The sequence below is a fragment of the Dasypus novemcinctus genome, chromosome 5 (assembly GCF_030445035.2).
Source record: "Dasypus novemcinctus isolate mDasNov1 chromosome 5, mDasNov1.1.hap2, whole genome shotgun sequence".
NCBI classification, from domain to species: Eukaryota; Metazoa; Chordata; class Mammalia; order Cingulata; family Dasypodidae; genus Dasypus; species Dasypus novemcinctus.
The window spans coordinates 2,566,929-2,711,107 of NC_080677.1; positions in this window are offsets into that span (position 1 = coordinate 2,566,929).

A 144,179-nucleotide genomic window follows, 5' to 3' on the forward strand; every position below is an offset into this window, starting at 1 on the left:
GGTGCCGCACGCATGGAGAGCTGACACAACAAGATGATGCAATAAAAAGAGACACAGAGTCCTGTGCCACTGACAACAACAGAAGCGGACAAAAAGAACACACATCAAATGGACACAGAGAACAGACAACTGTGGCAGAGGGAGAAAGGGAAAGAAATAAATTTAAAAATCTTAAAAAAAATTGCATGTTGTTCACTGAGCCTTTGGATATGTTCTTTAATTGTTTGTGAACTCTTCTTACACTAAAAATATGTAGGTAAAGTCTTTTACCTGAGATGATACACTAGACAATTTGGAATATTCATCCTGTTCAGAAAACAGTCCAAAACCTGCATTTAAAAATAAGAATGTATGTTTGAAAACATCAGAGGGAGAACAGAGTAGAAAAGAAATACAAGGCCAGATCCAGAAGAAAAAAGGAATAGCAGAAAGGTGAGCCTGGAATCTAGGGATAAATTTCTCTGGGTATAATATCCATATACTTGGTATGAAATGTATGAGAACCTGGAAAAAACACTTTAAACATCATTAGAAATAGTGAAGGGAGAGGGCAGGGGATGTGTGGATTATAAGGCTCACCAAGGAGGATATGGCCCTGCTAATTAATTCAGGCTGTACATTTTAGCTTTACAATTAGCTAGTCTAAAAATACTAGTAAGTTGTACTAAAACAGCTTTTGCAGTGATTGAAAAATTACTTTCCATGCTGAAAGTTTCTGACTACAAGAAGAAATTTTTTTAAAAAAAGGAATTAATATGGGGTAAATTTAAATGGGTAGCACTTGTATAAAATAGTCTATCTTATTAAGTTTAAATGCATCTAACAACAGCAATAGCAAATAGTTTGAGATGAAAATAAATTGATGTAAAGATATTCTGAAGTATCATATATTTTGCAAAGTACCAATTTATTGTAAATGCTTAAGCTTTGTAGCAGTTTGGTATTATTGATGAATTCCAAAAAGAAATATTAGGTTATGTTTGTGACCTGATCTTTTCCTCTGGGCGTATGAGATCATATTGGATCCATAGGCTTTTTGATTAAGTAGTTTTGTAAACCTCTTATGCTAGTAGGGCGTTGAGTCCCCGCCCTCTGGTGGATGGGGACTCACAGACACAAGGCATGGCAAAGCACAGAGTTGGAGGTTTTTGATGTTCGAGTTTTGATGTTGGAGTTTGATGCTGAAGCCTTAAGCTGGAGTGCTGGGAAGACAGGAGCCCAAAGCCAGGGAAAAGCAAGCCCTGGGAAGAGAGGAACCCCGGAAGCCTGAACCCTTGCCGACGTTGGCAGCCATCTTGCTCTAAAACATGAAAGTACACTTTGGTGAGGGAAGGAACTTATGCTTTGGTCTGGTATCCGTAAGCTCCTACCCCTAATAAATACACTTTATAAAACCAACCAATTTCTGGTATTTTGAATCAGCACCCCTTTGGCTGACTAATACAAGCATCAAGAAGGTTTACTCTAATCTCTGTTAACAAATTAGTTTTATTTTCAGACTAGATTTTTTAAAAAGGGCCACCAATTAATATTTTATAATTTATTATTATATTAAATGTACATTGAACGTTAATGACAGAAAAACGTGCAATGTGAATATTAACCAAAATATTGCTCCCTTTAAGTTTCTGCCATTATCCTTACCATGTATGCAAGCTTTGTGGCTTGTGTTATTCTGTGTTCTTTGGCTAATTACGCAAAGGAGCAGGTACAGATCATATGAGATACTGACACAGTGAAGAAACAATTCTGGAAACTTCTGTCGCCATCATGATAGAGTAAATGAAACTGCATCAATTCTTCCACAGAAAACAACAAAAACAAGCCAAATTGGTGATATATATGAAACAATTGTTTCAAGACATTAGGATACCATGCAGTAAGTGGCTGTGGTCCCTGATCAAAAGGAAAGAGACAAGATGAGATCCACTTACTCCTTAGGTCTCCACATGGGGAAAATATATGAATCAAATTTCATGGCGAGGCATTTCAGAGAGAGCAGTGCTGTATCACTGAGTCGAGAGACAGTGATCAAAATTCAGAGAGGCTTAGGAATCTACAATCCAAGTGGAGGAGTGAACAACACAGAAAAAGCCAAACACACTGTAAAATTTCCCCTAAGTCTCTTGCTTAATTCTGAGACAAACATATGTAGGATGAAATTCTGTAAGTCCATCAAAGAAAAACTACCAGTAAATTGTAAGCTGAAAAATTCCTCAACACATCAACTAAAATGAAGACATGTTAGCCTGATGGACCAGAATGGAGAATACTCACTGAAAATCTAGGATATTCAGTAGAGAACATGGAATGACTGTGCCCTAGCAAACAGGCTAAAGTAACTGAATTAATGACTGCTCCACACTGACCTAACAAATGTAAAGTCAAGTTTTAGGAAGGACTAATTCTCAAGTTACTGAACTGCCTGTCAGACCAAATCTAAAAGAAGGCAATAAAATTCAGTTATTCAATAATTTAGTAATGCTTTGTCCAGCATCCAATGAAAATTGACCAAGCATGCTAAGAAGCTGGAATATACAGAAATACAAAGACAAAATAAAGAATTATTTAAAAATTAGCAATGACGAACAAAAGTTGACAGACTTTGGAACCTCCAGACACACACTATCAAATGGTAAATATGATAGGATATATAAAATACATTTCCCAATTTTATGTATTTAATTAATATAATTGAATGTTTAAAGAAAAAATGCTATATTAAGCAACTGATAACATGGATAGAAGAATGTATGACAACAACAGTACAAAGGATGAGGGGTAATACAAATATACTGTTGCAAGAGTTTTACACCATGTGTGAAGCAACAAAATATTAACAGACCAAGAAAGTTTATATGCATATTGTACACTATAAAGAAATCATTAAAAATAAAACTGAAAGAATAGCTAATAAGTCATGGTGAAAATTAAATGGAATAATAATTTTCTTCAGTTTATCCAAAAAGTGGCCAAATAATGTGAACAAAACACAGAATAAATATTAAGATGGCAGATTTTAATCTGGCCATATCAACAGTACATTAAATGTAAAGCATTCTAGCACTCCAATGAAAAACTAGTTTCTCAGAAAAGATAAAAGAGCAGGAAGCCCTCAATGCTGTCTATAAGCAACACACTAATAAAAAGACAGATAGGTTAAAGATCAATGGGTAGATACAGATATACCATGAAGGCACTAGTAATAAGAAAGCTCAGATGCCTATATTATTATCAAGCAAAGTAGACTTCAAAATGAGAAATAAACTGAGGATAAATAGAGACCTGCTATTGATGTGGGCTATGGGTGGGAGGCTCTTTTTCTCTTTGGAGATAACCTTAACCTAAGCTGTCTGTCCTGACTTGTGGGTGTGGGATGGTGACAGGCTGCAGTCCTGCCCTTGGTGACCATGGCAACGACTCCAGTCCCAGGAAAGAGTTTATCAATGCAAACTCTATAGACTTTGAATATTCAGGGGAAATGCAAACCAAATGTGCTAAAAGCTTATCTAGAATGTGTGAAGTCCATGATAAAGTGCACCTAGGATGTGGAAGATACATGCTAATTCAAGCCTATTGAGAACTGAAACAAAGGACCATTTGGCCTCTCCTCTCTGTGTAAAAGGGACTCAAAAATCTTGTTCGGGGCTCGGGATTGAAATAGAAAGCTCCAGAGTCCGGCCGGCCGTCAATAAACCATTTTTCCTTTTCAAAATCATTCCTGAGTCCTGGCCTCTCTATAGGCAAATAATTGAACCTCTCTCAAATTCTACAACATTATGATAATCAAAAGGGTAAGTTTTCAAGAAAAGATAATGGTCCTAAAATTGCAGGGGCAGTAAGACTGAGGGAAAGGAAAGGAAAAACAAACAAATCAAAGCTTGTAATTGGAGTTATCCTCACTGCCATCTCAACTACTGATAGAAAAAGTAGACTTGATATGAACAGAAGTTATCACCTAACTGGCCTGGCATTCATTGAACACTGTACTCAACGATGACAGAGCATACCTTCTTTACAAGAGCTCATGGATCTTTTACCAAAATAGATCATGTTGCTAAGACAAATCTCATTAATGCAAAGAATTAACAAAAAATAATTCTATGAAAATATAATACAAGAAGGCATTTGGGAAACGCCCCAAATATTTGAAAATTAAAGTACAGAGGTTGTATAACTTGCAAGGAAAGCAGAAATCACAAGGAAAATTATAAAATATTTGGAATTTAATAAGAATAAAAATGACCAAAATAAGTAGTCTGCAACTAGGAAAAACTTACAGGAAAATAAAATGTATTAAATACTTTAATTACTTAGATATTTTCCTATATTAATGACCACTAAATTGTTCTTCTCATCCTTTTGTCATTTCCAAAATATTTCCAATTTTGTGCTTAAACATTTTATATAAAATTCAAAAAGCAAAACTCAATGTCACAATCATACCTAAGAGGTTTACAAAGAGAACAAGTTAATGCTAAACAAAATAAGAATTGAGACAGATGTTATTTTGGTTAATAATGCCATTGCTTCATATTTGACTTAATTTATGTATTTCATATTTGACCTTAAAATAACCTGCAGATCACAGTTTACTGAGTTTGTAGTCTATATCAGAAATTATTTGGTAGTCTTTATATAGAGAGATTACAAACTCCTATTCAAATATTTAGTAAGAATATACAAGTTTACATTTTTTTTTTAACCAAGTAGTTCTGTTTTGCTTTAATTTGCAATTTCACTGAACTGAGCCACTCTTATCACAAATTTCATTTAAATAACTTCTGGATATTTTAATAATTTTATTCTCCCCCATGCCCTCTACAAATGGTAGCATTATGCTAAAATTTAGAGTTTCTTAAACCAAAGGTAATTATGTTCCATATTTTAAATGTGCAGTCTTTCACCAATCTAGTTGTATGACTTGAATTTTGGTCACTACCTGAGGTTTTATATTTTTGAAATCACCTTATATGGAGGGTCACAATAAATTTTAATAAAGTTATATATAAACATTTATTATAATAAGTGATGATGTATAACATGTCATACATAATTGTGATATATAATTTGCTTTACAATTATTAGACACATATTTATGCTATGCCAAGGGGATTATGTTTGACAGAAGTATTGTATGGTTTAAATTTTTCAGTTAAAGCCTCACAAACTCAAGACTCCAAATCTGATCATCCACTATGGTATTGAGATGGTTACATAACCCTTTTTTTTTTTTTTTGCATCTATTCATTTTAAAAATATCTGAAAACACTTATGTAAATATTTATAATAGTTTATTAAAAATATTTAATTTTGTTTGAAAGGAAAATTCATAAAATATCCACCTTATTTTTATGTTTTGCTTTTTTTCTTTCCTTTTTTAATTGCTTTTTGTTTGATCTACCCAATTAAGCTAAAAGCTACAATGAATTCCTTTCATTGTACCTCTCCATTTGGTCAGATCAGTTCTCATCATGTAAATATTTGAAAAAAAGAGGGGAACATTTTTTGTTATGCTCCACAAGCATATCTGGGATAATAGGTTTTGATTACTTCACATTTTTCTTCTTCCACCTAGTTCTAGATTGTATATCTGCCCATAAAGGAAGCCTCACTGCCTTTCAGGGAAGCTTGAGAAAATCTGCATAGACACCTTAAGCAATAAGGATAGCTTAGTAGACCAGAAAAACTACTACAGGGAGAGTGCTGCGCCTGGAGTGGGGTTCCCGGAGGATTGTTAAAATGAGTCTGCGGAAGCAAACCCCCGGGACTTCCAGTTGTGATAAAATTAAAATCTGGAGTGGATTATCAGGGGGTCCTGACTTGCCTGGATGGCAACGTGAATACAGCCCTGGAGCAGGTGGAAGACTGTAAATGGACAACTGAAGAGTGAGACTGGGGAAGCATTTATCCCAGGACACAATGTGCTGTGGGTAAGTACACAGAAGAGATGGATGCGAGGACACCAGAGGAGCAGGACTTTCATACTGGGATATATTTTTAATGAAATGGTGTTTTTATTTTTATTTTTTGGCTCTTTTGTTATCTAATTTGTCCTGTTTTCATAAGAGTTGGTGATTTTTCACTGATGTGGGATAAATGTATAAAATTGCTGGACTTAATTGTAAAAAGTTCTTTCACATTGATTTTCTTTTACCTTTATCCAGTATAAAGAAATCAAAAATAATTTGTAAAAAGATATAAAGTCTATTTTTTCCTACAAGATAATTTAACTTAAGTTCAAGCAATATGGGTCACTTTACTTTGCTTTATTTGGCTGACTAAATTGATGTGTCTAATGGACATATAATTAAAACCTTTCCAAGGTGTCCTTCATCCCATTCTCTCATTTGTCACACAAAATGCTTCAGTGAAAACGTCCCATAAAGACATGTAGTTTCAGTGCGAGGTTGTAAAGAGGCCATGAAGTCGGAAGTCCAGCATCTGATTTAATCACCTCGACAGAACTGGGGACCTGACGGTGGCGCTCGCCCAAGATGAGTGGGAGCAGCAAGGAGCCGGCTCGGGGGGGGATTCTGAGGCTCAGCAAGGAGCCGGCTGGGTGAAAACGCCCCCCAGCCGAGCCTGCGCCGTCCCCGCGGCAACCCCCCGTGCAGCTGGCCTTCTCAGGCTGTCTTGCCCCGTTCAGGGGCTCTGGCGTGGAGTTACTCTGCGTTTACAGACACCGCCGAGGCGGAGCTCTTCCTGCACATCTCTGGCGATCGTTTAGGTGAAAGCAAACCTTGAATTTATGAACGCATTCAGCTTCCCATTGCTAAACTGTGATTGGGAAGGAATCTCTCCCAACTCCTGCCTGGTGAGTGGCTTTTAGGGAGTCCTTCCTCTGAAGTCAGAGCGGCCTGAGTGACCTGCAGGAGGAGAGCACCGCGCAGGCCTGTTCCTTGGCGCAGGGCAGCTCCTCCCGGCTACGTGACTCCTGCTGAGAGCGTTTTCACAACGTACTGATGAGCTCTCCACAGCCCCGCTTAGTCTCTGAACAGTCCCAGTGCCGTCTCTAGCATCATCACCTCCATCTGGGCACTGGGGTTGGAGGAACTCCAGAGGACTGGCTGCGGGAACGCTGTGTTGCCCTCATCCTTCCCTCGCTCCCCAGTCTCAACAGCCCCTGTCTCAGGAGCTGGTGCTGTGATTTTGAATAAGTGCCTGGTTGCAGGATAGGAAAGGAGGGGGAGCAGGTGCTGGTGTGGAGAGGGCAATGTGCCCTTTTCCCTTTTCTATTTTGAAGATCAGAGAGTAATTGGAAACTATTTTTTAATTGATAACTGGGGACAGGTGAACAGCCATTTCACAAGGCTCATCTGTGTGCACATTGAAAATAGAATACTACATGCCATGCTTCAAAAAAAAAACAACTACTATCAAGATTATTAAGATCTGCCCTAGAACATGTGGTCTTCCTAGGAATACATACGACTAGCAAGATTAATGGGTACAGTAGGATCATAAGGATATGTCAAATCACGTAGAATATACATGAGTCAAAAGGCAGATCTCACTATCCTAATATGACCAATGACCAATTTTAACAAGGAATATTTAGTTGGATTGTCATCTTATTTTGACTTTTAGGATAAATAGTAATACAGTATGGATTACTAAATACCAAGGGTCTGACATATTCAATAATATGGTATTTTGCTTCTGTAGTTATTTGAAATTATTGAAAGGAAGAATGCCAGTGGGTGTGTGTTTGTGTGACTTAAACTGGAGTTGCTGACGTTACTGAGCCTTCCCATCTATGAAATAAAGATATTCCCACCCCTCAGAAAGTTAATACAATGACCATTTATTTCAAGGACTGGCTCACAATAGGTCATTACCAGATATTAATATTCTCTTCCCCTTCCCTGTAACATGGAGGGAGAAATCATGATTTTCACTAAGGACATATCAGAATATAATGTAGTATTTTTTAAGCCTCACTCTTAGCAATAATTTAGACCGTAAATAATCACTGACACTTCCAATTAATCATCTAGAGTAGAAACTCTAGACAGAATATCTTAAAAAATAAACAATTTGTAGGTTCCTGTAACCTTGGTTTCCAAGTGTTGGTTGTATATCTTGCCATTGATACACAGTATTTGACAGTTATCTTTGGGAACAACATAAATGTGTGTTCCATCTGTTAATCCATTTGTGGAAAATAAGACTTTTTTTTCTCTTTACTTTTTTTAAAATGTTACATTAAAAAAACATGAGGTCCCCATATATTCCCCACCCCACTCTCCCCACTCCTCCCACATCAAGAACCTCTTTCATCATTGTGGGACATTCATTGCATTTGGTGAATACATTTTGGAGCACTGCTGCAACATATGGATAATGGTAGTTTACACTCTCCCCCAGTCCATCCAGTGGGCCATGGCAGGACATACAATGTCCAGCATCTGTCCCTGCAGTACCACCCAGGACAACTCCAAGTCCTGAAAATGCCCCCACATCATATCTCTTCTTCCCTCTCCCTACCCTCAGCAGCTACTGTGGCCACTTTCTTCACATCAATACTACATTTCTTCCATTACTAATCACAATAGTTCCAATATCAGTAAGTCCACTCTAATCCATACTCTATTCCTCCATCCTGTGGACTCTAGGATGGTTATGTCCACTCCACCTCTATATCAAGAAGGGGCTTAGATTCCACATGGATGATAAATGCAATTCATATGCTTGCAGTTGTAGGTACACTTGGCTCCCTGGTGCAGTGGTTGACCTTCTTCACCTCCCTGTTAGCTGGCCTGGGTAAGTCCAATAAACCAGAGGGTAGGAGGTACAAGTCTACTGAGGCTTGGGGGCCTGGCTGTCACATGGACAGTCCAGAGATTCAGGTCTTCTGAGTATAAACCAACCCCAGCAACAACCAAAGGTCCGGTAAAAGTAACAGAAGTGCATGTGTAGAAAGGTCACATCTGAGTACAACTTCATCACACTCAGGAACACAAACTCCAAAGTAGGGCCAGCTGACATGGCACTGAAATTCAGAGCCATCTGCCATGACCATAGAACCTGTGGGTCTCTGTAGCCTTCAAGAGAACCAGTACCTGGGCTTCTATCTCCTTTGGCTGTCTCTGGGACCCTGCTGAAGGTGCATAAGCATGACCCCTCTAATGATCTCCCGACTCTTCTTTGGAGACTCATAGCCACATAAACTCATTTGTCCTTTCCATTTCCCCCTTTTAATCAAGGTCAAAAAGCAGTTTTTAACACCTGATATTACATGTAGGCTGAGATATTCTGCTGGTCCGAGTTGACCCTTTTATTCAAGGTCTTTTTATAATTACATCACCAGCTGGTGCTTGGTAGTAATCCTTTCGTGTGAGGGAATTATGTCCCATGCTGTGGGGAAGGTAATGCGTTTATATGCTGAGTTTCACTTAGAGAGTGGCCACATTTGATGAATATGGAACCTCTCAGGAGGTAACTCTTAGGCACCCCACAGCTATAGGCCTAGTTCATATTTCAGGCTCATAAGCATAGTCATCAGTGTCAAGGGCTCATTGTTGGGCCATCATTCTTTACTGGTCTTTGCCATTGCACTTGGGGGATTGTTGCTGTTCCACTGGGAAATGTGGTAGAGCTTCCCTGGCTAGGGACTCAGCACTCCCTCAGTTGTCATTTTTAACTGTAACCACTACGAAAATATCCAAACATTTTTATGTACCCTGTATACTTGCCCTGGAGAACTCCCTCCCAACCATTTGCCCCTTATCAATAACACCCCACACCAGTGCTCCTCCCTTGCTGTGGTCCAAAACTTCTTCAAAAATGAAGCCTAGTATATTGCCAGGTTTCATTAATAATAAAATGGAATATAGTGATGGGTTTAAAGGTTAGATATAGAGTACATACTAATTTAGAAAAATAAAGTAAAAATAAATTGGGGTATCAAAAAATGAAAAAAATGAAAAAACTTTGTTTTTGATGTTTTACCTTTCATCACTGCAATAGGTGTTGCCCTGTATGTACAGTGGCAAGGCAGTTTATTCCATTTCTACCTCAGTATCTACATCCTTTCTTTTTTTTTTTTCTAATTATTAAGTTTGTCTTCAAAAAAGTTTTAGATCACCGTAATTTGCATATATAATATATGGTACTCCCACATATCCAACATCAAACACGTTGTCCCTTCCCCAGCAATGATCTTTTTGCATAATCATATTGTATTTGCTGCAGCTGATATACAGGTATTGAAATAATAGCTTTCAAACATGGTTCCATTTGGGTTTACATTATGGCTTATATTTTAGACTATACAGTTTTCTAAATTTTTGGTTATCTTATGTTTTACATTATGGTTTACATTTTAACCTATAGATTTTTGTACATTTTTGGTGTTATTTAACATGTCTTATATCCATCATTGCATGATCTTTTGGAACACTTTCATTGCCCCACAGTTACATTGATTCCATCAATTCAACACCTCTTTCCCCCTCTCCTCAGGGCCCACAGTGGCAATTAATCTTCATTACTTGCAGGACCATATTCAGAGATACTTGCAACAATGTTGAGGGCTTGACATACTCGACTGTTCTAACCCATTGGGAGCCACCAATTCTCTCGAGAGATACAATTCTCTCTATTTGAGAACATCAGTCCTTCCCAGGATGTGGCTATACCTTCACTCTCATGGTATGGGTCTCCACCCAATGATATAACACACTATAACAAAATGAGCACTCACACACTCCCTAGAAGCTTGCCCTGTGTCAGATGCCTCCCTTAAGCATCTTAAACAGGTAACTTTCCTTATTATATTTTCTAAAGAGTTTTCTCAACGTTATAGTTTCAACCGCATACCTGGCAATCTCCTATGTTCAAATGTTTTCCCCACCTTCCCCCTAATTTCTTGACCCATCCTCCCAACTCTAGCCTCCCTCAAGCCCACAAAACCCCACCCAAAGTCATCCTTATGCCTCCCATTTTATCCCTTCCCTGTACAAATACTTCCAGCTTATCATAGATTTCACCTATGTAGGTGTCAGCTTCTAACCATCCTTTAACTCCCACCTTCGTTGAAGCCTATCATCCAGTCTCCAGCTCTCTGAGACAGCTTGGTTTACTTATTTCATGTCTGAGAGGTCATGTAGTATTTCTTCTTCAATGCCTGGGTTGCTTCACTCAACATCAGGCCCTCAAGATTCATCCATGATATCACATGTGTTTGTACTGTATTCGTTCTTATAGCTGAGTAGTATCCCATTGTATGTATATACACCACATTTTATTTATCCATTCATTAGTTGATGGGCATTTGGGTTGATTCCAACTTTTGGCAATAGTGAATAATGCTGCTATAAACATTGGTGTGCATGTTGGTTTGTGTCCTTGTTTTCAGTTCTACTGCGTATATACCCAGCAGTGGAATTGCTGGGTCATATGGCAAATCTATAGCTAGTTTTTTGAGAAACCGCTAAATTGTCCTCCAGAATGGCTGGATCCTTCTGCATTCCCACCAGCAGTGGATGAGTGTTTCCATTCCTCCACATCCTATCCAACACTTGTATGTAGTCTTCTGTTTTTTTTGTAGCTGCCAGTCTTATGGGAGTAAGATGGTATGCATTGTAGTTTTGATTTGCATTTCCCTAATAGCTAGTGATTTTGAGCTTTTTTCATGTGCTTTTTAGTCATTTCTATTTCTTCTTCAGAGAGGTGTCTGTTCAAATCTTTTCCCTATTTTTAAAATGGATTGTCTTTTTGTTTTTGAGATATAGAAGTTCTTTATATATGCAAGATATGCCTCCTATCAGATATATGGTTACCAAATATTTTCTCCCATTGGATAGGCTCTCTTTTCACTTCTTGACAAACTCCTTTGAGGTGCAGAAAGCTTTAATTTTGAGGAAGTCCCAGTTATCTATATGTTCTTTGACTGCTCTTGCTTTTGGTGTGAAGTTCACAAAGCCATTTCCTATTACAAGTTCCTATAGATGCTTCTGTACATTGCTTTCCAAGGTCTTTATGGTCTTGACTCTTATATTTAGGTCTTTGATCCATCTTGAGTTGATTTTTGTATAAGGTGTGAGTTGGTAAACCTCTTTCATTCTTTTACATATGGATATCCAGTTCTCCAGGCACCATTTGCTGAAGAGGTCATACACTCCCAGGTAAGTTGGTTTGGTGGCCTTGTCACATATCAGGACTGTATATATGAGGATCTATATTAGAACTCTCAATTCAGTTCCATTGGTCAGTGTGGCTATCCTTGTGCCAATACCATGCTGTTTTCACTACTGTAGCTTTGTAGTATATTTGAAGTCAGGTAGTGTGATTCCTCCAATTTCATTTTTCTTTTTCAATATGTCTTTGGCTATTCAGGGACTCTTTCCTTTCCAAATAAATTTCGTAGTTAGTTTTTCTAGTTCTTAAAGAATGCTGTGTTGATTTTAATTGGGATTGCATTGAATCTGTAGATTGGTTTTGGTAGGATAGACATCTTAATATTATTTAGTCTTCCTATCCATGAACAGGAAATATTCTTCCATTTATTTAGGTCTTCTTTGATTTCCTTGAACAGTGTTGTGTAGTTTTCTGTGTATAAGTCTTTTATAACTTTAGTTAAATTTATTCTTAGGTATTTGATTTTTTAAATTTACTATTGTAAATGGTATTTGTTTCTTGATTTCCTCCTGAGATTGCTCATTATTGGTGTACAGGAATGCTACTGATTTTTGCATAATGATCTTATATCCTGCAACTTTCCTGAACCCATTTATAAGTTCTAGAAGCTTTGTTGTAGACTTCTCAGGGTTTTCTATGTATAGGATCATGTCATCTGCAAATAGTGAAATTTTGAGTATTCATTTCTATATTGGATGCCTTTTATATCTGGTTCTTGCTTCAGTGCTCGAGCAAGTACTTCTAAGACAATGTTAAATAGAAGGGGTGATAGTGGGCATCCTTGTCTTGTTCCTGATCTTAGAGGGAAAGATTTTAGGATTTTACCATTGTAAATGATGTTAACTGTGGGTTTTCCATATATACCCTTTCTCATGTTCAGAAAGTTGCCTTCTACTCTGATCTTTTGCAGTGTTTTTTATCATGTAAGTGTGCTGTATTTTGTCAAACACTTTTTCTGCATCTATAGATAAGATCATGTAATTTTTTCCCTTCAATCTGTTTATATGTTGTGTTACATTCATTGATTTTCTTATGTTGAACCATCCTTGCATACCAGGAATGAATCCCACTTGGTCATGGTGTCTAATTCTTTTAACGTGTTGTTGAATACAATTAGCAAGTATTTTGTTGAGAATTTTCATTTCTAGGTTCATTAGAGAGATTGATCTGCAATTTTCCTTTTTTGTGGTGTCTTTGTTTGGCTTTGGTACTTGGATAATGTTGGCATCATAAAATTAGTTAGGCAATGTTTCTTCTGTTTTGATTTTTTGGAAGAGCTTAAGCAAGATTGGTGTTAGTTATTTCCAGAATGTTTGGTAGAATTCACCTGTGAAGCCATATGGCCCAGGGTCTCCTTAGTTGGGAGGTTTTTAATGACTGATTCTATCTCTTTACTTGTGATTGGTTTGTTGAGATCATCAATTTCTTCTTTCAACAATATGGGCTGCTTATGTGTTTCTAGGAATTTGTCCATTTCCTCTAAATTGTCCTTCTTGTTGGAATATAGGTTTTCAAAATGTCCTCTTATGATAGACTTTATATCTGAGAAAGGAGTGGTTATATTGCCTTTCTCATTTCTTACTTTGTGTATTTGCATCTTTTCTCTTTTAAAGAAAGAGAGAACAAAGAAGTTAATCTAGCTAAGGGTTTGTCAATTTTATTGATCTTCTCAAAGAACCAGTTCTTGGTTTTGCTTATTTTTTCAACTGCTTTCTTATTTTCTAGGTCATTTAGTTCTGCTCTGATATTTGTTCTTTCTTTCTTTCTTCTTCCTTTGGGGTTAGTTTGTTGTTTTTTTACTAATTCCTTCAAGTGTGCAGTTAGTTCTTCAATTTCAGCTATTTCTTCTTTTTGGTGTATGAATTTATGGCTATCAATTTCCTTCTCAGTACTGCTTTTGCTGCATCACATAAGTTTTGATATGTTATGTTATAATTTTCATTAGTTTCAAGTAGTTATTGATTTCTTTTGAAATTTCCTCCTTGACCCACTGTTTTTCTAAGAGTGTGTTGTTTAACTTCCATATCTTGTTGCCAATTCAGGGTCTCTGGCCCTTGCAAATTTCCAGCTTCATTCCACTGTGGTCAGAGAAATTATTTTGTATGATTTCAATCTTTCTGAATTCATTGAGACTTTCTGTTCCTAGTAAGTGGCCTATCTTGGAGAATGATCCATATGCACTTGAGAAGAATGTATATCCTGCTGTATTAGGATGTAATGTTCTGTATATGTCTGTTAGGTCCAACTCCTCTAATCTATTGTTCAAAGTTTTTGTTTCTTTATTGATTCTCTTTTGAGATGTTCTCTCCAACAGAGATAGTGGTGTATTAAACTCCCCTATTGTAATTGTAGAGGAATTATTCCTTCACTTAGTTTTTCCAGTGTTTGCCTCAAATATTTGGAGGCACCCTTGTTAGCAGCATAAATGTTTATGATTGTTCTTTCTTCTTAAAAGATTATCTCTTTTACTAGTACGTAGTGTCCATCTTTGTCTCTCACAATTGTTTTGCATTTAAAGTCTATTTTGTCCAATATTAAGTAATCTTGCCCTTTTTTGGTTATGTATGCCTGTAAGATTGTTTTCCAGCCATTCACTTTCAACCTCCTTGAATCCCTGGGTCTAAGATGTGTTTTGTAGACAGCATGATCATATTTCCTTATCCAATCTTCCAGTCTGAGTCTCTTGACAGGTGAGTTTAATTCATTGACACTCAGTGTTATTAATTTCAAGGAATTACTTACATTAGCCGTATTTCTTTGGATTTGTGTTTTTCATATTTTGTTTGATTTTTTTTTTCTTTTTGTCTTTTTGGTTGCTCTTACACTCTCTTTCAACTCTGTCTCTCCTGTTTTTTTCTTTCTTCCTGCACAACTCCCTTTAGTATTTCTTGGAGGGCAGGATTCTTGCTGGCATACTCTCTTGGTTTCTCTTTATCTGTGAATATTTTTAACTCTCCATCATTTTTGAATGCCAGCTTTGCTGGAAAAAGTATTTTTGGTTAGAAATTTTTTTCTTTTAGTACCTTGACTATGTCATACCACTGTCTTCTTTCCTCCATGGTTTCAGATGAGAAATCAGCATTTAATCTTATGGATCCTCCTTTGTATGTGATGGTTCTCTTTTCTCTTGCTGCTTTTAGTATTTTCTCTTTGTCTTGAGCATTGAATACTTTGACAAGTATATGTCTTGGGGTAGGCCTGTTGGGATCTATGCTGTTTGGGGTGCACTGTGCTTCCTGGACAATCTCCCTCAATAGGTTCAGCCATTATTTCATCCAACATCCCTTCTGTCCCCTTTCCCATCTCTTCTCCTTCTGGGATGCCTATAATGCATATGTTTGTGCATTTTGTGTTGTCATTCAGGTCCCTAAGTCCCTGCTCAATTTTTTTCTATCTTTTTATTGATCAGTTCTACTATCTGTTTGATTTCAGATGTACTGTATTCCACAGCATTAATTTTCTCCTCTGCCTCTTCTAATCTGCTGTTATTTGCTGAGAGTATATTTTTGATTTCTTGAATTTTACTGTTCCTCACCATCATATCTGTTATCTCTTTGTATATGATTGCAATTTCTTCTGTATTCTCTCCCAGTGTTTCTTCATATTCTTAGTCTCTTCCTTCACCTCATCAAATTGGTACCTAATATATGTTTTGAGAGCTTTGATTACTTTTTCAATGTTCTGCTCCTTTTCCTGGTTTTTAGTTTCTTCATTGGATTGGGGTGTGTTTTACTGAGTATTGGTTTGGTTTGTAGTTTTCTGTGGTTGCTGGTCAACATTTTATCTGGAAAGGTTTAATCAGTTGCTTAGCTTCTTTATCTAGTTTGGGGTTTAGTTAGTTGCTGTTTTTGCATGCATGTTAAATCTCTTTGTCAGTTTGTTGTTCTTATTCTATTTCCTTGTTGTTGGCTAAGTTCACCTGAAGGAAAATATTAAGGCCAGAGAAAGCAAAGGAGTAAGAAAAGAAAATGTATAATAGTAGTATTGATAGTAAATGTTAATGGAGGAACCATGTGAGATCTAGGAGAATGGATAATAGACTCATGTAAGCTGTGTAGAGTTATAACAGTAAGAAAAGTAGAGTACCTATAATGAGACAGTAAACTGAATATGGGGAGGAATTAAAAAGCCAGTTTATTCAGGAGAGAGGGAAAGAGAAAAGAAAGGACAATAATATAAAGAATGAATAAAAGATAGAAAACAGAACAAAGGTATTAGAAATAAAATGTCAGAAAAATTGGGGGCCAAACAAAGAGAGGTGGAATGTAAGAGAAACAATAAATGATGGAGGATAGAAAGATGTAGAGGAAAGGGGATAGTGTTGGTGGCCAAAATCAATACACACAGAAAAGAGGAAATGGAGGATAAGGAAACACAGCAAATGTGAAACTCTTCCTGCAGCACCTAATATAAAAATAAAAAAATAAAAAAGAACAGAAAGAAAGAAAAAAAGGGACAAAAAGGCAGTGAAATGCAAGCAAGAAAATGAAAAAGAGAATGAAAAAAAAAGAAAGAAAAGAAAAAGGGCCTTGGAGGCATAAAGAGGAAGGAAAAACAAGAAGATAAACCAGCAAAAAGACCAGACAAAGTTTCAAGCAAGGAATACACTTTTCAGTTAAATAAAATGCTTAGGAATCTGATGTTCCCCTTTCTCCCTTCCTCACTTCCCTCTCTCCCAGGGCAACAGGAAAGCTGTGTGAGGAGTCCAGTAGGAGATTAAAGTGGGTCCTTGGTGAGCCAGCTCAGCACAAAATAAATGACTCTTTATTTCCAGAGAGGGAGCACCCACACCTCACCAGGAACTCCAAGTATGCTATTGGAAGCTTGGAAAGCACCTCCTACAGTCCTTCTCCCTTAGGTGTGCTACAGGAGGGCAAGTTGATTTTCTGACTCCACCTTCTTCCAGACCAAGTCCTATCCCACGGCATTTAGATAAATTGGATTTCTCAGCAGATTCACCCTTTCTTTCTTCCCAGGCTCTCCTCAAGCCAGCTGGTATGCTCCATCAGGGTCAAAAAAAAAAAAAAGAAAAAAAGAAGGTGGGGGGACACCAGAAAACTGAGCCCACACTCATTGGCCCCTCTGCACCTCCCACCAAATCCCTTGCACTCATGGAGCCAGTCCCAAACCAGAGGGCTAGGGTAATCCCAGACCTCGGGGGTGCTGGGTTTGGGAAAGGAGAGTCTGGGATATCGCAGAAGGTCTGTGGGTCTGTGGAACAGGGGCTACAGGGGCTTAGGGGACATGGACCTGGGGACCACGCTCCTGGGAACATGGGGCTTGGGAACCTGCTGCACAACCAAAGGTTTTCAGTGAATACCGTGGCCCCCAGCCCTAGAAGTCAGGGCGCCACCTCCCCACAATGTCTGACCTCTGTGCTAGAAACCCACAATTCTACCTTTAGCAAGCACCACTTCTGCCACAGTCTCTCCAAATCGATGTCCACACACCTCCTGCCCTGAAAGGCCCTAAAACAGCCAGCTCCAGTGAGACTCCAACCCTACTCAATCGCTTCCTTGCAGGAGAGCTTATGAGGTGCACTCACTCAGATGCCATCTCACCCCACCTCCAAAATTAAGACTTTTAAACATACTGCAAGTCTGAACAAGGAGCACGGGATGAAAATAAGACTCATTCATCTATTAACTTACTCATGGACCTAATGTACATTTTGTCTATATAAGTAAGCCATTAAATGTAGTGTCATGAACTCCTTGCCCTCACAGAATTTAGAGTATAATGGGGAAGAAATAAAAACAAGTCAACAAACAAAGATATGTAAAATACATTAACATATACAAAAAAAAAAAAAAAACCAAACAAACAAACCTGAAACATAAGAAGGGGAACAGTAGGGAATTAACCTGAGAGCAAGGTGTGGTCACCACTTTAGGGAGTGCAGAGGGAACGGCCAGCAGCAATGAAGTTTAGCTGGGACCCATAGGGTGTGAAAGTAACATCTGTTTCAGTTATTGAGTACTGAATGTATCAGTCAACAACTATTTATTGAACATATACCACATGCCATAGTCTGTTCTAGGTGCCAAGATACTTAAAGAACCTGTTCCTTAAGCTGTTTATATTTTAGTGCATGAGACAAAAAAAAAAAAAATCCATACAAATGAGTAAATAAATAACTCTTAAACACAGTGAAGTCTATGAAAAAAGGAATATATTGTCTCAAAAGCTGGTGCTTTTAATCACAGACAGCTAATCCTCATTCATTATTTCTGAAGGAATGATCATCGTTGACATCAAGGGCAAGCATTTAAAATTCCATAAAAATGTACTAAAATGATTCATTTTAACTTAGATACAACCAAATATTTCAGCCCACACTTTTGTCAGCATACTATAGTTGAACCAAAGGGGAATTCTCTGGGTGTAGATTTAGATAAGAATATCAAATTATACCCCAAAGAGGAAGATGGTTAGGGGAACACCAAAATGTTTTAGGTCATAAATTTTATAAGGGCATTATGGTTTGCTTCAACTAGCTCCTTGCATTTCACATTTCTTTCAGGTAGGAAACTTAGGTTTGTTTTTTTTTTTCCTCATGACAAGAAAATGATACACATTTTCTGAGACCTCCACAGATAACACCCATGAACACAACACTCGCTTGGTTCATCCATTCACCTTTCTATGAGCCACAGACAAAGTTGCCCACACTTGGCCTATCATGAAGTAACACTCAATGATCACTGGAGCTACAGAGCAGAAAATAGCCTAAGACCAAATACTCTTATTTGGAATTTAAGTACAAGTAACAATCAACTGAGAAATCCATTAAGTTCACCAGATGTTAGCTCTAGCATATATCACAATATCTATGAAGGTAGACTATTTTGCAGCTATTTCTTTCACAGCTGAATAGAACTGAAAAAAATCTTCTCACCTTGTAAATCAGATAGGAAAAAACATTCCTCAAAATGAACTTATCTCACACCTGCAAGGTAAATGGAGAAATATCTAAAAGAATAATCAGCTTCAGTTCTTCCTCTTGACAATACAACTCACTAAAATATATACAGAGCAAAATACAAGTTTAAAATAATTAACCAGAAGAAGACAACTGTAGATTTTTTAAATGCTGATAAGATTTTAATTTGCTCCAAGACAAAAATAACTATATTGTTGGTGTTTTAAGGCACATAATGAGCAATTATATTATGCATGATAGATTCAGTAGTGAAATATTATCAGTTAACAGCTGGAACTCATAAAAGCATAGCTCACTATGAACATGGGATTCGCTAGAATAAACCATCTGCTGAAAAATACTATTCCGCAAATTTAAAAATAAAGCTAAAATGTGATTTGCCTTATTTAATAGATCTTGGATAAAATGATGAGATGTTGAAAAGTAGATGTGACCTCAATTAATTCCTTAAGTAGATAGTTATAGAAAATATTTTACTGTAATGTAAAATAAGGTAATGAATATTAATATTGCTAAATTTTCTATACATTCTTGCATATTTATCATAAGTTACTAGAGTATAAATTTCATATTTAAAGTAGTATTCATATATCCAGAGATTTTTTGATAAAAATTACAAATGTAAGTTTATAAAGTTTTCAGGAATTTATATTCTAAGCAATAATATTAGTCACATATTAGTTAATCCCATGTTCATAGTGAGCTATGCTTTTGAGTTCCAGCTGTTAACTGATAATATTTCACTACCTCTCTTTTCTCCATACCTACAATACCTGCTATTGTAATTTCTTTTTTTTTTTTATTTTTTTATTTTTAGTAATTTCTTATCTTTAATTTTCACTCTCCAATAAGAGAGAAAGAGTGGGCTTAATTTTCATTTGCATGATTTCTAATGTGGTTTAATATCTTCATATGTTCATTTGACAATTTTGCATGTAACATGTATGTATGTGGGGGGGAATTGAATTGCAGACCACCATTTGTACTTGTTCTTGGTCTTGGTCGCATTCTAGTGGGTTGGAATCCTTTGTAAATAAGATCTCTTCAAGACGTGACTCAGTTAAAGTGTGGCTCCACCGAATCAAGTCGGACTTTATTCAGGATTTCCAGAGCCCTTTATAAGAAGAATGAAATTCAGACTGAAAACAAAAGGAGTGGGGATAAGCCAGAGCCCAAAAGTCAACAGAATCCAGAATAGAACAGAGAAGACTACAGCATATACTTTGCCATGTGATGATAAAGCCCAGAACCATCAGCGTTTGTCAGCCAGACGGAAGATGCAAGCCTTCTAGCCACTAAACCCATGAGCCAACACATTCCTGTGTTAGGGCCACCCACTGAGTGGTGTTTGGTTTAGCAGCAGCAAATCTGAAATAGGGTATACAAGTGCCGCAGACGTTCTCCACCAATTTGAGACTAGATGTTTTCACTTAAGGTTACTGAACTAAATATATTCAGTTTTTACATGAATGTCTTGCAATATTTCTCCATGTCACTGTTTTTAATTACTTTAATTGTGTCATTATAAAGCATGTATTTTATACCTTATTCAATTATTAATGTATCTCAGTCTCTTTGATTTATGTATTTGAATCTATTCAAAAAATCCCTGTACCTGCAAAGGATTATATAACTCACCATCTCTATCTTTATTAGTGTTCAAATTTAATTTGTCCTTATGTTGTTTGAATAAAGAATGTCATTCTATATATTTTTTATTTTATAATAAATTATCACATTTTCCTAGCATTCCATATGGACTACCCTGCCCTTTATAGGATATGTGTTATAAGAACTTGAGATTGATGAATTTACAAGGATGAAAATATGAGAAGTGGATAACATGTAATAACTAAAAATATGCCTTGGGTTGGAAAATCTATATATTAGGGGCAAACTACTAAATATATAGTGGCATTGATATTATTAGAAAAAATGATAAGCAAAATTAAAATACTCTAAGTGGAACAAAAGAATCATTTTATCAGGTTAAAAATTGAATTTCTAATAAAGAAATTTCTCAGTTGATTGAAATATGTATCCATAATGCTGCATGGATATAGGGTAAGAAAAAAATGTCAAGAAGGACAAAGCAAAAATCACACAGGCAATAAATATGTTAAGATATAAAACATGAGAATAATATAGTTGATAATGGTATGCAAATTATTATGTACATATGTAAAATCCCATGATATTTGAGAAGGAATAATTATAAGCATCTGTAATATCTATAAAAATACCCACCTATTAACTCAGAAAGAAAAATTTACACTTTTTTAAAAACTTTAATGTAACAGAAAATATACTCTCAGTCCTGTTCTTGAGTCAATAAACTTGGGGATTAATAGCAGAAGTAGGGAAGAAAAAAAAATAGCTCTTAGATGTTTAAAAAATAAATAATTTTTTTTTCTTTGTATAAGATAAGAATCAATGTGCAATCCTGAACATTAAGAGATGCTGTTTTCAGTTGATGGTAATTGTGTTCCCACCCCCGGGGCATGTGGCAATGTGTGAAGATATTTAGGGTTGTCAAAATAGTGAATGGGTTGGATGCTACTGGAATCAAGAGTAGAGGTCAAGGATATGGCTGAATGTGCTACATTGCATAGGGCACCCCCGAAAAACAAAGAATTATCTGGCCCACTATATCAATGGTGCTGAAATTAAGAAACCCTGAAATAGAAAATTAAAATAGTTTTAGCTGTAATAAATGTTAAGGAAAAAAGTGCAATGTTCAGTAGAAATAAGAGTATAAGCATTTTGTATTACTATGTAAAGTCATACAAATTCATACCAAATAATCAGAAAGAATAGATATAAGGAAGATATTTAATATGACTGCATAAGACAAGTGAAACAATAACAACTGTCCAGAAATCATGGAGGAGGTCAAAAGTATGTCAAGTATATATATTTAAAATTATGTGCACAAATGACTTTAAGAAAAAAATTCTTTTCAACTTCCCAGAATAGGTACTTTTTATTATTGTACAGTGATAGAAAAATTTTAATGCAATTTAGGATCTACAGTTTTATTGAGTAATTTTAAACCAGGCAACAGCCCATTTATAAATTAGAAGGGATCTCTGTCAAGGAGGTGGAAAAGGGGAATTTATAAGGGTAAACACAGAAGCTAGTGAGGAAATGCTCTGATTGGGTCACGCTACATCTTTATTGTCTCACAGTATGGGGAGCAGGCATGCATCAGTTAGCACAGTCCGTTTGTCCATTCCGGCAAGCTGTCTGTACTGAACTGGATGTGGTTTTCCACCAGGTGTTGCTTATCTGCAACCCTGCAGCTGTGGTCCATTTTTTTCACACAGCCCTGTAGGTCAATTATTTTTGCTTTCAGGAATGTCCTTTCTAACAAAGAGGTCCCTTCCAGCAACACCCAAAGCAGATGGTCATTTTATTTTACTTTACAGTCCCCCCTTTTGATAATTTTTTCAATGATCTCATTGGACATTTTACCAAAATACTCCTGGTTTCATCAATCATCATTGATTCCTTCTCTTGTCAGGCAGTGGACTAGCCTTCATCTGTCACTTTATTTCCTTCTTCTTTTTCATTTTCTATGTTTGTTCCTTTTGCAATTGCAGTGAGGTTCATTCAGATTGGAGTGGGGTCATTACTCACTTGAGTGGATTGTGGATATGGCCCTTTTTCCAAGTCAGGGTGTCTATTAATTTTATTTTTTGTCTCCAGGCACTACAGAAGGTTCATTTTATTAGATTTGGACTGATTATTTATAAAGATGTAGCAAGAGTGGTGATTTAGCATGTAAGTCTTTCAAGTTTGCTTTGCTAGAAATTTTCATACAGAATACCCAGTTAGACTTTTTAAATCTTCTCGAGGCCAAGAAGACAAGTAAAGAACTTGACACCAGATTTTACCTGCAGTCACCCTAGGTTTGAGTGAATTCCTCTTTTTCCACATCCCCAAATTATCACATGGTTCCTAATGCCTGCCTGAAAGTAAGCTTTTTAACTGACCTGTAAATCTGGGAACTCTGAAGCCAGATATGAGTCTTTTTTTTTTCAAGTGGGTTTTTTAAGCTTTGGCTCTAAAAATTCAACCATGGTGCCTTAAAGGTTCCTGGCCATGTCTGATAAAATTTTCAAACAAGGCATTCCAGGCAAAGTCTTGGTTACATAATAGTGTCTCCAATTATGTCTTATAAACAAGAGGACAGATTTTGAGTAAACCTATGTGAATAATTATTTAGCCATAAAAATAATATTCAGTAAGAGTTTCTGAATGCTGCAGAGGGCAGGCAGAAAGAAAAGATGAATGTTTTATGAAATATAGATAACTTAAGGGAAAAGAGTAGGGGATTCCTTGTATCTAGAAAATAGAACATTAATGGAACAGTAATTCCAACAAAATTATAGTCATTTTTATCAGTTCATTCAGTCCTGATAATTAGCCCTTGTTCTGATAGAGCTAGTATTCCTAGCACCACTCTTTTTTCAAGGTGAAACAACAAATCCTTTGCAAGTTTCCAGGCATCCTCTGACAAAACCCAAAGATAGTTTTAGATAAATGACGTGTCATTTAGGATTTGATTTTGGGAAGGCAAAATGTCAAACTCAACAAGATTGAACATTTTGTTAAATAGGATCATGGGTCACAAAATTTGAAAAGTAAATAGAGGAGTTAATATGACTATAAAAGCAACCACAACAATTGAGAAACGTATTTCCTTCAAAAGTGAGAAGGATATGTTCTAAAACACCAAAAAGATGATTTGGTAAAAAAAGCACAGGAGATTATTCTGATAAGATACAGAATCACTGTCTTCTGGGCAGATACCTCAAATGACTAAGGCAAACCTTTTAAACCGTTTCCTAAAAAGAGGCCAATAGTCCAAGAAAACATTGTCATTTTAACAAAAAGAAAACCAAATTTTAGTTTTACATGAAAATATTATTTGATAAGAAAACTCTTAATAATGTCATAAATTTATCAAATCTTAGCCAGCTTTGACCATGCAAAGGCAATTCCTTCTCAGCAAACCTTTTATAATCTTTTATATCTACTTGGGCTTTGCCTGTACATTCCTTTTTCTCATTCTGCAATAGCCACTCATCTTACTTTAGTACAAACTACTTTTTCTTTAAGAAAAACATAACTTGCACACTTTACATATTATGTTACCAAAAGGACCTTGGAAATTGTTATCAATACAACATGCTACAAAACAGAATTACTCTTGCACTAAAATTGTTGGAATAATAACACAATTTGGTTAAAAACATATTTATATTTTTTATAATTATAAAGATCTAGTAGATTTAATGCTAACTTATTTGATTTGTAAATATGTAATTTAAGAAGAACATACTAAAGTGTAATAAAGTTGCATGTTGTGTCATACTTAACATGATAACTCAGAAGATACAATTGTTTTTATTTAACTAACAAGATTAAACTCATGTTATTTTCCAAAAGTTTAACTAGAGAATATGAGAAAATAATTGGAAACCAACTATTGGTTAAGAGTTTATTATTCAGAATATATAAAGAAATCCTAAACCTCAACAATAAAAACACAAATAACCCCTTTTTTTAATGGGAAAAAGACTTGAATAGATATTTCTTCCAAAAGAGATATACAAATGGTGGAAAAGCACCTGAAAAAGTTGTTCTTTATCATTAGACATTAAAGAAATGCAAATCAAAACCCCAGTGATATACCATTTCAAATACAGTGGAAGTGCTACTATTAATAAAATGGAAAATAACAGGTTATTGGAGCAAATGCAAAGAAATAACACACATTCATTGTTGGTGGGAATGGAAAATGGTGGAGCCACTGTGGAAGATGGCTGGGCACTTCCTCAGAAAGGTGACTATAGGTTACCATATATCCTGGCAATTCCACATCTAGGTATAAATGCCCAAAAGAACTGATAGCAGGGCTTCAAAGAGATACTTATATACTGGTATTAATAGTGGCTTTGTTCAACATTGCCAAAAGGTGTAAGCACTCCAAGCATCCGTGAACAGATCAGCAGATAAGCATAATGTGGTCTATACTTACAATGGAACATCACCAGCCATGAAAAAGGAGTGGCTTTCTGAGGCATGCCATAACATGGATGAACCTTGAAGACATCAGGTTGAGTGCAAAGAGGCAGAAGGAAAAGATAAATACTGTGTAATCTCAATTAATGTGAAATAATTAGAATACACAAATCCATGAAGTCATAAAATCAAGTACAATTTACCAAAGACTGTGTTAGGGGAAAATAATGGGCAATTAATGCTTAATTGGTATAGAGTTACTGTTTGGGGTGATGGAAAGTTTGGATAATGGGTAGTGGTGATGGTAGAACATCTTTATGAATGCTATTGACAACACTGAATTGCATATCTGTAAAGTGGTTAAAATGACAAATTTTCTGCTGTATAATTGTTATTTTGGGGACAGGATCATGCCAACCACAAGGACACACTCGTGTTCTAATCCTTTGCGCTATGGTGTGTACCCACTTGTAAATGGGATATTTCAAGATGTTATTAGTTATTAGGTATGTCCAAACTAAAGAAGGTGGACCTTAACGCAATATGACAGCGGTCCTTATGAGCAAAGGAAATTGAACGTGGAAGGAGAAGCCAAGGAGACAGCCAGAAGCTGAAAGTCACGTGAACCTGGAATAGCAATGTGTGTATTGCCTTGTGATGGAAAAGCCACTGAACACCTAAGAGTGTTTGCCAGCCAAAACATACTCATGGTTGGAGGGAACATGCCTTCTAGCTTCTAAAATAGGAACCAAAGAATTCCTCTTGTAAAGCCCAAACCCATTGTATGGTCATTGTTTTAGCACTTAGGAATGTAAGACATGCTACCAGAAGAAAACATTAACAAACAAAACACCTAAACATCTAACTGTACTATACAAACACAGAACCCTAATATGAACTATGCACTACTAGTTCAGTATAATATTATTTCATCAGTTGTAACAGCAGCACCACAATAATGCAAAATGTTAATAAAAGGGAAAACTTGAGTGGCAGTATATGGGAACATTATTTTCTGCATGATTTTTCTTTAAAAATACAAATTATAATTTCTCTAATATAAAAAAATTAGACTTGCTGAGCATACAAAATAGCCAGAGATTAGAGAAAAAAGAAATTAGTACAGTATGAAAGCACTTGTGTAAAATACCAAATTAAATAGAAATAGACTCCAACAAAATCTGAAGCGTTAACACAAACATAATTAACAAGATTAAACAAATTTCTGACATAAGAATGGGAGTTTAATTTCATATCAGGTAATCAAATAGTATAAAATAATATTAAATAAAATGAATAAAAATTAAATATGGGAATGTCATTACACACTGAAAATATACTTAATAAATAAGGTTTTATCCATGTCTTTAAAAATTCTAGAAGCTACAAGGAGGCTGATATTTTACACACACATACACACACACACCACACAGACACATGCACTTCAATGAGAGAGAAAAAGAAATATCTTTCTTTTCCTGTTTTACTAACTAGAGACAAGTGGTGAAAGATATAAAAGTAGATAGCTAGAACATTTGTATATAGAGAGAGAAAACTTCAACTAAAACATTATCATACATAGAAATTAAATTCAGTAATAATGTTCAATGGTAAAATAAAATTATTTAAAAATTAGTAGTAAAATTAATATGAATATTTGAGTTTTTATGCTTATGTAGCATAAAAATTCAAGTTTAATCTGAAAAAGTATAGGAAGTAAAAGAAATAAGTCAATGGGGTTATTTAATAATATATATATTTAATATATAAAAGCCAATAATTTTAACATACAGAAATTTTAACATTTAGGATATACAATAAACCATATTTACCTAGATGTACACTAATAAAAGTCTGAAAAATAAGCCTAATAGCAAATTTCAGAGCAAATCAGGAAAAGAGTACATATACAGATGCATTTTTTAAATTAATGTAGGAAAGCAGACTTGGTCCAGTGGATAGGGCATCCGTCTACCACATGGGAGGGCCACGGTTCAAATCCCGGGCCTCCTTGACCCGTATGGAGCTGGCCCATGCACAGTGCTGATGTGTGCAAGGAGTGCCATGCCACTCGGGTGTCCCCACATAGGGGAACCCCACACGCAAGGAGTGTACCCCATAAGGAGAGCCACCCAGCACGAAAGAAAGTGCAGCCTGCCCAGGTATGGTGCCACACACATGGAGAGCTGACACAGCAAGATGATGTAACAAAAAGAGACACAGATTCCTATGCCGCTGACAACAACAGAAGTGGACAAAGAAGAACACGCAGCAAATGGATGACACAGAGAACAGACAACTGGGGGGGGGGGCGGGGAAGGGGAAAGAAAGAAATAAAATAAATCTTAAAAAAAAAAGAGAACACTGGCAAAAATTGTTAATAAAAATAAAAATAATGTATGTAAATGTAGACCTGAGTAAATAAAAATGCACATATGGTCCTTGGATAAAACCAATTCAATATCATAAATGTAAGTTCATCTAAAAATCATCCTTTCATTTAATGCGCTGTCAAGCAAACTTTCTTTAGGATAGTTTAGCAAGTTTTAAAGAATTTCAAGGTTCATTTAAAAGAAAATATATATGTAGATACCTATATATGCCTGTGTGTGTAATGTGTGTGTATTAGCAATTAAAAGTTTAGGAAACAGATGTAGCTCAAGTGGTTGAGCACCTGCTTCCTATGTACAAGGTCCTGGGTTCAATCCCCAGTAATGCCAAAAAAATTTTTTTTTTCCTAAAAGACTGCACTAGACTCAACAAGTATTAAAATAAAATAACTTATATAGCTTTAGTAATTAAAGTCAACAGTGCTGATTTAGGGATAGGTATGATGGAACACGGTAGAACAAAGAAGTTAGAGTCCGCATGGGCATTTAGGACATGCTTTAGCAGCATTTTCAGACAGTGGACATAACTGGACTTATTATCATAGGCTTACTGGCTTACAGAAGAAAAGAGAGCAGTGATATGACAGCAGACAAATGCAAGGACAGGGAAAGGCTGTAAAGAGACAATGCATTTTACATAAAGTGGTAGAAAATGTACTTTAATTAAACTGAAAAGAAAGGATGAATATTGTAATCCATATGAGAAACTACTAAACAAATATATAGATAAAAGAGGTATAGTTAAAATGGCACTAAAATTTTAAAAAGGTTATCTAAAAAATAGTCCTACCAATCATGATTTCTTAAATATATCTCATAACAAAAAATCATTTTGTGTTAAATTAACTTGGGTTTATATGATAAAATATTATGTATTCTTTCACCCTTAACTCCTTTCATTCTATGGCCCAGAAATTTTCACAAGTATATATATATATATATATTTTTTAACAAATGTTTATTAGTTATGATATCTATTGAGCTACTCTTAAGGAAAACGTGTTTGGATACCCATCGGGTTGTCTCAGTCTTGACTTAAATTCTAGAGCCCTCATATTTGCCTGAAAGACATACATAATAATTGGGTTCATTCTGATATGCTATTGGTCCTGCAGTAGCATTTTATTTACATACATTATGTATTTTCTTCAGCTGTTGATAGGTTTTAGCAAGAAGTCTCGTTCCAGCTCTCTCCGTGGTGTGGTGTCGACCTTGAGCACACACCGTGTGGCCGTCTCTGGGTGCTGTCCACATCCTCCGCCTCTTGTCTGTGGTTGTGGTGTGACACATTCCTGGGGGAGCCCTTGTGCTGGACAGCACAATTCATGAGAGTCAAAGTGAGACCGCCATATCCTAATTTCCAGGACACCTTCACTTTAAGACAGCTGTAATTTAATTCTCCAATTAAATTGCTCCATTTTGGACAGTACATTTTATGGTCACCTGAGCAAGAAATATAAACAGGAAGAAGCATTGCCTTACACAGATTCTTTATTTGGGGAAGCTACACATGTTCTCCTATCCTCTCCTAATAGCTCTAAATCCAATTTCACCCTTGGATTTGTCTTAGCTCCAGCCTTTGCTTCTGTTAATTCTTAAGGTTTCTGTCAGATATTTTCTCTTTAATTTCTCACAAAACTTCACATTTTTCTTAGCATGGGAACATGGGTGATTTTCTTCATTCTGATCTCATCTATTCCATATGCATTTGAAATCACATGTCCCTGATATGTGAAAAGTATATTTTCTATAATTCTGGTGCCTCCTTTTACCTTTCTTGTGCATCCTTTCACCATTTTCAGTGTATGTGCAAGTAGAGAAATTGTTTATATTTATGCAATGGGGAAGGAGATAATGCAATTCTATTTTCACAGTTTGATCTTTTCAAGATTAAAAGGATTTTTATTTAAAATGTTGGAGCCTAAAGAAATATTTAAGACATGATGTGATACAGTATTAGACTATCATATCCTGCAACTCATATCTAGTTTTTCACATAATTCCACCATCATTACATCCTCACTACTAATAGAGTTACAGAGTAAGTTTTCCAAAATCTTATCACTTTTCCTGTCATTAACATTAAATGGGTAAGTTAAGTGAAAAATTAGGATATATGTCTTCAGCTGGGACAATAAAATATAATTTAATCCATACCCCTACTAATGAAGCTAACCAGTCAGTGACACAAATATTTGTACAACTTGAAGGTAATGTAGGTCCACTGTCTGGAGAATTGTCATTTCTAGCCATCTGGACATCAAGTCTATGTCTATGCAAAAATTAAAAGTTTTTTTTTTCCTTCAAATACTGGAATTATACACGCACACATACACACACACACAATAGTATAGAAAAATAAAAACTTCTCAGCCTTCATTGTATAGGACACCAGGCAAATTAATTATGTAATTCATAAGGGAGGAGGAAGTTAAGCAAAACTTATGAGTTAAAGCAGTTAATTCAAACTTGGTGATATTCTAATGCAAATTATGTTTAATAAATATTCTGTGGTATTGCGGCCGTGGCTCCCTGCCGCTCGGGTGGGAGGCAAAGCCTTCCTCGCGCCGCCCTCGTGAGTAGCGGGTTGTCGACGAACCGCACCTGCCGTGCGCTGGGGACTGCTGGCCGGGGCTGCTAGTCAGCGAAGGGGGACCGCGCTACAAACCCACGCAAGCCACTGGCCAGGAGAAGTAGACAGCTTTATGGGCAGAAGCGGGGGAGCCAGGGCGCACGGGCTTATGTGCGATCTGCGAGCGAGTCCAGGGAGGGGCAGTGGACGGGAGTTATATAGGGTGAACACGGAAACATTATCTGATTGGTTGGGACAGCAATATGTCTATATATGGTAACTATAGATTTACTAGACAAAATGGCAGAAAGAGATGAAACGGCTGCTCGGCGCATGCGCACTGTCCAGGGAGGGGGTGGTGAGCAGGGATTATATAGGGCTAACGCAGAAGCATTACTTGATTGGTTGGGACTGCGACATGTCCATGTAAGGTGGCCTTTATGATTACTTGGTTAGGTTGGGAGGGGGAGGCACGAAGGCCGCTTGGCACATGCGTACTATTCTCCGCCAGTGACTCAGAGCTCTCGAGGGCTATCTCTGAGTTTACTCAAGGGCCTGTAGGGTCTAGAGTTTACTCATAGTCCCGTCCCTTCCAAGGCGAGTCTCATGGCTTGAATTTCAGCTGGGCCAGCTTTCCCTTCATGGTATGACAGTATCCATGTGTCCATCTGTAGCAGTTCAATATTATTGATGAATTCCAAAAAGAAATTTTGGATTATGCTTGTAATCTGATCTGCATCTGGGCATAATTGAGTTAGGATTAGGGCATTGAGTCTCCACCCACCAAGGGGTGGGGACTCTCAGATAAAAAGGATGGCAAAGAACAGAGTTGAGGATTTCTGATTTGGAGTTTTGATGGTGGAGTTTGATGCTGAAGACGAGGTAAGTAAGCTCACAGAGGAAAGAGAAGCCAGCCCCAGGAAGGAAGGAACCTTGAACCCAGAGGAAAGCAAGCCCAGGAATGGAGGAACCCAGGAAGCCTGAACCCTCACAGATGTTGGTAACCATCTTGCTCCAAATAGACTTTGGTGAGACAAGTTAACTTATGCTTTATGACCTGGTATCTGTAAGCTCCTACCCCAAATAAATACCCTTTATTAAAATCAACCAATTTCTGGTGTTTTGCATCAGCACCCCTTTGACTGACTAATACACTATCCATTTTATTCTTATTCACTGATTGGGAAAGATTCCTCTAAGTTTGAAATTAAGCCACCTCCAGTCTGGAAAGAGAAAGTCCAGGAATTACTGATTAATTTAGATATCAGATAAAGGAGGAGGCCATGTAGACTGTGCTAATCCACAGTGGTTGTTAACAAAATATATCAGATCCGTATTTGAATTAACTTTTTGAATTACAAGGACAAATGGATCAAGTCTTGAGTCTCAAATAGATTAATCTTATTATGCTGAGATGTCGTTTCCCCTGTTTTTCCATGAGGAGATTACAAATTTGCAAACCTCAGCCGCTTTTATTTTCTGTTCTTGCTAAGCTAGGAGCTATTCAGTTCATCAATCAATGTGTCTAAGTGCTCACAAGTTATACACAATTTTGTAGTTTAAGCTTCCTTTCCAACTTTGTAAATAATTACTTTCATTTATTCTTATTCTTCTTCACTATCACTTCTTTTTTATATAGGAAAAACAAAAAAGATAAATGATTCCATTATTGCTCATTTTAGTTTAATTTCTCCAAAGCTCAATAATCTTTGGCTTCATTTAATTTTAAAAGATTATATCATCCCTAAATTAAATTAATATGTGCCTTATATTTCCATTATTCTGTTGTAAATTTGCTATACCCGCTCATGAAAACATTGACATACATATCTATGACAAGAATTTTAAGCACCCAGCCAAGTAGGCAGGAAAGCTTGAGTCTTAAGACAAGTCTGAATTACAGTCATCTCTCTCATGATAAGATTAGTGTACGTGCTTCCTATTGCTGCTATAACAAATTCCCACAAACTTAATGGCTTAAAATAAGGCCGTTATATTACTTTATGGTTCTGGATTTTAAAGGTCTGAAATCATATGGGGCTAAAATCAAGGTGTCAGCAGGATTGAGTTCCTTTGGGAGGCTCTAGGGGCAATCACTTCCTTGACTTTTCCAGGACCTAGAGGCCAACCTGTTTCTGTGTCTAGTGGCCACATTCCTTTAACTTGAAAGTCAACAATGCCAGGCCACATGTTTCTCATGTTGCCATTCTTTCTCTCTTCTGCCTCCTTATTCCACTTAAAAGACCACTATGTCAATCTTGGGTCCACCATCCAGTAATCTCCCCATCTCAAGGCCAGCTGATTAGCAAATTTAATTCCATCTGCACCATTGATTCCCCCTTGCCAAGTGATCTAACCTATTCACAGGTTCTAAGGATTAGGACATAAAAACCTTTGTGGTACCATTAGTTTGCCTACCATGGTTAAACAGAAGTCTATTTACCAATAGTTTGAAATACTCTTTATTCTTCTGGCTCCCACTATTTCCCAAAGGATTTTCCAAAATGACAAAACTTGTTTTAAAACAGATTGGACTGAGGAAGAAACTTAGAGACCTTGAAGTTAATTATTAGAGAGTAATCTTACAGTTTTTGACATCTTACCAACAATAATATAAATTTTAAATATGTACAAAGATCATTTATCTTTTTCCATGTACAGAAACACATATACACAAACACATGCCTGTAAAGGAAAAACAATGCCCTTGGCATAAAAGTTTTCTCAGATGTTTTCTACCCTCCCAGTTCACTAATTACTAATTATTACTGTATTTGGTAATACAGGAGATTTTGGCCAATTCTTTCACATATCCCACATAGGTTTGAGATAGGTAAGTATAGTGGAAAGGGGGAAGGCAGCTGAGGCCGGGAGACAACATGACCAACAGACAGCATGGCTGTGACACCTCACCTGGAAATCTCCTGAGGGATCCTAAGAGACCTTGGTAGACCTGTTCAGGGTAAAGTGAAAGTCCTGGATGCTCTTAAAGGACCTCACCATTGGCTGCCTGAGAACTGGCAGGTGGAGTAAACAATCAGAACAGCAAACTGCAGGGGCCCCTCCCGTACTTTATGCAGGGGGAGGAGTAAAAGTCTTAAAAAGCATAACCTGGGGCACCCATATGAGGAACTCACCCTGCAGCATGCCCACAGTCCATGCCTTGGACATTGTACATATCATTTTTTCTTGTTTCTTAATAAACTCTTTACTCCCTGGCCTACCCTGTGGTGTGTCCTTAAATTCTTTTATGTAACATAAGGCAAGAACCTAGAAGTCCAGAACCCAGAGTCCTCTGCTAACATATTTGGTGAGTACATCAGGAGACAAGGAGGCAAGTAATGCTCCCCAACCCCTACTGAAGAATGCTGAGTTTTAATTAAAGCCTGTCTGTGCCTTCTTTTATTTTATTTGTGAAGCCTCCAAGAATCTCACCCTGGTCTGTGCCTGGAGGTTTGTTTCTTATTCAGACCCAAGGAGACCCTGAAGTTCCCCTTAATCCATTACCTCCGGGGCCCCTGAAGCTGTTTGTAAGCCACAGAACAATCAGCCTTTGGATTTTTAACATGCCTCTTAACATCCAGTTTAACTGCCAACTCAGTCCCTGGCAGTGGTCAGTTTCACAGCCTACCTTTCTATGACCTCTGCAATAGTAGGCCAAAAGAAAGATTTCAAGCCAGCTCCTTTTCTAGGAAGAATCATGTGGCTTGGTAGCTTTGGTCAAGAACCTAGGTCCAGACATCTTCCAGGATCTACTTTGCCATGGGGACACACATTATGGCGTAGCTGAGTCCTCAGGATGCTGAGAACCAGAGCATCAGCTCCAAACATCTCCCAAAGCCTGAGCAGCGTGGTGCTTTGATTTGGAGGCTAACCCCTAACATCCCCTAAGATTTAAGTGGCTTGGTTTGGAAGCTAAATATTCAATCAGGCTGGGATCTGGAACGCTGGATCAGCTGACAGTTCCTTTCTCCCTAGAACAATGTGTGGCTTCTCTAGCATTCCAGCAGACTCCCAGTGAGGTGTGTTCTCAGGAATTTGGAAGAGAAGGAGAGGACAGGCAGATCTGAGGCCAGAAACCATGTGGTCATGTCTCCTTAAAGGGACGAGGAAATGCACTACCAAACCAGTCAATTATCATCTCAGGGAAATTACTCAGAGGTAGTATCTAGAAACCCAGCTGGTCTCCCTTGGAAATCTGTAGAAAGCTACAGAAACTTTCCCTGGGCCCCCAAACTTCCATTAACTCCTTTTTAGAAACAGCCTTCCTCAGTTGTGTCTAATAAGGGAAGTGATGGAAATCAAGATCTAGGCCTTTAACCACATTTCTCTCCTTTAGGGTAAGGAACCTCTTCATATGCCATCCATTAAGATTAAAAAGTTCCTAGAAAATGGCTTCCATCAGGTCTTTCTCTATGCTAAGAATGCACAATTTTAATCTGTGCTTAACTTTGTGTTTAACTTTTAAAATCTGTCCTTTGTGAGTCTGCTCATTCCGAGGAACTTGTAAATCAGATCTGGGGTTCTTGTGTTACAAATTAGATAACTGTGAAAGATAACTTAAAAATTAATTTTTAAATGTCAATAATATCTTGTAATTGGATTTGATGAATAATTCGTAAGTAGAATTAGTTCAACTGCTGGAAAAGTGAGAAAACTTAGCAATGTTATTACTAATAAAATAGTTTTAGTTGCTTAGTTAATAAATCAAAGTGCCCAAATTGTTTTTAAGTGGAAACTGAGTTTTCCATTGCTTATGGTGATTTCATGACAATTTCTGTGCCCTGTGGCTCAGGGGAAAGCAAATGAGACAGCCCTGTCTCCTGTCCTTGCACTGATATTTGTGGCCTTGATTTCCCTCATGACTCCAGATGTGGATTAGATTGATGTTTGGTGGAATTCTTGTGCCTTCGGATTGAACATCCACTCTTCCAGTCCAGTGGCTGCAGAAGTCCTGTTGCGTTTGAGGACTGGGTGGAGGGTGCACCTCCCACCTTGAGCAACAAGAGTTCTGAAAGCAGCAGGTTATGAGAAAAACCAGGTTTCCCTAAGACTTCAATGACCTCAGTGAGTATATACTGGAATTAGAGTTGCTTATCCATTATCTGTCAAAATCAACGGGAAATAAACAAAGTTCAGAAATAAAGGAAAGTATTTTAAAGCATTGGGAACAATTTGGTTATAAGCCATAACTAAAGAATGAAATTCTTGCCAAAACTGCATGGTCACAGTGCAGATTAATTGGAAATAGCCTCCAAAGGGATCTTTTGAATATGATATTATTTTATAATTAAGCTTATTTTGTAAGAGAATGATAATTATAAGTAGCATTAGTAAATTGTGTGTTCCTGTGCCTTACTCTCTATTTCTATTTGTTCAGTGTACATACTCATACCTTGGGAAGAAATGTAAGTTTAGCATAAAACTTTTATCTACTAAGCCAGTGAATTAAGAATCATAGTTTGGGAAGTGGCTGTGGCTCAACTGATAGAGCATCTGTCTACCCTGTAGAGGTCCAGGGTTTTATCCCCAGGACCTCCTAACTCATGTGGTAAGCTGGCCCATGCGCAGTGCTGCTATGCACATGGAGTGCCATGCCATGCAGGGGTGCCCCCGCATAGGGGTGCCCTATGCACAAGGAGTGCACCCCACAAGGAGAGCCACCCAGTGTAAAAACAGCACAGCATGCCTAGGAGTGGTGCCACACACAGGGAGAGATGATGTGGCAATATGACTCAACAAAAAAGGGATGCAGTGTCCCAGTGTCACCAGATAATGCAAGTGGATGCAGAAGAACACACAGCAAATGGGCACAGAGAACAGACAATGGGAGGGAAGGGGAGAGAAATAAAATAAATCTTAAAAAAAAATAGTTGATCCTGTAATTCCCCTATTTAAAAATTGTAACACTTAAAAGAAAGGTGGTTAGTAATCCTATTACCAAATTTCAATAAGTAAAGGAAGTCTTCGAAAGCTATAGAAAGATTTTTTAAAGCCAATTAAAGAATTATAATATATTCCAGAACCAAGCAGTCAGTATGCTTTATGATGAAAGTTGTAAGTTCACATCTAATGAAATTAAGTTAAAGAAGGAAATGTAGTTCTGTCCTCTCTTAAATGGATAAAATAAATTTCATTGGTTGCTAATTGTAATTTAATAAACTTATTTAAAGGAAAAGTAACCAGTTTGTGTGGTTATGGCTAACTATAAGGAGTTTGTAAAAGCATCTTCTAAACTGAAGAATTTAAGTGGCTAATTACAGGAAACAATTATTAATTAGAAAACTAAATTGATATTAATAACCAAAAGTAACTTCATAACAGGGAAACTTGTCAGAAGCCACCTCAATCTACATATTAAAGTGATAGGGAAAGAAAACTTAATTCCATTGGGAATCTCAGATTTCCATAAAATAATTGAGAAGGTAGTTTTTCCTGTGCTGCTAAAGCAAAATACCTGTTAATTAACAACATCATGGTAAAGGTGTAAAAGTAAAGAACAAAATACTAAAATGGTTAAGTTAATTTGATGCATTATACATTGTATTGGAAATATTTAGAAAGTGTACGAAAATTAAAAGATAGACATCAGTATTGTCAAATTCCATTGTGCATTTAAACCAGCCCTTCAGGATCCTGCATGTTGCCTCTCCATTTAGTTATTGGCTAAGTTAGTCACTGACCTCTAAAATAAGGTAGATATGTACCATACCTCTGGTTATGCTCCTGAAGTGGATGGAGAGTACATTGCAGTTTCAGATTCCTGCAGCAACAGGCAATGGCTTCGTATGGCCAGGTGTACAATGGACATCGCCTCCAGACTGGCTCTATTTCATAGTACTGAAGGGTGCTATGCACCAGGCCGGTGAAACACTGGAGCCTAACTTCCTAGCTTCTCTCTAGGACCAGCTGTGCTGCAGCATGTTACCTGTGTGAAGTGTGGGAAAAGGAGCTTAACTTTGTCCTTAATGTAAATGTTGCACCTGTTCTATTGTTGTAGATGATGTTGCTGTTCAGATAGCAAACAGCTGCTTGGTAGTTTCCAGTAAATACAAAGTGGAAACTAGGGTAGAGGCTCTCAGTTCCAGAAGCTGTAAGTCCCCTGGTCCCATCTTTATCTCCTCTCTTGTGTCTCTCTCTCTGTCCTTTATTTCATAAAGTTATGCATCACCTTCCCTTTGAGCCAACCTATTGCTGAGCTGATCTCAGCAACTGGTGCCCAATGTGGGGCCTGAAGGGAAGAAAGCTCATAGCAACTGGCGCGCAATGTGGGGCACGAAGGGAAGAAAGATCGCCTCAAGTGAAACTAAAGTTGGTGTAATGGCACAGAGCCCCAAGTGGTGTGGTGTGGAAAGGCTTCAAAGTCCTTGAAGGTATGTTTGTATTTCCCCAGGAGATGGAGAACGTCCTGTGTGTGTACAAGCTTGTTGGATAAAGCCATACCATGAATGCCAAGAGATGACAAAAGTTCCTGTGGAACTCAAAACCTCTGGTCATGAAAATGGAGAGGGAGATGCTGAAACTGCATGGTTGAGTCTCATTCTGAAGACTGGAATGGCTTTACATCAAAGTATCTAAACTACAGAACTTGTTCAGCATGGCATCAGAAAGCAAGTATGGCTTGGGGACAGAAAGAGACTAAGAAAGAAATTGAGAGGAGGACAACTGGAAAAGAAATGTAGAACTATAAAAGGAAGCAAGGAAGAAATTCTAGATTCATAGATTTTGAACTGTGTTTGTGTGTGTCTGTTTGTTCAGTATCAGTGTGTGTGTTGTAATTGTTTTGGTATGTGAAAAAGAAAAAGAAAAAGATAAAGAAAGAAATGAAAAAGAAAAGAGAAGAAAAAAGAAAAAGAAAAAGAAAAAGAGAGATAGAAAGGAAAAAAGAAAGGAAAAAGAGATAAAGGAAGGAAAAAGAAAGAAAAAAGGGAGGAAAAAAGAAAAAGAGAAAAGATGGGAAAAAGGAAAGAGAAAGAGGAAGGGAAAAGAGAGAAAGGAAGGAAAAAAGAGAAAGAGAGAGAAGAGAAAAGAAGGAAAAAAGAGAAAGAGAGAGAGGAAGGATAAAATGAAAGATGTAAAAGTTAAGTGAATATTGAAAAAGGTAAAAAGTTTGTGGGACTGCTAACTGACATGTAATAAGGGGTATTTTGTCCTAAAATAAAACGGTTAGTTTTATAAAATCAGAAATAGAGATATGCAAGACAGAACTAGTATGAATATAGCAAGGTGTAAAAGTATTGTGGTAGCATTCAGTGAAATAATGTGTTTTGTAAAAGTAAAACAAGCCTGAATGAATTCAAAAAGTGCAAAAAACTGTGTGAAAAAGTCAACAATGGACTTTTGCTGTTCTTCAAGGCTTTCTGTCCTGGCCTGATGGAAATAGCATAGAAGAAACCTGTGGCAGTGACCCTACTAAAAACATCAGAGACAATGATATTTTAAGGGAATAGGAAAATAATTGGGACAAGCTCTTAAGTCCCTGCTACTCTATCAAATTCTTAAATGCTGTTTGGTTGGGTAAGACAAAACTATACCCTCTGCTGTATTTGATAAAGTACAATGTTTTCTCATGTTAATAGAATTTGTGGGGCCCGAAGGGAAGAAGGCTCACAGCAGTGAAGGACATACCAAGTGGAGCAAGAATTACTGGAGTAATATGAGTAGAACTTAAACAAATACAATTGGCATTATGGCCTGCTCCATGGAGAGATGACATATATGTATTGCATATTTGGAGCTTAGATACATTAATCACAGTTCAAAGAGAAACTTATGCATTCATTATTGCATTGGTTAGTATTAAATACTGTACCTATATACCTGATGAACATGATGATATCTCTTTTATTTTAGATCATATGCAGAGGGATCTGAACATGTTAAAAGTCTTGGTAAACTTAATTCATATTGTAAGTAGTTAATGAATATGCCAAAAGAGAAAGGACTGACTCTCTTAAGTTCTGTCTGTTTGTTTGCCATATGCTTGTCTTGTTGCCTATGCTGTCTTTGTGAGTTTATTTGTAGGGTAGTGCCTTGCTTCATCCCTCTACTACATGCCCTAAGCATAACCATAAAGCTGGGATTGGCAATTTATACCAAATCCAGCTTCTCTACCACATTCTCTCCCTAGATTTAACCAATAGCATAAAAGAGCTCAAGGTGGAATGCTGTTTCCCATTAGCTTTGGAAGGATGCAGACTCTGAAGGCACCTGAACTTTCTCTCTCTCATGGTCCAGTGTGTCATGGTTGGTTCCTTTTGAGCCTGATTACCACAGTCTTCTTTATCCTTTTAATTGAACCATGTATCTTCCTTTCTAATTAAGCTTGTTTCTTCCATAATCCATGCCTTATTAGTCATGAGGGGATATCACCGAGTCCACCCAGGGTGCTGGACCCACCTTCCATCACCTGCAATAGAACAGACAGAGAGTTGTACACCTTGTTAGGCAGGGCCTACTCCCCCACCAGCAGGAAGCAGCTACAGAAGAATGACCATCACCCTGCAGTTCACCCTTAAGAACAAGGGTATAGGGAAATGGATGTGGGAGCCAATTGGGCTCCCATCTACCATATAGGAGGTCCAGGGTTCAATGCCCAGGGCCTCCTTATGAGGACAAGCTGGCCTACATGGTGAGTTGTCCCATGTGGAGTGCCAGCTCATGCTGGAATGCTGCTCCAAGCAGGAGTGTCCCCCTGCATGAGAATGCTGCCCAGCACAGGAAAGCTGCCCTGCACAGAATATTGGCTGATGCTGAGAGCTGGCACAACAAGATGATGCAATAAGAGACACAGAGGCGAGAAAATGAGAAGACATAGCAGAACAGGGAGCAAGAGAGTAATCACCTCTCTCCCATGCCAGAAGGGCCCAGGATAGGTTCCCAGAGCTGCCTAATGAGAATGCAAGCAGACACAGAAGAACAACACACAATGAATGGACACAGAGAGCAGACAATGGGGGGATTGGGGAGGGGTGGAGAAATAAATAAAAATAAATCTTAAAAAAAAATAAGGGTATAAACTCTCTGAGGGGGGAATTGATGCAGGGGAAGACTTGGGTCACAGCTGAAGAACTGGTAGACAGCATGGCTGGCAGACCACATGGCCACAAGACACCTCCCTCTTGAAGGGAAGGCATCTGGAAAGACCCCACAAGACCCTGGCCAAGAGATCTTGCTTGGAACTCTTTCGAGGGTCAAAGAGAAGCTCTGAATAATCCCAAACAGGTCTCATTGCTTCCCTGAGAGCTACCACATGGCAATCATAAGGCAACCAATCAGAACAGCAAACACCTGGGCCCCTCCCCAACATTATGAACGGGGAGGACTGAAAGTCTTAAACTCACCCTGTTGCATGCCTTCAGTTCATTTCTAGAACTGTGTACTCTTTTCTGGTTTCGTAATAAACTCTTTACTCCCTTGCCTACCCTATGTCATTTCCTTAAATTCATTTATGAGACATATGCCAAGAACTTAGAAGCCCAGGACCCAGAGCCTTCCACTAACATATTGTCTGTGAAGAGAGAAATGTTATTATTCATTCTGGTTTCTAATATTTTATTGCTATTTACTTCTTAACACTTATTTTGAATTTAGTTTTCTATTGCTTTTCTAGTTTCTTTAGGAAGAACTTTGAGTAATTGATTTGAGAATGAAGTGTTCAATAACATGAATTTCAATCTAAGCATTGCTTTGACTGCATCCTAAAGTTTGATATATTTTGTTTTCATTTTTAACCAGTCAATATATATTTAATTTCCCTTAAAGATTCCTCTTTAACACATGGGTTATTTGGTAGTCTTTCATACAATTCCCAAATATTTTGAGTTTTTTTAGATATCTTCCCTGTTATTGATCTTTGATTTAATTCTAATATGGACTAAGAACATCCTTCTAAGATTGCTCCTTTTTGAAAGGGGTTGAGTTTGTCTATGGCCCCATTAAGGTTCATCTTAATGAATGCCCCATTTGAAGTTGAAAAGGAAGTATATTTTGTTTTTCATGATTGATTGTTCAGTTGGCAGGTAATGTTGTTTGTGATGTCTATAGACTTGCTGATTTTCTATCTTCTTGTTCTGTCAATTACTGAGAGAAAAATGTTGAAGTCTTTAAATATATTTGTGGATTTATCTGCTTCACATTTTATTTCTGTCCGTTTCTGTCTCATGTATTTTGAAGTTCTGTTATTAAGTGGATACACAATTAGGGCTTTTATATTTTCTTGTGAATTGACCCCTCTATCTTGAGTAACATCTTGTACTCCTGATAATATTCCTTGTTCTAAACTCATACTAATCAAATGATCATGCAGACCATCCAGCTTTCTATTACTGTTTGCATGATGTATATTATTTATAGGGTCCTGAAGGTAACTCTTAGGCATCCTACAACACTAGGTTAAGTTGTAATTTCAAGAGCAAAGGATCATAAGTATAGCCATCAATATCAAAGGCCCATCGATGGACCATCCTCCTTTATTAGTCATTGCCCACACATGGGGGATTATTGCTATTCCATTAGACAATGTGGCAGAGCTCCTCAGATGGGAATTCAATAAATGCAACATTCTTTCAGTTGTTGTGTGAATCTCCACCCACTGTGACAATGCCCTGTGAACACTTGAGCACATTTATATACCTTATATGTATGCCCAGGTGAACTTCCTTCCATGTATCCCCATCACTAACACCCCACACCAATGATCCTCCCCTTCCATAGTTGTAACACTTCTGTGATTCAAAACTTCTTCAAAAAGGAAGTCAAGAATATCACCAAATACAATTAGTAGGAAAATGCAATAATAATGATAGGTTTAAACATAAGAAATAAAATACATAATACTTTAGAAAAACTGAAACTAAAGTAAAAAATGGGATATTAAATAACAATGAAAAATAATTAAAAATTTTTTTCTGACATTTTGCCTTTCATCCTTGTAATATCTGTTGTCCTGTGTGTACAGTGGCATTTTCTTCTATTATTTCTTCTCCAGTGTCTTACTGTTTTACATTTTGTCTCCAAAGAAGTTTTAGGTCACAGTAAAGTCACATACAGAATATAGGGAACTCCCATACACCCAACATCCTCCCCCTTTTCCCCTTTCCCATATTAATAACCTTTTTACATGTGGATGTTACATTTCTTACAACTGATGTGCAAATATTGAAACATAGCTACTAATCATGGTCAATGACTTACATTATGGTTTACATTTTAGACCACTTTATAAATTGTTGATGAAATTTAACATGGCCTGTATCCATCATTGCAAGATCATGCAGAACACTTCCATTGCCCTCTAAGTACTCCCTCTTTCATCTATTCTATTCCTCCCTCCCTTTGGGGCCCATGGCAAACACCAGGTTGCACACCATGAATGACAAGATTCATAAATACTTGCAACAACACTGAGAGCTTGGCACACTAGACTGTCCTCCCCTATTAGGAACTGCCTATGCTCTCAAGAGACAGCTTCCTCTCTGTTTGAGGACATATTGGGCCTCCCCAGGATGGGAGTCCAACTTCTTCCCACTCATTATGTGGGTCCCCACCCACTGATACAACACATGATGACAAAATGATCACTCACACTTTCTCTAGAAGACTAGCACAGGTGTGCCCTGTCCCAAATGCCATCCATCCAACACCCTAAACCAGTAGCCCTTCCTTGTTATGTTGCCAAAAGAGCTTTCTGAACATTGTCATTTCAACCACATACCCCCCAATTCCCAGTGTTCATCTGCTCTATCCCCCAATCCTCCCCTGAGTTCCATGGACTCCAACTCATTCTTCCCAACTTACTCCCCTGTCAAGCTTGCACAACGCAACCCAACAGTATCACTACACATTTGCCATATCCCTTCACTGCACAAGTACTCACTTCCCCTTATCATAGATTTTGCCCATATGGGCATTGGCTCAAACTCCCTTTCTATTTCCTGTAAACCTATCTTCCAGACTCTAGCACTCTGAGTCTGCTCATTTTGCTTAATTCATATCAGAGAGGTCATGTAATATTTGTCCTTCAATGCCTGGTTTGCTTCACTGAACATAAGGTTCTTAAGATTTATCCATGTTATCCCATGTGTTAATACTGTATTCCTTTTAAGTTGAGTCATATACCATTGTATGTATGTACCACATTTTGTTTATCCATTCATCTGTTGATGGGCATTTTGGTTGATTCCAACTTTTGGCAATAGTGAATAATGCCACTATGAACATTAATGTGCATGTATCTATTCATGTCCTTGCTTTCAATTTTTTCTATGCAACAGTGGAATTGCTGGATCATATGGTAGATCTACAGTTAGTTATTGAGGAGCAGCCAAAGTGTCCTCCATAATGGCTGGACCCTTTTACCAGGAGTAGATGAGGATTCCTGTTCCCCCACATCCTCTCCAACACTTGTAGTCCTGGTTTTTTTTTTAATGGCCACCAGTCTAATGGCTATAAGATGGTATCTCATTGTAGTTTTGCTTTGCATGTCCCTAATAGCTATGATGTTGAGCATCATTTCATATGTATTTTAGCCATTTTTATTTCTTCTTTGGAGAAGTGTCTGTTCAAATCACTTGCCCAATTTTTAAATGGGTTGTCTTTTTATTTTTTGAGATAAAATATTTCTTTTTATATGCTGGATATTAGGCTCCTATCAGATATATGGTTACCAAATATTTTCCTGCAATGGGTTGGCTCTCTTTTCACTTTCTTGACAAACTCCTTTGAGGTGCAAAAGGTTTAAATTTTGAGGAGGTCCCATTTATCTATTTTTACTTTCACTGCTTGTGCTTTGGGTATGAAGTTTATGAAGCAATTTTCTATTACAAGGTCCTGAAGATGCTTCCCTATATTAGCTTCCAAATTCTTTATAGTCTTGGATCTTAATTTTATATTTTTGATCCATCTTGAGTTGAATTTTGTATAAGGTGTGAGATGGTGTTCTTCTCTCATTCTTTTGGATATTGGTATCCAGTTCCCCAAGCACCATTTGTTGATACGGCCATTCTCTACCAGTTGATTGAGGCTGGTGGCTTTATCAAATATCAAATGACATTATATGCAAGGATCCATATCAGAATTTTCAGCTTGGTTCCATTGGTTGGTATGCATATCCTTATGCCAATACCTGTAGCTTTGTAGTGTGTTTTATTTTATTTTATTTTTTTTTGCATTTTTTTTTTAATTTTTTTATTTTTTATTGACTTTGTAATAATATTACATTAAAAATATATATGTGAGGTCCCATTCAACCCCACCCCCCCACCCCCCCTCTCCGCCCCCCCAACAACACTCGTTCCCATCATCATGACACATCCATTGGATTTGGTAAGTACATCTTTGGGCACCTCTGCACCTCATATACATTGGTTCACATCATGGCCCATACTCTCCTCTATTCCATCATGTAGGCCCTGTGAGGATTTACAATGTCCGGTGATTACCTCTGAAGCACCATCCAGGGCAGCTCCATGTCCCGAAGACGCCTCCACCTCTCATCTCTTCCTGCCTTTCCCCATACCCTTTGTCCATTATGTCCACTTTTCCCAATCCAATGCCACCTCTTCTATGTGGACACTGGATTGGTTGTGTCCATTGCACCTTTTTGTCAAGAGGAGGCTCAGATTCCACCTGGATGCTGGATGCAATCCTCCCATTTTCAGTTGTAATCACTCTAGGCTCCATGGTGTGGTGGTTGTCCTTCTTCACCTCCATCTTAGCTGAGTGTGGTAAGTCCAATAAATCAGATTGTAGGTGCTGGAATCTGTTGAGGCTCAGGATCTGGCTATCACATTGTCAGTCCAGAGATTCAAATCCCCTAAATATATCTTAAACCCCAACATTAACTGCACCTCCAGCACATTAGCATGAAAGTCTTATGAAGGGAGATCCCATCTGAGTCCAGATTCATCACACATAAACACCATTTCCAAAGAGGGGCCATCTGCCCTGGTAGTTAACCCCATCGGCCATGACCATAACTCCCATGGGTCTCTTTAGCCCTCAAAGGAACCAATATCTGGGGGTTGTATCTGCTTTATCTGTCTCTCTGACTCTGCTCAGTTGTGCATGAGGGCAAACCTTCTGCCAGCCTCCAGACTCTTTTTTAGAAACTCGTAGCCATATAAACTCATTTCTCCTTTCCATTTCCCCCTTACTTTAGGTCAAACAGCATTTTAAAGTCATGGTATTTTATGTAGACATGGATATTCTGCTGATCCGCATTGAACCTTCCGTATAAGGTCATTTTCCAGTTGCATCATCAGTTGGTAGTTGATAGTGGTCCCTCGTTGCCAGGGAGGCTCATCCCCGGGTGTCATGTCCCACGCTGGGGGGAAGGCATTGCATTTACATGCTGAGTTTGGCTTCGAGACTGGCCACATTTGAGTAACATGAAGGCTGACAGAAGGAAATTCCCAGGCACAAAGTTGCTCTAGGCCTTGTTATTATTTTGGGTTTATCAGCTCACAAGCATAGTCATTAGTATCAGGGGCTCACTGTTGAACCCTCACTCCCTCCCGGTCCCCACCACTGTACCTGGGAGACTGTCGCTGCTCCCCTAGGGACCACGACAGAGCACCACTGGCCAGGAACCCAGTACCACCCCTACTGTGGTTTTTAATTGTTGCCACTATGAGTATATCCAAACATTACCATGCACCCTGGACATATGTTCTGTACAGCTCCCTGTCAGTCATATATCACCTGTCATTGGTATCCCATACCAGTATCCCTCCATTGCCATTGTTGAAACACTCTGTGATCCAGAACTCCCCGAAATTTGAAGCCCAATATAATGTCATGGTCCCTTACTAGGGAATGGCATATAGCGATGAGTTTAAAGGATAGATAAAGAACTTGGATAAAGTTAGATAAAGAACTTAGATAAAGAATGTTGACTTGAAAAAATTCCACATCCTATTTTTTTCTTTTTTTTTTCCCCCCCCCCCTAATTATTCAGCTTTTCTTCACAAGAGTCCTAGACCACAGCAATGTATATATATAATATACAGCACTCCCACACATCCACCAGAAAACCTTTTCCCTTCCACAGTGATACTCTTACGCCCTATTCATATCATATTTACTTAAAGTGATGTACAGAGTCTGAGACATTAGCTTTCTAACAAGGTGACATCTGTGTTTACATTATGGTGCATACTTTAGGATACACAGTTCTTTACATTTTTAGTTATCCTATGTTTTACATTATGGTTTACATTATCAGTCTGTCATCTCCTATATGTTATGGTGTAATATTACATGTTTTATATCCATCCTTGTGTACTCTCAAGAAACTCCTCTCTTACCCCCCATTTACTTTGGTTCCACACCTTTAACGTCCATTTTCCCTTCCACCTTGGTGCCCTCAGTGATAGCCAACCTCCGTTTCCTGAGGAGCCACTTCCAGAGATAGATGGAATAGTGTTCAGGGCCTAACTTGCTCAACTGCCCCAATGCCCTGGGAGCCACCCTTTCTCTCGAGGGATACAGTTCCCTCTATTGGATGGCATTAGTCCTCCCCAGGATGTGGGTCCACCCCCACTCTCACTACTTGGGTTTCTACCCCATGGTGTCACCCACTCTGGCAGAATGAGCATTTAGACATTCCCCAGGAGCCCGTCCTGCATCAGACCCTCCCCTCCGAGCATTCTAAACAGGTAACCCTCTTTATTATATTTTGATATGATTTTCTCGGCATTTTACTCTCCACCAACACCTGACCCTCTCCTGGTTCGTATGCTACCCCTCCCTCCCCCCACTTTTGGGCAACGTTACCCACCCGTCCCTCCCCAGCCACCCTCAAACCCGCAAAGCCCCAAGCAAAGGCAACCCCTTGCCCCCCTTTTATCTCTTCTTTGTGTTCATACTTACCACCATCTCGTCTTAAATTCCACCCCTGCAGACATCGGCTCATATCCTTCCTCCACCCTCCGATTTCCTGCAAGCCTATCGTTCAGTCTCTTGCTATCTAGGGCAGCTTGTTTATTTCATATCATTGAGGTCATGTAGTATTTGTCCTTCAATGTCTGGGTTGCTTCACTCAACATAAGGTTCTCAAGATTCATCCATGTTATCACATGTGTTTGTAGTGTGTTTGTTCTTACAGCCGAGTAGTATTCCATTGTGTGTATATACCACATTTTATTGATCCACTCGTCTGTTGATGGGCATTTGGGTTGATTCCAACTTTTGGCAATAGTGAACAATGCTGCTATGAACATTGGTGTACATATATTGGTTTGTGTTCTTGTTTTCAGTTCTGCTGGGTATATTCCCAGCAGTGGTATTGCTGGGTCATATGGCAAATCTATGGCTAGTTTTTTGAGAAACCGCCATACTGTTCTCCAGAATGGTTGGATCCTTCTGCATTCCCACCAGCAGTGGATGAGTGTTCCCCTTCCTTCACATCCTCTCCAGCACTTGTATTCTTCTGTTTTTTTCATAGCTGCCAATCTTATGGGTGTAAGATGGTATCTCATTGTGGTTTTGATTTGCATTTCCCTGATAGCTAGAGATTTGGAACATTTTTTCATGTGCTTTCTTGCCATTTGTATTTCTTCTTCGGAGAAGTGTCTGTTTAAGTCTTTTTCCCATTTTTTAAATGGATTGTTTATCTTTTTATTTTCAAGATGTAGGAGTTCTTTATATATGCAAGTTATAAGTTTCTTATCAGATATATGATTGCCAAATATTTTCTCCCACTGTGTGGGCTCCCTTTTTACTTTCTTGACAAACTCCTTTGAGGTGCAGAAGGCTTTAATTTTGAGGAAGTCCCATTTATCTATTAGTTCTTTTGCTGCTCGTGCTTTTGGTGAGATATTCATAAATCCATTACCTATTACAAGGTCCTGTAGATGTTTCCCTACACTGCTTTCTAAGGTTTTTATGGTCTTGGCTCTTATATTTAGGTCTTTGATCCATCTTGAGTTGATCTTTGTATAAGGTGTGAGATGGTAATCCTCTTTCATTCTTCTACATATGGCTATCCAGTTCTCCAGACACCATTTGTTGAATAGGCCACTCTCTCCCAGTTGAGAGGGTTTGGTGGCTTTATCGAATATTATGTGGTTGTATATGTGAGGTTCTATATCAGAGCTTTCAATTCGATTCCATTGGTCTATATGTCTCTCCTTATGCCAATACCATGCTGTTTTCACCACCGTAGCTTTATAGTATGTTTTGAAGTCAGGTAGTGTGATTCCTCCAATTTCGTTTTTCTTTTTCAGTATGTCTTTGGCTATTCGGGGTCTCTTTCCTTTCCAAATAAATTTCATAGTTAGTTTTTCTAGTTCCTTAAAGAAGGCTGCATTGATTTTTATTGGGATTGCATTGAATGTGTAGATCAATTTTGGTAGGATAGACATCTTAATAATGTTCAGTCTTCCTATCCATGAACAAGTAATAGTCTTCCATTTATTTAGGTCTTCTTTGATTTCCTTGAACAATCTTGTATAGTTCTCAGTGTATAAGTTCTTTACCTCTTTAGTTAAATTTATTCCTAAGTATTTGATTTTTTTATTTACTATTGTGAATGGTATTTGTTTCTTGATTTCCTCCTGATCTTGCTCATTATTGGTGTACAGAAATGCTACTGATTTTTGCGCATTGATCTTATAACCTGCGACTTTACTAAACTCATTTATGAGTTCTAGAATCTTCGTTGTAGATCTCTCAGGGTTTTCTATGTATAGGATCATGTCATCTGCAAATAATGAAATTTTGACTTCTTCCTTTCCAATTTGAATGCCTTTTATTTCTGGTTCTTGCCTCAGTGCTCGAGCAAGTACTTCTAAGACAATGTTAAATAGGAGCGGCGACAGTGGGCATCCTTGTCTTGTTCCTGAGTTTAGAGGGAAGGAGTCTAGGATTTCTCCATTGTAAACAATATTGGCTTTAGGTTTTTCATATATACTCTTTATCATGTTCAAAAAATTTCCTTGTATTCCAATCATTTGGAGTGTTTTTATCAAGAAAGGGTGCTGTATTTTGTCAAATGCTTTTTCTGCATCAATAGATATAATCATGTGATTTTTTTCCTTCAATCTGTTTATATGGTGTATTACGTTGATTGATTTTCTTATGTTGAACCATCCTTGCATACCTGGGATGAATCCCACTTGGTCGTGGTGTATAATTCGTTTAATGTGTTGTTGAATACGATTAGCAAGTATTTTGTTAAGTATTTTTGCGTCTAGGTTCATTAGAGAAATTGGTCTGTAATTTTCCTTTCTTGTGATGTCTTTGTTTGGCTTTGGTACTAGGGTAATGTTGGCATCATAGAAGGAGTTGGGTAATGTTCTTTCTGTTTCGATGGTTTGGAATAGTTTCAGCAGGATTGGTGTCAGTTCTTTCCGGAATGTTTTATAGAATTCACCTGTGAAGCCATCTGGCCCTGGGCTCTTCTTAGTTGGGAGATTTTTAATAACTGATTCTATCTCTCTGCTTGTGATTGGTTTGTTAAGATCATCAATTTCTTCTTTTGTCAATATGGGCTGTTTATGTGTTTCTAGGAATTTGTCCATTTCCTCTAGATTGTCATTTTTGTTGGAATATAGTTTTTCAAAATATCCTCTTATGATAGTCTTTATTTCTGTGGGGTCAGTGGTGATATCGCCTTTCTCATTTCTTATTTTGTGTATTTGCATCTTCTCTCTTTTTTTCTTTGTTAGTGTTGCTAAAGGTTTGTCAATTTTGTTAATCTTCTCAAAAAACCAGCTCTTGGTCTTGTTTATCTGTTCAAGTGCTTTCTTATTTTCTATTTCATTTAGTTCTGCTCTTATCTTTGTTATTTCCTTCCTTCTTCTTCCTGTTGGGTTACTTTGTTGTTGTTTTTCTAATTCCTTCAAATGTGCATTTAGTTCTTCAATTTTTGCTCTTTCTTCTTTTTTGATATATGAATTTATGGCTATAAACTTCCCTCTCAGTACTGCTTTTGCTGCATCCCATAAATTTTGGTATGTTGTGTTATCATTATCATTTGTTTCAAGGTAGTCATTGATTTCTTTTGAGATTTCCTCTTTGACCCACTGTTTTTCTAAGAGTGTGTTGTTTAATTTCCAAATCGTGGTGTGAAATCTGGGCTTCTTTCCCTTGCAAATCTCCAGCTTGACTCCACTGTGGTCAGAGATAATGTTTTGTATGATTTCAATCTTTCTGAATTCGTTCAGCCTTTCTTTGTGGCCTAGCATATGATCTATCTTGGAGAATGATCCATGTGCGCTTGAGAAAAATGTATATCCTGCTGTGTTTGGGTGTAGCGATCTATATATGTCTATTAGATCGAGCTCCTCTAATATACTATTCAGATGTTTTGTTTCTTTGGTGATTCTCTTTTGAGATGTTCTGTCCAGAGTTGATAGTGGTGTATTAAAATCCCCCACTATAATTGTAGATGTATCTATTCTTTCACTTAGTTTTTCCAGCGTTTGCCTGACGTATTTAGAGGCACCCTTGTTAGGGGCATAGATATTTATGATTGTTCGATCTTCTTGACAGATTTTCCCTTTGACTAAAATGTAGTATCCTTCTTTGTCTCTCACAATTGTTTCACATTTAAAGTCTATTTTGTCTGATATTAATATAGCTACTCCTGCCTTTTTTGGTTATTGTTAGCTTGTATGATTGTTTTCCAGCCTTTCACTTTCAATCTCCATGCGTCTCTGGGTCTAAGATGTGTCTCTTGTAGACAGCATATGGATGGGTCATATTTCCTTATCCAGTGTCCCAGTCTGAATCTTTTGATAGGTGAGTTTAATCCATTGACATTCAGTGTTATTACTATCAAGGAATTATTTGTGTTAGCCATATTTTGATTGGATTTGTGTTTGTCATATTTTGTTTGTATATTTTTTTTTTGTCTTTTTTGTTGTTGTTGTTGGTCTTATACTCTCCTCCAACTTTGCCTTTCCTGTTTTTTCCTTTCTTCCTGCAGAACTCCCTTTAGAATTTCTTGAAGGGGAGGTTTCTTGTTGGTATACTCTTTCAGTTTCTGTTTGTCTGCGAATATTTTGAACTCTCCATCATGTTTGAATGCTAGTTTAGCTGGATAGAGTATTCTTGGTTGGAAATTTTTTTCCTTTAGTACCTTGACTATATCATACCACTGTCTTCTTGCCTCCATGGTTTCAGAAGAGAAATCAGCACTTAATCTAATTGAGCTTCCCTTGTATGTGATGGTTTTCTTTTCTCTTGCTGCTTTTAGGATTTTCTCTTTGTCTTGAGCATTGGATAATTTGACAAGTATATGTCTTGGGGTGGGCCTGTTGGGGTTTATGACTTGTGGAGTGCGCTGTACTTCTTGGATATGTACATCTGTCTCTTTCAGTAGATTTGGGAAGTTTTCAGCCATTATTTCCTGCAACACTCTTTCTGACCCCTTTCCCTTCTCTTCACCTTCTGGAATGCCTATAATACGTATGTTTGAGCGTTTTGCATTGTCATTCAGGTCCCTAAATCCTAATTGGATTTTTTCTATCTTTTTATTGACCCCTTCTACTATCTGTTTGATTTCTGATGTACTGTCTTCCACATCACTAATTCTCTGCTCTGTCTCTTCTAGTCTGCTGATATTTGCTGCAAGTGTATTTTTGATTTCTTGAACTGTGGTGTTCATTCCCATCATATCTGTTATGTTTTTGCGTATGTCTGCAATTTCCCCTCCAAGTGATGTCTTCATGTTGTTAACCTCTTTCATTACTGCATCAAATTTGTCGGTGATAAATGTTCTGAGATCTTTCATTGCTTGTGCCAAGTTTTGCTCCCCTTCGTGATTATTGGTTTGTTGATTGGATTCAGCCATGTTTTCCTGATTATTGGTTTGGTTCGTAGATTTTTGTTGCTTTCTGGTCATCTCTTTATTTTGACGAATTTAATCAGTTCCTTAGCTTCTTTGTCTGCTCTTGGAGGTTAATTAGTTGTTATTTTTGCACAGGTGTTATATCTTCTCTTTGTCACTTTTTTCTTCTTATTCTAGTTACTTGTTGTTGGTTAAGTTCACTTTAGAGGAAAGTATTAGTGTTGGGGAAAGGCAATTGTGTAAGCAAGGGAAAAGTGTAAAGTTGTATTGGTGATGTATGTTAATAAAGCAGGAATATGAGATCTGGAAGGATGGAGGTTAGATTCATGTAGATTGTATAGAGTTATAGCTGTAGGTAGAGTACCTTTTATGAAGTTGATGACTGAATTTGGGAGGAATATGGTATGAACTACACAGCTATTGTTTTCATGAGAGAGGGAAAAAGAAAAGAAAGGTAATAGTTTCAAGAGTGGATAATAGACAGAAAACAGAACAAAGGTATTAGAAATTAAGAGTTAGACACTTTGTGGATCAAAGAACGGGAGGTGGGGGGTGGAATATAGGAGAGACAGTAGATGATAGTGGATATCAAGATGCAGGGGAAGGGGGATAGTGTAGGTAGCCTAAATCAGTTCACACAGAAATGAGGCAGTGGAGGATGGGAAAACCCAGCAAATGTGAGGTGTTCCCTGTAGCACCTATTGTATACTTGAATTAAAGTAAAAATAAGTGGAAGATGAGGGACAAGAGGGAAAGAGAAAACCGAAAAAAGAAAAAAAAAAAAAAACTAATTATAATAAAGAAAAAAGAAAGGCAAGAAGAAAGGAAGAAAGAAAAAGAGGATGGGCAAACGGTGGGGAACGGATAGGGAGAAGAGAGATACAGGTACACACGTGTCACAATTGCAACACTATCTAAAACAACAACTTCCCCCCGCTTTGCCCTAAACCCCCCCCCGTCTGTCTGCCCAAATGGGTCTGCAAGCACCTCCCTTCCCACAAACCCCCAATAGGCCGCCCAGGGCCCACGAACTCCCCAGTACTGCAGATGCTCAAAAAAAAAAAAAAAAAAAAAAAAAATTAAGTAAAATTAAAAAAAAAAAAACAAAAAACAAAAAACAAACAAACAAACAAACAAAAAAAAACAGAAACCCCTCCGCAGGCCCGGCTCCGCCCGCCGCGGAGGCTTGGACCGGCTCTGCCTGGCTCCTCACGCTGCCTTGGCCTGGCCTGGCTCCGCCCAGCTCCGCTCGCTACAGCGCCCCAGCCGGCTCCGGCGTCCACCTCCCGCCACCGCGGCCTGGACCGGCCCTGCCCTGCTCCGTACCCGCCGCGGCCTGACCCGGGCCCGCCAGGCTCCAAACGCTACCGCGGCCCGCAGCCGGGGCCTGCACCGGCCCCGCCCGGCTCCAAGCGCTACCGCGGCCCGCAGCCGGGGCCTGCACCGGCCCCGCCCGGCTCCAAGCGCTACCGCGGCCCGCAGCCGGGGCCTGCACCGGCCCCGCCCGGCTCCAAGCGCTACCGCGGCCCGCAGCCGGGGCCTGCACCGGCCCCGCCCGGCTCCAAGCGCTACCGCGGCCCGCAGCCGGGGCCTGCACCGGCCCCGCCCGGCTCCAAGCGCTACCGCGGCCCGCAGCCGGGGCCTGCACCGGCCCCGCCCGGCTCCAAACGCTACCGCGGCCCGGCTCGGCCTGGCTCGGCCCCGCCCGGCCCCGCTCACCGCCGGCGCAGCGCGGCCCGGCCTGGCCCAGCCCCACCGAGCGGGGCTAGATGCCTCGTCTCCGCCTACCCAAGAAGGGAATCCTCTACAGGTAGCTGGGATCTCCGTGTATATTTCACAGACGAATCCTCTCTGTTACCTTCCCTCCAAATCGATGTCCAGACACCTCCGGACCAGCAAAAATCCCGAAACAATCTGGTCCCAAAGAGTCTCCAACGCCGCCCAGCCGATTCCCTGCAGAAGACTCTAACAGGGATGTTCACTCAGCCGCCATCTTGCCCCCTCCCCTGAAGTGTGTTTTAAAGTCAGGTTGTATGAGTCCTCCAATTTTGTTTTTCTTTTTCAATATATCTTTGGCTATGTGGGGTTTCTTGCACTTCCAAATAAATTTCAAATTAGTTTTCCCAATTCAGTAAAAAATACTGTGCTGATTTTTATTGGGATTGCATTAAAACTCTAGATTAGTTTGGGTAGGGTAGACATCTTAATAATGTTTAGTCTTCCTATCCATGAACAGGGGATACTCTTCCATTTATTTAAGTCTTCTTTGATTTCCTTTAACAGTGTTATGTAGTTTTCTGTGTATAAGTAATTTACATCTTTAAATTTATTCCTTGGTATTTGATTTTTTAATTTACTATTGTAAATGGAACTTTATTCTTGATTTCCTCCTCAGATTGCTCATTGTTTGTGTACAGAATTGCTACTGACTTTTGCACATTGATCGTATAACCTGCAACTTTACTGAACTCATTTATAAGTTCTAAAAGCTTTGTTGTAGACTTCTCAGGGCTTTCTATGTACAGGATCATGTCTTCTGCAAATAGTGAAATTTTGACTCCTTCATTTCCAATTTGGATGCCTTTTATATCTTTTCCTAGCCTCAGTGCTCCAACAATTACTTCTAACACAATGTTAAATAGAGGCAGTGATAGTGGGCCTCCATGTCTTTTTCCCAATCTTACAGGAAAAACTTTTAGGATTTCATCATTGTATATGTTGTTAGCTGTGGGTTTTTCATATATACCCTTTATCAGGTACAGAACGTTTCCTTTTATTCCTATCTTTTGCAGTGTTTTTATCAGGAAAGGGTGCTGTATTTGTGGAATGCTTTTTCTCTGTCTATACAGATCATTGTGTGATTTTTTCTTTCAATCTGTTTATGTGGTTTATTACATTGATTGATATTCTTTTGTTGAACCATCCATGCATACCCAGGATGAAACCCAGTTGGTCATGGTGTATAATTCATATGCTGTGTTGTTGAATATGATTAGCAAGTATTTGTTGCAGATTTCAGCATCTAGGTTCATTAGAGAGATTGGTCTGTAATTTACCTAAATTGTGGCGTCTTTGTTTGGCTTTGGTATTGGGGTAATGTTGGCATCATAAAATTAGTTAGACAATATTCTTTCTACTTCTATTTTTTGGAAGAGTTTAAGCAGAATTGGTCTTAGTTTTTTCTGGATCATTTGGTAGAATTCACCTGTGAAGCTGTCTGGTCCTGGGCTCTTTTCAGTTGGGAGATTTTGAATACTGATTGTATCTCTGTACTTGTGACTGGTCTGTTGAATTCATGAGTTTCTTCTTTTGTGAAAGTAGGCTTTTTGTGTGTTTTTAGGAATTTGTCAATTTCCTCTAAATCATCCTTTTTTTCTTAACATAATTTTTCAAAGCATCCTCTTATGATACTATTTCTGTGTGGTCAGTGGTGATATACCCTTCCTCATTTCTTATTTTGTGTATTTGCATCATCTCACTTTTTTTCTTTGTTAGTCTAGCTAAGGGTTTGTCAATTTTACTGATCTTCTTGAAGAACCAGCTTTTGGTTTTATTTTTCTAGTACTTTCTTATTTTCTGTTTAATTTAGTTCTGCTCTAATCTTTGTTATTTCCTTCTTTCTATTTCCTCTGGGGTGAGTTTGTTGTTCTTTTTCTAATTCCTCCAGGTATGCAGTTAGATCTTCAATTTTAGTTTTTTCTTCTTTTTTGATATATGCACTTATGGCTATAAATTTCCCTCTCAGTATAGCTTTTGCTGCATCCTATATGTTTTGATATGTTATATTGTCATTGTCATTCATTTCAAGGTAGTTACTGATTTCTTTTGAGATTTCCTCCTTGACCCATTGTTTGCCTAAGAGTGTGTTTTTTAAATTCCATGTTTTTATGCCTAATCTGGTTTTCTGGCACTTACTGATTGCCAGCTTTATTCCATTGTGGTCAGAGAAATTATTTGTGTAATTTCAATCTTTCTGAGTTCACTGGGAATTTTTCTGTGGCTTAGTATGTGGTCTATCTTAGAGAATGATCCATGTGCATTTGAGAAAAATTTATATCCCACTGTATTTGGGTGTAGTGATTGGGTGTATGTGTCTATTAGGCCCAGATCCTCTAATGTATTATTCAAAGTCTTTGTTTCTTTATTGATTCTCTGTTGAGATGTTTTGTCTAATGGTGATATGGTGTATTAAAATCCTCCACTATAATTGTAGAAGCATCTATTTCTCCATTTATTTTTTCCAGTGTTTGTCTCATGTATTTTGAGTTGGCCTGGTTAGGTACATAAATATTTATGATTGCTTTTTATTCTTGAAAGATTACCCATTTTACTAATGTATTGTGTCTGTCTTTGTTTCTTACCATAGTTTTGTATTTAAAGTCTATTTTGTCCAATAGTAGTATAGCTACTCCTACACTTTTCTGGTTATTCTTTGCTTGTAAGACTGTTTTCCAGCCATTCACTTTCTGCCTCCTTGAATCCCTGGGTCTACAGCGGGTTTTCTGTAGACAGCATATCGATGGGTCATATTTCCTTATCCATTCTGCCAATCTGTGTCACTTGAATGGTGAGTTTAATCCATTAATATTCAGTGTTATTACTTACAAGGAATTACTTACACTAGCCATATTTTCTTTGGATTTATGTATGACATGTTGTTTTTATTTCTCTTGTTGTCTTTTTAGTTGTTCTTACACTCTCCTCCTACTCTATCTCTCCTGTTTTTTCTTTCAACCTGCAGAACTCCCATTAGTATTTCTTGAACGGTTTGTTTCTTATTGGTATACTACCTTAATTTCTGTTTATCTGTGAATATTTTGAACTTTCCATCCTTTTTGAATGCCAGCTTTGCTGGAGAGACAAATCTTGGCTGGAAGTTTTTTCTTTTACCTCAATTATATCATACCCCTGCTTTCTTGCCTCCATGGTTTCAGATGAGGAATCAGCACTTAATCTTATTGAGCTTCCCATGTATGTGATGGTTCTCTTTCCTCTTGCTGCCTTCAGTGTTTTCTCTTTGTCTTGAGCATTGGACAGTTTGATGAGTATTTGTCTTGGAGTAGATCTATTTGGGATTTATATTGTTTGGGATGCACTGCACTTCCTGGACATGTACATCCATCTCTCTCAATAGGGTTTGGAAGTTTTCAGTCATTTTTTCCTCCAATACTCCTTCTGTCCTCTTTCCTTTCTTTTCTCCATCCAGTATGCCTATAATATGTATGTTCATGCATTTTGTGTTGTTGTTCAAATCCCTATGTCCCTGCTTGATTTTTTCTATCTTTTTATCTATCTTTTCTACTATCCATTTGATTTCAGATGTACTGTCTTCCACATCACTAATTCTTTCCTCTGCCTGTTCAAATCTGCTGTTATGTGTTTCCAATTTAGTTTTGATTTCTTGCATTGTGTCATTCATCACCATCATATCCATTATCTTTTAAAGTATATTGACAATTTCTTATGTTCTCTCAGTGTCTTCTTAATATCCTTAATGTCTTCCTTCACTTCATTAAGTTGGTCCATAATATTTGTTTGGACAGCTTTGATCAGTTGTTTGATGTTCTGCATCTCTTCCTGGTTTTTAGTTTGTTCATTCAACTGGGCCATGTCTTCTTGTTTCTTGGAATGTTTCATAATTTTTTTGTTGCAGTCTGGTCATCTTTTTATCTTGATGAGTTTATTCAGTTGATTAGCTTCTCTTTCTACTCTAGTGCTTTCTTTAGCTGTTTTTTGTACATGTGTGTTAAGTTTTCTTTCTTTGCCACTTTGTTATTCTTATTCTATTTCCTTGTGGTTGTCTACATTCTGATGTGGGCTATGGGTGGGAGGCTCTTTGTCTCTTCAGAGATAACCTAAACTATCTGTGACTTGTGGGTGTGGGATGATAAAAGGCTGCAGTTCTGCCCTTGGTGAGTAGGAAACAGTTTAACAATGCAAGGCCTATAAACTAAGTATTCAGGGGAAATGCAAACCAAATATGCTAAAAGTTTATCGAATGCCTGAAGTCCATGCTAAAAGCTTACCTAAGATGTGGAAATATATGCTAATTCAAGCCTATTGAGAACTGAAACAAAAGGACCATTTGGCCTTTCCTCTCTGTATAAAAGGGACTAAAAAATCTTGTTCAGGGCTCGGGATTGAAACAGAAAGTTCCCGAGTCTGGCCAGCCATCAATAAACCATTTTTCCTTCTCAAAATCATTCCTGAGTCCTGGCCTCTCTATACTCAAATAATTGAACCTCTCTCAAATTCTACAACAGTTCCCTTGAAGGAAAAAGATTCATGCCTGACAAAGTGAAAGAGGTAAGAGAAGAAAAATAATAATAGCAATAATAATAGTGAAATTTCAAAGTGGAACTCTTTAAGACCTAGGAAAATGAATATTTAACTCATGTAAGCAGTGTAGATTAATAGGAATAAAAAAGTGGAGTATCTACAGTGAAATGGGAAAACAGATAGAGAAAAATATGCAGAAAGAATTAAAAGGCCAAAATGATGAGGCAAGAGGGAAAGAGAAAAGAAAGGATAAGGAGAAAGAAGTTAATAAAAGAGAGAAAACAGAATAGGTGAGATAGAAATAAAAACCCCTAAAATTTGAGGACTAAACAAAGAGAGATGGAATACAAATCAACAACAGAAAGTGGAAGATAGAAAGTTGAACAATGAAAAGAGATAGCATTGGTAGACAAAATCGGTATGCACAGGGAAGGGGAAATCAAGTAAGAGGAAACACAGCAAACAATAAACAAGCCAGAAGCACCTTTTAAAAAAAGAGGTGTGGGGTGAAGAATGAGGAAAGGAAAATGAGAAAAAAAAAATCACACAAGCAAAGCAGTCAAGCAAAAATTAAAGAAAACGGCCTTCCCTCTTAGTCCCCTGAGGCGCTTCTCAAGACTGCCAGTGTTCATCAATCAATTATCCTACAGCCTGCCCTCTGCAGGTTTTGAAGCTAGTAATCTAAGATAAATTTGGGGAAAAAAAGTAACCTTTTTTTTTTCAGGAAAAATAAGAGACCCAATAGGAGTTAGCACAAAAATAAAGTCTACATTTTCCCTGTCCTAAAGCATCAGGTGGATATTTGATATCCCTGTGGATCACTACTCTAAGAAAGAGCTGGGAATCAAACTAGGGACCTTGTGCTTTTAAGGCAGAGACTCCTCCACTGAACTAAACTTTCTTGTTTGGTCAGTTAGCTCTTTAGAAATGTATCCAGTCACTTTCCCTTGGGAAGGTTTGACTCTTTGGAGTTGGGCAGATTCCTGCCCATTAGGAGTCTGTCCCTATCCCACTTTTATTCTTATTGCTTTCTCTCCCAGGGCAGCAGGACACAATAGCTAGTGTGAGTGGATCCCCTATCACTTCTCTTGGTCAGGTTGAGTTACTTTTTGAAATTCAAATGGGACCCTGCTGATTGAACTCACTGCAGAAAAATGACTCCCAACCCTCTTCCAGACCTCCCCTTCCTCACAGGAGACCCTACACAGACTCTTAGAAGCTTATTAAGCACTTTCTGCTGTCTGCCTCCCTTAGAGGAGTTGAAATTTTAATAGTTTTTGGCATGAGGCTAGTCAATTGCCTATCTCTGCCCTCTCCCAGGCCAAGTTTCTCTATCCCAGGGCAGTTAGGTAAATCAGGCTGCCTCAGCAGACTTGCCGCTTTCCTCTTCCTGGTGCCACCTTAAGCCTGTTTGTAGCTCCCAAAGATCAAAGTGGGTCTAGGCAATCAAACCTGCAGAAAGGAGACCCCTCTCTACCCTTCACCAGAACCCTCTCACTCTAGAAGAATGCTCTATTCTGCTGGGTGGCCGGTGTAAGGACTCTTACTAGCTTTTTGCCTTAAGTAGGTCTTAGCTGTCCACAGTTTCCAGCTCCAGGGACAAGAAACTCATGGTTTTACCTTGAGTAATTTATCTCTTTACCCAGCTCTTTCCAGAGGCTTCCTGCTCTGTGAGTTTCCAAAACAGCTCACTCTGGCAGGATCTTGCCCCACTCAGCAATTTTTTTCTGAGAGAGTTGGTGAGTGCCCACTTAAACTGACACCATCTCACCACCTCAGCCTTGAGTAATTTGTCTTGACCTATAATCAAGTTTGCTGAATCTTACTTCAGTATGTTTAATCTACTGGTGAATGTGTCAAACACATTCTTCTCTGAAACAGGGATATCACTTATTAACATTTCATTTCATGCATTCTTATAGTCTCATTTCTTTACTGAAATAACTAATTGACCTTTCCTATTCTTCATCTTTTCCTTTAGAACCATTAACAGATTGGTCATTGTTCTTTTAAATTGCTTGTCAGGTAGTTCCTAAATCTCTGTCATATATGAGCATAATTCTGGCTATTTTTGTTTCATGGGTGTTTTTCTTGTGTTCTTAAATGTCTCATTTTTCTCTTTTTGTTGTTGAAACCTGTCTTCTGTAGAGCAGTAGACCCTGAAGTACACAGTGTTTACACCAGGAAACGGTAGTCCTTTCCTTCTGGTAGGTCTTTATTATGATGGTTTCAGTTAATCTAGTTTTGACTTGTACTGGTTTTAAGGTCTGTTGTTGCTATGGCTATTGCCTGTACATCACAGGTTAAAATTCCTGTAGCAATACCTTGCATTTATGATGAGTGTTGGTTTGCCAGAACTATATTTCTTCAAAGCTAATCTACTCTCTTTAGCATCATGTCACAGGAATGGTTTATTTGCATGTTACTGTCCCTTTCCAGACCTTAAACTAAAAGTATTCTATTATTTGATATCCAAAGCTTGCTAGCTGGGTAGTGGGGGTGGGGGAAGGGTGAATCCATTGGTAGTGGGTATTATCTGTTGCTTTGATTTTACTGTAGTCTTGTGCTGTCGTAGCATCTCATACGTAGTTTTGGATAGCAGCCTTTCTGTCTACAAATGCAAAAAAGGCTAAGTATAGGGTAATACTGGAATGTCACATTTTATGAAAATTAGCCCAGATGCTTTTCTAACTTGTATTAACACACACTCTTGTGGAACATACTGTTGGAGAAAATATGGCGCTTACTGGGACACAGAGACTGATTGACCATAAGCAAAGAATTTATTGAGAAGCTCTCCCAATGGAGGGGTCTGAAGAACAAACTTCAGCTCACTCCTGGAAAGGGGGAATTTGAATTTATACAGTACATTCTTAGGCGGGGAAAGGATAGTTAGTGGGAGGGGTTTGAGGGTCCGAATGAGGTGCAAGGACCAACAGGAAGCTTAAGAGGTGAGAAAATTTTCCTGATGATGATTAGAGGGGTTATGTTCTCTTGGAATGCTGCAGAAGCAAATCTTTCTTTTGATCTGTAGGGCTTTAAAGAGTCTCTTTATTTCCTCCGATATGTAAATATGAAGGTTTCCATCTCCCTCTGATATGCAGATGGGGAAGATCTCTTTCTCCCTTTACTCCTGTCTCTATGGGGTTCCTTTGTTTAACCTGTGGGAAAGAACCCTCAGACATGGGGGAGGCGGGGCTACCTTTTTCCCAGTATGTATCAGGGGAAACTGAGGTACAGCTTGTTAATTATTGCAAACCTCTAACACATACCAAAAATGGGTTCTTAGATTCAACTTGGGGAGGATAAACGTAATTTTTAATTAAGGGTTGGTGCATTCTTCAAATGCAATCAGTCAAATAAAATAGATCTACAAAAAAAGAAGTTAGATGTATATACCTTAAATCACACCCTAGGGGGGATTTCACAAGTTAACATCAAGGATAGTGATTCCTAGGTGATCCACAGTGAATTCCTCCATTTGTTCTGCCAGGGGAAGAAATGGTTCCAGAAAATGACAGTGAATTAGCACAAATTGGTTTAGGAGGTGGCTTTCAATTGTTGCCCCAGAACAAATTAATATGGTATGCTGTTATTGATACCATTAGTGAGTTTTTCTGTAAACTTGTTCTGTTCAAATGGTAGTCACTAGCCATATGTGGCCAGTTAAATTTAACTTAATTAAAATTAAATGTTCAGTTCTTTGGTTGCTTAGTGGTTCTTTAGAAAATATCTTCAGCCAAAGCCTACAAAAAGATTCTTAATGTAAAGCTACCAGAGGTTGCTTGGTTAATAGGCTCTTTCACAAATACTGAAGCTGCTGTTAATTTCTAATGAACAGTCTGCAAATAGAATACTTATGAGCCTCTTCCTAAAATAAACACCCTAAGGAATATTTTCTACCTTGGATGCATGTTAAAATTTTAAATTCTTTAACTTTTTGCAATGTTAAGCTTTCCAGGGGTGAAAATCTAATTCTTAAGATGGTCTAGGACAATTCAATTTGAGACATTTAAAATGGAACCATATATTCCACAATGACTTAAAATAGGAATCATCTTAAATGCCTGCCTTTTCTCTTCCCTTCAATCAATTTTCAAATCTTATTTTATCCACAAATGCTTTTCTTTTCCACCTGATCTCCTGTTTCTAGACTTTACAAATATCTAAGTTGTTACCACTGTTTCCTAACTTCCTGTCTTCAAATTTATTTTCCATACATATGCCAAATGTGAGTATAACAAATGATCATACATAGACCATTCTCCTAATTAAATCTTCATGAATTCACACCTACAAGATACAAGCTGCTTTCTTGGTTTCCACATAAGTCAAGCTTTCCTGGACTTTCACATTGAACATGAGAAATGCTTAGCATGTTTCAGTTTCCCATGTGAGGCCTCCAGTCTTCTTTCTCACTAATTTTTGACTGCTCACTAGTCAACCCTGGAATGCTCTACTTGGCTGTATTTTTTAATTCTGCAGCCTGGCTCTAAATCATCCCAATTCTGCTCTAGTATCTAGATGAGGGATTGATGATTTCCAAAGCACACTATCCAGACCCACCCTAATATTCCAGAGTCCAAAACAACCATACATGGAGACCCACAGAGCAAAAACTAAAGTGTTAAAACACACGAATCAAGGAAATAACTCCAAATAAAATGTATGCCAACCTTCTAATGGGACAAAAATAAATGTATAATGACAGACTTACAAATATGTACAAATCTCCAGCTCTCATGTAACTAAAATTGGCAAAATAACAAGAATTGCTTATTTAATTATTACTACACATGTCTGCATGTTCTGTTTATTGGCAGGAGATGCGTGGGTGAATAGTAAAATAATATATAATTCATAAATTAATGTTTAATTCACTTAATTAATTTGCTCTACCTTCATTACAAAAAAATTAAAAATAATGCTATTTTAACAAGGGTGTTCTCATAATGTGTGCTTTATTGAAAATGATGGTTAAAATAATTAAAATGAAATTATACTCCAAATGTACAAAATTTGAATATATTTTCAAAAATGTAACTACTAAAATACTGAAAACATTTTATATAGGTCTTTAATCTGTGATATTTATCTTCCAAAATTCACAATTATTATATATTGGAAAGTGAAAAGCAAATTATAACAAATGGATACTTTCTAATCTAATTAAAATATAAAAGAATTAAAACTTTTGTTTAATTTTTGTTGGAGAAAATATGGCTCTTACTGGGACACGGAGACTGACTGACCATAAGCAAAGAATTTATTTATTGAGAAGCTCTCCCAACGGAGGGGTCTGAAGAGAGACTTCAGCCTGTTGTGGAATTTAAGAGAAGTTCAATTATTTGAGTATAGAGAGGCCAGGACTCAGGAATGATTTTGAGAAGGAAAAATGGTTTATTGACGGCCGGCCGGACTCGGGAGCTTTCTGTTTGAATCCCGAGCCCCGAACAAGATTTTCAAACGTCTTTTATACAGAGAGGAAAGGCCAAATGGTCCCTTTGTTTCAGTTCTCAATAGGCTTCAATTAGCATATATCTCTTTCACATCTTAGGTAAGCTTTTAGCAAGGACTCCAGACATTTTAGATAAGCCTTGGTTTTTGCATTTCCCCTAAATACTTAAAGTTTATAGCCCTTGCTTTGTTAAACATTTCCTGGGACTGGAGCCTGCTGTCACCGTCCCTAAGGGCAGGACTGCAGCCTCTTACCGTTCCACACCCACAAGTCAAACAACTTAGTTATTTCTGAAGAGACACAAGTCAAACAGCTTAGTTATTTCTGAAGAGACAAAGAGCCTTCCACCCATAGCCCACATCATTCCCCCCTTTCTGCCAAAGATTAACTTGCTAAGCTTTGGCATAATTATTGTTGGAGCTATGAGGTGGATGGCTGTCTGTTGTTTTGATTGATTATTTATCAGTCTTTAGTACAGCATCCAGGACTGTTTTTAGAAGTTTAGAGCTTTTCATTCTGGACAGCAGAATCTTGGGCAGGGGCCTCCCGCAGTTATTCTGCTGCCACTGGCACTCACGTGGATTTCCAGTCAGGTTCCAGATCCATCTATTACTTTTATTTTGCTCTTAAAGAGTTTACACCTTTAATTTAAAAGGGGTGCTGAAGGGAGACGATCTCTTTTCTGTAACTGCTTCCTGCTGGCCATGGGCTGTAGTCATTGCCTAATAAGGTGTAAAAACTCTTTAATTTATTCTAACTGGAGGAAGATGGATCTGGCATTCTGTACGAAGTTGGATGAAGTTTTCATATGGTTAATAAGATGTTCACTCTGAAAGAAACAAACTTAATTAAAAATTTGGAATAACCGTTTTTAAAAGAGGACACATTGGATTACAGAGATAGACAAGATTAGATGCCTATAAAGATGGCATTCCTTAAAAGCTGGTGGGAACAGCATATATATTCTTTTTTAAGTTATCCATCTTTAGAGAGAAATTGCAACAGACACTTAGCTTTGTCTGAAGACACATTCCAAGCTGTTCAATGATTGACACTCATTCGCTCTGTCAGATGCTCCTGGTGAACTGGCACTCCTTGGGCAACTGGCTTCACTCAGGATTAGAACACTAATTTGGAAATACTCTTAGTTTTCACCTGTGGGAGTGATCAGAACTACAGAATAAAGATTTTTACACCTTGGTTTTCATTGTACAATTTCTAGCAATTTTGACTTGTTCAATAGGTGACTCACCATCAGCAAGCAAGCCTCACTTTTGCTAACTGAGACTGGCTGAGACTGCCACCTTATTCTATAGACATGTTATTAACTGTTTAGAAAATGATTTTACCAGGAATTTAACATGTCTAATATACTTCTGCACTTGATCCAAAATAGAAAAGATAACATTACAATTATTAGGCATATATTTAGTACAGGATAAAAGTACAGCACTTAATATTAACTAATGTATTACTTAATGCATAAGGATTCAGAGTTGCCATTATTAGTTTTGAGTTTCAGGTTTGTAATACTTTACATGTTATCTCTCCATGAGAGCAGGCCATAATGCCAATTGTGCTCAAGTTTTACTTACAGTCTCCTGGTATCATGGCTCCACTCAGCATGTTCTTCAACGCAGTGAGCAAGTTGCAGCATCCTTCCAGTATTCCAGAGATTTTCCAGTATTCTACTAGCCTGGTGCATAGTGCTCTCTGGCACCATGGAACAGTGCCAGTCTGGAGGCGATATCCATTGTACACTTGGCTGTACCGAGTCATTATTGGCTGCAGGAGCTTGAAACTGCAATATAGTTTCCATCAACTTCAGGAGCAGAACCAGAGACTGATATAGCACATATTTTTAATTGAGGGGTCAGTGACCAGCCTAGCCAATAACTCACATGGAGAGGCCACCTGTAATGTATACAAGGCCTGGTTCGAATGCACAAGAGTTTGACAATGTTAAAGTTTATTCCTTGTTTTATATATATTTTAAACAACTTAACGCAATACATATATCAAATGACTATTTACTTACACAATTTTACTATGAAGATAACAGTAGGTACTTTACTTTAGTAATAGAGGAAAAATATTATTTTTCATTGTTAGAATGAAAACAATTTTTCCAATAGAATCAAGACAACTTTTTATTACCATTTACTTAAATGTGTATTTTGCAGTGGCCTTCAGACAGGTTTATTATCATGAAGTTATTTCTGCTACCAATACCAATCTAAGTTTCTTTAGTTAACAATGACTTCTACAACTAGAACTATTTAAACATTTTCAGTTTGGAAGATGTTTTACAAACTCTTTATAATTGACTATAACCGCATTGACTAGACACCTCATGTTTAAATAAACTTACTAAATTACAATTACCAATGAAAGAAATTTACTCTTTATTTAAGAGAGCATATCTACAATCTTTTCCCTTTAGCCTAATTTCACCAATGTGAACTTACAATTTTCACTTACAATTTTCATTACTGTAAAGATTTTGTACATATGTTAATTTAGTTTATAAATTAACTATGGGAGATTACACTCAAGTTAAATAAAATTGAAACCATTATAGTTTATGCAAGGAATGTTCTCTTTTTCCCTTACAGGAAGCTAAAAACTTCTTTTCTTTAAGTTATGAAAATTATTAATTTAAAAGCATAACTGACTACCAGGTTTTAAAACACATGCATACTGACTACCAGGTTTCAAAACACATTACACAATTACTTAATTTTTTAAAATCATAACCCAGGAAAGATCTCTCCATAGTTTTTATGGACTTTCCTTTACTTACTGAAATTTGTTAATAGAGCCACTAATTACCTTATTTTGTTGGAAAGAAATCTTCTGGAAGAAAATAAGGCTCACCAGATTGTGGAGAAGAAAATACTTTATTCTCAATCTTGCAAGAAGGGGCGCAGAGCCAGATATGGCTGGTGCCCCGAACAAAGAAAAATGACACAATTTATACCCCTAAGCCTAGCATGCAAGCTCTTCCTGTTTTTCCATAGATTGGATACTTCAGAAGTTACAGCTTATCTGAGATTTAACTTTCCCACGCAAAAGTTTGATTTAACTGCTTCTTCTATCACATTCCAACCATTTTAGTTTTTACCTGCTCCCCCCTTTTGTCAAATAAGGAATAGAATTTAGTGCTGAAATGGCACCGACTTAGTTAGCTCCTTCTTGGGCATCCTTCCACTGCCCATAGGACTGGCCTAAACTGGTCTCCTCCACTGCTGTCCAACCCGGGAGTGGGAGACTGAGGCAGCAGGCCGCCGGGTTACATCAACATTTTTCTTCTGTGAAAATTAACCTAATCTTTGTTTTGTTTTGTTTTTTTCCAATTTATGGCTGACAAAGGTTTAAACTGGGAAATTACCAGGCAAACTGATTCTTAATTCCCTAGCCTAGTAGATAGGTTTAATCTGCCACACCTAGTCTTGCCTTAAAAGCTCTTGCAAAGAGGAGGCCCTTTCCCAATTGTTTCCATAATCAGATTTCTATGACTTTTTCATCCTGCTTAGTTCAATTTGGGCTTTAAGAATATTTATAAATATAACTGCATATTTTTTAACAATTTGAGCAAATAGGCAGACATGAATAGTTTGACACAACAACATGACTTTAGTTACTTTAAACTTTTCAAAGACTTTTGAAACTCTTCTTAATTTGCACTATGACCATGCAGTTTACCACAAGAATTTTCTTTCTTACTTAATGGATTGTAATAACCAAAATGTTCTCAATGCCTTAGCACCATTTTGTTTTAGAACTTTATATTTTACCTTGAAATTAGCAGAATTTTGGATAAGCAACAAGATTAGTTTTATATATATATTTACTGAGGCTATTTGAAGCCTCAGGGAGACAGACTGCTTTCTCTCATGAATTGCCACTCTTAGGAACACTGACCGTCAAGGCAGGAGACTTTTCCCCCTCCACCCCCCTTTTGGTTTTGGAGATAATAAAACTCCAGTGGTTATTTAACCTTATTCTATCAGGCAGCAATTTATTTAGTTTACACTTGAATTCATGAGAGAAAGGGTTACTAATACCAGGAGAGGAGACAGTGCTGTCCCAGCTCTTCTCAATTATGAAATAACCGTAGGCAAAGGCAAAGGGTGAGGTTAGGCTTGAAGTAACCATAAACAAAGGAAAGGTTAGTGTAGAATTTACACTTAAATAATAGTTTCAGGCTAAATTCACCCAGCTATAATCTCAGTTATTGTCTTTCCACTGTTTTACAATATAAATGCATTTATAAATGATTTTAACTCTTAGTTACAGTTTTTATTAATTTTTTAAAACCTATTAATTTTATAACACCTTTAAATACCTTTCATTCAACTTATAACATATTAAATGAACTTAACCATTACTTTAATTTTTCCTTTAAAGTGAAAGAATAAATCTCTTGCAGTTAGTTTGAAATAAAAGGCTACTTTTCAGGATTTGATTTCTAGAACATAAAATGTTCTTTTAAAAGAGGTAAGACTCTTCTTCAAACATTGAGGATATGATGAGGTTAAAGCACAAGAAGCTATTGATAAATGATTTTCTTTATATATTGATCTTACTCAATTTAATCATAAAAATTTCCCTTCCACAAACCTTCTACACTTTCAGTATTCATTCAGGTTCTGTCCCACACTCTACTCTTTCCAATAATCAATCATTTTATCTTAGGACAAAATCATCTTCTGTTTCCTTAACAATAAAAACACATTCCATATATCCCACATACTGAGTTACCAGGCAAACTTCTTACAACATATAATTGCCATTAATACTAAACAAGTTTGTTAAAATAATGAACTTTTCTTCACTTTAAATACTTAGTAGCATGTAATACCAGAAACAGTTTTTTTGGAAGTAAGTTGGCAGGGGAGATTGGCTGCCGAATAAGTTTGTTATAAAATTGCCTTTTATTATTATTATTATCAATTCAGTTTTGTTAAATAATGACTTTCTGCAATTAGCCACTTAAATACCTTAAACAATGCTTTGTAAAACTTTTATATTTATACCCTTAACACAAATTTTACCTTCACAGAACATTCTCTTACTTAAGGTTACTACAATACCTTCTAAGAACCTGAGCAGAATGCAAACGTATTTTGGCTTTGACACCCTAAGGAGGGAACTTTACTGCATTTATTCTGATTCTGCTTTTCACCTCCTTCACTTCCCCCCCTTCCAGGCAGTCGGGTGCACAACAAACAGGAATGCGGCTTATGAATAGAAGGGTGGACTCACTGGAAAGGGGCAAGCCGCTCCCCCCTTTCCAGCTTTCAGCCAAAATGGGCAGACAGAACCTACTCAAATTTGGCAACTCTCCCAGGGACCCAGCCACCCTGACTGGGACATCCCCAACAAACTTGGGTGCTTGGCGCGGACACAGATGGCCTCCAAGCCCCGGCAAAGGGCCAGACCAGAGACAAGACACCAGAACATGCACAAACATCTAGACTCCTCAGCTTTTGCCCCAGAATCATTTCACCCCCTTGCCAATGGCAAGGGAGGGCTCCAGCTCAGCTGTAATTCTACTTCATGTAAGGACACAACTCCAACACTAACATTGAGCTGACACAGACAGAAGCACAAAGGTCACTAATCTGACTCACAAGTTTATATATTTATTTTCACCACGGCTGCCCCCACAGCCATCACAAACCTCAGAACACTTAACATTTGGTATAAAGCAAATTCATTCACAAATTAGCACCATAACAAAAGATTTCAGCTAGACTTTTCCACTGTTTAAACTTTACACCCAGACCAAGCTCCACCAGAAAAGCCGATCCATTTTCCTGTAACCAAGTTTTGTTTCCTTAATCTAGACCAATTTCCAGGATATTAGGACTCGAACCTATAAATACCCTTCCTATTAAAATCGAGACTCCACTCCTTTAGTGGATATAAGACCAGTACCAGATTCTAACATGCAGTTAGACAAACCCAAAACACCAGGGCTTTTCCCCGGTTTTCCTCCTTTTCCCAAGCCTAGAGAGAACGGCTTCCCCCCAGCCTTCTGGGGCTACTAGGGTTCTCTCGGGAGGTGATCAGCCTCCCCTTCCTAGCAATTAAAGCGAGGGCCTTCCAGACTCTGCTCACCCGGGGAGTCTTACCTTCTTCCCTGTTCGGAGCTCTTTTTCGTTCCCAGAATCTTTCTCTTCAGACCTTCCATTGCCCCTTGATTTTGTCGGGAAGATTCTGGTGGAGCCCACATCTTTTCTGGATTAAATTTAATCCAGGGGCGCCCAGATTTGGGGTTCACCCGAGTCCTCCCGGCTTCCTCGGGGATTTGGAAGGGGCAGCAAAATGCTACCGTCTCTGGCCTTCATTTATTGTCCCTTCGTGGTCGCCATTAATGTTGTGGAATTTAAGAGAAGTTCAATTATTTGAGTATAGAGAGGCCAGGACTCAGGAATGATTTTGAGAAGGAAAAATGGTTTATTGACGGCCGGCCGGACTCGGGAGCTTTCTGTTTGAATCCCGAGCCCCGAACAAGATTTTCAAACGTCTTTTATACAGAGAGGAAAGGCCAAATGGTCCCTTTGTTTCAGTTCTCAATAGGCTTCAATTAGCATATATCTCTTTCACATCTTAGGTAAGCTTTTAGCAAGGACTCCAGACATTTTAGATAAGCCTTGGTTTTTGCATTTCCCCTAAATACTTAAAGTTTATAGCCCTTGCTTTGTTAAACATTTCCTGGGACTGGAGCCTGCTGTCACCGTCCCTAAGGGCAGGACTGCAGCCTCTTACCGTTCCACACCCACAAGTCAAACAACTTAGTTATTTCTGAAGAGACACAAGTCAAACAGCTTAGTTATTTCTGAAGAGACAAAGAGCCTTCCACCCATAGCCCACATCAAGCCCACTCCTGGAAAGGGGGAATTTGAATTTATACAGCACATTTTTAGGTGGGGGAATGACAGTTGGAGGGGGTTGAGGGTCCGAGTGAGGTACAGGGACCAATAGGAAGCTTTAGAGGTGAGGAAATTTTTCTGATAATGATTAGGGAGTTGATGGTTTCTTGGAATGCTGCAGGAGCAAATGTGTCTTTTGATCTGCAGGGTTTTAAAGGGTTTCTTTATTTCCTCCAATATGTAAATATGAAGGTTTCCCTTTCCCTCTGATATGCAGGCAGAGGCAGTAAAGAGCTCCATCTCCCTCTGATATGCAGATGGTGAAGATCTCTATCTCCCTTTGCTCCTGTCTCTATGGGGTTCCTTCGTTTAACCCGTAGGAAAGAAACTGCCCTCAGACACAGGGGAGGGGTTTACCTTTCTCCCAATGCAAATCAGGGGAAACTGAGGTACAGCTTGTTAATTATTGCAAGCCTATAACAATTTTTACAATATAGTCTATTAAATATTTTATAATAATAAAAATATTCACAGTTCTAGTATTCCATGTCTAGCTGGAGACTAATGTAAAGAATTAGTGCCTCACCACCAAGCCCAGACATATTTAGGCAAATTTAGTAGTGACATAATTAGTTCAATATTCCGAATATTTTGCAGCTACCACATATGCATGGTTGGAGCTATATACTCTAATAAATAAATATTTATTATATTTATGATAAGTATATAAATCATGAAATCTGATTTCAGAGAATCATGAAAATGGATGCCATAAACTTCTCAGAAATGAGAATCCATCATCTAGACTCTATTGCTGAAGGAGTTAAGTGTTTATAATGTCTTTCCTGTGAACACATCTGCTCGCTCTGGTGGCAGAGGCATAGGATGCTCTCTTTCATGGGATTCTTTACCTTGAAGGACTTTGTGCCAGACACGTGGACAAACCTGCCCCTGTGCCTGCACGGTGCTAGTCTCGAGGAAGGATATTTATGATATGGCCATGCTGCACTGTTCTGAGCACGAACTCTGGAAGAACAATGGTGTTTGAGTCCAGTGATAGTTATTTTTGTTTATTTACTTACTTTGTGTGAGTAAGGAAAGGTCAGGTGGGGCTGTTTAAAGTTTGGTGACAGGGATGCCTCTTGCCCAGGCTTAAATGATATAAAGATAAGAATAATAATGGGGCAGGTGGGGAAATACTTTGGTTAGTAGAAATATTTTAACAATGCTCTTCAATCATTAGTTTAAAATATTTAACAGCAATGCAAGATATTGGTAGTAGGGTGAGTTTTGAGAGTCCTGTACAATGCTATGTATGTCTGTTTTGTAAGTTCACAACTATTACTATATACTTACTGTCTATGCATGTTTATGTGTGAGCGATATATGTCAATGATTTTTTTTTTAATTAAGAAAAAAAAAGTGCAGGCCAACTGAAGCCAAACAGTTAAAGGATCACACTTTTAAAGAACTTTTCTCTCCCTAGGAATCTCATTAAGCCCCTCGATAAGATGCCTGGGCCTGACTGAATCACCACGCCTGAGGGTTGCATTAAGGAACCTGCTATTGTAACCAGCTCCTTAATGCAGAACACAGAGAACCAAGGCCGCAGATCATCCGCTCCCAGTCCCACCACCTCTTACGTCCTTTGCACCTCCTCTCCCCCTCTCTGGGCAGAGCCTGGTGCTTAGCCTGTATGAAAACAAGAAGTCTGAGTCAGTGAAAAAGGCAGTTTGATTCTCAATCAATAGACACTTACTAATAGCTTTCAATATTACCATTCTACTCTCCCATTACAGAAAAGAAGAAGCTATTTGTGACCGGACAACAGGGGAATGTCCTGAGAGGTAAGCAAAAATGGTGGCAACTGACCTCTAAAGCTGAAAAGGACTCCACAGAGTTATGATGCTTGACTAAGACTTTACTTTAATGTTAACAGGAAAATCACAGAAACAGAGTGCATAAAATTAACTGTCACTTTTTTATGTTATTTGAGCTAAACTATAGTTCTAAGTGAAAGAAAACAGATTTTGTAAAATGTACAGGAAGGGGGAATTAAGAACAATATATTGGCTGCATTGAGCACGTGCTTTCTTTTAAAAATTATACAATGCTATTTTAATAACCAAACATGTATTAATAACAGAAATACAAAAAATGAGGAAAATAACTTGTGTGCATTGGTGTATATATAATGTATAATATTATATATTATTATTTGTTTCACGATCAACTTTACAAGAATTTTAAGAAATTGGTTTTATAATATATTAAGCATCCTTTATTAAACTTAGCAAGGATTTATGAATACACTCCTTCATCAATGACTATATATTCCAACATCAATTTAAATGTATGAAACTACATTTTTATCTGATTTCACGTCGATGGAATTTTAGTTTAATTCTGGTATTTTACTACTGTAAGTCTTGTACCTAAATATTTTGAATATCCTTAATTATTTTCCTAGATATATTCCTAGACATGAGATGGATACGTCAAAGAGCACGCAGCCTTTTAAGCTTTTGTTACGTACTCCCGCATTGCCATTTCCAAAACGGTTGCTGATTTGCAGTCCTGTCATCAGTGGAGGAGGTATTCAGCACCATAATTCTTGATGTATCCATCTTCAAAGCAAGCCTTATCACATGTTTTTGCACAGCCTGGAGCATGAGATGGCATGCAGGGAGGAAAAATCACATAGAAGGCTTTTGATCTTCTGAGGAATTGGCGCTGTAAGTTCTGCTTTTGTACCACCTGTCAGAAATAAGCCTGTGCAACACAGCCTCTGTAACAGTGCCTGCATTCGTCAGACAGAGCATGTCTAGCTTAAGCACACACTGTTACTACTACCTGGTGATAAACAAGGAAGGAAGGGGACGAGGGAGCAGTGATTCTGGAATGTGCTTTTACATTTTATGACTTAAATCCCTTGGGCAAACATATCTACATGCACATCCAGAGGCCCGGGACTCCTTGCTGTACCTGGCACCTGGGCCTGTCTACCTGCTCTGCCTTCCGCCTGAGAGGCTCTAACCTCCGGTATCTGCTTGGATGGCTATCAACTCAGCCTGTTTCCAAGAGGATGTTTTAACAACCTGATTTAAAGGACTGGAGCTAGACTTTTAAGTCTAATTCCTTCCTCACTCAGAAATAATTGAAAACAACAGGCAGGAGAAGAGGCTGCCTTCAACTGGCCTTTCCGATTCTGCTCTATCCTATTTTCACTGTGTTACTCTGAGTCTAGGGTAGTTTGTTGCTGTCTGATGTTAGAGCGCTTACATTTATGTTTTAAAAGTAGCTGTTTAAAATTGTCAAGTCATTCAATGTTACTGAAAAACATGTTTTCTTTTCATGGTGCATTTAATTTTTAAATTTAAAAAAAATCTTTAAATCTATTTTATTAGAGAAGTCATGAAGTTACAAATCAATCATGCACCTATATGAAATTCCCATACAACACCTCTCCACCAACACACTACATTGTTGTGCAATATTTGTTAAAGATTATGAGATAGTATCATCAGAGTATTTCCACTAACTATGGTCTATTTGGTATATTTTTACCATACCCCCCACCATTATTAATGCAGTACATCTTTGGCATTGATGCAAGTATATTACAGTATTGTTGTTAACTATAGTCCATAGGTAACATTATTTGTTCCTTTGCTTCTCCACATCCTTACCACCTTGCAGTAGTGATGTACATTTGTTCATAGAACATAGAAAGTCAAGGACATTCTTGTATCTATACTATTAACCATAATTCTCATCCACCTCTTGGTAAAATATATTATTCAATCCCTAGATTATTCTCTAGCTTTCTTTCAATTGATATTTATATCTCTAGACTACACTTTTCAGCCACAATCCCATTTATAAATCAGCTGTTACTTCTACTCAGTATAATGTGCTACCATCAACTCTATCCATTCCCACACTTTTACAGTCAAGTTAATAAAAACTTTTCCATACATTAAGCATCAGCACCCCTTCTCAGCCCTCCTATCTCCTAATAACCTATATTCTAGGTTTTAACTCCATACATTTTTTCTTCATATTTAGTTCATATTAGTGAGATCATGCAATATTTCGCCTTTTGTTTCTGGCTTACCTCACGCAGCATAATGTCTTCAAGGTTCATCCATGTTATCATTTGAATCCCAATTTCATTTCTTCTTATAACAGCAGAGTATTCCATCATATGTATATACCACATTTTGCATATCCATTCATCAGTTGATGGACACTTGGGTTGTTTCCATCTTTTGGCAACTGTGAATCACACTGCTATGAACATCAGTGAGAAAATGTCTATTCACATCACAGGTTTCAGTTCTTCTGGATATATTACTTGTAGAGAAATTTCTGAATCCTATGGCTTTTTCTATATTTAGCATCCTGAGGAACCACCAAACTGTATTCCACAGAGACTACACCACTTCATATTCCCACTAACAATGAAGGAGTGTTCCTATTCCTACACATCACCTCCAGCACTTATTACTTTTTAAAATAATGTCCATACTATGTTGTTTTGATTTGCATTCCCCTAATACCTAGTGACAATGAATATTTTTTTCATGTGTTTTTGGCTTGTGTTTCCTCTTTGGAGAAATGTCAATTTAAGTCTTTTGTCCATTTTTAAATTGGATTGCTTGCTCTTTTATTGTTGAGTTGTACAATCTCTTTATATAGAATGAAAATCAAACCCTTACTGGAAATATGATTTCCAAATATTTTCTTCCATTGAGTGGGTTGCCTTTTCACCTTCTTGATGAAGTCCTTTGAATCACAAAAGTGTTTAAGTTTGAGGAGGTCCCATTTATCTATATTTTTTTTCATTTCTCTGCTGTTGGTGTAAGTATCCATCATCAACCATCTACCACCAGGTCTTGAAAATGTTTTCCTACATTTTGTTCTAGGAGTCCTATGGTTTTAGTATTCATATTTAGGTCTTTGATCCATTTTGAGTTAATTTTTATATAAGGTGTGAGATAGGGTTCCTCTTTCTTTCTTTCAGGTAAGGATACCCAGTTCTCTCAGCACCATTTGTTGAATACACTTTTCTGCCCCATTTAGGGGGGTTTGACAGCTTTGTCAGAAATCACTCAACCATAGACAGGATGGTCTGTTTCTGAACCATCAGTTCGGTTCCATTGCTCCAAATATCTATGTTTATGCCAGTATCATGCTATATTTTTTTTTACCACTGTAGCTAAGTAATATGATTTAAAATCTGGAAGTGAGAGTCCCTGAATTTGCTCTTCCTTTTTAGGATGTTTCTTGCTATTTGAGGCCCCTTACCCTTCCAAATAAATTTGATAATTTTGTTTTACTTTTTTTTTAAATGCTGGTGGATTTTTTTATTGGGATTGTATTGAATCTATATATCAATTTGGGTAGAAATGAAATCTTAATGATATTTAGTCTTTCAATCCATGAGCATGGAATGTCCTTCCATTTATTTAGGTACTTTTAAAAATTTCTTTTAGCAATGTATTGTAATTTTCTGAATGCCCAGGCATTATGTCCTTGGTTAGGTTTATTCCTTAATATTTGATTGTTTTAGTTGCGATTGTGAATGGACTTCCTCCTCATATTGTGCATCACTAGTGTATAGAAATGCTACTGATTTTTGCTTATTAATCTTGTATCCTGCCTCTCTCCTGAAATCATTTATGAGCTCTAGCAGCTTTGCTGTAGATTTTTCAGGACATTCCAGGTATAGGATCATATCATCTGTGAATAGTGAAAGTTTTACTTCTTCCATTCTGATTTAGTGCCTTTTATTTCTTTTTTTATTGCCTGTTTTAGCTAGAACCTCTAGCACTATGCTGAACAACATTTGTGACAGTGGGCATCCTTGTCTTGTTCCAGATCTCAAGGGGAAAATTTTAGTCTTTCACTATTGAGTACAATGTTAGCTGTGGTTTTTTTCATATATGGCCTTTATCAATTCCTATCTTTTGTAGTATTTTTATCAAGAAAGGATATTCTATTTTGTCAAATGCTGTTTCTGTGTCAATTGATAGGATCATGTAATTTTTCTTCTTTATTAATGTGGTATATTATGCTGATTGATTTTTTTGTGTTGACCCAGCCTTGCATGCCTGGTATAAAATCCACTTGATCAAGATGAATAATTCTTTTAATGTGGTGTTAGATTCAATTAGCAAGTATTTTGTTGGGGATTTTTGTATCAGTATTCATTAGGGCAATGGGTCTATTATTTTGTTTTTCAGTAATAACTTTTTCTGTCTTGGGTATTAGAGTGATGTTGGTTTCATAAAATGAGTTTGGTAGTGTTCCTTCTTTTCAATTTTTTGGAAGACTCAGAGTAAGATTGGTATTAAATCTTTGAATGTTTGGGAGAATTCACCTGTGAAATCATTTGGTCCTGGGCATTTCATTTTGGGGAATTGTTTGATGACTGTTTCAATCCCTCTACTTGTGATTGGTTTGCTGAGGTCTTCTATTTTTCTAGGGTCAATGTAGGATATTTGTATATTCAAGTATTTTTCCATTTCATCTACATTGACCAGTTTGTTAGTGTACAATTTTTCATAGTATCTACTTATGTTCTCTTTTATTTCTGTGGATTCACTAGTAACATACCTGTTTTCATTTTTTTATTTATTTGCATCTTCCCTCTTTTTTCCTTTGTCAGTCTAGCTAAGAGTTTGTCAATTTTGTTAATCTTCTCAAAGAACCTACTTTTGGTTTTGTTAATTCTCTCTATTATTTTTGGTGATGGTGGTTGTTCTCAATTTTATTTCTGCTCTAATTTTTGTTATTTCATTCCTTCTACTTGATTTGGGAATAGTTTGTTCTTTTTCTAGTTCCTCCAACTGTGCAGCTAGATCATTGATTTCAGCTTCTTCTTTGCTTTTTAAAGGTGAGCTAATGTAACAGATTTTCATTACTATCTGCTAAAAATCTTCCAATATCTTCCCTTCTAATTTAGAGTAAAATCCAAAGACTCCACAGAGACTTCAGTGTTCTTTCTGACTTGGGTCTTTGCTGCCTACCTCACCTCAGCTCCAATAAACCCTGCTGTCATTAATGTGGCTTCAGTTACATTTGCCTCTTTGCTTTATCTAGAACAGTCCAAGAGCATAGCTGCCTTAGTAAGTGCCTTTGCATTTACTTTTATTTCTTCCTGTAATTGTACTTTTCTCAATTATCTGCTTCTCACAGTCTCTTTCTTTCTTCAGGTTCCTTATGAATTGTCATATTTCTGAGAGGCCTTTCCCTAAACACGCACATGCTACTATCATCCTCCAGCTATTTAATTACTTTTTTTTAGAATATAGAATTAACAGATAATATGTTTATTTATTGTTCCTTCCTCTCTTAAATATTACTTCTTGGGAAGAAAACTGTATTGTTTACTATAATGGCTTTCAATCATGCTTAATGCTCAGTAACTAGTTGATGAATACATGAAATAATCAAATCTAATGTAATCTGTAGCATTTTGACACAGATTAATCCAGAAGTACATTATTTCCTTTTATTTTACAAATCTTCAACCATAGACCTTAAATAATTAGTGAGAAGTCATAGAAATTAACTGTGGTTAAACTGTGATTACAACCATATTTTCTAAAATTCTAAACTCTGTCTATGGCAGTTTGATATTATTGATGGTTTCCAAAAAGAAATACTGATTGTTTGTAAATTCGTCTGTTCTTCTGCGTGTGATTAAATTATGATTAGGGCTTTGATTGGGCCCTTTGATTAGACCATTGAGTCCCACCCCTTGGTAGGTGGGGATTCACAGAGAAAAGACATGGCAGGGGACAGGGTTTGGAGTTTTAATGCTGGAGCCCTGGGAAGTAAATACACAGAAAAGCAAATACAAGAGGAAGGAGAGAAGACTCCATTAGACATGTCAGAAGCCTCAGGGAAGAGAAAAGAGCCATTCACCTGAGAGTCTACAGCTGGCCTTGTGGAGAGAGCAGAGAAACTGAGTCCAGAGAGAAATGAGAGAAATAAGCCACAGGGGAGGGAGGAACCCAGGAAGCCTGAACCTTTGCAAATGTCAGCAGCCATCTTGCTCCAGCACATGAAATAGATTTTGGTGAGGGAGGTAATTTGCACTTTATTCCCTGATAACTGTAAGCTTCTGCTCCAAATAAATACCCTTTATAAATGCCAACCAATTGCTGGTATTTTCCATCAGCCCCCCTTTAGCTGAATAATACACTGCCCTACCATTATACCATTGATTTAATAGGAAACAGAATGTTTTCTTCGTCATGCTCAACTCCCTCTCCTCCTGGTCAGTTGTAGTGCCTCCAACTCCTTCTACTCACATTACTCTCTTTTTGGACTTCTGGTATATTCAGAATATTACAAATACAGTTATTCAGAATATTACTGCAGTCCAAAAGAAAAATAGGTTTATATCCTGCTGTTGCTATACAAAATCTAAAATATATTACTATGCCAAGAAAACTTGTTCATCTTGCTGATTTTGAGAAGCTCTGAGTCTCTCAAAAATCACATTCATTTTAGGTTTGTGTTGACTTGAGAGAGGATGTCATCTATGAAATTTAAATTCCAGTCAGTGAATCTTCCAGGTGTTTCATGAGAACAATGCATGCATTTTTCTTTCTTATTTTTTGTTTATTCAGGGTTTTGATTTTCTCAAATGCTCCCTCAGTTTTTCAGATGTACCCTTCTGAATGCTACAGCATGATTACTAGTGATTATTTCAATAACACCCACTATAAAATAATGTTTTGTGGTCCACCTTGAACTAGACAATCTCAGAAAGTCTGTATTAATTTGCTTTAATATGAAAACATGTAAATACTAATGCACAGACATGCACATACACACACAATTATATAATAAACACTTATGAAGTCAATAAGCAGTTTAATAAACTTTATGCCATTTTTTATTCAGATAGGTTTCTTTTAAGAAAATAAGTAGATAGAGATGTACAGAATACCTTTTGGCATCCTATCCCTATTTAATTCTTAATCTCAAATTCAGTGGTAAACCTTATTTTCATATTATTTATTATACATCCTAGCTATCCAGCAGTAAATTATTATATGGCTATATTAAAACCTAGAAATGTTGTTAGTTTCTTCACAATATGGTATACAATGCTGAATGCATATAGCACTACGTAAGTTTTTATGTGCTCTAAGTATTTCATAAATGACATCAAAGTGTATATATATATATCATTGTGAAACATTTTTCAATGATCATTGTATATTCAACATTTAAATTAACATATGTAGAACTGGCTTGTTATTTTTATACTACTATATGGCAACATGATATTTTAATATTAAAATTTAAATTTTTCCTAAATTTGGAATTGTTGGAATTGGAACTTCAGACCCACAGCCACTTTCACCTTAAAGTTTACTAGCCCTTGCCACATGGCTCTGCACAGAGGCCCTAACAATTTACAGGCCACACCACAGTAGCATTGGATGTTTGTTTCTCTGCATCTTATCCAAAACTATGAATGTGAAATGGAATTCTAATTTTGCTTAATTATGCATTCCCTTATTATTAGATTTGTAAGGATTGTTTCATGCATTTATTGGCCATTTAATTTCCTTTCCTGTAAATTACCTCTGTGGTGTTCTGTAGCCATAGTACTAGGGATGCCTGTTTTCCTTATTTATGTAAAATTACTCTTTATAAATTCTCTGACCTCCTTTCAGAGGTCCTCAAGATATTCTCTTCTATGTTCTTCTAAAAATTTTAAATTTGGTCAGAAATGTATGTCATTAGTAAGTCTTTAAATTCAGTTTTGTTTAATGTATGAGATAGGGATGAAGTTATTTTTTGATCAGAGGATAAAATGTTTCCAGAAACATTTTTATAATAGACCATTCCTTGCCAGTGGTTTTCATTGCAATGTCTGGTAGGCAACTAATTTCCATGCCTTCCCTGTTTCTATGAAAATTCCATACCATTTTAATAATTACAGCTGGATGATAGTCTTGAAATCTGATAGAGAAAATCTGAAATTACAGTACTTTTATACTGAAGTTCATTTCATATATATATTTCTATCCAAATATTTAATAAGCTTATTGACTTGGGATCTGCTTTCTCTATAAATTATTGAACTTATTTGAAAGTGGCTTTCACACTTTAGCTCAGAAAACTAATTTATTGTTATTATGATTAGACTACAATTTACTTCTGCAAGTAAACAATTAATGCCTACAGAACTGAAATCATAGCTCATATTACTACATACATTCTTGGCCCAAAACTTTGCATATACTAATGATAAATATATCCTTATTCTATGATTAGATTACTTGAAATACATAGCAAAGAAATAGGATGTTGACCTACTTACTGTGCTTTAATTATTGCAATGGCGTGTCTCCATTATTTTGATTTCCCATAGTTTAAGTTCCATTTAGATATCGAAGTAGCTATATGCAGACATGAATGTAAATTTCATTATTAATTACAAAATGAAGTGAATTTGTTTTTGACAAATCACATATACACTAGATATAAACTATGTGGTAAAGAAAAGAAAGGTGGGTAAGCATTTCAGTTCATTTCAAAATAATGAAGTTGGTTTTCCAGGAATTATTTAAAGGAGTACTTTCAGCAGTCTATTTTATTTAACTTGTGAATTTGTAGGAATGGTGAAAAATGACAGCTTGTTTCCTCATGCATGTGATGCTATATAAGCTTACTTTTAAAGACATTTCACTTTATATTTTCTTCTTCTTTCTGTCATCTAGCTGTAATTTACAGTGTTGATAGAGTTATCATGACTAAAACAAACTAATAAAAGGTACTTCACATCTTTGTTAAGATCCATTAACTGAAGCAGGGTAAATACAGTAGAGCCTCCTTGGCCTGGTCCTTTTGGATCTGTACACTTCACCTTTGAGCACCATCCCCCATACAATTCAGGGCTCAAGCACACGTTGTCTTGACATAACACTGGAAACAAGCCTGGCCCAGTGTGTGCCCGATACTGCTGAGTTAGTGTTTTGGGCTCTCTTTGCTACCTTAGGATGAAATGCTTATCAAGAGGCAGTAACGGGGAAGAGAACTATAGGATGATGATGTAGTAGGATGCTCCAGGAATCAGGCCATCTACCAGAACAACTATTAAATAGGCAGGAACTGTGTGAATCAACTATTTCAAAACTCCAGAGGACAATAGAACACACCGCACAGCATCCAGTGAAGAGCAGGAGGAAGAGGTTCATAAACTATGTAAATACTGGGAAACTGTTCTGTCTGCACAGCATCTACTATTACCCAGCCCCCACTCTCGGGGCAGGTGGTAGTGGGGTCTGGCCCCTGGCATGGCTTGCTGGTGTCGGAAAGGGACATAAAAATCCAATTCCCCAAGATCCAGGGTGGGCATGAGCCAATGGATGGCTGATCATGGCTGTGGATTAACCACTTTGGATCACTGTGGGCCCAGCTCAGAGGGTTCTAACCCACCCTGGACAAAGGCAAGGGAGGAGACATAAAGAAGTATGCTCCCTTAGAGTGACGGAGCACAACTGAGGACTGCATGTGGTGGACAGGTCAAGAAAGTTCAGCTTTAGGGAGCCATGGAAGAAGCTCCTGGTGCCCTTCCTGCCTCCCCCTCGTCCCTCTCCAGGGTAGTTGGGAGTCAGTTGGTGCTTTCTTTGTCTGGCTGGGAAAGTATGACTTGGGAAACTTCTCTCTATCATGTACCCTGTCCCAGAATATGTTCTCCTGGCAATGAAACAATGAAAGGAGTATAAGGAATTGAGGTGGATGGCTTGGAGCAAAGACTTAGCTGCTTTGATTCCAGCAGTTGAATACCCAGGAAAGGAGAAGGTCTGTTTCCTGGGAAGTGGAGGAGATGTTCAAACTCTTGTAAACTGGGGAACTCCTAACGTCACTAGTAGGCACAAGCCCAGAACAAGACACAAGTCTAGAAAAGATAAGGAGGACCCTATACTTTGCAGTCACCTGGGCAGGCCTCCTTGATAGAAGGACTGATGCACAAGAAAATTGTATATCACCAATTGTCAAGAAGAGACATCTCAGGATGTAAATCCCAGAGTTAACATTTTAAAACATGAAAATGTATAATGTGTGACAAAAGAATGCAAGATTAAAAAAAAGAAACAAGAAATGGTGACCCATCAAAAAGAAAAGGATAAAAATCCAGAAAACCTCAATGAATAAAACTCAACTGTGGACATACCAAAGATTTTTAAAGAATGATCTTCTGTATGCTCAAGGACACAAAAGAAAATAGAGAAAGAACTAAAGAATCTCAGGAAATGAATACATGAACAATATGAGAATCTCAATGAAGAGACAGAAATTTTTAAAAAGGACCAAACAGAACTACTGGAGGTGGAGACAACAATAATAGAAATGAAAAATCTCAAGGATTTCAACAGCAGTCAAGGATTTCAACAGCAGATTGGAGCTGACAGAACAGAGAATCAGCAAACATGAAAATGAGAAATTGAAATGTACTGAGTTGAGGAGCAAAAAGAAAAAGGAATTATAAAAAGTAGTAAGAGCCTACAAGACCTCTGGGACATCATTAGGCCGACCAGTATGTATTATGGAAGTCAGAGAAGGAGAAGAATGGAGCAGAAGAAATATTCAAAGAGATAATGACAGAGAACTTTCCAAGCTGAGCAAAAGACATGGAAAAGCATATCCAACAAGCCCAGAGAACAATATAAAGGATAAACCTGAAGAGAAAGAGACCACGTCCCATACTGATCAAGCTGTTAAATGCAATGGTAAGGAGAGAGTTCTGAAAGCCGCAAGACAAAAGCAATGTGTTATGTATTAAAGTGTCTCCATTTGATTAAATGCTGCTTATAATAAGTGAAAAAACATGGTGGGGAGTAGACGTGGCCAAGCAGTTGAGTGCCAACTCCCACATGAGGGATCTTGGGTACAGTTCCTGGTGCCTCCTAAAGAAGATAAACAACAAGCGGACATGGAGCAAAAACAACCAACCAGCAAGATAATGAACAAAAAATGAACAAACAATGAGCAAAACAAAAAGAGCAGGGGGCAGAAGTGGCTCAAACAGATGAGCATCTGCCTCCTACATGGGAAAAAAACAAACAGACAACAAGCAGACAATGGGAAGAAAGAAAAAAACAATGAACAGGCAATAAGCAAAAACAACAAGCAAACAGATGAAGGAGCCATCTTGTGGGGGAGGGAATATAGGGGGAAGGAAGTGTATAGGAACAATGAATGCATACGCTACTAAGTCAACTTGCCATCACATCAATTCTATTATTTATGATTTTAAATATGAATTCCATGGTAACCACAAGGAGATATATGAAAAATATTTCTAGATGGAAATGAGAAGGGGCTCAATATGATACAATACAAAAAATCAAATAAATATGAAAATAAGCAATAATGGGAAAACTGAGGGACAAAAAAAGGTATAAGGTATACAAAGACCAAAGAGAAAAATGGCAGAAGAAAGTCTTGCATTATCAGTAGTGACTTTAAATGAAAATGAATTAAACTCTACATCAAAAGGCAAAGATTGACAGAGTAGATAAAAAAGCATGGCCCAATGATATGCTATCTGCAGGACACTCACCTTAAATTCAAAGACATTAGTAGTTTGAAAATAAAAGGTGTTGTGGGGGGGGATGTATACCAAGCAAGTATAACCAAAAAATGCTGTGGTAGTTCTATTAATATCCAATAAAAGAGATTAAGTAGAAAATATTTAGGAGGGACAAAATTAGCCATTGTATATTGATAAAGTGGTCAATTCAAAAAAGATGTAACAATTATAAATATATATACACTGAACAGCAGAGCCTCAAAATCTATAAACAAATACTGACATATTTGAAAGCAGAAATAGATGGTGGTGTATTACTAGCTGGAGATTTTAATAAACCACTTTCCATACTGGATAGAATATCTAGAGAGAAAATCAATAAGGAAATACAAGGCTTGAAAGATACTCTAAACCAACTGGACCTAACAGACACATAGAACAGTGGACCCAGTACACATTCTTCTTGAGTTACATGGATCATTCTCCAGGACAGATCATATCTTAGGTCATAAAACAAGTGACAATAAATTTAAAAATATTGACTCCATACAATGCTTCTTCTCTGACTGCAATAAAATGCAGCAAGAAATCAATTTTTAAAAAAGGTAGAAATGGAAAATTCACAAATTAAATAAAGTACACTTAAACAACCAATGGATTAAAGAAGAAATTACAAGAGAAATTAGGAAACATCTTGAGGCCAATGAAAATGACAATATAATGTCTGCAGCAGAGAGAGAGAAACAGAATATCTCTAAATGCTTAATTTAAAAAGTAGGATTTTAAGTCAGAGACCTAACCTCAAAACTGGAAGAAAAAAAAGAGCAGCAAACTAAACGCAAAGAGGGAAAAAGAGCCTTGGGTATCTTGACCTAGGCTACTGATATGGTGTGAAGGCTTTCTAAACAATGTCTGCTTAGAATCTGTTCTTTGAAAGGTTAGTGCTTTTAAGAAGCTGATACAATCCTTTCCCACAGAGCTCTAGGACTTTAGAATGCTGAAGACAAACATTCTTGCCTACAGTTTGACAAAGCAAGAAGGCAAGGCTTGGGGGGAAAAAACCGACCTCATTTTGACAGCATTGTAATGGAGGTGGCTAATTGTTGAATCTAACCCACAAAAGCAAAATAGAGGAGAGCAAAATTCTCCCTTGGGGCACAGAAAGTAACTACTTCATAAGAGTTTTGATCAGTGTTTTCCCTGAGGGCATAAATGTCTTGGATAGTAAGGGTATTGAGAAATCTCCAGGGACTTCCCATCAAGCATACAATTTCTGACATTTCTATGGAAAGTTAGGGAAGGCTAAATGTCTCTTCAAACTGGGAAACTTCTCATCCTGGTAACACATCCACAAAACCTAATTATTTCTAGAATCTGTCTTTTTATAAGGTCAAAGAAGAAATCTTTGTGATTTTTGGGGCCATGTGAAAAGTATCAAAGAAAATTTTATATAAAAGACATCCAGGAAATTATTATTATTTAGATTATCAGGATATAATTATATGATTATTAGGTTACCCATTGTCAGAGGACATGTAGATAGTTTATTAGGTAAGAGTCATGGGTGATACCAAAAAAAAATACTCTACCAAGCATTTAATTAATGTGGCAATAAGTACCTAAAGATAGAATCAGATAATGCACAAACCTTATTTGGCATACACAGGTCAGGGAGATTTTCCTGTTTGTTTATTTGTTTGTTTCTATTTCAGAATTGTTCACAATAAAATCAGCACTGAGGAATTTAGAGTAAGGGTGAAATAAGGGTTGTTACAGAAAACAGGCATAGGACTGATAACATTAAATGCATACTTAATAGTATTCCTTCATTCTGTAGCCTAGTCTGCCCAATAGACAAATAATGTCACCAATGTAATTTAGAATTTTCTAGTAAGCACATTTTAAAAAGTAAAAAGAAGGGAAATCAATTTTTATATTCTTTTTTCTTTACATGTATCCTGATATGCCCACAGCATTATCGTTTCAACATGTAATAATACAAAATGTAATTTAAGTAACTTGCATAAAATTACACCTGCAAAAGTAGATTCATATATCTGATTCGTTTTCAATGATACACAAACATTTTCCATAACTGAATTGAATGTCACTTTTATAATTTTAATTAATCTAAATTAAAAAATCAGTTCCTGATTCACCATATCCCCATTTCAGTTGCTCAAAAGCCATGCGGCTACTCTCCTGGACCTAGCTGCTCTACCCCAGCTTCCCTTCTGTAGCTGTCTTTTACTTCCCAGGCTAAAGGCTGGAGCCAGATTCTATCAGTCTTAAGATGTGAATGCTTTGGGGAGCATGGGAGAGAGGAGAGAGAAAAAAGTTTGTCTAATCCATTTTATAAAAAGCATGTAAAGCTCAACTTCAGCAGAGTGAGAGAAACTCAAGTGATAGTAATTTTCACATGTGGGTTTGAAAGGGCATTTGCACACATGTCCACGTCCACACTCCTTGGGGAATATTTAAACATTCCTTTCAGCTTTCTCACAGTGTAACATTGTCCATGTGTGTATACTTGGACTTGAAACCTGACTTGCCCCATTCTAGACATATGTCCTTGGGGAAATTAATGTCACCTGCCAGAGCCCCAAGATTCTCATTTGTAAACTGAGGACAGTAATATCTACCACTCAAGTTTGTTTTGACGCTTAAATGTGATGGCAGAGGTGATCTGGTTTTGTAAATTTTAAATTCCTACATAATTATGTAATATCCTTACCATTTTCTTCTTCTTTGGTGCTCTTCAAAGATACCCTTGAGAAAGGGCACTTTGGGTTTCCCACAGGCATTTCCAGTGATCTCTTGCCACTTTCACTGGGACTTGACTCCATGCAGACCCACTTACCCCTGAGGAGAGATGTGGATTTCAGGGAATTTCAAAAGGCAAGAAAGCCACTGGGGAAAGTTTATCATTTGTGAATTTGGCTGTTCTTCCAGTCATCAGTTAATGTGGCTTCCTAAATGTCTCTCAAAGCTTTAAGAGCCACTTAGAAAACAGACTTTGGCTTTGCCTGTCTTATTCTAGAGGCAGTTTATGTAGTGGAAAAAAACAGTGCACAAGTAAGCCCTTGGGAAACCCAGATCTGCATCTTTTGCAGTTAATGGCTTATTTGGTGATTTAATTCAAACCACTTAACCTTCCTGGGCCATAGTTTGTGATGCGCATGTTTTGGTACAAGTAGCTTTATTTCATTTGCATTTTAAGAATGTTAACCACTGTTTTCTATAATTCCTGTAAATAATGTGAGAATCTCATAAGTTGGTGCACATGAAAAGAAAGCATGTTGCCTGTTTGTAAAGGCTTCCACACTGGGAAAACTTTTAAGGTTTGTTTTGTTTTGTTCCTAGCTGTATCATAGAACACTGGGGCCATTACAGCCCCAAATCAGACAGCCTTTTCTAGGATACAGTACAGAGGATGAGCAGAAGGTGGATTATGGTTCTACAGAATAAATCAGCACAGGGCTTCCCTCCAAAGGATTCTCACAGCCTGTGTTAGGCTCTGTAGATCCTTATCCATATGCTTTTTGAAAAATAGCTATGATATGAAAACTGCTGTCAGAAGCACTTCAGTGGCAAATGGACTTAGGCTGAAAATGTAATCCTTTATTGCACTTTTTTTCAGAGCAAATGTTTATCTATCAAAATATGTCTTTTATGAAAGTTCATCAGGGAAGATCATTATAGTTTCCTTAATTGAACTCTTAATTAGACTGCAGAGATTATTTTAAATGTTTCATTTGATTACGTGCTGAGTACTGTGACTTGTTGCCTGTGTAGAAATAGCAAAATTGACATTTACTCCCTTATCGTCTTTAAAGTGTTCAGATAAGGATAATTTCATTAGTTCCTGTTTAAATGTTTCACAATTAGGCCCCGGGGCTAAGGAAATAGTTTCTAATAGACTTCTCCTTCAGTCTATTCACAAAGACAAATTAAATTAATCACAATATTCAGGAAAAACTTCTAAAAGTCCACAATTATGAAGATCAAAAAGTTACTCTACATTCTTATTGGAAAAAACTACATTAGTGAAAAAGAATGTGTAATATATACAGAAGAAAAGAATGAGTTCTTGTCAATCCATAGTGAGTTTGCCAAGGGAAATGTCAATTACATGCTGCTTTTATCTTCAGATGTTTGCTTCATTATCTGGATAATCAATTATTTATTCTGTATCTCAAACTCATTAGCCTTTTCTTAAGAAAAATATTCTGAAGTTGTAATATATTTCTAATATTAATGTCCTGTCAATAACAAATCAAAGTTTCTTGTGAGGATGAAACATGAGAGGTTTTCCATTAAATGACAGATAAAAGTCTGTTAAATCTAGCTGTTACACTGACAGGGACGTGGGCTATGGGTGGGGGCTGTGCATGTCTTCATAGATAACCTAAGCTGTGTATATCTGATGGTTGGGAGCTGCAGCCCAGCCCTGCCCTTTGAATCCATGGTAACCACTCCAGTCTCAGAAAAAAAGAAACCACACAAATGTAAACTCTATAAACTTTAAATATTTAGGGAGGATGCAAACCAAATGCGTTAAAAGCTTACTTGGAATGTATAAGGTTCATATTAAAAGTTTACTTGAAATGTATAAGGTTCGTGTCAAAAGCTTACCCACAATGTAGAAGATATGTGTTAATTCACTTATTGAGCACTGAAACAAAGAACCATTTAACTCTTCCTCTGTATTAAAAAAAACTCAAAAATCTTATTGGGGGCTCAGGTTTTGGATAAGGAAGCTTCCAACCTGACTGGTCATAAATTCTTTTTTCCTTCCCCAAATTATTACTGAGTCCTGGCCTTTACATTCATAATAACTGAACTTCTCTCAATGTCTACAACATTTGGGGGCTTGTCCAGGATTGCAAATGAAGGCCAGAGAAGGTAGCATTTGGCTACCCCTTCTGGATCTCTGAGAAAGCTGAGATGAATCAGGTGAACCCCAAATTTGGGTGCCCTGGTCTCCATTTAGTCCAGAAAAAGATGTGGGCTTTTCCAGAATCTTCTTGGCAAAAATCAGAGGCAATGGAAGTCTAAGAAATTCTGGGAATGAAAAAAAAAACAAACAATTCCAAACACGAGAAAAGGTAAGACTCTCCTGGGGGAGCATAGTGTCAGGAAAACCTAACTTTAAATGTTAGAAGAGGAAGCCTGATCAACTTCCAAGAGAACCCCAGTACCTCCAGAAATTCGGGAGGAAGCCATTCTTTCAAGGTCTGAAAAAAAAGAAAAAAAGGAAAAAAGCCTGATGTTTGGGTTTGGCTAACTGCATGTTAGCATCTGTTTATGGTCTTGTCTCCACTGAAGTAGTGAAGGCTTGATTACAGTAGAAAAGGATGTTAATAGTTTTAAGTCCTAACGTCCTGAGAATTGGTCACTATTTAGAAAATCTTAGTTACAGGAAAATGCATTGGCTTTCTAGTGAAGCTTGGTCTGGGTGTAAGTTTAAACAGTGAAAAAGTTTTAGCCTGAGTCTTTGTTTCCATGCTGAATTGCAAATGAGCATAATCTGTAAACAGCAAGGGTAATCAGGAAATACTGTTTAATTTTAGTGTTGAAAGCTCTCTCTTTCTAAGATTTGAAATGGTTGCAGGGGAAGCTGTGCCTAAAAAATAAAATTGTGAGTCAGATTGATAGACTTTGTGCTTCTGTCTGTGTCTGTCCAGTGCTAGTGTTAAATTGTGTAATTACATAAAGTGGTGAACTTGTTTAAGCTGGAACCCTCTTTTGCCATTAGCAAAGGAGTGAAACAATTGTAGTTTATAAGGCAAAACCACGGAGTCTGAATTTTTGCACATGCTTTGCTGTCTCGTTTCTGGGTCCATCCCATTTGCTGGGGCTTGGGGATTGTCTGTGTCCATGCTGCAAATCCAAATTTATTGAAACTGGCCCCAGTCAGGGTAGCTGGTGAAACCAGTAACTTAAATAATGGCACTGCCAGGGTGGGGTCTCCCGGGAAGGCACTAAGCCTGAAAGGTTCTTTTTCAAGCCATTTTAGCAGCCTGGAACTCACTACCATCACCTTCTCTCCTGCCTCCCTTTAGGAGGATGGACAGCAGAAGCAGAAAGCTGGGGGAAAAGGGGAGTGGTTGCCCCTTCCAGTGAGTCCACATGTTCTATTCGTAAGCCACATTCCTATTGAATTGCTAATCACACCCAGCTGCCTGCGGGGGGGGGGGGAGGGGAAGGGGTTTAAGGGGGTCCTGAGCAGGACCAGGATAAATGCAATAAAAATTCCCTCCCTAGGGCATCAAGGGCCAATTTGCATAATTTGCAAAATTGACTTCTGCCCAGGTCTATTTTTCTGAATCTCTCTTTGCAAATCTATGTAAGAATGTTTTGGAATGTTTTAAAGCTGTAAAACTGGTAAAGTACCTTTGTCTAAAGGAAGGAGGCTATTGCTTAAAATAATAAACTTCTAATCACTTCATAGCCCTTTTAATGGTTTAACTAAAAAAAACTTTCAGCAGTAAGGGTCATAAAAACTGCAAAGAGAAAAACAGATAAATCTAAAGCCCAGAAACCTCACATTGTGTCTCCTTAAAGATTAAGAAAATAAACCTCAAACTTCTCAGTTTAAACTCAGTTATGCCTATAAAAGGTATAAATAGTAATCAAAATGAAACCTCATGTGCCATCAGTTAGGGTCAGGGAGCTCCTTGAAATGGTAAAAACATGGAATTCTTCTGTTATAATCTGTGCTTAACTTTGTGTTCAACTTTAAAATCTATGTTTGGCTTTTGTCAGTTTACTTGTACCTAAGAAATCACAGTAAAAGGTAACTTAAAAATAAATCTTTAAATGCTAATGCTGTCTTTTTGGTGAATTGAATGCATAACTCACAAATTAAATATATTCAGTTACTAGAAAAGCAGAGAACTTTGTAAAATTGTTACTAGTAAGTTTCTTGTAACTTAATTAATAAGGGTGCCCAGTTCACCTTGGGTTGGAAACTTACTAAAACTGTAACTAAAAATTAAATTCATTGTATAACTACCTTTATATATATATATATATATAAACCTATTACAACAGAGTAAATGTGTCCTGAATTTCAGCTATTGTGATGGTAATATTGAATTGATTTGCCCCTGTTTATAGCTACTTCAAGTTTATCTAGTGTGTATAATAATAATAATAATTATTACTTAAACTTATCCTATAGTTAGTTTTTTATAACTAACTTCAGTTCTGGTCTTCAACTATTGTAACAGTAATTGCAAATTGCATTTGCATTTGCCTTTGCTTACAATTCCTGAGAATCTGGCCCACCCCTTAACAATTCAACTTGATAAATGAATATAGTTAAATTTTTTAAAAAAGGGAAGGGATTATGCATATCACTTTTGTGCCATTCTAAATATTTTTGATCTTCTCATTACCTCTTTACCCTTTTTAAAGGAAAGCTGTCTTTTTCCTTAACTTTTCCAAATGATATAAATTAATTCTAATTGGCCATTTCTACCAGGAATCAGAAAGAACTGTTGCCAGGTTTTCCAAAAGTAAGCAATACTCTTCCCAATGTGCCAGGCCTTACTAAGCAACCCCCATTTTTCAGCCTGTCTCAGAGAAAAAAAATGAGTAAAAACTACCCAATTTCTTTCCCATCTAAACAGACTCCTAAATGCTTCCTAGGTTCCCTCCAACCAGCAATCTAACCAGGAAAGCTGGTAAGAGAAAAAAGGTTTTAAAATATTAAATGGTGTTTCTGTATCAAACTATTCATGTCTGCCTATTTACTCAAATTATTAAAGTTAAATATGCAGTTATATAAGTTATGTATATTCCTAAAACCCAAGTTAAACTAAACTGTATAAAAGTCATGTAAAAATCTAAATATAGAAACTGTTGAGAAAGCTATAAAATCCTTATTAAATTGTAATTAAAACAGGTTAAATAATTGTTTTATATACCAGAGCCTAAAAGTTAGTATGCTTTTAAAATTATTCAGTTTTAAAATTATCAAAAACAAAGATTTTAAGCCACTGTAAAGAAGGGAAACAACATTCTTGTTTAATCAATGACAATTTCAACTTGTTTAGTGTAAATATTATCTCTTGGGTTTATAAAATAACAGGTTAATAAGTTAATATTATATATGCTAAATCTTTAAAATAATAAAAACTGTAAGCTTGTGTTTAATAAAATTAAATTAAATATAGAGCTGCTCTCTTAAATGCATAAAGTAAATTCCATTGGTTACTAATTATAATCTAAAATAAATTTGCCAGTCTGTATTTGTGGTTAATTATAAAAAGTTCATAAAAGCATCTTCCAAACTAAACCATTTAAATGGCTCTAATTCTAAAGAACCATTATTAACTAAAAACCTGGATTAATATTAATAGCAAGAAGTAACTTCATAGTAATTACATCTGTCTAAAAATCACCTCAAGGTGCATATTTAAGTGATGGTAATAAAAAGTTACCTTAATTCCATTGGGAATCTTCCATTTTCATTTTAACAATGAAAAATAATTTTTTCCTCTACTACTAAAGTAAAATCCCTGCTAATATCTTCATGGTAAAAATGTAAAAATAAACAAAGTAATTTGATATGTAACATATTGCATTGAAAATGTTTAAAAATATATAAAATCAAGGGATAAACTTCAACATTGTCAAACTCTCTTGTGCATTCAAACCAGGCCTTGAATACACTGCAGATTGCCTCTCCATATGAATTTTGGCTAATTTGGTCTCTGACCTTTAAAACAATAAAATATCTACTTCATTTCTGGTTGTGCTCCTAAAGTGGATGGAAACTACTTTGCAGTTTTGAGCTCCTGCAGCAGCCAATAGTGGCTAAGTACCACCAAATGTACAATGAATGTCATCTTCAAACCGGCACTGTTTCATAGTGCCAGAGAGCGCTATGCACCAGGCCAGTATAATCTACTCCCTCGTTTCTCTCTAGGATCAATGGTACTGCAGCTTCTGTGAAAAACATATGAAGTGGAGCAATAAATACCAGAATACTGTAAATAGAACTTAAACACAATTGGCATTATGGTCTGATCCCATGGAAAAATAACATGTAAAGTACTACAAAGCTGAAACTTAAAACTATTAATTGCAACTCAAAATCCTTATGCATTAAGTAATACATTAATTAAAATTAAGTGCTGTACCTTTATCCTGTTCTAAATATATGCCTGATAATTATAATGTTATCTTTTCTATTTTAAATGATGTACAAAAGTACATTAGACATGTTAGAAATCCTAGTAAACTCCATTTTCTAAATAATTAATAAACATGTCTAAAAAATAACATAGCCATCTTAACTAAAAACAATGGAGCCAACAACCCTTTTACTCTAAAAGCCACCAAGCTAAATTAGGGGCAACCTCTCACCATCTTCACCCCATATCAGACAAAGAATGTGCTTAAAGCCAGTGGCCACCAATGCCTTATAGGCAACTGGTTAATTAATAGCAGGCTCAGCCACCCCACCACTCCACCATACCAGAGTGTACAAAACAAGGCTTGCATAGCAAAACAAGGCTTGCTTACTAGCAGTGGGTCACCTAACAAACAGTCAAAATTACCAGAAATTATTCAATTAAAACCAAAATGTAAAAAGACTTTATTCTGTAGTTCTGATCGCTCCCACAGCTAAAAGAATTTCCAACTTGGTACACTAATTCTCAATGAAACCAACTGCCCAAGAAGGTGCCCAGAAACACCTAACAATACACAAGTGCCAATCATTAAACAGCCTAAAATGTGTCTTCAAAACAAAGCTAAGTACCTAATACTGTTATCTATTACAATATCTCTCTGAACATAAAATAATTTAAAATATATATATATATAAATAAATAAATATATATATATACACACACACACACAATTCCCCACCAACTTTTAAAAGAAGTGCTGTCTTTGCAGGCACCTACCTCTGTAATCCAGTGTCCTCCTTTAACAAACAGGTATTCTAAGATTCTAATTAAATTGTTTCTTTCAGAATTATCAGCCATATGAAAACTTCATCCAACTTCATACAGAATGCCAGATCCATCTTCCTCCAGTCAAAATAAATGACAAAGTTTTTATACCTTGTTAAGTAGGAACTACAATCCATGGCCAGCAAGAAGTGGCTACAGAAAAGAGATCATCTCCCTTCAGCACCCCTTTAAGATTAAAGGTGTAAATTCTCTAAGGGTAAAATAAAAATTAATAGATGGATCTGGAGCCTGGCAAAAAAATCCATGTAAATACCAGTAACCCCCAGGATGGCTGCTAGGGGGGCCACACCCCCAGGATTCTGCTGTCCAAGACGAGAACTTCTTCTGGAAATAGGAAAAGCCCCAGATGTTACCCAGGGACTTTGTCCTTAAACCCTCACTGGGAAATTAATAAGTGGGGTAATCAATCAAAACAACAAACAGCCATCCACCTCATGACTCCAACAATAATTATGCCAAAGCTTAGCAAGTTAAGCTGGCATAAAGGGGGGAAATGATGTAGGCTACGGATGGGGGCTGTGCATGTCTTCATAGATAAACTAAGCTGTATATATCTGACGATGGGAGCTGCAGCACAGCCCTGCCTTTCATAACCATGGCAACCACTCCAGTCCTGAAAACACAAACAAACAATATAAACTCCATAAATTTTAAATACTCAGGGAAGCTGCAAACTGAATGTGTTAAAAGCTTACTTGGAATGTGTAAGTTTCAAGTTAACAGCTTACTTGAAATGTATAAGGTTCACGTTAAAAGCTTACCCAGAATGTAGGAGATCTGTATTAATTCAAACTTAATGAGCACTGAAACAAAGAACCATTTAACTCTTCCTCTGTATAAAAAGAACTTGAAAATATTATTCAGGGCTTGGGTTTTGGATAAGGAAGCTCCTGAGCCCGGCCGATCATAATTAAACAATTTTTTCCTTCACAAAATTATTACTGAGTCCTGGCCTTTCCATGTGCAATAATTGAACCTCTCTCTATGTCTACAGCAATAGGACAAAACAAGGCAACTGGAACCACTGAACTTTAATGACTTGTAAAGAAAAATGTAGCGAGAATGTTAAATCTATTTTGCTGGGTTGTGACTTGTGGGTGAATTTTTAGCTATGAAAGAAGTAGGGTGGTGGGGTTGAATGGGACCTCATTTTTTTTTTTTAATGTAATATTTTTACAAAATCAATTAAAAAAATGTAAAAAAAAAAAGAAAGAAGTAGACATTAGATTCAAGTCCTTAACTATACCTTTGGGTCAAAGATAAGTGGCCACAAAACATGCCTTTAAAAATGCTCTAAAACATTGTGAATGTAATTAATATCACTGAATTACGTATGTGACTGTAGTTAAAAGGAGAAATATTAGGTTGTATATATTGTATATATGCTATTGTAAACCATGGACTTGCATATATTGTATATATGCTATTGTAAACCATGGACTGTAGTTAATAGTACAATTATAAAAATGTTATTTCATGAATTGTAACAAATGTACCACGCTAATGCAAAGTGTTAGTAATGGGTTGGTATATGGAAACTTTTTATTTTATGCATGATTTTTCTGTAAATCCCAAATTCTCTAATAAAAAAAATGCTGTGAAATACACATACATTGGCAAAATGTGAGAGATAATTGTTTACATCTACATTTTAAAGTACTTAAAAAGAAATACATACTTCATGGAAACTTTCCTTCCTGGGAAATCATGGATGTGTGTTAAAGGAAGAAACTCAAACTTTATATAATTAAGGGAAAACATACTTCATTATGTAAAGCTTGGAATAACCACTTTCTATTTTCTATTTATTATAAAATTTTAGTAGCAATGTAAGCATAGGGTATGTCCATAATTTTGAACTTTTTTCTAGATTAAAATAAAAAAAAAATCACTTTCTCACATAGAGACTAAGAAGGCGGCATATAAAAGGACACCAAGCTGTATTTTCATGTTTGACAGTTTTACATGCATAGGGATTTGCTCTCTACATATCCACATTTGTTTGGCTCTTTTTCCCTTGTGGTTGGGAAGGTTTTCCCTATAGGGTTTGGATTCTCATGAGTGGAAATATTAGGATGTGCTATATGAATTCTGTTGCCTTGTACAGAAAACCTTTTTCCAGAGATGATGTTTAGAAGCTTTTTTGCTCCTTTCTGCCCTGGCTTCACTGCTACCAAAGCAGTCACAGCAGCTACACTCTTTTGACCCCCAACTGCTAACAAGGGGATCACCAAAAACTTATAGCTCTGGGCAATATCATTTATTTTTACATTTCCCCACCATAATTACTTATTTGTGAGGTCAGAAAGAGCTAAGCAAGCTAAAAGGCTATACCAAGACTCTGTACCTGTCAAAACCCAAATTCCAGAAGTTGCATCAAATAAACTCCGAATTGCCAGGAAGACCAAGTCCTTCAGCAAATCAGTTCACATTCCTGCAAATCAGTTCACATTCCTGCCAGAGAACTGAGCTCCAAACTGTCAGGGTTTGGTCAGATCTTAGTGCTTCCACTGCCGGCATCAGATATCCCTAATGGTTAATATGAAATAAATTTGAAATGCTGACTATTTCAACCATAGGGCTAGCCCTTCAGGATAAGTCAGCATGTGAAAGGGGTCAAACACCTGAAATATATTTACTTGTCTTCTATTTTCTAGTTCAATGGTACAACTATAAATGCTTTCAGCTAGCTGTTTAACATTTCATTTTCACTGTGGAGAGTTGAGAAGGAAGAAGGAAAGAAGGAAGGGAGGAAGGATGGAAAGGAAAGAGAGGGAGGGAGGGAGAAAGGAAGTGGGGAGACAGAGAGAGAAAGGGGGAGAGGAGAGAAAAAGAGGAGTTGTTCCCAAAATTGTGTTGTAGAAGAAAAAGCGGTGGCATTTCTTGTTGCCGCCAATACTGACAGTTGGCCATGGTCTCTTTAGGGATGGCATGCAAGTTATTTCTGAGGCATATTATCTCCACAATGCACTACTCTGTCATCCCCATGGATCTGGTAGGTCCCTGCCTTGGCAGAGTTCTTAATGCCAAATGGAAGCATGTGCTTAATTTGTCTGCAAAAGCTCTGTGCTCCAGCACAGATGCAAGCCAAAAAACAAATTGGCAGAGCCCCTACACATAGGCAAATGCATTTAATTATGCCACACGCAGTTACTGAGTTCCTACTACGTGCTTGTTCTTACCCGGAGAGCTGGGTTTGTAGCATGAGCCAAAGACCGTCTTCACGTGATGCTGATGTTGGAGTGAACAGATGTATCTCCATATATTTTACATCAATATTGTTTTTGTGAAACAGTAAGTTTATCAATGTCAGGGACTCTGCCTGGATATGAGATTTACTTAAGGCACAATGAATAACCTGGAACTTTAAAGACAAAACAATATTTTATTCAGAGCTTTTCTATGGCCAGTATCTCTGCTAAACTCTTGGCAAACTAAATTATTTAAAACTCAGACCCAGCGTTTATTAACTTACTCGGTTTATACATGAGGAAGAGTGATTCAAAGACAGATTAAGAAACTTGCTCAGGACTGTGCCTTTGATATCCTAGGAACTACGGGCAGTTTCCAAACCCAGGTCACAGATTTTCTCTGCCTTTCTTTTTTCCCTCCCCTCTCCTGCCTTCCTTGTTGAGTTCTGTCGGTGTCTCCCTTTGCCAGTCTGCAAGGATAAATACTACACGGCAGGTTGGCTTAACAACAAGACTTTGCACCACCCACTGAATTCAAAGGGTTGGCGGGCATACATTCATCTACTTTATTTATTTATTTTTTAAATATTTATTTTTATTTCTCTCCCCTTCTCCCCCCCCCCCCCCCCCCCCCCCGCCCCAGTTGTCCTCTGTGTTCATTCACGTGTTCTTTTGTTCCCTTCTGTTGTTGTCAGTGGGTGGTGCCGGTATCTAGGCTCTGCTCCCCTCCTGGTAAAAAGACTCCTTAGAGGGTGGAATGGTGGGATCTCTGGGAAGAGGCAAGGAGGTCATCAATATGTGCAGACAAACGATTTCCATTTCTGAATGGATGAAATGGACTCTGGTTTCTTTTCTGCCAGGCCATTGAGCAAAACATGTACTCTTACTTCCTGCACACACAATTTGTGCCGCCTCTTCACATGAAGCATACATGTTATTTATAGGAGCAGACATGGAAGGACAAACACATACTATCTCAGGTCACTATGTATAGCTTTTCACTTTTAAATTTTTAATTAGCCTAATGAGGTAAACAAGAAGCAATCCCAATTGGTTATTGGAACAATGCCAAATCAAGGTAAAACCCTGGCATGGCAAAGATTCTGCATACTCTAAATGCAGGAGAAACTAAAATAAGGAGTCACATTGTTGTCTTCGTGGTTTTAACACTTAAATTCACACCTTCTTGATTTCTAAGTGATACAGATGATTTGTGACTTATTAAACAAAAATTATTCAGGTTACAGTACTATCTCAGTACAGAAAGTACTGTAACAACTGTATATTTAGAAATAGACTATAATGATTAAGGATGAAAAGTATTGGCAAAATTTGCATATCCTTATTATCTAGGAACTGAAATATTACAAATTAAAAACTGCACATTAACTTCCATTTCCATGCATCTGAGAGACAATAATGACTTAAGTATTCAAAAATTAAAATTCTATTGTTAATTCTAAACAAAGAATATTTTGCGTATTACTTAGAGAAAAACTTAACTGATATTAATCTAAATTGTGAAACCCAAGATGAAAGATTTTTAAAAATGGTTAAAACTCTCAATCAGATATTGTCTTCTGTGAAAGTCTAACATGTCTCAAAAGCATAGAAAATAATTAATACAATAAAATCAGTGACTATTACTCAGAAAAAAATATATTTTTCCTTTGAGTTTTTTTTCCTGTCTTTCCTCAGTTCCTTAACTAATTTGTTTAAATTTAAATTAAATGCACTTCACAATCTCTTGCTTTTTGATTTCCTTTTGTTTGTTTTTTTTATTGTTTTCTAACTTCATGGTTTGTATGGGTAACTGGCTTATTTTCATTTATTTTTTCTTATTTTATCATTTGACAAATTTTAAAGAAAGAACCTGTCCTCCAAGCATTGTTTTGGCAACAGCCTACAGTTTTGGTTATGTAATACTTGCATTATATTTTATTTCTAGATTTTTAAAATAAAAGCAGTATTAAGACTTCTTTGACTTAAAACTATTTTGAAAGAAAATTGTCACATGTTATACATCTCATGTGAAAGGTATTTTCCTTTTCTGATGTTTTTTGATTTCTATACTACCTGGAGTATTTTTAAAATATTCAGATTTTCTTTGCACCCATATATATGACTGACATTTGAAAATGTTCTATGCACTTGTAAAACAAGAAGTAGTCCCTGACTATATAATGTATGATATACATTATGCATTTAAGTACTAAGATAACAACTAGAAAAATGATTTTCCTGTTTAATTTTGTCTGTGAACAACATAATTTAAATTAATATCTTATGCATATATCATTCATTTCTCTTTTTTTAACTTGGAATTCTACTTTGTAAAAAATTAGTTTTATTTGCTGCCTATTATATTATTATTATGATATGAAACCTGTTGTGTTATAAAATGTTCTTTAGTAATATACTTCTTCATTTGTTTGGGGCGCAAAATCTATTTTCCGTTTTGTTGTTTTTGTTTTTTAATTTTAATTTTTTTTCTTTATCTTTTTTTTAATTTCTCTCCCCTCACTCCCCCCCCCTCCCCCCAGTTGTCTGCTCTCTATGTCCATTTGCTCTATGTTCTTCTGTGACTGCTTCTATCCTTATCAGCAGCACCGGGAATCTGTGTTTCTTTTTTTGTTATGTCATCTTGTGTCAGCTCTCCGAGTGTGTGGCACCATTCCTGAGCAGGCTGCACTTTCTTTCCCATGGGGTGACTCTCCTTACGGGGCGCACTTTTTGTGCATGGGGCTCCCCTATGCGGGGGACACCCCTGCATGGCAGGGCACTCCTTGCGTGCATCAGCACTGCACATGGGCCAGCTCCACACGGGTCAAGGAGGCCCGGAGTTTGAACCTTGGACCTCCCATGTGGTAGGTGGATGCCCTATCCATTGCGCCAAGTCTACTTCCCTACTTTCTGTTTTTAATACCAAAGATTTCACTTTCCTTTTCATTTTTTTCTGGTATGCTTATGCCTGTTTTTGTTTTTTTCCTTCATTTTATTTTCTGAATTGTTTATACATTTTATATTTTTTTCTAAAATTCTTTTATTTTAATACCTCATATAGAGCACAGAGTTAGATTTTGCACTATTAGCCAATAAATTCCTTTAATAAATGATTTAAGTGTATTTACTTTTATTAATAATTTAGTTGTGATTTGTTGTTTGATATTTATATTTACATACTTGTTTTAATTCTTTCACAATGAGATATGTTTCCTATGATGATTTGCACATTGTTTTTCCATATTTAAGGTAGTTTGCGTTTTTATTCTCATGGTTGCATTTATTACTGTATCTTTATATGATACACCTAGTATTTTATTTTCAGATAGCAACCTTTTCTTCTTCATGTCTTCTCTGTCCTTCACCAAAAATAATTTAATAAAAAGTTATTCTGAATTCATTTGTATTGCACTTCCTTTCAGTGTAAATTTTGCTCTCTAGATTTCCAACCAATCCTCTAAAATTTCATACATATTATTGATATCGAGGGACATTTATTTGGCATTTTGAGATAAGCCTTCATGTACAGGCAGGCTGTTCTTCCTAGAATTTTGATTTGTTCTTATGTCTTACACATGGAACCTTGTTGCTTTTGTGCATTTTGGCTTCCTCATATTTTAGCAGTTTTTGTCAAATTTATTTGTCAAATAAAAATAAATATATTTTTACTTTCAATTTTGTAACTGCTTAGTTTGAATGAATATGGAGTTTGCAATTTATATTCCCCAGTATTTTTTTTTCATTTTTATGTTATCTAGTAAAGAGAAAAGGATAGTTTCTTTCTTATGCCACTATTTCATACAAGAAGCATTCTTATTCAGTTGTATTGTCTACTTTCTGCCATTAAAATATAGGCTTAATGAGGGTATCAATTTTTGTTCTTTTTATTCACTGCTGAATACTCAGCCCTCAGAACTGTACTTGGCATGTAGCGAGTACTCATAAACAGTTTGTTGAATGACATAATTAATAAACATGCACATGCTTACTCTACATTGTGACTGTCTAGAGGTCTCAGTATGAAGGGAAATTATTTAAATGGAGGGAAATTTAAGAAAATATTAAAGTCAATTCAACTTGACATTATAAAATACAGGTGTGACTTGTTACATTTTCTTTTTATGGTTTTCTTTCCCACTGAATTTCTAGTCTATAAGACAGTTCATGTACAGTAGGTTGATTTGCTTTTTAGATACTTAAAAAGAAAACAAATAAAGCTGTTATGGTCATTTAGTATACAAGTCTTTGTATAGGCATATTTTCATTTCTTTTGAGAAAATGTCAAATTGTAGAATGGCAGGATCCTATATTAGATCCCTATTTAACTGCTTTTTTTTTTTTTGCATTTTTTAACTTTTTAATTTTGAGATTATTTTAGATTTCCATGTACTTTGATTTAATTTCCTATAGCTGATAAAACAATCGCAATCTTTGTGGCTTCAGACAGATATTTATTATCTTATATTTCTGGAGGTCAGAAGTTCAAAATGTCATAAGGCTAAAATCATGGTTTTAGAGAAGCTGTATTCCATCTGGAGAAACTAAGAGACAATCTGCCCCTTGCTTTTTCCAGATTCTTGAGCCTGCCTGCACCCCTTGGCTCTCACCATTCTGACCTCTGTTCCTTTACCTCATCTTTTCCTCTGATTCTCACACCCCTGCCACCCTCTCGTCAGGATCCTTGTTACACCTGTAATTACAGTCTGGGCTCACCCACATAATCTAGGGTCATCATTCCGTGATGAGACCTTTAACTATAATAATCACATTTGCAGCATCCCTTTTGGTGTGTGAGATGATATCTTCACGGCTTCAGGGATTAGGACTGGGACATCTTGGGGATGCAATTATTCAGCCTGCCACAGCCTCTTGCCCCCAAAGATGTGCATTCATCCCACACACCAAATACATTCAATCCATCCCAACATCCCCAAAAGACTCAACCCATTAGAGCAATCAAAATCTTTTCAGCAAAAGTTCCAAGTCCCAAATCTCATCATTCAAATCACCTACATCAGGCGGAGTGATACTGCGGATATAGCCTATACTGAGGCACAATTTCTCCCTATCTGCCAACTTGTAAGACTCAAGAAATAAGATATTTGCCCGAAGTATTTCAGTGGTGGGACAGACATAGGGTAACAGTTATAAACATTCTATTAATAATTCAAAGAAAGAAAAAATGGAAGTTAAAAAGGAAGTCATCAATATTCAGCAATTTTTGAAATCCATCCAGGCAAACAATATCAGGCATTAAGGCATGAGAATAACCATCTGAGTACAAAACTCCACCCTCTGAGCTCACAGCTCTTACCTCAGAGTAATTTTTTTTTTCTTTATGAATAGTAACATGTGTTTGCAGCTGAGGCTTTTATCAGCCTATTTCTTGTCTAAAGAATGTTGGAAACCCAATATCTTAACATTTGTCCTCTCTCTGTCTTTTTCAATCCAAGCTGGCCGTGCTTTCACTGATAGAAAATTCTCAAAAGCCATGTGGGTATCCAATGTATGTCATGGGACTTCATTGCATTAGATAAGAGGCTCTTGCAGAGATCTACCCAAGATAATACTACATCTATTCCTAGCTTCTGCTGAGATAGCTAGGGAACCATGGGTTTATGCCTAATCTTTTCAAAGAACCTTCAGTATGATTGATTATTCTGGTCTTTTGATCCCCTCAAGGCACTTGGCAAAAGTTCAACCAGCCACACTCTTGAATTTCTCCTCAGAGCAGATTTCTGACAGTGGAAAATCTAATGTTAGCATATTTTCCACTCTTGGTATGCTAAAATTTGCCCAAATCAAGTCCTGGTTCCTTTTTGCTTGACAGTTCTTCCTTCACTCTATCTCTTTCCACTTACATTTTACTATAAACAGCAAGAAGAAACCAGATCACATTTTCAACACTTTGCTTGGAAATCTCAGTTAAATACCCAAGCTAATTGATTAGAATCTTCCTTTCCACATAACTTTAGCTAAGCTTTCTGCCACAATATAGCAAAGATTTCCTTTCTTCTTGTCACTATATAATACTCCACATTTAGTTCAGAGTCCTCAGCAGCCTTGCCTTTCATGGCCATCTAATTATTATTACTTAAGCTGTGGACTCTTGTGAATAGTCTCATCAGAGACCCTACCTAGATGACGTCCAATTGAATCAGAAGTCATATTAAATCAGATGTCCAATTGAATCAGAAGTCAGAAGTGGGAGAAACCAGATAGAGATTGTTGTATGACAGGATTGCCATCACCAGAACACTACGAACGTTGAAGAAAGCATCATCTTGCCAACACCTGTGAGCCAATATATTTCCATTGTTTAAGCTAACCAGTGTAGAGTATATGTCAGAATAACCCTGGCAAAATAAGATATTTTTATTAAAAGGCATGTGGGCTCTGACTATATTTTAGGTTTTAGGAAATGAATAATATGCAAATTGACAATAGCAGATGAATGTACTAACCAACTTCAGTATTTCTAAATGATGGAATGTTACTAAACAATAAAAAATAATTATTATATTCAACAGCATGAATGAGTCTTTAGATAATTAGACTATAACAGAAGACAGATTAAAATAGACTACATACTGTGTAATTTCATTTATGTAAGTGCTAATTAATGCAAACTGATCTAGAGTGATTGAAAGCAGGTCAATAGTTGCTTAGTATATTAGGTTTCTATCACCTCCATAAAAATTACCATAAACTAGGTTCAAAACTACTCAGACTTAATATATTATGGTTTTATAGGTCAGTAGACAAGTACAGGTGTCACTGGGCTAAAGTCAAGGTGTTGGATGGGTTGCATTCCTTATTGGAAGTTCTAGGACACAATTTGTTACTTTGCTCATTCATATTATTTTCCTTGGGGTTATAGGAGTAAAGAACTGTCCTTATTTTCTATCAGCTGATGGTCCTCTCAGCCTCTGAAGGCTTCACTTATGGACCTTTTTTTTCTTCTATCAGCTGATGGTCCTCTCAGCCTCTGAAGGCTTTACTTGTGGACCATCTTCCTGCATCTGTGAGATGAAGGCACTCTTAGCTTCTGAAGGCCTCAACTTGTGAACCTTCCTTCTTTGTTAGTTGAAAAATCCTCAGTTTCTAAAAGCCTCACTTGTGGACCCTATTTCTTAAAACATATTATTTAGCTACAGTGGTAAAAACAGCATAAAACAACCATAAAACTCCTAGAAGAAAATGTAGGAAAACATCTTTAGGATCTTGTGGTAGGCAAATCACAAGCAACAAAGTGAAAAATAGATAAATGGGACCCCTCAAAAGTACACACTTGTTCATCAAAAGACACTTCAAGAAAGTAAAAAGGCGGCCTACTCATGGGAGAAAATATTTGGAAACCACATATCTGAAAAAAATTTGATATCAATATTATGTAAAGAGATCATGCAACTCAATGATAAAAAGATAAGGAACCCAATTTAAAAGTGGCCAAAAAAACTTGAATAGACATTTCTCCAAAAAGAAAGTATAAATGGCCATGAAAAAAATAAGTGCTCAAAATCACTAGCTCTTAGGGACATGCAGATCAAAACTACAATGAGATACCACTTCACACCTTATAGAATGGCCATTATTTAAAAAAATAAAATAAAAGAACCCCATAAAACTACAAGTGCTGGAAAGGATGTGGAAAAAGAGGAACACTCATTCACTGTTGGTGGGGATTTGGAATGGTGTAGCCTCTGTGGAAGTCAGTTTGGCAGTAGCTCAAGAAGCTGAATATAGAACCATTGTATGATCCAGAAATCCCATTACTAGGAATATATTTAGAAGAACTGAAAGCAAGGATGTGAACTAATACTTGCACACTGATGTCCATTGCAATATTATTCACCATTGCTAAAATATGGAACCAGCTCAAGTGTCCATCAACCAAGGAATGGGTAAAGAAAATGTTGTATATACACACAATGGAATACAGTTCAGCTGTAAGAAATAAGCAATGACAACATGGATGAACCTAGAGGATATTATGGTAACTAAAATAAGTCAGACACATAGGGACAAATACTTTATTATCTCACCAAAATGAGCAAGATATGATGGGTAAACTCTCAGAGGTAAACACAAGAATACAGGTTACCTGGAAATAGAAGGTGAGTTGAGAATGGGAGATGATGCTTAGTGTATGGAGCACTGTAAATAAGGTTAACTGTAAAAGTGTGGAAATGAATAGTTTGAGGGTAACATAATGAGTATAACTAATACTGCTCATTTATAAATGTGATTGTGGCAGAAAGGTGTGGTATGTGAAAGTGAATTTCAATTGAAAGGAATCTAGAGGATAATCTAGAGAATGTATAACATTGTGATTATGGTGGTGGATGAAGATTGTGGTTAATAGTATAAATATAAGATTGCTGTTTTACAAATGCTACGAATATGGTGATACCCAGGAAAATCACAACTAATTTCATTTATGGATGACAGTTAACAGTGAATTGTAATGCTTTGCAACAATGGCAAAAATATATATCTTTTTTAATTCTAAGGGACAAGAATAGGGGGATAGAAGCGGTATGGGATTTCTTTCTTTTGGAGTAATAAAAACATTCTGAAGTTGATTGAGGTAATGACAGCACAACTCTGTGGTTAGAATGAAACCACTGAGAGTACAAATTGAATGGATTATACAAGGCATGGGGCTGCTTAACAGGAAATCCAGGGGTGGATGATGGTCTGATTAAAAGGACAAAATGAGAACATTTTTTCCTGAATGATAACAAATATATAATACTAATATAGGGTGTTAATATAGTTGGGTGGGTTGCAGGAAAATACACTAATGTAAGATATAAGCCATAGTAGTAATATTTAGTATGTTCTTTCAGTTTGTAACAAATGTTTTATAACAATGCAAGGCATTGGTGTTGGGTAGATGTATGGGAGCCTTGTATGATATACATGTTTGTTTTGTAAATTCACAATTTCTGCCATACAATTATTGTTTCTGTATGTTAATATATGAATTATATGCCTCAATATAATTTTATTTTATTTTTTAAGAAAGTCCTGAACTCACAGGAATGGGTAGAAATTTAAAGGTAATATTGTACTACATTTTTAAAAATTGGAGATCATATTATTATAGTAGCTGATTTATTGGTACCAGTAAAGGAGAATTCCCAAACAGATAGTAGAGAAATCTGAGAAACTAAATTATTTTCATTATAGAATCCTCAAGATTTGGTAATACCATGCAGGTGTTATAAGAACTCTCTTTTGGTTTTAACATTTACTTTGCCTGCTGCTATGTGTATATCACAGGAAAGCTGCTGGCAGCAACCACATGGCATTGTTGCTTGTAAAATTGAGGAGCACTTAAATAAATAGCCATATACAAGGTTAAGGGTAAGCACCACAGACCTAACAAAAGCAGAAAGTCTTTTGCATTATTAAACATGAAGGACAAGGAAGAAGGAGAGAGGAAATGTGGTTTTCAGTAGAGGAACTCAGCTACTACCAAGCTGTGACCCAACAGGGAGGGAGTCAGGGGAATAAAATACCCACTCAGATTGCGTTCTCCACCTCATCTCATGCCTGATAACTCCCAGTAGTTTATATCAAGCAGAATCCAAAGGACAAGGTGGCCAGTTGCTACAGGGCATGGAGACCAGCCTGCTGAGTCAGAGGTCAAGGTGGAAGAGGTGGCGAATAGATATCTAGTAGCAAGTGCATTAATAGTATCAGAGTGGCATGAAGTAACTAGTACATTCAAACAATAGCTTATTTTTGTTTTGCTTTCTTTTTTATATTTTTTTATTAAAGTTAATAGAGCACAAGGAATGTTACATTAAAAAATATTAAAAAAAACAAGAAATATAAGAGTTTCCCATATAACCCACTCCCACCCCCTACCACATCATTTTTTTTAAGATAAATTGTATTTTTTTGAAGATATATACAGTACCTAAGGTTTTAATTGGGTTGATATGCTATGCATTTAACTTCCAAAATAAAACTCTCAATACATTAGAAAAACAGAAAATTGTTAATTAAAAATCTTAATCTAAGATTGACGTTGCAGGAATTTCTGTGTATCAAGAATACAAATGGCCATTTTTTTCTGAATGTTCTTACACAGTTTACATTCAGTATCTACATTCTACAAGTTATGACTCAGCTGGATTTGGCTGCAAGATGCATATTTCTTTCATCACAAATCAATTCCTCTACATCATATTAAAATTTTGAATTTGGACCAGTGGGGAAAAAGGCTATGCATATGTCCAATAATATAAAAAAGAATTCGATTAAGTAACAGTTGTTTTTATCCAGAAAAGTGTTGTTATAGTTTCTTTCTTCCATAGAAATGTCCAATTATCCCAACAGAACAGAAAAAGTTGAACACTATTATGTTTCTGAGTGTCTGGTGAGCACTGGCTTTCCTTTTTCTTATAAGGTAAAGATACTATCTTCACAAGTGTAAATGGTAGGCATGCTCACTGTCTAATAGAACACAGTTGATGTCTTCTTTGAAAGTGAAGGGCAATCATGCTTACTTACCATTAGAAAAGATTTGAGTTGTTCTTCTGTAAGACAACCACTGAGTGTATAAGTGTTACTTGGCTCTCTTCATGTCAATCTGTGGACATTGGGCCAAAGGAACTAGTGCGAAAAATGGTTGAAACTTTGGCTCTTACTATTGAGGTTATAAATTCTTTGTCTCTGATCCAGTAGTCTTGTGTCTTCTGCCAGTATTGATTACAGTGAGGTTTAATTAAAGGTTGACTGTTAGTGTGAAAGTAGGATGAAGTCTCAAGACTCTTTACATTTTTTAAGTTTTGCCAGTGGAGATGGGTGCTGAGAGAGACACAGCATGGGCTTAATAATGGGATTTGAGAGACGGCAATGGCAGTCAGCAGCACAAATGTAAATCCAATTGTATGCTAAAGTGGAAAATAAATGATGTTCCTCTTTATTGTCTCTTAATGTGGAGGATTTTCTTAACAAACTGTTACAAGATGTGTCTTGTAACAACTAGTGTAAAAATTGCTTGTGTGGGTTCAGGCTTCTTTCAGAGAACAGTTGCAGAATTACATATCACAGTGAACATGAAAAAAAGAGAAATTTGTCACCACTATGGGCAGAAATCAAGCAAATGTTAGTACCTTGGTTGGCTCATTTGGGAGATGAAGGAACATTGTGTTAAGGAAGAATAGCAACAGACCGGCTGTCTTCAGCCCTTTCTTCATTGGAAGATGCAAACCTTGGAGCCACTGATTCACATATCCACTGAGACAAAATGGTAATACGTTTTTTGTTTGCTTGTTTGTGATTTTGTAGTGTGTTTTGATTGCTATAAGGGAACTGACTCTTTCAGTGAAAATTCCCTGATACAGAAACTCTTTCCTGGAAAACTACAGATAAACACCACCGTAGACAGACAGGCTCTTACCATTCCTTTTGGGCAAAACCATCGTGGTTCTTGACAAATCTTAGATCCTGCATTACATTAGAAAGAACATCAAACAGAAAGCGTCAGAGTGGAAAATTTGGCCTTGGAAAGAGAACTGGATTCTCTCTAGTCAGAAAATAAATTTGGAAGGAGTGAATGAGTAAATTAATGAAAGGATTTGTGTTGGAAGTTTTTACCTCCTTGACTTCAATTTCCAATTTCCTAATAGAAAGAGATTAGATTGTAGCTCTTTTACTTCCCATTTCTAATCTGACTGCAGTGCCGATTCTGCCATTTACTGATACTCTTTGAAAAACACTTAGTCTCTGGTTTTCAGTTTTTTTCCTTTGTTTTTCCATAAAATGGGGATGGTTTTGTAACTCAAAATGCTAGGTGAGAATTAAAAGTACTTGGGTGATTAAAAGTGTGAAATTGTGTCTTAGTTAAAAAGTACAGAATAAATGTAAGGAATTGCTTATTAAAAGCTGACAATGCACTAAACCACATCTTTTTAAACTTTAAAACTGTTTCTATTCTATCTATATAATTTTTGATATGCAACTTTGTTAAAATATGAGGTGTCTTGTTACAAGAACAACTATAACAGAAATGTGGAGGAAATATTGCCAATAGGTAATGGTGTCATTGTCATTGAAAGATTTTTATTCAGTTTAGCTCTGAGCTTCCTGAAAGTAAAGATGAAAAGGCAAATATAAAACAGTTTTCAAATTCTCCACCTCAACTGTCTTTCAGCTTAAAATCTATTTCAATATTTACACATTTCTGGGCTTCTTCCCTCTAAGGCATTTTGAATTAAGCCAGAGACAGCAAGAGTCATTGGAAATGCAGTGAAATGTGAATTTACACCAACAGGTTTGGATCCTTGCTCTGACTACAGTAGCTACCTAAATGTTGATATGGCTTAGCTCCTTTATCAGAAAACAATGTGAAACATTTCAAAAAGAATCTTAAAATAGCGTGTGAATAAAAACTAAGGATATAGAATATTTATTAAGATTTGATTGTTTATTGTATATCATAAACTGTGCCAAGTATTTAACATACCTGATGATATGATATGTTTTCCTAATTTTATAGATTAAAAGTTTAAGTAGGGAAGCGGCTGTGGCTCAATCAGTTGGAGTCCTGTCTACCACATGGGAGGCCCTGGGTTCATGTCCCGGGGCCTCCTTGGGAAGGCAGGCTCTCCACACTGCGGAGAACCACCCACCCAGAAGTGCTGTGGAGCACTGCCCGGCCCACAGGTGCTATGGAGAGCTGACTCAGCAAGGTGACGCAACAAAAAAGGGAGACAGGCGGGAACACAGAAGAGCCAGCAGCGAATGGGCACAGAGAACAGACAGCAAGCAAGCCGCAAGGGGGGAGGGGAATAAAATAAAATAAAAACAAACACAGAAGAATGTACAGCGAATGTACACAGAGAGCAGACAGCACGCAAAAAGCCACAATGGAGGGGGATAAAAAAAGTTTAATTTTCCTGAGGTCACAGAACTATTATGTGAAGAAGTTTGGATTTGAGTCCTAAGTCTTTGAAAACTTCTATCATTTTCTTACATTGTCTGTCACAGGGTATTTACTTGAGTATTTGAGAAGTCCTAACTTCTTCTCCTTCCTATTCTTCAGGAGTCTCTAATATTTAACCATAAATTAAGTCATATTAATAGAAAGTTGTATTGGGAAGCAGATTTGGCCCAATGGATAGGGCATCCTCCTACCACATGGGAGGTCCAGGGTTCAAACCCAGAGCCTCCCGACCTGTGTGGTGAGCTGGCCCACACGCAATGCTGATGCACACCAGGAGTACCGTGCCACGCAGGAGTGTCCCCCGCAGAAGGAAGCCCCATGCACAAGGAGTGCACCCCATAAGGAGAGCCGCCCAGCTTGAAAAAGTGCAGCCTGCCCAGGAATGGGGCCGCCCACACAGAGAGCTGACGCAGCAAGATGACACACAAAAAAAAAGAGACACAGATTCTGGGTGCCGCTAACAAGAATACAAGTGAACACAGAAGAACACACAGCGAATGGACACAGAGAGCAGACAACCGGGGAGGAGAAGGGGAGAGAAATAAATAAAAAATCTTTAAAAAAAAGTTATATTGTGCTGTTTTTTCTCTCAGAATGATATGAAAAATGCGATGTTAATCCCAAGCCTGTAAAGGTGTCTGATTTGTGTTATTTGCTCTCAGTAGCCATATACATAGAGTTAATAACACTGTTCCCTCAGAAATTATTTCTATCTCCTAATAAACTAATTTTCTTCCATATGATGAAAAATGCTGAATAATATTTATGGTACACTCTGTAACTGTCTATTTAACCCAGGTAAGACTTTCTTAAACATTAAGAAGATCCATAGGGCTTCACATCAAACATAACCTGCACTGTGAAATGTCCTCTTTACTTGAAAATATTTTCTCTCCATGTCTCTATGGGTTATGTGCACATGCATATGTGAATTTAATGAGCTGAGAAAAAGCTCTTACTCAAGAGGCATCATTGGCTACATTATAGTCAATAATAAAATATGAAGATTCCAGGGAAGTATCCCCCCTTGCCTCTTCCTAGATTCCCTGGTTTCCAGCAATCCTTGGCTGCCCTTGACTTGTAGCTATGTCGCTTCACTCCCTGCTCCCACCTTCACACAACTATGTCCTCTCCTTTTCCTGCAAGGAAACCAGTCATTGGATTTAAGGCCACCTAACTCCAGCAAGACCGCATCTTAAACAATTATATATGAAAAGATCTTATTTCCAAATAAGCAGACACTCTGAAGTTCCAGGTGGAAATGAATTTTTGGGTATACCAGTCAACCCATTACAACAGGGTATCTTATAAGTAAGCACACACGTTAAAGCACTGTCTTTCAACTTGACATATTGACACACAACTAGTGCATTGAAATACCCAATATCAGGGAAATGTACACAAATACCTCAGGGCGATAACATATAAGAATATTAAATGATTTTTTGTTTTGCCAATTTGGGGAGAATGGAATGTCATGAATAAATGTGTTCCAAAGATTAAAGAGCTGAGGAGTTTCAAATAAAAGTTAACAGAAGAATTAGCCAGCCAGGCCTGCCTCCTGAGTTTCAGGATGTAAAGCCAGTCGAGCTGGTAACGCTGATGGAGCCCTTTGAATAATTTGGAGGCCATCCATCTCCCCAACCCTGAAGACCATTCTCAATTTTTTAAATAACATTCTTGAAAATAGCCGTGAAGTCCCAGTATAGATCCGCAGCCTGAGAGCAGTATAATAAGGGCTCATTTTCACAAGTCAACATTCATTCTTTCAGCATCAGTGGTTCCTGCAGTTCTGTAGCATTCTAATTCCTATTCTGGTCTGAAAGTTTCCAGAATTAATTTTCTCTAAAGGAAGAAGTGAGTAGTATGAATTTTACATCAGCTCTCCTTAATTTCTCATGTATATGTACACACCAACCCTTGTGTAAATTCATTTGAAGGTTTCATAATAAAGGGGATTAAAAAAAAGGTTAATCATATGGGATTTTTAAGGGGTAATGGTTTGTATAAGGAAAATACGTGAGGGGAAAGAACTACTGTTTTATACCCTCTTTAGTTCAAGGCGTTCATGTCCTTACTCAACTCCCCCAATATTTCTGATGACGTTAAACTGAAACTAACAATGTCACCATGTCACCTGGCCACTGACAAAGCTCTTCTATTCACTGTTCAGGCATAAGGTGGTTAAATTAATTATTCCTTATCCCAAATACTCTGTATCTGGAAAATTTTAAGAGCAATGTTCCTGAGAAAATAAGGAAAATTTTGACCCTCAATATTCCTGACCTGAGATTATATCTTAGGAAATAATCACATATGTGTTCAAAATGTGTAAATAAAAAGTAACAGCATAAAATGAAATACCACACAGGTATATAATATGATTATATGTAGCTATATTAAATGACAGGAAATGTCAACACAACATTGAAAGCTAAGAAAGGCAATCAAATTATAATGTATTGGATATTTTCATTGTGAAAATTATAGATATAGGTATATAATTTTTATATATGCATATATGATGATAGAGATTGGAAAGACAGTCATCAAAATGTCTCCAGGAGTAGAATTGTGGATGCTTTTAGAAAGATTTTTCTTTATGCATGAATGTACTATTAGAATTTAAGGAGAATATATTAGTTTTATAATTTAAAACCTTAGAATTCTTTTCTTATTTCAAATAAAAAAAATAAGAAAAATAAAAGTTAAAGGAAAATAGATAGAAAATAATGTTACTATGCATGACAAGTATGACCTGCGGAATATAAAATACCAAGTTCATTTCATAGGTTGAATTGATTTTCATGCATGGTTTTGGAATTCTTATGGTGCTTCTAGCAATGTCTAAGACTCTTGAACAACTGGAAGTTATGAGATGGAACAGGGTTTTTTAATATCTAAGCTTGGAGGAGACACAAGACATTTTTTTTTTCTTTACCCATCATGAGGGAATCCAGGTCTGTGTTTAAGGCTGAAATTCACTAACTGGGATTTACCAGACTATCTCACCTCCCCAAGTTGTTAATTCTGTATTTCCTGGCCTTTACTGAAGGCCTCATTCCTGTTATCTTTGGAGAGAAACTCTTTCTCTACTGTCCTTAAGATCCTCACCTGAACTTGGCATCAGCTTGGACCTAGCCTTCAGGTATATAAATCTAAGAACTCAGAAGATCTTTAGAAGATTAAATAAGACCTCCGTGGAAGGTTATTCCAGGGAGGTCTTGAGGTTATAGAGAGCAGTAGGGGGATATTTTGGATCTAAGCTTAAAAGGATAAAATAATGTAATTTATGCATATGTTTAACTATAATTGTGGGCCATTCTCCAGACACCAGAGAAAACAACACTCTTTAGTAGCAATTTGAAGGAAAAAATATCCCCCTAGGAAATTCAGATGCACTATGATAATTCTTTATTAAGCATTTTTGAGGAGTGTAATTTCCTCCTCTACTCAAAACCCTACCTTCATTTTCCAGGCAGTGTCGACTGAGCCTGAAGAATATTAAGTGTGAGGGGTGGAACATGAGATGCCCTGGTCTCAATGAGCTGGTCCAATGGCCCGATGGGGAGGCAGCTCATCAGCCTCAGGGCCACGTGCATGCTGAGGCAGAACCGCTGAGCAGGCACACTCACCAGTCAACATTCCACACCCATCCCTCATGGCCTGGTGCCCACGACTGTGCCCATGAGACCAGAATGCAGCTGCTGATTGGATTCTGGCTCGAGCGAGGTTTGGAAAGACTGTAAAACCCTCCCAACATCAGATGTATAGAGGAAATACCAGTGTCAAGGTCATTCCCCAGTTTTGTTTTGGAATTTATCAGAAGCATTAAATTCTGGAACTTTGGTGATTCATTCTATATTGATGAAGTTAAAAAATGGAGAAAATATGCAATATGTAAATTATAGAAGAAGCTTTAATTTTAAATCTCACTGCTTAATATAATGACATTTTGGCCTCTCCTCACATTTTAATATGCCTATCTCAGTAGCCTAATAAAATGTCTTTGGAAAACTCTTACCTGTGGCGCACATTCATAATTCAATATTATCTACACACTTCACATGTGCAAATTAGAACAGGTGCAAGAATTGTAGATTAGAATGTCAAATGGGCTGATGATGATATCCTACATGGTATATTGCCTCTGCTAATATCTTAATTACTTATTTAAAATAAAGTTCTGTAATATGCTAAGTAGTATAAATGATTCTCCAGCTTTACTGTATATAAAAATAAATGAGGGAGCATGATAAAATAGTGTTTTCTGGGCTCTACACACTGAGATTCTGAATTATTAAGTCTAGGGGACCCTGGAATCAGCAATTGTAAAAGTATTTCCAAATAATCTTATGCAGGCATTCAGAAACCAAAGTTAGAGAAATGTTGCTTCAGAGGTGGAAATATTGTTACTTTCTTGAATGCATGTACAAATAAACTTTTATTTAAAGTAAATTTTTTTCTTCATTAATTGTTTCTCTTTTTGTTTTTCTTTTAAAATACATGTTATGAATAAGGCATTGTGTGGGACACTGCAAGAGTGACACAGATAAAGGGCTGACAATCTAGTCATTTAGATAGACATTCTGGAATTTATAAATTAATGCTTACTGTAAGATTTTATATATAAAATGAGTTATAAAATAAATGTATTGAAAATTCAGAGATTGATTAAGTCCACCCGAGGTGATCATGAAATAATATCTTTCTGAAAGTAGGAATACCTGATGAGGTTTTTCAGGGATGTATGAACCTTCAAAGTTTTGGGGCCAAGTTTGCCAACGAGGAAAAGAAAATAAAGAGGTATGCAGAGAATGAAACTTCACGATGGGTATAGGAATTGGATTCAGTCTATATACCTGTCAAGTTACATTTGTAGAGGGAGCTTAAGTAAGATTTCTGACAATGTTCTGAAAAACATAGAATGTAGTGTTTGGGAATGTTGACTTTACATTTTAGGAACTTTGAGGGTGTAAAGTATTTCTTAGCAGGAGGATGACATCAATGTGTATATTAGAACAGCCAAGTGTAGGAGATTAGGAGATGGAAAGACTGGAGACCATAAGTGGAAAGAGACTAAAGGTGGCATTAATTGTGTGGGTATGAAATGAAACATTGGACTTCAATTCTGAGATAAAGTTGAAGGTACATGGCTACTGCTGAAATGTGAAAAAACATGAAAATTTAGAAGTTGCAATTATAGTCTAAAGTTTCTGTCTTGAAATTCAAAACACATTTGTATACTATTGATCTTGATTGGAAGCGCTAAGGGAACTCAGAGGCACGATGAAGAAAGCAACAGAGGATGCTGCATTTTACCTGTATGCCTTTGCTCACACCTGTCCACCTTGTGTAACTGGAAAACTATTTCATAATTCAAGAACTGAATACAAGGATCATGCCCTTTATAGAGCCTCTAGCCATTCTTCTCTTCCTTGCTAGTGGATAGTGAAAGTTGGATGGCAGTGCAGTCGAGAGAGTAGAAACAGGCATCATAATTCAATTTAAGAGAATGCCATGTAGTACCCTGAGTATCTGTATTCACTCAGAATCATCATGTGTAATATTTGCCTCTCATCTTCGTAAAATCTAGAAAAGAGAGAACAGGGAGTTATTTAGCATGTATCATAAATAATTTCTCTCTCTTAGAGTAATACAAATTACATATACATAGAGTTATATTTAAAGCTATTAAACTATTAAATTCCTATTTTCTGAAAAGTAGGAAGATGGCTATGAGGATGTTTTTTGATTTTCAGTCAGTTTTAGGTTTCTTATATGGGTGTCACTTTGATGTATTCAATAAAGCATTTTCTGAAACTTTTGATATGACAAAGTGTTTCCTACTGACTATTAAACAAGGAATGCTGATAGTTTCATGACAATTATGTTTTAGTTTCCCATACCAAAACAACGGTAATCAAATTTCATGCTTGAGCATATTAGCTAATTGTCATAGGGAGACAAATCCTGCAGCCAGTGGCCTAATTAGAGATAAATATTATTGGGATATTTCCCCTTCTTTTAAAGAGAAGGATTAAGTCACAGTAGCTGATATAAGACAGCTATGGCCTGATGGGCTGATGTAGCTTATTAATCTTGTGCTCAGTTGTATTTGCATTATACTCCATTTGAATACCATGTATTATAATTCAGTCACATTTCAAAGTTAAAGGAAATGAGCTAGATGCTCCCATCTGCTAGAGACTGGCTGGGTCCTCTGAGAGTAGAAAGATGCTATTATATGCCATTTCACATTTCCTCAGAGTGAGGCTTGCTCTCATTTATATAGGATTCTAAGCAAAAGTTTTGCTTGTCCCTCAAACCACTAAAATTGTTGAACCAATCTCACTGAAGAAGAGGGGCCCTTTCTATTCTCCAAAAAATAGATTGAAGCCTGCAGAAATACTGTGAAAGCTGTGAAGGAATCAGCACCAAGAAATCTAGAGGTTACCACAGAATTTGTTTTAATAATATACCTAAAAGTAAATCCTGGAAGAATAAGTCTGCTAATGTTTGATCCTGCATTTTAAATGTCTCTGCAGGTTTCTGTTCATTCTTGTGATAAAGTGGAATAAAAACTGGCACCAACCCTAAATAAAACAAGAGGGATCTTTTAACTTTCAACAATGATTTTTGCATGAACAAATTCAACTTGTGAGTAAAAAGATGTTTGCAAAATACGGACATGCTTCACCTTTAAAAGATATAAGTTTATATGTATGTACAAAAACAAATCTAATATTCTTATATTTGCATTTAAAATGTAAAAGGTAAAATGATGCATGATGCATAATGTTAGCTCTAGAAACCTTCAGTACCTGAACTAAGGTACTGAGACTCTTCAATTGTTTCCTGCTTTTCTTTTGTAAATTAGTTATTCATGTACAAGATGATCCCAAGCAGGCCAAAGGGACCAGTAAAGTAGTATTACCAGTCATTATAAATGGCAAGTCTTGCTTTTCATTAGCCATGCGCTGTACTTTAGAGTGAAATGAAGGCCTTACTCAGTCAGAACCCTTATGATCTTTATCTAGGTACTGTGAGTAATTGCTAGGTAGCAGCAAGACACTGGACACTCATGAGCTCTACCTTGAGCTAAGAATTAGGCACTTAATTAGAGCAATAATTATTATAGCTGCCATTTATGAACTTACAATGTATCATACACTCAAATCCATCATTATTTTTAATGAAATAATCACATGGAATAGCTGTTATTTTCCCCATTCTGCAGATGTAGAAACTGAGGCTTCCAGTACTGAGTAGTATGCTGACGTTTACTCAGCAGATATGAGGCTAAGGAAGGACTCAGATGTCAACAAATAACTCACAACCGGGTCTCAAAAATTCGTAGCATTTGCCATTCTGTGGTGTATTTGCTAATTCCTATGTTGTAAGCTTTCCTACCCATAGAAGATGGTAACATCTTTGAATGTGGAATAAGGTAGAAATGCACAAAATCGGCTCTCACAAACCATTTTAACCAGCCCCACACACCACTAAATTCTGACTCCAAAATCCATAATCTACACCATTAGGTGATGCTGCGAAGTTAAAAGCAATGTGGCAAGATGTATAAAAGGAAAAAGAAGGTAAACTCTTGGGCAGGGTTTTGTCAATATTTCTCCTTTCACTAACCATTTAGAGGATTTCCTGTTCAGACTGAATTTCTACCCTGAAGGCCTGTCATCTGGGAAGAAGGAAGTTCCAATATCACTGATTACATGCAAAATAGCCCTAGGCGTCAGTCCTCGAGAAGGAACGTGTAGGACAAGCATCTCTATTTATTAAAGAGCAACACATATGAACCACGAGGGAGTGGAGAGGTGGAAAAGAAAGAGGAGAAGCTTCTGAAAATGCTGGAAGAGTTATCGACATACGCGTTACAGATGGTTAAGGGTCAGAGAAGTGAAGGCAGTGTTTTAAGTGGTCACTTACTGTGAGTGGTTTGCCCTTTATATTGCTCCGGTCATTAAATTGTAACAATATTATTTAAGGTAAATAATACTAGCAGGATGTTATGATTTTAAGCCAGATGAGGCTTAAGTTTACAGGGCTAGGGAAAGAGGAGAGAGCTCTTCGTCCCAGTTATGCCTAATGCAGTGGACTTTAGACTATTCCCAGCCATCCAAAGCAAATCAGTGTTCCCAGGCTGTGTCCACACTCTACGTAGCTTGGCCCATCTACTTGTTTACGATATCTGCCTCTTTTCCCTGTTGACCAAACTTGGTCAAGTTCATGGAAAATAGTCTCTTTTTCTCAAGGCTGTGTATAGGGCTCTTTCATTTTCCAGTTGGATTAATGCTGGGGAGCCACCCAGCTGCCATCTTCTGCCTTCGCCTAGGCATCCTCCTTTCCTGTTACATGCAGATGTTTCCATATGTTTCCATTCTGCATCCAGGGACAGACCCTAGGTCTAACGGAACAGCCTGGCCACACCTTAAACCTAAAATGGGAACCAGCAGCCCCAGCTGCTTATCAGAGCAGCAACTTCCCCCGGCTCCACCAGGCAGCACCGATTAGCCTGTCCTCTCCAGGGTGAACGTGGAGCTGACACCCACCCTGCCTTGAGAAGGTGGTCTCCGCTGGTCTCCACTGGAGATGAGGCTTGGTGGGATCTCTTCCCTGCCCTTTCAGAACCTTTGTGCCATGTAAGTAATAAAGTGATCATTTGCTGAAAGTTTCTGTTGTGCCTGAGTCTGGACTTCCATGCTGAACCACATAGCAACTAGCTCCACAATCACGTGAGTGAAAAGTACAAAGAAGATGCGTGATTATATTTGTTAAATGACTGGATTTTCTTTTCTGGGTTCTTAGGACTATGTTTATAGATATAGATATTTTCTTGATTCTAGTCTGAATTACCTCACAATCTTAAAAGAAATACTCTTTAACCTTCCCAATTATAATTTTTATTTTCACAGAATTACACTCTACTACATCTGCACAACATGCCTTCATTTGTCTAGTAGAAGATCTATTTCCCAAGTTGAGTTAGTGTGTCATTCGCAGGACTGACTTCATTTTTTCTTCTTCCTTTTATTTCTCTGCATCCCTCAGCCCTGACCTTAGAACCTGTAAATATGTATAGAACATATGCTAAATAAATGGATTTAACCTGCTCAGTATGAGACTTTAGCTATTAAATATTGAAGGGAAATGGAAAAACTATTAAGAATGCAGTATATGTTATAGAAATCATATAATACACTATGGCAAGGAAAATGGAGAAAGTCAATTTTAAATTTTTCATAGACTATTGAGGAAATATCAACTTTTCCCATAGATATATTTTTGGAGTATGAATGGATCAAATACTTTTAGCAGGAACATGTTAAAGGACTCAAGAAAATATGTAAAAGATCCATTTTTCTGAAGGAACATGAATCAGGGGAGAAAATAAAGTCCTAATATAATATTTAATATGTACAGGGAGTTTATTACATGCCACAAACATATGTTATATATTTGTGGTGGTTTGGAACTGTGTATACCCCCAAAATAATGTTCTTGAATGTAGTCCACTCCCCTGGTATGTTCTTTAGGTAAGGTGTGACTCACCTCCAGCAGGGTGGGTCTTAATCCTCTTGCTGGAGTCCTTTATAAAGGGAATGAGGGAAGCAGATTTTGCTGAACTGATAGAGCATCTGCCTACCACATGGGAGGTCCAGGGTTCAAACCCTGGGCCTCCTTGACCCGTGTGGAGCTGGCCCATGCGCAGTGCTGATGCACGCAAGGAGTGCCGTGCCACGCAGGGGTGCCCCCGCGTAGGGGAGCCCCACGCGCAAGGAGTGTGCCCCGTAAGGAGAGCCGCCCAGCGCGAAAGAAAGCACAGCCTGCCCGGGAGTGGCGCAACACACATGGAGAGCTGATGCAGCAAGATGACACAACAAAAAGAGATACAGATTCCTGGTGCTACTGACAAGAATGCATGCAGACAGAACATAGAGAGCAGACAATGGGTGGGAGGGGAGAGAAATAAATAAAAAATAAATCTTTGAAAAGGTGAACTAAAATAAAGTGAATGAAAGCAGTGAAGACTGGAAAGGAAGGCAGAGAGCAGTAGATGCTGCCATGTGCTTGGTCAAGCGTCAGAGGAGCCAAGTTTCACCAGCAGCCAGGATTTGGGAGAAAACATCACATTGCTATTGCCTTGTTTTGGACATTTTTTTTTCTTAGCCTCAAAACTGAAAGCTAATAAATTCCCATCATTAAGCCAACCCATTTCATGGTGTCTGCTTTCAGCAGTCTAAGAAACTAAAACAGTATTATTGCATGAAGTATTTATTATCGTAGGGTGGATATAAAGGTAGTTTTTCCTCATTTGAAAATAACATTTTTTCTTCATCCCTGAAACACATGAAATAATACCTAGAAAAAATCTACATGTTGGGTACTATTACTGTCCCTACTTTTAAAATGCAGAAACTGAAGTGTAGGGAGGTTGGCTCATTCCCCACTGGTTGTCCATCTCGTAACTCACAGAGCAAGTAGAGTTGGTCCTCATTATTCGTGGATTCCATATTTGCCAAAGTCTTTAATGTGGCAGTTTGACCATCTTTCAGGGACATGTGCAAAGTGGCAGAAGTTTTAGCTGCCCGATGTACACATTCCCAGCTGAGGCTGAACAAGGAGACGCTCTGCCTTCTTGTTTCCACTCTCATATTGAGGATGAGTGTGCTTTTTGTTTTGTGTTTTGTACCATGTTTTTGGCATTTTTATGCTTTCTGTTGGTGATTCTGCTGTTTAAAATGGTCCTCAAGTATAGTGCTGACCTGCTGTCCAACATTCTGAAATGCTAGGAAGCTGGGATGTGCGTTATGAAGAAAACATGTTGTTAGATAAGCTTCATTCAAGCATGAGTCATAGTGAACTTTGAGTTCAGCGTTAATGAATCAACAAAACATATTAAACAGAATGTCTTTAAACAGAAACATACACAAAACAAAGTTATGTCTTGATCTGTTGATGAGTATGTTGTAATCAGAGGCTCGTGGAAAACTAACCCCACATATCCCCCTAAGAGTAGCGGTTCAGTATCCACTAATTCACTCTTGGTGACAAGTTTATAGAACATTACTGTGAATAATGAGAAGCAGCCGTACTTAAATCCATACCAGATCCCCACTCCCATGATTAATCCCATGATCTCAAACTATATTAAATATTTTTTGTTTCAGCTTATTTCATATGAATTCCAACCTTAATTAAATTCATTCTAGATGATTCTGAATAACTCCAGAGACCTTAACTTCCTTCTGTTTGGCATTGATCTCCATCATCCTCTCTACTCTGGTTTCCTTTGATGAGGTTTCTTGCCAATGCAAGGGCTAACATCAAGCATTTTAACTATGTCATCGTTTCCCATTGGTTGAAGACTCACCAATGCAGCTGTCCACCCAACCACTGTGATTCTGCCAACACTTATCAAGGGCACCACGACCTTCCTGTCCTTCCTGAGGGAGCTGCTACCCCAGTTTCTCATCATTCAAAGGATGTAGAGTCCTGTTCCAGCCCCAAATCCTATGTGTGATCTTCAGGAATGACCCTGGGCAATTACATATCTTTGCTGGGAAGGCCTGGAAGAAGCTGCCCTTCCCACCCCAGGCTTGGTGAATAGCCAGGGCATTGCAATTTCCTGGAGGGAGTTGCATTCAAGGACTCAGGGGCCCCAGGGCCAACCATGCCCATGTGCATATCCACATTTGTAGCCCAGTGCCTCCATCAGAGACCTCCTTAATTGGGTGCTTACGGTGAGGCACTTATCTCTAATCTGACTCAGTATATTTTGCCCTGCAGGCCCCCTCATCTTTCCACTTGCCTCCTGGTCCATATAAAGGCAGGCGCCTGTTGGTTCAGTCTCCCCTAGCCCTGAGATGATCCGCTCTCTGTCCCCATCTGTCCTGCATGTCACATTTCCCTTTCCCAGTACAATACCCTGGGAAAAAAGTGAAACATCCAGAGTAGACAACTTTCTTTGTGTTCCCTTGTTTGTGCTGCTGCAGTAAGTGGAGAGTAACTGTTACTTTTAGTTTGGCTCATTGTCTTAACTCCCTCAACAGCTGGAAGCTAAACAGGTGATTCCACTCAGGCCCACCAACCTGGGGAGAGGCTGACATCCACTGAAGTCTGTGCCTAGGATATTGACATGGAAATTCCTCAAAGCTTACCAGGTGTGCTTTTGTTTTTTATTTTTAAAGAAACTTTAGATTACATAAATGTTATGTAAAAAATATAGGGGAGTCCCGTATAGCCCACGCCTTACCCCTCCCACACTTTCCCACATTAACAACAACCTTCTTTAGTGTGGCACATTTGCTAAAATTGATGAACACATTTTGCAGCATTGCTAGTAATCATGGACTATAGTTTACATTATAGTTTACACTCTATTCTCGCACAATTTTGTAGGTTATAACAAAATACGTAATGGCTTCTTCTGTCATTGCAATGTCATACGGGACAATTCCAGTGTCCCAAAAAATACCCCATGTTTTACTTATTCTTCACTCTCCCTTTCCTCAGAACCTCTGGTGGCCACTACACTTATATCAATGATACAAGTTCTTCCATTGCCAAAATAGTATAAGTCTATAATAGAATAATAATGTCTACTTTAGTTCGTTGTTCATTCCCCAGTCGTGAGAATTTGGGGATGGTGATGCCCACTCTGCTTCTAATTGAGAGTGGGCTTAGGTCCCATGGGGCAGATGGATGGAACAATCTTGCTTGCAGTTGCAGACACTCTCTGTTCCTTAGGATGTATGTTGTCCATCATTTATTTTCTTTTGTCCTGGGTGAGTCCAGTGAATTGGGGAGTAGGTTTTGCCACTCTACTGAGATTCAAAACTCAACTGGGCCATGAACAGACCAAAGATTTAAGTCTTTGGGACTTATATTTAACAAGTATAGTGCTAATCATAGGTTCAAATAAAAGGGGCAGTAGAGCCATGTGTAGAGAACCTATAAATGAGTCTAAGTCTATTACACTGGGGAGCATAAATTCCAGAGTAAGGCCCACCGACAGGGTGCTGACTTCCTGAGTTTATCTGTCCTTCTTAGAGTGTCGGGATATCTCTGTAATTCCCAGGAGCTCTGCTGTTTGGGGAAAGGTTTCCTGAGGCAGTCAATGGCACCCTGCTGAGATGTGCAAAAGTGTAACCTTTGGAATGACCTCAACATACCCTTTGAAGTCTCCTAACCATGAAACATCATTTGTATTTAATATTCGTCCCTTTTGGTCAAAGTCTTTTTCTTAATACATTGTTAATTGGACAGAACAAGTGAACTTGGGATTTCCAGGTCTGTGGTTAAAACTACATTGTTGAGAATGTTCTTTTCACAAATAAGGCAGGACAGGGTTCCTGGCATAGGGTGTCAGGTGTGGGGGGACATATGAGATAGGGTGCATCTGGGACATGCTTCTGTGGAATATCTAAATGCTCATCTTGTAATAGTGCATTATCTCAGTGGAGAGCCACACAATAAACAAGAAAAAATTAGACTCCCATCCAGGGGGGTCCTGCTTTGTTCTCAGTTAGAGGGACAAGAATCCCTTGAGAACATAAGCAGTGCCTAATAAAAGAAAGCAGACCGATATGTCAAGTCCTCAATATTATTGCAAGTAACTATGAGACTGAAAAGCAAAATTGAAATGCAATGGTTATCATAGGTTCCAAAAGGAGGGGGAGGGAAGAAGAGCATAGCTGGAACGTAGGGCACATTTAGGGCATTAGGATTGTTCTACATGATCGTGCAATAATGGATTCAGGCCATTTTATATTTCATCAACACTATATAGATGCATGGTCCAAAAAGTAAACCATAATGAAACCACTGACCATGGATAATAGCAATGCTTTAATATTTGTATACCAATTGTAACAAACGTACCATCTGCATGTAAAATGTAGAAAATGTGAGGGCATGGTATATGGGAATCCTCTATATTTTCTATGTGACTTTTCTGTAACTTAAAACTTCTTTGATGATATAATGGAAAAAATAAGATACCAGGGGAATATATGGAACAAATTCTTATTATAAACAGGAGACAACAGGTATTATAGTAACAAAAGACACAATACAAAAAAAAATTTATATTATTTCAACTTAATTTTTTTTTCATTCTTTACTTGGTATTTTAAAACTATTATTATTTCATTTTTTGTTAATTTCATTTGCTTAATTTGTTGTCTTCATTTTTGGAGAAGTTTCGGATCACAGAAGGGTCACAACTGTGGCAGGGAGGATCACTGGGGCAGGGTGTCGGTGATGGGGAGATGTGTGGGGAGGGGTGCACCTGGGGCTTGCCTCTAAGGCACACGAATATGTTCAAGTGTTCATGCGGCATTGCCTCAATGGGAGGAGACTATAGAATAATTGAAAGAATAGTGAGTTGCCATCCTGGGGAGTCCTACTACAATCTTTAATAGAACGACAAGAATCTCCCAAGTACAAGGGCAGTGCCTAATGAAGGAAGACAGACCATTACACCAGGCTCTTGTAACTCATGATGCTACTTATGAACATTTTCTTGTGTAATTGAAACTTAGGCTAGTTATTATATATTGTCTAAGAGTTACCAACTGAAAGCCCCCTTGTTGCTCAAATGTGGCCTCTCTCTAAGCTAAACTCAGAGTATAAACATACTACCTTCTTTCCAGCTTGGGACACGACTCCTGGGAATGGGCCTCTCTGGCACTGAGGGATTATTGCCCAGCACCAACCAGATATGCTTTTGAAAGCTTGATGTGAATGCTCTTGAAAGCATTTTTCTTCTCAGTATCCTACTTCAGTTCAAGGAAATGGTCTTTCTCTTTTGTACTGACTGTTTTATGACCAGTTTGTCTTAACCCTGGAACTTCCTTAACTTTAAGGACTTGAGACATAAGCAAAGATCCATCTATGTGAAAGTGACAGTTTTGTGCTTCTGACCTCCCTTTAGCCTCTGACCATTTTTCTTAAATTTATGTGTGCCTTTAACATTTTGTTTCCTTTGGTAAAGTTTTGACCAACAGTTTTTGTAGAAAGGATATCCTTATTGAGCCTATAGTTCACTGTATTCACAAATTCTACTATTAGTGTTGCTTAAGTCTAGGTGGAAATAAGCATAGGCAAAAACTTAGACCTCTGCTATTTTAATTTTAAAAATATTTTTTATGTAGTACTACCATTTATAAAACTCTTTTATGTCATTTTCTCACGTAAGCCTTACTACAACAATCCTGAGAAACGTAGGGAAATATTTTCTGTAGATGGAAACCAGGCTCAGTGCAGTTCAGCACCTTTTTTATATGGCCATATAGTTTGTGAATGATGAGCCATGGGTTTGAAATCACTTTTTCCAAATAAATCTATTTTTCCTTCTACAAAATCATGCTGTCTTCAAAATCCATGATTGCAAAAATTGAAATGATGAGTAAAGTTGATTTTGTTAAATGATAGCTTTGAAAAGTGTGAGTTAGCAGGAAAGACTGGGTAAAGTAACATATATTTCATTGGTGAGACCCAGTGAAGAACACTGATGTAAGTATACAAGCAGAAGATATGATTCCATTTTCAAATACAACAAAATCCTGAGAGTAAAAATTAAGTGAAGTTAAACTGTAGAAACATACAAATTGCACTTGTGTTAATGAGTATTGACTGAAGACTAGAGGTATTGGATGATAGGTTACAGTGCAACTAAACAAGTACATTTAGATCATAGGATGCCCCATAACTGCAACTTTTTAGTTCTGTAATTCTCATAATGTTATCTGTACATTAAATAGAGGCTATACACACCCTAGTACTCCTATTCAAGCTAAGTCTTAGCAACTGCCTCTGTGACTTTTCTTGATCAACCTAGTTGCAATATATTATCCTCAGTAATAGACACTAAATCAAATCAACATTTCATTGCTTATGAATACAATAAAAATACAAAGGGACGTCATGAAAAAGAAGCACACAGAGTTACCAAACATTAGCTTATAATTTCCACATTTTACCTGGCAAGTATTTTTAAAAAATGTGTCTAGTGAAACATTTTCAAAATAGTGAGCCACTCGGCAGTCCTTATAATTCATATATTTAAGGATAGATGTTTCATAATAAACTTCCTCATAAGGTACTGATTTTAAATATTGATTGCCCTTCCCTCTGGCAGATTAAATGAAATTTTTGATCACTGAAAGTTTTAAAAATTGCTAGCAATATAAACTCATAAAACTAATTCAAATAAATGTTTGCAGCATCTGCTCTTTTTTCTTCTTATTCCTCCAATACAGATTTGTACATATATATGATCCATTCAAACTCTTTATTGCATAGCAAAAACACAATGTTTTGAAGAGGATGAAGCATCTGGTGCTGTGTTATTTTGGTTAATGTTTTGAGTAGATTTAACAAAATAGGGAAACACTTGGCCCAGTGATTAGGGTGTCCATCTACCACATGGGAGGTCCGCGGTTCAAACCCCGGGCCTCCTTGACCTGTGTGGAGCTGGCCCACATGCAGTGCTGATATGCACAAGGAGTGCCGTGCCACGCAGGGCTGTCCCCCACGTAGGGAAGCCCCATGCACAAGGAGTGCGCACCGTAAGGAGAGCCCCCCAGTGCGAAAGAAAGTGCAGCCTGCCCAGGAAAAGTGCCGCCCACACTTCCCGTGCCGCTGACCTCAACAGAAGCGGACAAAAGAAGTGGACAAAGAAACAAGACGCAGCAAATAGACACAGAGAACAGACAACGGGGGACGGGGGATTAAATAAATAAATAAATCTTTAAAAAAAAAAATGCTATGTCTTTCTAGTCTTCAGGGAATCAACTTATGAAATGATTCTAAGTAACAAAAAGTTGATTTATTTAAAATTATTTGTTCTAATATTCCCATCATACCAAACTTCAGATCTTTATTTTTATTTTTTCAACATTTTAATTTGGTACACTAACCAAATGGTTTTAGTCATCAGTTGTTTATGATCAACATAATAGAGATTATTAGAGTCACTTATTTATTCTTTTATTCATTAGTTCTGATTTTAGTAACTCCTACAATTCAAATTGTGTTTTAGGTTCTGAGAATAGAGTGGTAAATAAGAACTTAGCACTGCTCCCACCAAACTCAAAACGAAAAGAGGAAGTCTGAAATTTCACAATTTCACAGGATATGCTAGCAGTGGATATAAATATGTTCAATGGCATCTAACTTAGACTAAACAATAAGCCAGGAAAGGATCAAGGGGAATGGAGACTTAGGGCACATCTTGAAGTAGGCAGTAAAGCATAGCAGCTCCACTGGACTGTAAAAGTTAGGAGTGACTACACTGAAGGTTGAACATCAAGAAGTGACAGGAACGATCAGTCTAGAACAGGGGTCCAAAACCCACAACCCATGAGCCGGCTGGCTGTTTTTTCACAAAAAGGTTTATTGCTGCACAGCCACATTCACTCATTTATGGTTGGTCTATGGATGTTTTCACACTGCAGTGGCAGATTCGAGGAGTTGAAAGAGTGACTGCAGAAGAGATTTACAGTGTGCCCCTTACAGATAAAGGGTAGGACACATTTCAGGCTTGAGGATGTCTGATACTTACAGTGTCTCTTCCTTGACCAGGAAATGACTTCCTCCCTGTCCTGCTCCCCAGACATCCCTCCCTTAACAGCCTGGCATCTGTAGCTGCTTTAAGTCTGAGCGCAGCCTGCCCTGAGCACATCTTGTTTTGAGGAAAGTGCGCACAGTAAGAGGTTTTCTGTCGCCTGCTCATAAACCCCTGGGACTTGGCCAATTGTGGTGCCTGGTCATCTGTACTCTGTGGAGTGGTTGCCATGGCACAGGCATGCCCGAGTGAATGTCCTGCTGTCCTTGTGGGGTAGATGTAGCTCTCTGAAACCAAGTCCCCTTAGTAAATGCACTAGGACTGACCACCCTAATTGGACTGACCACCCTGGTGTTCGGTGCCTCTTCAGAACCTCAACCGTCTCCGTTACAGGGAAGTCTGAGGCAGTCCCGGCTGGGGCTTCACTTCTTTCAGGGAAAATACTGATGCTGGTTCAGCTGACACGACAGAGCACGCTCTTGTTGCCACAACTGCTGAAGTCTGCCACAGTCACGATAAAAATGTCTACCATAGGAAAGGAAAAGACACAGCTGTGTTCTAATAAACCTTTATTTACAAAATGAGGCAATGAGGCTGGTTTGACGTGTGGGTCATTAGTTTCTATTTTCCTGGTGTAAGAAGTAGCAGTGACTATCTTTACAGAAATGCATTTTACACCAGGTTATTTTTTAAAGAATTATTACCAAATGACTTGATTTTGAACCAGGAAATTTATATGATAAACCCATTATTTAATCACATCTCATGCTTTGATTTTTATTGTTTTTACAAATTCATGCTTTGATTTTTATTATTTTTACAAATTTTATTTACCCAGATTTTTAATTTATTTCTGTTGGTTTTAATACTTAGAAAAATCACCAAAATGAGCATATATTTAAGCTACAGGTAAATTCGTTAATGGCTTTTTCACTCTGGCCTTCTTAGATGTTGTGTCACTTCATTGCTACATATTTCAGGGTGTTTATTCTAAGAACAGGACTATTCTCTAGCATAACCACACTGCAGTTATACTCAGCATATATATCGTTTTCATATTATTACTACTGTAACATAAATGCTAACATTTCCCTAATAATCCCTGTAATTCTTTTATAGTTTTTGAAAATAAGGAACCCATTCAAGGATCATATATTACTTGGCTTTTAAATGTAAAAATTCAATTATTTTTATTAATTAAAATGCACAACCATCACCACAATCCAGTTTTAGAATACCTCACAGGTCCATTTAAGGTTATTTCTTATTGCCAACCCCTGCCCCAGGCAACCCTAAACTGCTTGCTCTCTCTGTCACTCTGCTTTTATTTTTCAGTATTAGCTCATTTGCTAAATGCAGTTATTTTCTCTCCAGCCGCTTTCATTTGGTTTTGAGAATCATCATGTTATTGCATGTAACATTAGGTTCTATCTTTTCCTTCCTAAATAGTTTCCATTGTATGGATATATATTTATTTTTCCATTTCACCAGCTAGTGGACATTTGGATTGTCTCCAAATTGTGGCTGTCATGACTAAAGCAGCTATGAACTTGTTTTGTGCTAGTCTTTATATGTACTTGGTTTTATTTTCCCTTGCATAGATATTTAGATATTTGAAAGTGATTTTTTTTTTTCTCAGTGAGAAGTTGATTTATTGCAAGTGCACAAGCAAGGAACTGGGGTAATTTTCCCCCAAAAGCAGTTCAAAGTGAGAACAGGGCAAGGGATTTATAAGGGTTGAGGATCATATGATGACAGCGTGATGCATTCGTGCCATGTGGGTGAAAGTTCTGGAATTTTTAAAGCGTCTTCTGAGGTTTACATTTTTAAACCTGTGTTTTCTCCTGTACACAAAACTCCTGTGTAATGTCCTGGTTCACAGCTTTTTATCCCAGGGAAGTTACAGATTTCCTGGGCTGTGAGGTGCTCCTGGTGCCTTTCTGTGGTTTTATTGAGAAGTTGTTAGAAGTGAAATTTTAATTTCCCTGAATAATAATGTTGAACTTATTTTGTGTATGTCAGATAATTATAATCACAGATACTGTGTGCTTTAGTATCCTCTTTGAAACAAATGTTTGAAATTATTTGCCCATTTTTAAAAAGGTTTTATTAATATTTTGTAGTAATGATAGCCTCACAGGGAGTTATAAAAATAGTACCGTTCTGTGAACACTTCCTCCAACTTCCAGGAAATTGGCATTAGTTTAACAACTGTTTTGAGCATGATTACAAATATTATTCACTTTCCCACAAATTTTGCATGCAATCATTTGTGAGGTGCTTATGGTCCTCTGCATTTGATCCCAGGTGCATATTTTATAACCGCAATCAAAGATCAAGACACAGAAGTGTTTTATCACAAAAGGAATTCCTGCAGGTCACCCTTCAAAATTGCTTCAGTCTCTGCCTCAGTATTCTGGAAAGCAAAAACATGCTCTCCCTTTCTGTCATTTTGTCATTTAAACAATGCTATATAAATGCCATCATGCTATATGTAACCTTTGGAGATTGGCTTTTCTCACTAAGCATCATGCCCTTGAGATCCGTCCAAGCTGTTGAATGGATTAATAGTTTGCTCCAATTTATCGCTGAGTAGTATCTCACTGTATGAAGACACTCTGTTATAATCCCTTTGCTTGTTGAAGGATTTTTGGGTTGTGTCCGGTTAAGGGATATTATGAGAAAAGCTTCAATGCACATTCATATACAGGTTTCTGTGTGAACATAAGCTTTCATTTCTCTGGGATAAATGCCAAAGAGTTTCATTTCTGGGCTACACAGCAAATGCATGCTGTGTTTTATGAGGAAAAAAACCCAAAACTGACAAACTGTTTTCTGGAGTGGCTGTATCATTTGGCATTCCCTCCAGCAATGTGTAAAAGATCCAGTTTCTCCACAAATCCTCGCCAGTGTTAATTATTATCAGTATTTTAAAAACTCTAAGGTAATGCTATCACTGTGGTTTTAAAGTGCCTTTGCATTTCTATAATGACAAATATGCTTATCTGCCATCTGTATCTCTTGGGTAAAATGACTTCATTCACGTCTTTTGTCCATTTTCTAACAAGGCTCATTTTTTACCGTTGATTATTGAGAGGTGTTTATATATTCAAAGATAGAAATCTTTGGTCAGCTAAGTAGTATGAAAATACTTTCCTTCAGTCTCTAGCTTGTCTTTTACACTCTAAACAAAGTTTTTCTCAGACCAAATATTAAAATTTTGATTAAGTCCCCTTTATCAATATTATTCTTTTACAGCTAGGACATATAAGAGTTAAGATTCAGACACTAGGACAGGATATTTCAGAATACCACAGTGTTGGTTTCTGTAACTAAGATCTTAACAATGGGTAGATAGATTCTTCTGATTTATTCTTATTTTTAGAATTGTATAGCTATTTTAGTTCATTTGCTTGTCCACATACAAGCAGGACATATTTACCAGAAAGCTTGCAGGGATTTTGAGAGAAATGATGATAAATCTGTGCATCTATTTGGCAGAAGTAACGTCTTTACATTGTTGATTTTCCTATCAGTGAATATGGTATGTGTCTCTTTTTATGTAGATATTATACTCATTTCATCATTGTTTTGATATTTTCACTATACAAGTTCTGTATATGTTTCGTTAGATTTATTTCTAAGTATTTCACTTTTGGAGCTATTTTAAATAATAATGCATTTTTGATTTAGGTTTCCACATGTTCATCCATAGTATATAGAAACAATTAATTTTGTGTATTTAGTTGTTGAACTTGTATCCTGCAACCTTATTGAATTCACTTATTTGTTCTAGGTTTTCTTTCCTTCCATTTATTTTGTAGATATCTTGGGATCTTCTATATAGACCAACAAAGCATCTGCTAATAGGAACAGTTTTATTTCTTCTATGTAATCTGTAGGCAATGTATTTCCTTTTCTTGCCTTATTGCTCTGGCAAGGACTTTCAGTACTGTGATGAATTAGAGTGATAGGATCAGAGATTCCTGCCTTGTTCTGGATATTAGAGGGAAAATATTCAGCCTTTGGCCTTTAAGCATGATACTAGCTATATGTTTATGTAAGTATTCCTTAACAAGTTGAGAAATTTTTCTCTACTCTCAGATTGCCAATAGTTTTTATTATGAATCAGGGTTGAATCAAAGTGTTTTCTGCATCAAATGATATGATCTTGTGCTTTTCTTCTTTAGGCTTGACTATCTAAAATATATACCACTTGGTCATGGTGTAAAATAATTTTGCTGAAGTTGATCTACTGATATTTGATTGGATGTTGCCTCTATGTTTTTGAGAGGTACTGGATTTCAGTTTTCTTTTGTATGTGTGTGCATTCTTTGCCTGGTTATGGTATCAGAGTAACATTGGCTCAGTAAAATGAGTTGACAGTTACTCTCACCTCTTATGTTTTCATGAAGGGACTATGTATAATCAGTGCTAATTTTTTTTAAATGTTTGGTAAAATTTAATTCTTAGTTAGAAGACTATTCAGAATCTCTATCCCCTATAAAGTGAAATTTAGTATATAATGATTTGTATTTTTTAGTATTTGGTCCATTTCATCTAGGTTGTCAAATATATGTATGTAGAGCTATTTATTGTATTTTCTTATTATGTTTTTAATAGCTGGAGGCTCTGTAGTGATATTTCCTATTTCATTTCCTATATTGGTAAGTTTTGTCTTTAATGCTTTAGTCTTTGTTAGTCTTTGTTTATGAATTTTACTCATTTTTTCAAAGAACCACATTTTTGTTTCATTGATATTTTCCATTGTTTTTCCATTTTTATTTTTAATGGTTTCAACTCTTATTTTTGTTATTTTCTTCTTTCTCCTTGTTTTGGGTATATTTCGTTCTTTTTTTGTTTCTAGTTTCTTGAGGTAAATTTTTAGATGATCGATTTGAAATTTTTCCCAGGGTCTAATTTAAGCATTTCATGCCTCTTTTCACTATTTTTTTTTTTAGCTCTGCCCCACTAATTTGGGTATTTGTTTTATTTATTTTATTGCTTTCTATGTATTTTTTCAATGTTTAAATTGTGTTGTTTGATTTTTGATTATTGAGTTTAGGGGTAATTAATGTTTTCAATACACATTTTTTAAGAAAAATAATTTCTAGTAGTGTCACACTTGTTTCTTTTTTTAATGCTGTCTGTTGAAACATTTTTTAAAAATTTTGGTGAATTCTAGGATATTAATATTTTCAGTTATATATCAAATTTTGGTAGTGTGATTAAATAACTCTTTGCCTAACTAACGTTTGTGAAGATTTTCTCATATATATGTATATGTGTGTGTGTGTGTATATATATATATATATATATATTTTCCTATCTAGTTGCATCATCATCTTTTTGGTGCATCACCTTGCTGCTCAGGGGTATTTGTCTCTCTGCATCATTCAGGTCTGAAACAACTTTTTTTTTTTTTTAATTTTTTTACCAGAAGGTCCTGGGGATTAAACCCAGGTCCTCCATATAGTAAATGGGAACTCAATTGCTTGAGCCACAGCTGCTTCCCTCCTATATATTCTTAATTATTTTTATAATTTTATCATTTACACTGAGGCCTATGTTCGAGATGAATATTACTTTTGAGAATGTTTCAAAGTAAAAGTTTAAATGCATCCTTATTTGCACATGGATATTCAATTCTCCCAGCACCAGTTATTTAAAAGACTATCACTATACAATTTCATTTCCTTGGACTATTTACTTTAAATTTTTTTATTATAAATGCACTCTCCAATCAGTTCCTTTGCTTTACAGATCTATCTTTGCAGTAATACCACACTTTCTTGATTATTTTATCCCTAAAATAAGTGTTGGAATCAGGAATGTTCTTCAACTTTATACTTGTTTTTTCTAATTATATTCGTTATTCTGGGTATTTTTGTTTAACTGTGAATTTTAGGTTAACTTATCCTTTTCTCAAAAAAGAAAACATCCTGTTGGCATTTGGTAAGAGTTGCATTACAACTATAAATCAGTAAGGGGGGAATTATAATTTAATAATATTGAGTCTTCCACTCTGAAAATATTGAATGTCTCCCAATTACTCAAATATTTAATTTCTCTCCTTCATGTTTTATAGTTTTATTATGCATGTTTTATACCTTTTTGGTGAAATTTACTTCTGTTTAAATTGTTTCAGTGCTTTTGTGAATGGAATTCTTTTCCTAATTTCATTTTGACTAATCCTTGCTAGTGTTTGGAAATGCAATTGACTTCCTTCATTGTTCTTCAGTTCTTCAAATATGCTAAAGTCATTCATAAATCCTCATAAATCTTATTTGTGGAATATCCAGGCTTATTGCTGCTGCTATTTCTACTTTTGCTAATTTGCCTGTTTTCTTTGTATTATTCTTTGCCTTATTGCCTTGACTGGAACCATGAGAACATGTTGAATAAAAGTCATGCGAGACAACATCCTTTACTTATTCCTGATCTTAGGGGAAAAGCGTTTGGCCTTTTACCAATAAGATGGATGTTACATGTAGATTGCTGTACATGACTTATTCAAATTGAAGAAGTTTAATTCTATCCTTAGTTTATTGTGAGTTTTGATGCTGAATATGTGAAGGAGTTTGTCAATTTTTTTTCTGGCTATTGATATAATAGTGTACAGATTAATTGTGTGTGTTTTTTTTTATGTCAAAGCAATCCAAACTTACAGGAATAAAATTAAATTAATTTTGTCATAAAATTATTTTTGTATGTTGCTAAATTTTGATTTCTCATTTTTTGAGGATTTGTGTGTATGTATACATGTAATATAATGCTTAATAATTTTAATTTTTTGTAAGGACTTTTTAAAATTTGGTTATAGGGTAAGCTGTCTTCATAGATTTAATTGTAATATAATGCCTTCTCTTTTGTTTGCTAAGATAATTTGTAAAGGGTTGTTATTATTTCTCTTTAAATCTTTGATAAAATTCATTAAGGGAAGCTATCTAGGCTTAGATTTTCTTTGTGGGAAGATATCTAGTAATTATTATTTTATGTGTTATTGGTCCATTCAGATTTTCTGTTTAGTTTTTAATCAAATTTTGTTTCCTAGGAATTTGGTAAAGTTGTCTAATTTGTTGGTATCAAACATTTCATTGTACTACCATATAATCCTTTTAATTTCTGTAAGGTTAGTAATGCTTGTTCTTTAATTCCAAATTGTTGATATGGTTGAATTTATATCTGCCATTTTGCTCTGTTTTGTATTTACCTCATTTCTTTTTTTTTTCTCTGTTCCACTTGTACAACTTGTTTGTTTTAAAGAGATATATTTTAGGTTACCATTTTAATTCCTTTACTATTATTACAGTTTTGGTTATTTCTTTATTGTTTGATCTAGAGATTACAGCATGCTTATTATTTTATCAAAATATATATCAGATTAAGACCTAACTTTATTTTGGTAAAATACACAGCTTTGCTATATTATAACTCCATTTCCCTCATTCTTTTGTGCTTTTATTGTTCCATGTGTTACCTCTTTATGCTTTTTAAGCCCATCAATATAGTTTTATAAATATTGTTTAAGGAATTTTCTTTTAAAGCAATTTAGAGAAGAAAAGCTAAAACTATTTAAAGGTCTTCTGTATTTTTTACCTATTTTCTTTACTGATAATTTTATTTCTTTCTGTGGATTTGAGTTATCATGTGACTCCATTTCAGGTCATTTTGATAGACATTTGTTAGTTTTTCATGGAAAGTAGGTCTCCTATCTATGATTTCTGGTGAGTATACAGCTGAGAATCATGTTATTGTTCTCCCGTACATGATGTGTCATTTTTCTCCTGTTGCTGTAAAGATTTTCTTTTTACTGGTTGTTAATTATATGTAGGATGGATCTTTGTGTCAGTCCTATTTGGTGTTCAGTAGACTTCTTTCGATACATAGATTATTGTTTTTTTATCATATTCTGGAAATTTTCAGCAATATTATTTAGACTATGTTTCCATTCTCTTCTCTTTTTTTTTCTTCTCCTTTTGGGTCTTCCATTATGTGTATATTCATATATTTAATGACATCCCAACAATCTTTGAGTTTCTGTCTTATTTCTTCATCCTTCTTTCTTTCCTTCAGATTGGATAATACCTATGATCTGTGTCAAGTTTGCTAATTGTTTCCATTGTCATTTCAGTGTGTTATAGAAATCCTTGAGTGGGTAATTCATTTCATTTTAGTAATACTTTGAATTCCATAATTTTCTTTGGGTCCTTTTTATGATTTTTTTCTCTTAATTGGCATTCTCTGCTTAATAAGTGATTTTTATCAAACTTTCATTTAAATCTTTATTCATGAAATTCATTAATGCTTTGAAATTACATCTAATAGCTGCTTCAATATATTTACTAGTTCTAAAATTAGGGTGCTGTCATGGACATTTGTGATTGCATCTTCTTGCCCCACCCCATTCCTGAGTGTGGCTCACATTTTCTTTTCCTTTGTGCGTTTATTATTTTTTTATATAAAGAGGGGGCTTAGATTCCACATGGATGATAGATGCAATTCTCCTGTTTGCATTTGTAGGCACTCTCAGTTCTCTGGTGTTGTGGTTGACCATCTTCATCTCCTTGTTGGCTGACCTGGTAAATCCAATGAACCAGAGGGTAAGATTTGCAACTCTGCTGAGGATCAGGGCCCAGCTGGCACACGGAAAGTCCAGAAATTCAAGTCTCCTGAGTATATACCAACCCTAACACCAAACACAGGTTCAGTAAAAGTGACAGAAGAAGCATGTGTAGAAAGGTCACATCTGAGTCCAACTCCATCACACTCAGGAACACAAATTTCAAAGTAGGGTCAACTGACACAGCAATGAATTCCAGAGCCATCCTCCATGACCATAGAACTTATGGGTCTCCATAGCTCTCAGGAGAACCAGTACCTAGGGTTGTATTTACTTTGACTTTCTCTGGGGTCCTGCTGAGGCGTGCATAAGTGCGACCCCTGTGATGACCTCCTAACTCTTTTTTGAAGACTCTTAGTCATATAAATTAATTTGTCTATGCCATTTCTCCCTTTTATTCAAGGTCAAAAAGCAGTTTTTGACACATGATCTTACATGTAGGCTGAGATATTCTGCTTGTCTGAGTTGACCCTTTTTTCAAGGTCTTTTTCTAGTTATATCACCAGCTGGTGCTTGGTAGTAATCCCTCAGTGCCAGGAAGGCTCATCCCTGGGAGTGATGTTCCATGCTGGGGGAAAGGTAATGCATTTACATGCTGAGTTTGGCTTAAAGAATGGCCACATTTGAGCAACGTGGAGGCTCTCAGAAAGTAACTTTTAAGCGCCCTGCAGCTCCAGGCCTAGTTCATGTTTCAGGCACACAGGCTCATAAGCATAGTCATCGGTATCACAAGCTCATTGTTGGACCTTCTTTCTTTGTTGATCTTTGCCATTGCACTTGGGGGATTGTTGCTGTTCCACATGAGAATGTGATAGAGCTCCCTTGGCTAGGAACTCAGCACTCCCTCGGTTATTGTTTGTAACTGTAACTACTATGAAAATACTCAACATATATCCAAACATTTTTATGTACCCTATATACATGACCTTGAGAACTCCCTCTCAACCATGTGCCCTCATCAAAAACACCCCACACCAGTGTTTCTCCTCTACCATAGTTGAACCTCTCTGTGGTCCAAAACTTCTTCAAAAATGAACCCTAATATATTGCCAAATTCAAATAATAGTGAAATAGAATATAGTTATGGGTTTAAAGATTAGAAATAAAATATATACTAATTTAGAAAAACTAAAAAATAAATTGGGGTATTGAAAAATGAAAAAATATTATAAAGCTTTGTTTTTGACATTTTGCCTTTCTCACTGCAATAAGTGTTGCCCTGCATGTACAGTGGCAAGTCAATTTCTTTCATTTCTTCCTCAGTGTCTACCTCCTTTCCTTTTTTTTCTAATTTTTAATTTTGTCTTCACAAAAGTTTTAGATCACAGTAACTCTCAATATACAATATAGGGGACTCACGTATATCCAACATCAAACCCTTTTCCACCTTCCCCAGGAATGAGCTTTTTACATGTTGATGTTATATTTGCTGCAACTGATGTGCAGCTATTGAATTATAGCTTTCAAACATGGTTCCATTTTGGTTTACATTATGGTTTATATTTTAGACTGTACAATTTTTTAAATTTGTAGTTACCTTATGTTTGACATTATGGTTTACATTTTAGCCTACAAACTTTAATAAATTTTTGGTATAATTTAACATGCCCTATATCCATCATTGAATGATCTTGTGGAACATTTACATTGCCCCCCAGTTATCCTGATTCCATCTATTCAATACCTCCCTCCCCCTCCCCTCAGGGTCCACAGTGACAATCAGTCTTCATTACTTGAAGCACCAGATTCACAGATACTTGCAACAATGCTGAGGAGTTGGCATTCTAGACTGCCCTTATCCATTGGGAGCCACCAATTCTCTCGAGAGAGACATTTCCCTATGTTTGAGAACATCAGGCCTCCCCAGGATGTGGGTACACCTTCAGCTCATTATATGGGTCTCCATCCAATGATATAATCAACTATGACAAATGAGCACTCACACACTCCCTAGAAGCCTGCCCCTGTGCCAGATGTCTGCCCCCCCCCCCCCGCCCTTAAGCATCTTAAACAGGTAATCATTTCTTATTATATGTTCTTATGAGTTTTCTCAACATTATAATTTCAACCTCATACCAGACAATCTCCCATGTTCAAATGTTCCCGCCCACCTCCCCCCAATTTCTTGGGCCACTGGACCCTTCCTCCCATCCCTAGCCCCCCTCAAGCATACAAAGCCCCACCCAAAGGTATCTCTATGCCCTCATCTTATCTCTTCCCTGTACAAATACTTACCTCCAGCTTATCATAGATTTCACCCATTCAGGCATCAGCTCGCAGCCTTCTTCTTTTCCCCAGCTTTCTTTAAGACTCTTATCCAGTCTCTAGCTCTCTGAGACAGCTTGGTTTACTTATTTCATATCCAGGAGGTCATGTAGTATTTGTCCTTCAATGCCTGGCTTGCTTCACTCAACATAAGGTCCTCAAGATTCATCCATGCTATCCCATGTGTTTGTACTGTATTCAATCTTATAGTTGAGTAATATCCAATTGTATGTATATATCACATTTTATTTATTCATTTATCTGTTGATGGACATTTGGGTTGATTCTAACTTTTGGCAATAGTGAATGATTCTGCTATGAACATTGGTGTGCATATATCGGTTTCTTTACTTGTTTTCAGTTCTTTTGAGTATATACCCAGCAGTGGAATTGCTGGGTCATATGGCAAATCTATAGCTAGTTTATTGAGAATTTGCCAAACTGTCCTCTAGAATGGCTGGATCCTTCTCCATTCCCACAAGCAGTGGATGAGTGTTCCCATTCCTCCACATCCTCTCCAACACTTGTAGTCTTCTGTTTTTTTTTGATAGCCATCAGTCTCACGGGAGTAAGATGGCATCTCATTGTAGTTTTGATTTGCATTTCTCTAATAGCTAGTGATTTGAGCATTTTTTCATGTGTTTTTAGCCACCTGTATTTCTTCTTTTGAGAAGCGTCTGTTGAAATCTCTTGTCCTTTTTTAAAATGGGTTGTCTTTTTATTTTCAAGATATAGGAGTTCTTTATACATGCAGGATATAAATCTCCTATCAGATATATGGTTACCAAATATTTTCTCCCATTGGGTATGCTGTCTTTTCATTTTCTTGACCTTTGAGATGCAAAAGTCTTTAATTTTGAGGAAGTTCCATTTATCTATTTCTTCTTTTGCATCTTGTGCTTTGGGTGTGAAGTTCATGAAGCCATTTCCTATTACAAGTTCCTGTAGATGCTTCCCTACATTTTTTTCCAAAGTCTTTATGGTCTTGGCTCTATGTTTAGGTCTTTGATCCATCTTGATTTGATTTTTGTATAAGGTGGGAGATGGTAATCCTCTTTCATTCTTTTGCTTATTGATATCCAGTTTTCCAGGCACCATTTGTTGAAGAGGCCAATCTCTCCCAGTTGAGTGGGCTTGGTGGTCTTTAGGATATCAAATGACTGGATATGTGAGTATGTATATCAGAACTCTCAATTCATTTCCATTGGTGAGTGTGTCTATCCTTGTGCCAATACCATGCCGTTTTCACTACTGCAGCATTGTAGTATGTTTTGAAGTCAGGTAGTGTGATTCCTCCAATTTTGGTTTTCTTTTTCAATACGTCTGTGGCTATTTGGGGCCCCTTTCCATTCCAAATAAATTTCATAGTTAGTTTTTCTAGTTCATTTAAAAATGCTATATTGATTTTTATTAGGATTTCATTGAATCTGTAGATCAGTTTTGGATAAGATAGACATTTTAATAATAATAGTCTCCTTATCCAAGAACAGGGAATATTCTTCCATTTATTTAAGCTTTCTTTGATTTGTATTATGTGGTTTTCTGTGTATAAGTCTTACTTATCTTTAGTTAAAATTATTCCTAGGTATTTGATTTTTTAATTTACTATTGTAAATGGTATTTGTTTCTTGATTTTCTCCTGAGCCTGCTCATTATTGGTGTACAGAAATGTTACTTATTTTTGCACATTGATCTAATATCCTTTACTGAACTCATTTATAAGTTCCAGAAGCTTTGTTGTAGACTTCTCAGGGCTTTCTATGTATAGGATCATATCATCTGCAAATAGTGAAATTTTGACTTCTTCCTTTCCAATTTGGATGTCTTTTATGTCTGGTTCTTGCCTCAGTGGTTGAGCAAGTACTTCTAGCACAATGTTAAATAGAAGGGGTGATAATGGGCATCCTTTTCTTGTTTCTGATCTTAGAGGGAAAGATTTTAGGATTTCATTATTGTAAATGATGTTACCTGTGGATTTTTCATATATAGCCTTTATGATGTTCAGAAAGTTTCCTTCTATTCCTATCTTTTGCAGTTTTTTTATCAAGAAAGGGTGTTGTATTTTGTCAAATGCTTTTTCTGCATCTATTGATATGATCATGTGATTTTTTTCCCCTTCAATTTGTTTATGTGGTGTATTAAATTGATTTTCTTATGTTGAACCATCCTTGCATACCAGGAATGAAACCCACTTAATCATGGTGTATAATTTGTTTAATGTGTTGTTGAATATAATTAGCAAGTATTTTGTTGAGGATTTCACATCTAAGTTCATTAGAGAGATTGGTCTCCAATATTCCTTTCTTGTGGTGTCTTTGTTTGGCTTAGGTACTCGGGTAATGTTGGCATCATAGAATGAATTAGGTAATTCTCTTTCTGTTTTGATTATTTGGAGGAGTTTAAGCAAGATTGGTGTTAGTTCTTTCCTGAATGTTTGGTAAAATTCATCTGTGAAACCATCTGGCGCAGGGCTCTTCTTAGTTGGGAGGTTTTTAATGACTGATTCGATCTCTTTACTTGTGATTGGTTTGTTGAGATCATCAGTTTCTTCTTTTGTCAATGTAGGCATGTAGGTGTTTCTAGGAACTTTTCCATTGCCTCTAAATTGTACTTCTTGTTGGAATATAGTCTTTCAAAGTATCTGCTTATGATAGTCTTTATTTCTGTGGGGTCAGTGGTGATATCCCCTTTCTCATTTCTTATTTTGTGTATTTTCATCTTCTCTTTTTTTCTTTGTAAGTCTAGCTAAGGGTTTATCAATTTTATTGATCTTCTCAAAGAATCAGCTCTTGGATTTGTTTTCTTTTCTAGTGCTTTCTTATTTTCTATTTCATTTAATTCTGTCTGATCTTTGTTCTTTCTTTTTTCTTCTTCCTTTGTGTTTAGTTTGTTGGTTTTTTTTACTAATTCCTCCAAGAGTGCAGTTAATTATTCAATTTCAGCTCTTTCTTCTTTTTTGATGTATGAATTTATGGCTATAAATTTCCCTCTCAGTACATGTTTTGCTGCATCCCATAAGTTTTGATATGTTGTGTTATCATTTTCATTAGTTTCAAGGTAGTTATTGATTTCTTTGAGATTTCCTCCTTGACCCACTATTTTTCTAGAGTGCATTGTATAACTTCCTTATCTTGGTGCCAAATCTGGGTCTCTGGCCCTTTCAGATTTCCAGCTTTATTCCACTGTGGTCAGAGAAATTGTTTTGTAAGATTTCAATCTTTCTGAATTTGTTGAGAATTTTTCTGTCCAGCATATGGTCTATCTTGGAGAATGATCCATGTGCACTTGAGAAGAACGTTTGTCCTACTCTATTTGGGTGTAATGTTCTGTAAATATCTATTAGGTCTAGATCCTCTAATAGATTGTTCAAAGTTTTTGTTTCTTTATTGATTCTCTTTTGAGATATTCTGCCCAATGAGATAGTGGTGTATTAAAGCCCCCACTATAATTGTAGAGGCATCTATTCCTTCACTTATTTTTTCCAGTGTTTGTGTCATGTGTTTGGAGGCAACATTGTTAGGAGCAGAAATGTTTATGATTTTCTTTCTTTTTGAAAAATTATCCCTTTCACTAATATGTAGCATGTCCATCTTTGTCTCTCACAATTTTTTTGCATTTAAAGTCTATTTTGTCTGATATTAATATAGCTACCCCTGCCCTTTTTTGATTATTGTATGCCTGTAAGATTGTTTCACAGCCATTCACTTTCAACCTTCTTGAATCCCTGGGTCTAAGATGTGTTTCTTGTGGACAACATATAGATGGGTCATATTTCCTTATCCAGACTTCCAATCTGCATCTCTTAACAAGTGAGTGTAATCCAATGACATTCAGTGTTATTATTTTCAAGGATTTACTTTTATCAGCCATATTTCCTTTGGATTTGTGTTTGTCATATTTTGTTTGATTTTTTTACTCTTTTCGCCTTTTTAGTTGTTCTCACAGTCTCCTCCAACTCTTTCTCTCCTGTTTTTTACATTCCTCCCACAGAACTTCCTTTAGTATTTCTTGAAGGGCAGGTTTCTTTTTGGCATACTGTCTTAGTTTCTGTTTATCTGTATATATATATATTTTTTAAAGATTTATTTTTATTTATTTAGTTCCCCTCCCCTCCCCCGGTTGTCTGTTTTCTGTGTCTTTTTGCTGCGTCTTATTTCTTTGTCCGCTTCTGTTGTTGTCAGCGCACGGGAAGTGTGGGCGGCGCCATTCCTCGAGGCAGGCTGCTCCCTCCTTCGTGCTGGGCGGCTCTCCTTATGGATGCACTCCTTGTGCGTGGGCTCCCCTACGCGGGAGACACCCCTGTGTAGCACGGCACTCCTTGCGCGCATCAGCACTGCGCATGGGCCAGCTCCACATGGGTCAAGGAGGCCTGGGGCTTGAACCGTGGACCTCCCATGTGGTAGACGGACACCCTAACCACTGGGCCAAAGTCCGTTTCCCTGTACATATTTTTTAACTCTCCATCTTTTTTGAATGCTAGCTTTGCTCGATAGAGTATTCTTGGTTGGAAAATTTTTTCTTTTAGTACCTTGACTATGTCATATCACTGCCTTCTCACCTCCATGGTTTCAGATGAGAAATTTTGGCACTTAATTTTATGGAGTCTCTTTTGTATATGATGGTTCTCTTTTCTCTTGCTGCTTTTAGTATTTTCTCTTTGCCTTGAGTATTGGATAACTAGACAAGTATATGTCTTGGGGTAGGCCCATAGGAATTTATGCTCTTTGGGGTGTATTGTGCTTCCTGGACATGTACATCCATCTACCTCAATAGGTTTGGGAAATTTTCAGCCATTATTTCCTCCAACACCCCCTCTGTCCACTTTCTCTTCTCTTCTCCTTCTGGAATGCTTATAAATCATATGTTTGTGTGTTTTGCTTGTCATTCACGTCCCTAAGTTCCTGCTGGAATTTTTCTATCTTTTAATCAATCAATTCTACTATCTGTTTGATTTCAGATGTACTGTCCTCCACATCACTAATTCTTTCCTCTGCCTGTTCAAATCTGCAGTTATTTGCTGAGAGTGTATTTTTGATTTTTTGAATTGTGTTGTTCATCATCATTATACCCATTATCTTTTTGTGTATGTTTACAATTTCTTCTGTATGCTTTCCAAGTGTTTCTTAATATCCTTAATCTCTTCCTTCACTTCATTAAATTAGTGCATGATATATGTTTTGAGAGCTTGATTAGTTGTTCAATGTTCTGCTCCTCTTCCTGGCTTTTACTTTGTTCATTTAATTGGGGCATATTTTCCTGATTATCAGTGTGGTTGTATTTTTTTGTTGCTGTCTCTTCATCATTTTATCTTAATAGGTTTATTGAGTTGATTAGCTTCTTATTCTAGTCTCAGGAGGTTTAATTGTTTTTGCATGTGTGTTAAGTCTTCTCTTTGTCACTTTATTCTTCTTATTCTGTTTCCTTTTTTTTTTTTTTTTGGGTAAGTTCTCTTGAAGGAAAATATTAGTCAGAGAAAGCAAAAGAGGTAAGA